Consider the following 106,368-nt stretch of genomic DNA (forward strand, 5'->3'; position numbering starts at 1 on the left):
GTGACCAAATAAATTGACTTATCATTTTAAGTTAAGCTTATCATTTCTCCACTGGCAACAAATTGCCATAGGCCTCTGTATTAATTAATTTAACAGCAAAAGGGTAAATGATGTAAATTGCATTACTTGAATGGTCAAACAATGCACATGTTGGTATAACATATTTACTATTATAAATAGACATTCTGTGTGAAAATACAATGGTATTTGTACCACCACTGTTAATTTGCCCACCCATACCAACTAAGAGACACCTGAGACTAGCTCTGTTGTAACACTTGCTGAATTATGCAAACCCAGTGAAATAAGAGAGCAAAGAAAAGTGAAACATTAGACAAAATGTTTTAATACGTGTACACCACGCAATTATCATGATCAATGGTACATACCAAAATACATAGATTCAGAATAGGGCATGGGAAAACAATATTTACAGGCACAAGATTACAAATATACAGGTCTTTATAAAACAAAGACAGTGAAATGTGAACGTAGTAAATGTCAACAGAGCGTCAGCTTTGAGTGGTCACATGTATTCAGTCCTGTAACATCATCCATGATATCAAACGTAGGCCTTTCATAATACATCTACAGTTGTTTCTGGGAGCTTTAGCAACACTGTAGCGAACACGTTTGTTGACCGGTTTGCATTTCTATCATCCCTCAACTCAGTGCTGTGGGGCCAGCTCGCTCACATCCTATCCTTCAACAAGATGTCACACAGAAAACAAGTTACAGTTCCGTGTAAAAGGCTACTTCCATAGTGTGAAAGGGGAATTCCAATTTCACTACTCTGGCGCCCACGTTTCACCACGTGCTCTAACGCATAGAACTTCATTATCTATGTCTGTTGGAACTTTGCCAAATACAAAAGGTCCCAATAAAATTCTCAAGATTGCTACCAAACCCTACATTTCAGTGTCTAAAAGGCGACAATTGCAGTACTCCAAGGGTTGAGGTTTTTCAGCATTTGATCACAACAGATTTGCCCAGACCCAGAATCACTTTCTTCTGCCTCAGAATCAGGGTGCGCTCCGTCCTTACTCAAGAGTCCTGAAAAACTGGAACCGAAAATCGTTATTAAATTCGATACATTGCTGGTGTCCATTTCTTCTGTTCCTTCTTTCTCATCGCTAGCAGGAGAAACACTTGAAACAGTTACTTTCGTTCTTTTCGATGGGGAGTCGAGTTCTGAGTTTTCCGCACTCCGTTTCCTGTTCGGACAAGACTGGTGCACTTTGAGTACTTGCGAATTTTTCTCAACCGGTTCGCCGACCGGTGCTTCTGTGGCCGCTTTTGATTCAGTCGGTAAGAGGACGCTATTGGAGTTTGGTGAGATAACAGCAACCTCTATAGAGGTCTGGACAGACGCCGAGCTCTCTCCCGGGTTTTTTGGGTCGCTGCATTCTGAATCTGAAGCCACACTTTCGGTGCATTCGTGCTCAGCGATTTCTGGGGTTTCTGCGTGCTGTGTGGTGGAGGCTTCAATGCCCTCACTCGGCTCCTCTTTGACCACTGCCACACCAGGGGCGTCCAGAGATTCTGGTAAATTCTCCGTCGCGGTAGGGATCAATTTGTCTTGATCCGAGTCCATGTAGTCTCCCTCACACCACTCTCTGGCGTCGCCATGCTGGGCGCTCAAGCATACGCCGCCATAGTAGTCACTCAGGTACACTTGCCGGGCGCTCCGAAGAACGAGAGAAACAAGTAGATTTTTGTGTAGTTTGATACCACCGCGTTGTACTCGGGAATTGTAAATTTTCCCGAGTGAAATGCTCATAATCCGATGCGCCTCAACTTTATACTCCATGATTGAATAATGTTTTTAAATCAATAAGGTAGTAGTAGAATGCTAGTAGAATGCAGTCAGTCTTTCAAGAGCGAACAAAGTAATCCAAAAGTCCTCTAGGCCTATTGAAGGAGGTTTGAAGTTGTTTTTTCCCACTTGACGGTCGCCTCCAAGTCGCCCCCGAGTTCAGTATCAACAATGACGTAGCTGTTTGCTTTAGAAAATCGTTATAGGCTATGTGATGAACGCACAACCTGCCTCATAGTTCTCAAGTGAACAGCGCAGAGTAATTTGGCTTGCTTGATAATTCAGTGCGCTCACTTGCATGGGGTGAAGCGATTAAAGGGGTGCATTACCGTTTCACACTCTTCTCTTGTCAACAGTCTAGCCTACAGAGGAATGGGACTGTTTCTATTTTTAAGATTAATTTATACCCCAACGTAACAATTACGCTAGCCAATGAAAACACATGTCGTCTTTTACAATCACAATGAATTACGCCCCGCCAAATCTACACGGACCAATGGGCACGCGCAAAGGAGATACATGAAATTTGAATACGAACGTGGGACAGTGATTTAAAGGAACAGTCTATACTATTTACAGCTGTTTTGGTCATTACAGTTAATGATATACCCATTGGTTTAGAAGAATAGCCTATAACTTATGAAAGCCACAAGCTCAGTACAACTATCTTACCTCATCATACACCAAAGGTTGTTTTACTCCATTGTTTGTAAACAATTTCTTTCTTGAGAAACATTAAAGCTTCAATGTTTTCATCTCATGGACTGAGTCATTGCATCCATAGCACCACCTATGAATTTGAGAGTGGTAACATTTCAAGCCCAATATCAAACCAAATGGCAGGACTGCTGTTTGGCTGAAAAACAAATTAAGGGATGCACCCAAGAAGGGTACAACCTGTCTATATCTCATAAATGCACAAAATACAAGATGCACACCACACAAACTAATGTTGTAAATGTAGCCTAATTGGACATTGAAGAGATATTGCATGTAGAATACCCTTCTTACTATAGATGATTCTACCTACCTACATAGTTTGTGTTATTTTAGCAATAGCCTTTCTGTAGATATGGGCATTTAACTTCAATATTTTCAGTCTTTTTCAAAAAAACAGCAACGCCGATTATTATATGGAGCATGTCCCCTTTAAAGAGTATCTTTTATTTTGATGGCCGACTTCCTGGGTTGATGTAATGCTTTGACTGTTTTCAGCCTGGTCACATGATGCTTTTGTGCTGTGTGTTGGCAAAGGCAAATGCTAGTGAATGGAACCGTTAGGAGGGGGAGGGTAGTGGTGTTTTGTTTCAGGACAAGCTTTGGGTCAGGAGACTGTTAGGTATGTGTGTGGGGGAGGGGTGTGTTGAAATGTACTCAGAATGGAAAATAGTTTAAGGCCTCTCCCCTGTAATACATAGTAAAACGCAATGGAGATTTGTCAACTCATTGTTTTGGAGTGTTGATCAGGTCCATAGAGATACATTGTTCTCACTCTGTGGTCAGGTTAGCATAAACACAAAGATTAGGGAAGGGACATGACGCAACGCTTATGCATGTTATTCATGTTGATGATCCAAAATGAAAAGCATCATCTGGATAAAAACATGTAGTTGCTGTGTAAGAGTAATTAATTAAATATAACATGAACATTTAATTATAACATGACACTGGAAAGAAACTGCACCCCACATGTATCTGCATTTGTATATAAATAATTACTCATTTGTAGTTGCCTAAAACAAACAAGAGCACACGAATCCTTTGACTAAAAGGGATTATAAAGAATTGTAAAATTGACAAAAAAAAAGATTGACTTAAAACAGCCAGATACTCAATTTACACAATAGGGCCCCATTCTAGGAATATGTCCAAAACACCTTGCAGACACTCCAATCAACTAATATTATGACATAATTCCTCTCTGAAGACTTTGTCGGCATTATATATATTTTTAAAGTCAATTTACTATGCTGTAATTCACTTGAGAATTTTGTTCTAATGACAACAAAAATGCAAAAGTGTATTACAGGATGACAAAGTGACTTTGTTTGAAAAATAATGCAGACAAAGTCTTCAGAGAGGGAACCTGTCATAATATGAGTGGATTGGAGTGTCTGCAATGTGTTTTGGACATATTTCCAGAATGAATGGGGCCCAAAATATGACTACTCAGTATTTAAGGAACCAACATATGTAACTAAAAACTGTCTGGGCTTATCAACGAGACCCAAGGTCATGGCCAAACAAGAAAAAAAAAGAAGTGGAACATCCCTTTAATGCTTTCCTCCTCTTCTGTTCTTCTGATGAAAATATTGTGAAAACAGTATCCTACAAGGCCAAAATGTTAGTTGTGTCCTGCTTCATATTATTGTGCTAATCAGATAAGATACCTATACATGCAATTTAGCAGATTCTTGTCTTAAAAGTGCAATATGTAACATTCAAGCCTTCTAAAAGCTTCCTAATAGTTCTAATGACTATGTTTAATCTGATTTAATCGTTCCCTTGAAAGAAAGATTTCATTAACGAACACTGTTTTTATCCTGTGAAAGCACTTTCTAAAATGGAGTGTCCTACCCGACACTCGGTTAACATGTTGTTACTGGCCAGCTAATGTCCGACACTACAAGTCCATTTCGGGGGGTTATATTATTATTAGGGAGGATGTTGTTGTTTGGAACTCAGAACTGAATTTCACCACGGTGGCCAGAGGTGGCACATTTCCAACAGACTTACGCCCTGCTACTTTAAAGGACTTACAGTACAGTGAGTGCACACATTTATGGTGTATATATATATATATATATTCCCAGCAGGAATCAAACCCACTTAAGCATTGCTAGCACCATGCTCTATACCAACTGAGCCACAGAGCCACACAGGATCACTATCTAAAGAGAAAAATAAATTCCAGAAGAAACTTTGTGGGCTTGCACAGTGTTATTTTGGTTGTGTAAATAATTTAAAGATGGTTTGATAGAGGATATGGATGTATAGATGAGCGATAGATCAATCAAATTAAAAGTTTCATAAGAGTTATACTGAGAAAGCAATAGTGACTGACAATAGGAAGAAAGAATGATGACTGAGTAGTTGAAAGAAAGTGGGATGGACAGATGGATAAAGATAAAAGATTACATTTACATTTATTTACATTTATGGCATTTAGCAGACGACAACAGACAACAGACAACAAATACATTTGTTTAAGTAAGTGAATCATCTATCCATCAGTCATCATAAGATAAAGTAATCAATGCTCAGACCAGGGGCCATAGGCAGTCGCAATGCTAGAAGAAGGATTTTTTTTTTTATTAAAGGGAGAAAAACTTGTACAGGGGGCTAGTTTCTAAGATAGCTAGCTACCCTATTTATTTGTGTTTTATTATAATGTGTTTCTCTGTTCTTTCATAGCTGAAGCAAGTTGTTTCTACGTGCTTTGTGAAACTGAAGACGTCTCCCTTAACCTCCCTCCATGATGCCATACATCACCATGGCTAAAGCAAGCCCACTAATAAGTGAAAGTAAAGTAGTAAGTAATATGAAGAACTTTAGTTGGACTTGTTGAAGTAAGCCCACTAACTACAGTTGGACTTGTTGAAGTAAGCCCACTAACTACAGTTGGACTTGTTGAAGTAAAGCAAAGTACTTGTTAATTTAAAACTAGTTGCTAGGCAATGTAATGGCCACCATTAACGTCCTGTAAATTCCAGTTTTCAGTTAAGAATTGTTTAATATTTTAAAAAGTATAATAGGTATCAGAATAATTGTACAAGGATCATCATTTTCACATTTTACAGTTGGATTGGTGTAAATAGCTTGAAAGGTATAAGATGGTTGTCAAAAAAAATGCATCATTATTCATATCATCATAAGTGAAAGTAAAGTAAGTAACTGGAATAACAAGAGTTGGACTTGCTGATGCAAGCCCACTAATTATGTGAAATATAAATATTATGTGATAATTGAACTTTAAACCGGAAACAAACGGTGACGTCATTGAAGCGTTGAGCGAGACAGGCGTCGTATGCCCGCATGTAAACAGAACACCGTTTTGATGTTGTTTTTGACAGTCAACAAGGCAAGCATGCCCCTTGAAGGAGCATGACGTTCAAACAGTAGTAGCTATTGCAGTAAATTGATTAGCAAAATGTCTATGGAAGATCCGTTTTTCGTCGTCAAAGGGTAAGAGAGGATTCACAAGCCAGCTAGCTAACTTAGCTATCTTCTCTGCCATCTGATATCTAAGCTTAGCAAGGAATGCTAATGTTAGCTCGCTGCTAGCTTGGAACAAAGAGGATTTGTCGCAGCTAGCGAACAAGCTCTGTAACATTTATCTAAACTAGCTACGCATTCGTGTTTGACAGCTGTCAGTTTAGTTTGGTAGTTTGGCTTAGAGAGCCGGACGTTTGTGTTGCATAACAAAAGAGCTATCTTAGTTAGCTACCATCATAGTTAATTTATGTTTTATTATAAAGTGTTTCTCTGTTATTTCATAGTGAGGTACAGAAGGCTGTAAACACAGCTCAAGGACTCCATCAGAGATGGAACGAATTGTTGCAGGACCCCGGTGGTGCTTCCAAGGAAGAGGTGGACTGGACCACCAATGAGTTGAGGAATAGTTTGCGGTCCATCGAATGGGACCTGGAGGACCTCGATGAGACCATCAATATCCTTTCAACCTTTTAGGTGAAACACCTTGAACATGGGTGGTTTAAGGATGCAAGGCACTTCTTGATCGAATAAAGTAGGTCTGCAGTGAGTTTCAAGTATTCAATGTTTGGATTTAGATCCTATTCAGACTTTGTCTTAAAATGTCCCAATTTTGGCACCACATTCTATGAGATCTGATAGAAGTAGCCTAGCCAAAGCATGACTCATAGTCCGTAGTACTCCGTACCTGACTTCAGAGTCTAGGGAGGCCCTTTGATGTTGTAGGCACGGTGAGTCGATGCTGGGGCTATGCTCTACGCTGGTTGGTGTACCCCCTTGTATTGTTCATGTTGTATCATTTTTAAATGAACGAACCATGTTTATGTTTGTTTTAAGAACTACCTCATCACTTTTCGCTCCAATGAAAGGAGTAAGGAACGAGATGTCTCTCCCAAATGCAAATACAAACAAGTGTACAGTAAACATGTCCCCCACGAATGATGTAGCGCTAACCCTAACCCTCTATAAAAGGAGAGTGATGGAGAAGCCTGTGAATGAAGCAAGCATGTTTATTCATAAACTTTTTACTATGACACTCTGGTTGTCTCTGTTTTACAATGCTGTGTCCCTGGTGCGCACAACGAGGGCTTTTCTCTAGGTGCGATCACTTTCTGTGACCAAAGAGAAAATTATTTGGGCGCCATAATAGCTACTATCGTACTAACTCTATTGATATAAGATGCTTTTACTTGAAACACTAATTTCACCAATAGGCGAAGACAAAATATTTGCACAGGCAAATTATTTGGTTACAAATGCGACTAGCTATAAACCTTGGTTACACAACTCTGGTTTCCGTATTCATATAGGCCAGGTTTTGTTATTAAATGATGCTGCATATCAGACTTCACTCACAAAATATTATTTCCAAATTCATTTTGCATTAATTTACTGTATTAGGCTACACTCCTACAGCTGCATTCCTAGCCAGACTGAAGAGTTACCGGATAGTGTAGTGCTCATTTAATTCATCAGTCTTGCGTCTAACAGCTTTGTGTTGATTTCTCAAAATATTATTCCCAAATTTGTTGGCTATAGACCTATTGCATTTACCTACACTCTAACACTCTCCACATTTCACACTATTATAATGTGTTTAATGATTCATCTGTCTCACCTTGAAATCCCTAAACAATCTCTATGGCAAGACACGTCTTTCACCATAGTTTTGTCAAAATTGGGCCAATCAGGGTAATTTTGTCTCTATGGCAAGACCCAACAGAATCTGACCACAATGCAGAAACCTCAACGTTATATTTGTATGAGTTTTGAATATCAGTTTCTGCCGCTAGTGGTCGCTGCTTCATGCCTGTCGTCGAGAATAAACAGGAGAAAGAAAAAAGTCTGTGTCCTAGTCCTTCACTCCTGTATGGCTAGATGTATGCAGCTGATCACAAATTAAATTTGATGATGAACAGTCGTGTAGTGTGTGCGGAGACTCAGCACCGGAGAGACGCAGCCTCAAGGGAAATGCAGTTTATTAGAGCTCTTCGTCAGTTGCTATGTCCTAACTTTTTGTTTGTTTGTTTTGTTTTCACATATGGAGACACTGGTATGGTGCTGGAAATAATGAATGTGATGAAGGAAAAAAATGGTGAAGTGTCCCTTTAAGGCCACAACATTGGCCCAGGAGCGTGATTTAGAAATCCAGCTTGTAAGGAACAGAGAGGACAGAAATGCGCTTCTGGTTAATTCTGGCAAGCTTAGTGAACCATGGGTAAAAATCTGAACATATTTACCTTTCGTTAGCAACCGCTCAGACTAACTTTTGCTAGCAATCATAATGGTGACGTCTATCTCCAAAAATGAATGAGTGAGTGTCTCCAGTTATGTTAACATTGCATCTGCAAGTCACGTATGGACTTTCATAGTGCATTGAGAATGCTGATGGAACACATTTTAAGGTGAGGACGCAAACATTTGTCATCAGATCAAGCATTTGTGACACTCATGATCTGATCACAGTACCACATTTTAAGACCAAGTCAGAATGGGTTTTTCATGTAATATGCAGTAGGAGCATAACTTCTGTCTTATGGAATTTACCTTAATGTTGAGTGCAAGTATTGTTGAATCCAATCCTAAGAAGTTCAACCTGGATGCTGTGGAGCTGACCAAAAGAAAAGCTTTCATCACAAGCACTAGACAAACGGTTAAGGTACACACGCTTGTTAGGAATTAAGTTTCCTTATGACACTAACCATCATTCCCAAATCAGCTTTGTATAGTCTATTAGATGTATGGTTGTGTGGAAGATTTAGCTTATTTTTAACTGAGAGTAAGGAGAATGAACTTAACACTAGTACATGTTTGGTCATGATATTACTCTCACTCTCATAAGTAGCGAAGCATCTCTTCTCATGATGAGATATAATGATTTGAACCATCCTTGCATTCAATTGTTTAGTGTCATGAGCTGTGTGTTACCTTAAGGCTGTAATTATCTGTTCTTAGGAAATGAAAGACCACATGTCCAGTCCAATGGCTTTAGCCATGTCAGAGAAGAAAAACAGACAGGTTTGTTGAAACGTTTGGATTAAGATCTCACTGAAGGAGACTTTCATGTTGTTGGCATTATGCAGTGTGATGGCATCCATGTCAGAAATGTCACATTCTAAGTAGCAGATGGTTGTTAGTGTCACAAGTAATGCATTTGCTGAAAATGTCTTCAGTTCACATTTGCTAGACAAAGGATTTTTACTAAACAACAAGGTCATTGCACAGAGGACTGAAGTTGAATAACTCTCTATGCATATTCCAGTAGAACTCATGTAATTCAATACATGTCTCCCCCAGGCTCTGTTAGGGGACAGTGGGTCTCAAGGCCCAATCTGGCAACCAGGACCTGACAAATACACCCGGCTGGACAGAGGGCTACAGACCGCAAACTCCCAGTTCATTGAGGAGCAGCAAACCCAGCAGCAGGTAGCTCATGGGGATGTTTGCCGATCTGTGTCAATAAATGTTTGTACATGTGCACAAATTCTCATGTATATTTATGTTGTATTGTCATTTTACACGTTTCTCCCCACATAAGTTGTACGATGCAGTGGGTGTGGGTGAAATTAACATGATGGTTTTCGTGGATGACATTGACTTACGTGCTTGTTTTCACATTTTAAATTATTTATTTATTTACTCATTTTGCGCATTTTCCCCTTTATCAGTTGTACCCAACTAAGAAGCCAACATGATAGCATGATAACCTAAGTGGATGCAGTTGACTATTGTACGTGTGTGTGCTGTGCAAATGTGTATCAGCTCATTGCAGATCAGCAGGATGATCAGCTGGAGCTGGTGTCAGGGACCATCGGGGTGTTGAAGAACATGTCTGAGAGGATTGGCATGGAGCTGGATGAACAGGCAGTGTAAGATTCATTGCCTATTGCTTAGCCCACACATACAGTCTGCAACTATAGTGTAACATTTCAAATTGAAGGGACAATTGATTTCAAACAAGCAACAAATTCTTCAAGATTCTTTCACCAAATCTGGCGAAAGTTTTGTGAGAACTACAGTATTGTTGCGCACTACAAGTGTGAGTTAAGAAGAAATATCATCCTGAGTGATTTTCCTCTGTTACAGGATGCTAGATGACTTCTCCCATGAGATAGACAGCACTCATTCTAGACTGGACAACGTCATGAAGAAGCTGGCTAAGGTCTCTCACATGAACAGCGGTGAGTTTTGCCCTCTGGTCATGATCACCAGCTGTGTTCTTTTGATACAATGGCTAATTATATGCAAGGGAGAAAAGCAGGGGGTGGTCATCTGTTACCAAATAGTGTCTGCCTGAGAAAGGTCGCCTATCCAGCCCAAAGGGCCTTGCAGACATCAACTAAATCTTTCGTTGCACATTGTTATGGTTAATACTCAGAAGTCTGATTTTCAGCTAAAAATGTTTTCAATTTTCACTGTAGTGGATATTAAATGATGATGTAAATCTGACAGAGACGGCCTAGGCGTCTACTTCCTGTTGAACGGAAGCTCTTCCTACGAGACTCCCTGGAGTCAACCAGGGTCAGAAACAGGGGAGGAAGGAAAGGTGCCCCCTCCCCTCTCACCAGAGTGGCACGTCCTTGTAAGGGTTTGTCAGTAGTGTACACCCACAGGAAACATGACAAGGCCCTCCTACAACACAGGAAGAACTTGGTTGATAGACACAGTCAAATTAAATTGGGTGATTTTTTTTTGGCTCCTAGATACTGTTTTTTTGTATTCTCTTGTTCTCCACCTTTTTTTTTTATTAGTTATGCAGATGCTAGGTTTCAAAGCACAAATCCCTCATGCCTTTACATGACTGAAAGCATTTTTTATGTTTATAAAAATAAATAAATAAAAATAAACCTCCCTTCTCTTGCAGACCGGCGGCAGTGGTGCGCGATTGGTATCCTAGTGGCCATTCTCTTTGTCGTCATAATGCTCTTCTTTATTCTGTGATGAAAATATCGTCCACCACTATTTCACTCCCACATCCCCTCCCTCCAACCCCACCTTTGCTTGAACATAGGGATGGACTTTATATGGTGCTTGGGAAAACATTAATGTTTCCGTAAACTTAGCCATATCCCTATCCTACTCTACAGTGATGCACCTTTTAAATCAGCTTATTCTCCATTGAATCAACATTTTAGATGTGTGTGTGTGAAGGTTTGAGTGTCACACGTATCGCACACGTATCTCAAGTAAGGATTTTGCCTGTTTTGAAATTTGAATTGTGGGCCTCACAATGTTTCAGGAAAGCTTTGTGAGGTTTGAGGCAAACCAGGGTAGTTGCAAACCCCTTGAGGCATTTTGGTGTTAATGTTTTGAAAATAATGTACAACTACTCAACAGTGATTTTCTGCTAATCTAATTGTAAATGCTATATATTTAAGGGCCTTGTTTGTAATTTCTCACTGAAAACCCTTAGGGCTATCTTCATTGTTTTTCTCATGCACTGACGGCTTAACAGGTTTGATACGACTACTGTAAACTGTAAGCGTAATGTTGGTCCTAGATGAAACGGAACACTAGTGTTCCCTAATAAGGAAAGGAATATTTTTCTAAGCGGGTATATCACTAACAACACTAAAATGTATGGACTTTTGATGTAGTTTTTGTTTTAGTCTATTTGTTATTTTATGTTTTAGTTTTTTTTGTTAAACACTATCTACAGGTGATCATACAGTTGAAATGCAGTCCATCATGCAATGACGGTTGTGGTCTTAATGCATTACATGCATTTTGTCTCTGCACCAACAATTGCTTCTCAAGCAAAAACAAATGTATATTAAAACCATTTAGTTTTTCCAGCCAAACAGATCGCAGTACACTTCCCCTCAGCCCTGCCGGTTCAACACAGAAACTGAGACTGCACCTTTAATGACAATCACCTGCAAAACCATCAGCAATCTCCTGTAGTGCTGAATGGAAATTAGCATAATCATAGATTATTGCCTCTCTTATAGGGCTCAAGCTTGCATTTGTGTCTGGATGAGTACTCTTATCTTATATGCTTAAAAGTATTTTTTATCAAGATGTCTTTGTGCATGTTGTCCATTGGTCAGGTAGCTTAGGCTGTGTCTGCAAACACTTTACTACAAATGCCCTTCGTAAGGACATTATTACATGTTTTTAAGCAAGGTGTCTCATGACATGCTCAGAGGCACTTCCTTAATGCTTATGGCAATAATCACAAGTGGGTACTGTATGTCAACAGAAACCCTATGTCAACTTGCTGGTTGTTTACATATGCGTTATGCATTAGTTTATGGCTGTGTCATGATGTTTTGATGTAGGGCCTCCATATTTAAGCATTCTAAGTTTTCAAACTGCTAATTGCCTGACCTGTTTTCCTCTACCAGGATTACCTGTTTCGATGCTAAGCCGCCATAAAACCTAATGTTGTAATATGGATTCATGAGGGATATGCGTCTAAATGGAATGACTGGGTCATGATGACTGGTAGTTGCTATGTGTCTAAATGGACTGACTGGGTCATGACTGGTAGTTGCTATGTGTCTAAATGGACTGACTGGGTCATGACTGGTAGTTGCTGTGCGACAGAGTGCAGAAATCTGAATAGCCAGTGCCTTAGGATAACACGTGTCACTAGAGTTGGAACAATTCATTGTATGATGAGGCCTGTATTCGATGAAAAATTGGTAACCACAATTCAAGGATGATAAGCAACTTATAAAGGGTACATAAGAATGATTGAACTGATGTCAAGTTTCTAGTTGTTTCACACGAAACATCTTCTTATAGTGCAACAACAACAATTTCCTTTTACTCATCCCGGAAACCTGATTAATTGATTGAATTAGGCCTTCTGTCATTTAGGTTTTTGATGTGAACTTATTATTATAATTGTTATTATTGTTATTATTATTATATTATTTGACTGAATGCTGAATTTCAGTTGGACTACATGTCAATGCGCCTCAGTCTTTATGGTCAACAAAGATCACAAGAACAAGAGAAAAATTACAATGTTGTGATGCACAGTGTTACTATGAAACAGAGTACTATGAAATACAATGGACACTCATGATTTATGTTGTCACTGTGAGCTCCTAAAATCGTTGTTTTGAAAACGCTCCACTATTTTCTTACGATGTTAACAATAAATATAATTTGTGTGTTTGTTTTTATTTGTTATTATGAGTAACACTGCAATTTTACTCTAACAGAAATACGGTTTTGCATGACAGTATGATGAAGGTAAAAAAAAAGAAGAATGAATTCAGTGGGGGGTTTTTCTCAGTGTACATTTCTTTGTTTCATTTTTTTCTTTTAATGCGTCAGCACTTTTTGAACAGTAATATCTATGGCAGGCAGAGTTGTGAGTTTACAATATTTTAACATTTTAAAGCATGACAATGACCCAGACAGTTATTTACCAACTAAAAATCACTTATGTTAGTCTCAAAGATGCTATGTGGTATGTGTACATTATTTTTCAAACGGTTTTGTGATGTGATATTACAATACAAGTAGAACATCATAGTACAAATTGCACATCAAGCCACTGGTTACAGTGATAGTGGAATCCAATTTGAGATGTGTGCATTGCATGATATCATGATAAGTGTTTGTGTTAAAACAGCTCTGTGTTACTATTATTTGATGTGTATTGATGCTGATGGAGTGTATGTGAGTAATTCTTGCCCTTACCCTTAATGTTTCCCTTAACCTCACCGCCCCTGAGCGTCTGTGTCCAATGGCTGTAGCTGATGAGTCCTGACATGAAAAACAGGAGATTCAATCTGTTTCAGCTCATTTCAATAAAGTATGAATGGCGTCAATTTGCTCGTCTCCTTTGTTTGTTTAAGGCTCTTGGTGAAAGATGTTCTTTAGGGCTTTTTTTTTTTTTTTAATACAGCTTTAGGGTCAGCATATCCTCCCAAAATCCTAACCTTGACGCAACACAAAACCCCAACACTGACCTGTCGAGTAGCAAGTGCATCCTACTCCTTTCAGAAGGTGTCCATACAGGGAGTTGTCATGAGATATGTTGAGAGCGGTGTATGTTTGCTGTTACCTATTGATCCAGACAGTTGGAAGGGAGACTTCTCATTGAACACAAGTGTGCAGCATATTAACCCCATCCACATGACAGGTGGTCCCCTCCCCTCCTTTGCCTGGTTTCTTTGTCTAGGGGAGGAAACTATTAGTCATCCACACCTGGGCACACATATACACACCGAGCTCCAGTGCTCTGTAGGCCTGTCTGTTGGGAGACAATGCTTTTACAGGAAGCAAAACAAATGTTACCATCTTAGGCTGAAATTGTCAGAGTGCTGATCAAAAGGATCTTACTACAGTATATTGTCCTTATACATTGTCAGATGCTGCTAGTAGGGGATATTTGGGAGTCATTGATGTCTCTGTTTAAAAACTGTGTGTGTGTCATGTAGCCTAGAGTGTTGTGAGCTGTGTGTGTGTTGGGGGGGGGGGGGCACTTGATAGAGAGCAGGTGCTTGGTGCAGGTTCCCAGCCTGACTCCCTTGTTCCCAAAAAGATGGAGAAAGGGGCCAGCTGAGCGCACGCCCCCATGGAGAGGAGAGGAAGAAGGGGTCTCAGCAAGCTCCTCCAGACAGCTGGTCTCATTATCATCGCAATGAGGGGCGGGGGTGGAGTGTTCAGGGCTCCAAAAGCGAGAAAATAGACTGCTAAGACAGAGGTAGAGCTTTTTTGCTGAATTACAAATCAACCCCAAGCCCCTTACCCCTTAGGCATTTTTGTAGCTCTGAAAGGGACTGGATATGGCAACAATTCCACTTAGAGAGCCATTATCATATTGTTTGTAGCAATTTCATGCTTTCTGATCTGAAGTGTCTTGGGCTAGGGGTTGGTTTGAAACTTAGCCGTTGAGTTTTTTTCATGGGATGTTCTCAATAAGTGGCTACCTCTCCTCATATCTTCCCCTTCATCTGCACTTACATGTTTTTAAGTCTGGTGGTTAAAAAAATGTTCACCAAATCCCTTGTGTAATATACCCCCATAGAGGGGGGTTCCAGGGTGTGTGGTTGCGATAAAACAGATCACCTTATCAGTGGGATTTGACTCAAATCATTTGAGGGGCAGTGTATTGATCAGTCTGCCCTCCCTCTGTCTCCCGTTCCTCCTTTAAACCTGCAGACCACCTGAGGTCCTGGGTAATCTACACATCTGTCTCCTCTCCTCTCTTCTTCTCTCCCCCTATCCATTCTCTGTTCCCTGTCTCAATCCATCTCTCTTTCTGAAATGCAAAGAGGCTGTTTACTCAGGTGGTGAAAGGTGACGCCATTGAGAAATCTATTGCAATGAGATAGTGTAGCTAGATGCAGGGTCTTTCAACTGAAATAGTACTCTTCATATTTGCGTTGAACAGGACTCAATCATCTCCAGACCACGGGCAGATATGTTTGTGTGGAATCTGAACGCAGTGTAAACAGGTAAATTCAATAAACATTATTTCTTCAAGAAATGCTTGAAATAATTCACATATTTTCTTTTATTTGGACTGTAAATATAAATAAACATAACAAAATACATATATTGAGGGACAGTGAAAATTGTCTGCGCTTTGTACACTTTAATACTGATGAAGAATGTCAAATTACATAAAATGTCAACATTTTCAGGGCTGCTTTCCGATCATCAAACCGACTTAATGACCTCTAGTACCTAAATTTACTGTTGACATTTTGAAATAATTTAAATTTACAACAAATGTTTGAATGCGTCTGTTTCAATTCTCATCAGCGACCTCTGTCTATTTTCTTATTGTTTTCAATTACCCAATGGTTGGACCTTGTGGTTTTCAAATGCATATTGACATTCAATCTAAAACTTTGGCAGTTATTGCTTTGTTTACAATGCATTGTGTAATGACATTTAACAAAAAATCAGCAGCATTGGAAAAGACAAAACCAGAGGAACCCAGGCTGACATTATCAGAGTATCTGAAAAAGAACAACAAATAACATTTGATTTCTCAACAGTGAAGATGTCTCTGAACAATGTGGGAACTTATTTGGGGAGAGCACATTGATATGGTATGTTACAACACATATTGAATCTATTTTGCTTGGCAAACAGACACAAGCAGAAAATAAAGTAGACAATCCCTCATTACAATCAAGATGGCAATAGTAGAAATAGTGTTTCTTCACACAGGGACTGAGGAAGAAAAACAAGTAAAATTGAGAAATTCAAAGCTTGGTTTCTTAGGCCCCGTCCTGAAACAGCCACCAGCCCCGTCATCCTAGACATTTGTGAAGATCTGAAAGGATTGGATATGTGTAAGCAATATTATAATAGCTTCATCTTGCCAATGCTAGGTGGAATACTGCCATCTTGGAGGAGTTGGGGCAAGGGGCTGTTTCTGGATAGGGCATCAGGGACATAGAATAAGAAGGTAGGTCTATAGAAGGTACACATTAAAGAGTATGTAACATAATGAAATGCTCTCATCTTAAGGAAGTTCCATCCTTGAGTCTTCTCAAATATTAGTTTGCTGTGTTCAGTCCCAAATATAGCCTATATGAGGACATTGATTTGTTTCGACTTTGACAGAATAAAAGTAGGTAATAATCGTACCTTGATAGCCTGGGTGCCTGACTCTTTCTGCATCATCAACGCAAACATTGTTTTTCTGACTTCAGTAGAAAAGGACTAGCATCAAGGGTAGTATCTCATCATAGCTTGGGCCGGCTGTTCTTGATCATGTGACCTGACCAGGAGACTCTGGGCCCTATAGTGATAGCTATTTTCGTAAACCGAGGACACACCATTGGAAGAAAAAGCATTGAGAAAAGTATGACCATGGTTCTTTCCAGAAACAACCCTTTGCCTACATTAGCCTTGGACACTTGTGTACATCTGAAATTATGTAATAATAGCTATAGGAAAAATGGTAGGAAGCTCCATCTTGCCCAATAGGCTGACTTGAATTTTTGCTCATCCAACACTTTCAGATCTACACAAGGGACTAGGGGTTGTTTCTGGACAGGGCCCAATCCTTTGTCAGACAACACATCAACCCTTCATAACATATACTGTGACACTTGCCGAAGATTGAAAACCCTGTCATCGGTTAAGAGTATACTCTTTATACTCTTCATGTACAGTATGCTGTTAGTGAACCATATATCCATGCCTTAAAATCTGGTTTCTGACTAAACCACCCACCAAAATGAAATAATTATTTTGATTGCATAAAGTTGATCTCAACCAAGATATTTGAGATTCTGCCATAGGAGATCCTTTTGAGGTATCAAACATAGTCTTGTACCAAGTTGTGTTGCTGAGGGTAGAAGACGTTGCTGGAAGCTTGGTGAATTATCTGTAATGGTAAAGGTTTTTTGGTACTGTTGGTTATGTTTTAAATGGAGGTAAGGAGCAACTAAGGCCAAAGCACCAAGGAAATAGAGCCCATGGAAAACAACATAACACATTGGTCATGACATGTCTCAATGAAGAAATATGGGACAGCTACTACTATGGATGCGCCTCAAACATATTAAGAGCGAATATCTTGTCAAATACCATGACGTCTTCAAAATAATAACTTTGTGTTGAGAGACACTAAAAGCAATTGCTTGAGTGTAATAGCTAGTCATACAGTCATACGCAGAGCCAGTCATACACATTGTCATTCCATCATACCCCTGCCCATGCGTTCAACTGTGCCTTTTGTTTCCAAAGCATCGCAGCATCACTTGTTCCCACATTGCTGGTTGTCGTGGTGTTGCTGGTTCGCACGGCATGTCTGTTGAATGCTGGTCCCCATGGCGTTGCTAGTTTCCATGGCGTCACCACAGTCACCTGATCCCGTGGTGGTGGCTAGCTTAGCGCATGGGGACCCGGCGGTGGCGAAGCATGCGGACGGAGGCGGTGCTATCCTGGGTCATGAGCTGGGTCACCAGGTCCAGGCTCAACCCGGCCACCTTCTCGCCGTTCACCTCCAGGATCTCGTCTCCAACCCCCAGCAGCCCCGCGTACAACTTCTCTGTGCTGCTGTCACCCATCTCCTCAACGTACACACCTAGAGGAGACAGTAGAGGATCAGGCTACTGTAACATGGGTGTGCTTTCGAGCACGTTCCCAAAAAAATATACATTTATAGGTTTACATCACAGCTTTTCTTCATTTTAATGTCTGAGTGCTTCCATGCCAATGTTTTTTTTGTGTCACAAAGAAAATCTCACGATGAAAATCACTCCAATAAATGATGATGACACGATTTAACGTATTGAAATATCATGATAACAAGTCTCTACTATTGAAAGTGGTTTATATTCCTCAATAAAATATGTTTTTTGAGGAATATAAAAGTTTTTCTTTCCTTAAACCTACTCCTGACATAGTTTAAGCAAGAACGCAACTCATTCGCAATTTGCATGACCCATGATGGCAGTGAAATGATTGATGGAGTACATTGTACGGAGTTCAAGGTCAAACATAAGCGTGTTCGAAACCACAGGTGCCGAGGAAACAGCAATCACGATTACGCAGCTGTCAGTCTTGGAATTCAGTGAATGCGTCTCATTTGGTTTAAGACAGCAAAAAAGTGCAAGCTAGCTGACACAGCAATAGCCCCACTATGTTTCATCTTTAACTTCATATGCAAATGACTAGATACAAATATAATAAAAAGGAAAGCAATCGATCAGATGCAGACCAGATGGGGACAGTGTTTCTTCTGTACCTGAGTCTGGTCTCCCTTTACCCCGGGATATGAGGAAGCCGAAGGGTCCGTTGGGGGGTCTACTGAGCTCCAGCAGAAGGGTACCATCAGGGAAGGCCTGGGCCACCCTCCCCACAGAGCGCACCCCGCTGGGACAGCCCACGTCCTCCACGCTCAGAGCCCTCTGCAGCCCCCTGCTGGAGAGAAACAGGAGAGCGGCTCTGGGAACAGGCAACACACTTTATGGGTGGTTTCATATCCTTGTTGTCTCTCCTTCATCTGCATTGCTCTTAAAGAGCTGCACAAGTGAAAGAGGCTTCCGCCATATTGCTCGCATGTCTCCCGCCATATTGCTTTCAGTGTCCTCAGATCAGTGCTGATGAAGGAGAAATGATGACGAGAATCTGACATTTTAAGTTGGGTGTCAAAGTCTGTGGCTGATCTCAGGTTACCAGTCCTTGAATCCATGTAGACACAATTTACATAGTGGTAGTATGGTTGGGTGTCATTAGTAAACAAAATGCCCTTGTCTAGTCCACAAAAATAAAGAGTAAACACTTGAACATCATAATAGTGTTAACTGTTATTCAAAAATAAATTGAAATACATGGTAGCATACAATAAATCACCATCAACATTTGCATATGAGACATTTGAAAACAAGTGAGCAATGAAGGCGAATAAGAGATAACAATGTGTGCTGATGAATGCTATTTCAAGGTCCAAGATAATGTAAATGTAAATAATGAAATCAGTGTAAAAATATGTGAGGTGGAGGGGAAAGCTGGAGATGGGCTGTGTCCACGTCAGGGTCTCCGAGGCAGAATCAGACGTCATTTTCCCGCCCACACCCCCCCCCCCCCCACCCCCTCGCATGAGACACTGGTAACGCGATCCATTTATAGCTAGGCCGTGTCATGTTGCTATCAGGTTTCTGACTGGCTCTCGAGGAAGGTGATGTAAGCGCACTGCTGCTCTAGGAGAGAGAGGCTGGAATGTCCTCTCTGGCCTCTAGAGTATATCAGCTGCTGGTGACACACACACACACACACACACACACACACACACACACACACACACACACACACACACACACACACACACACACACACACACACACACACACACACACAGTCAACAACACCCACACTGTTTGCTGTGTTAAATTTCACCACCGGCCTATAGCCACCATGTGATGCACAATCGTCTTCTGAATTCCATGTCTTTCTTTGGCAAGGCCACACACACTCTATTTTTATCTCACGGGCAGCACAGACCCAGACACAGACTCAGTGAATGGAAACTATTCCGTTGAGCAGCACACGCATGCTCGCACACACGCTCGCACGCACACACACACACACACACACACACACACACACACACACACACACACACACACACACACACACACACACACAGAACAGCCTCTGCATACCACAGATATTCAGGGAGCCTTGAGCACATGCCAGCCCTATAACTCATATCAGGATTGATTGGACTTCATTCATAATATCTAACCGGGAAGAACCATTTTAAAATGTGTGTGTGAGTGTGTACGTGAGAGAGAGAGAGAGAGAGAGAGAGGGGGGGGGGGGGGGGAGGAGTGGAGAGAGTGGAGAGGGGCTCATGTGTTTCAGTTTTGAAAAATCTATTTATAAGCATGTGTGTGTATAAAACATGTATTTGAGTGTGTTGTACCTCAGAGCGGGGCTGCTGGGCTGTTCTCCGGGTGTGTATGCACTAGAGCGATCTCCCTTCCTCTTTGGACACTGTAAACTCTGGACTGACGACGATTTCCTCAGCTGGACAAATGGTGACCCCTAGTGTTAAAAAAGTAGCAGTGTGATCACACTTTTTTGGACCCCTGAATACATCTATGAAAGAATCTATAAATTAAGATCCATCTATAAATTAACAGTTAATGTAAATCCTGTACTAAAATCCTGCACTAAAAAGTCTTTCATTCTAACATATGAAGGCGTTTCCAAAGCAAAGCCAAATGTTGCCTTCTTCCTTGTTTCGGAAAGGCCTTCATCTGTGAGAATGAAACCCTCAATGACAAAATGTACACAATAGTCTTGCAAAGGAGTATAATGATAGTTTGTTGTTTATTTCATAGTTGCACTGCACTAAGTAGTTGATTATAAATACAGTATAATAGTAGACCTATAGTATTGGTACCCATCTGACAGCCCTACAAATGTATTTGACATTTAATAATTTTGTATTGTTTACTAGTCTCTGTGTCTTACAATATAACATCTGTTCCAATAAACAACCGATTAAACAGCTATTGAGATTTGTTTATTGATTTGGGAATGTCATTGGTCCTTACACAAATCCTAGAAACCCTTATCAGAGTCTCTAAACCCAGGGAAACCCAGGGAAACCCTGTGTCGAGTACCTATCTTTGGGTACTCATAAAGTTATATCATTGATTCTGCAAACTGTCAGTAATTATATTTTATAGAGACTTGCATTAAAGACCTATTGTTTTACTAAAAGGAGGAATGTCCTTCTCACCATGCGGAGGGACTGGAGTGAAGGGGCTTTCCTCAGCTGGCTGGGGGCTGGGTGTGCTGGGTTGGGGGATGCCGGGGGGCCAGCCCTGGGCTGGAAGTTCAGCTGCTCCATGCTGCTGGAGCGACCTTTACCCAGCTTCCCAACACCATTGAAGCCGATGGCAGAGAAGAAGCGGCGCAGCGAGAGCTTGGGACGGCCCTCCCGAGAGTCTACATCTGTCCCCATCCTCCTGGGAGGGAAAAAGAGAGAGAGGGAGCGGTGGAGATTGAGGAAGGGAGAGAGCAAGAGAGAGAGAGAGAGAGAGAGAGAGAGAGAGATAGTGAGATGTTCTCTACTAGGTGGTCAGAGGAGGTCAGTGTTGAGCTTAAAATGCTTTGACAGAGGCCCTGATAAGTTTGAACCTCCACTGTAAAACCCATCTAATTTTTACCTACTTTCTATTTGGAAAAAAACAAACACAATCTGTGGAGAACCACAAATGGGCTTGGGCTAACGTAGAGAGACAAAGCTCCAAAAGACATGATAGCGTGGTAAATAAAGGCTGGGAGAAACTGATCTCCCCTTCCGCTTTTTGATGTCCTTCCTGTCCTTCGGTCCTCCACATTTATTGATAGGATGAATTTGATACTTTAATTACCTTCATTTATTTGGCAAGTTAACTGAGAACAGTTGTCATTATCTCATACCTTTAGATGCATGGATTTATATTACATAAGAGTGACCAGGCCAGTAGTCACCAACCCTTGTACTTTAAAAGGTACAAAATGGGCAGGCTTTTGACAATTAATTTCCATGCTGGGTTAGAACAAAAGCCTGCACACTCTGCAGATATAGGGAGGCAAAGTGTGCAGTCAAAATGTAATTTGTTGAACATGCTTCCAGTTCAAGTCAAAAATCCCAAGTAATTTTTTCCCACAGGGAATGTTTCAGATAGCTGATAAGTGTGAACTCACACAGTGAACCATTCACGCAAGCTGATTCACATCTGCTACTAGAACAATGTTGTGGAGGGGTACTAATACTCACTGATCAGGACTAGGGCTGTCCTCCCTCTGTCGCTCTGCTTTCACTGGCCCCCTGACCCGTCCATCACCCCCACAACGATACGTGGGCGGGGTGTTGATGCTGGCTCCTTCCAGACAAAACTCTCCCATCCCTGGAATGCGAAGAGTTTGCAGCATACTTTAGGATAAGGCAACGACTATCAGGCTTGGTATTACTCAAGTAACGCATGATGACGTGTTAGGTTGCCCCATCTCACCATGTGAGGGTACTTTGGAGTCTTTTGCCTTGGTCAATGATGAAATGCTTAGTAAAGTGGGTATCAAAACGTAAGCCATTTATTTGCCAAATCCACATCAAAATGTTTTTAAGTGCAAGCCATTGTTGATTGCTACCTACAAACAGGACACTTTTCAACCACACTTAAAACTGGCATGGTGAGACCCATGTAAAGTGAATTAACAATTGCAGCTGGATGTCACAAATAAACAGTAGCGAGAGAACTGAGGTAGGACAAAAACATTCAGAATGTTTGTGTGTGTGTGTGTGTGTGTGTGTGTGTGTGTGTGTGTGTTCTTATGCTTTGTGTGATTTAAAATGTTAGATTATATGAGTGTTGTTAAGTTTTTGCCAGTAGAGTGACAGCAGGAGAGACAGAGAGGGGAGAGACAGGCCACAGTGGGAACAATCAGGTGCTTCACATCTCTAATCAACCAGCCAGTGGAAATAGGGTGAACAGGCCTCGGTGGGATTACAGGGCTGGGGCTCGGGGATGTGTGGATGTGCTGACTGCAAAATCCCTACTGAGTGCAACACACACACACGCACACACACACACGCACACACACACACAGACAGACACACACACACTTTCACATTGTGACACTTGTTAGTCACCACCAGCAAATGTGGATATATGTTAATACCAGATTGCTGAAAAATGTTCAAAACTCTCTGAGTTTTTCAATTTCAATCGGACCGCTGAAGGGGTGCTCAGTCCATGGGATATGAAGTATATACATAGAAGTTGCAGATGTCATATTCATTACATTTTGATTAATTACATTGGTTTTTGAAATAACCAACGGTTTCATTTAAACTGAGATAACACTGAGGTGAGCATCACAATGCAAAAAACTGTCAAATAAGTACAAACCATTCTCAAATTAATGCACAAGCCAAGCAACCTCTGTTTAATAGTAGGCCAAGATAAAGCTACACATCTATAGATACATTGTAAGTCTGAGATAATAGCTACACAGAGACTTATTAGCCCTTCATGAATGTATTCATATTACGATCATAGTCATTTATGTCATAGCTACATTACACTGTCATTGATACATATTGTCATTGATACATAGAGCATCTTTAAGAGACAATTCATGAGGCATCAAGAATGAAACCTGAAGAATGATTAGCCGATCCAAAGGGTCTTTCATCAGAGTCATGTAATCTACAACACATCCATAGTTGTATTGATAAAGTGGTTTAATTAATAATTTAGCTAAACTGAACACACTAATTTAAACACACACACACACACACACACACACACACACACACACACACACACACACACACACACACACACACACACACACACACACACACACACACACACACACACACACACACACACACACACACACACACACACACACACACACACACACACGCCATCCTTGCATGGCCCAAGGGCTGACATCTCACTGACTTCAGCAGCATGGACTCAACCACCCAAGAGGCTGTTCATTGTCCAACAGCAACTTTGCGAACTAGGGAATATTTTGACAGCTGTACCTATATTATGTCACTTTCAAGTGGAACTTACAGACATCTGTGAATAAACACCAACAGACTGCTGCTGCTTTATATACTAGACTCGTATGCCAATGCTGAGCAAAGAATAAGCAAACCAAAATAAATCAAGGCAGCGGGGCTGGGGCTGGAACTAATAAGAGTTTTGGTCTCAATTACGAGTTCAGAGGTTATTGATAACAATGGTAGTCTTAATCATGTTTTTTCAATGCGTAACCCGTTGCATCATACATAAATAATATAACAGCACCTCACCTCTGTTATCTAGGATTAAAGTCAGACTGAAGCTGCTCTGGTGATTGTGAATACATTTGTGGTATTCTATTGTGAATACATTTGTGGTATTCTATTGTGAATACATTTGTGGTATTCTATTGTGCCTCCTTTACTCGCAGCAAAGTATTTCCCATCACTGATCATTGATATGCAGATCATTCTGCCACCTTTACCCTCAGGTTATTGAGATAAGATGGGAAGAATAGTGACACTCTTGTCCTTCTATTGGTTTGCCATAAAATGTCTTCCAACCACCATACAATTGCACAGAAATTGTGTAAAAAGACAACTCACATGTCTCACAATATATTTTATCAATATTCTACAAAATAGTTAGCTTCTGACCAAAACAGTTCGCAATGCCAATACTCCAAAATACAAAATAAAATAAAATAAAAAAATAAACACTTTATTTCTCCTGATCTAATTTTATTTTACAAATAAGGCTAGATGGTTGACTAGGGTGAGGATCCCCTGTTCTCTGTTGCATTATTCAATAATGGAGCAATAATGGATAGCAACCCTACAGTGCCTCAAGTAACACAGCAGGTAAGGACCAGGTAGGTATGCTTTGTAACGATTCTAAATGGTAATTGTTATGGTGCATTCAGAGGCTCAATTTTAAAAGATTCACTGAGAAACAACCATGGAAATATTTCTGTGTGTGTGTGTGTGTGTGTGTGTGTGTGTGTGTGTGTGTGTGTGTGTGATTGTGTGTGTGTGTGTGTGATTGTGTGTGTGTGTGTGTTTGTGTGTGATTGTGTGTGTGTGTGTGTGTTTGTGTGTGTGATTGTGTTCAGTTTAACAAAATGATTCATCTTAAACTGACCTGATGCCTCTGGCACAGTGTTGCCCAGCTCTCCTGTTGTCCTGACTGGAGAATTCAGGCAGTTGGACCTGATGCAGGGCACTGGGCCTCCACTGGAAGTGAGTCCCAGAGAGGGACTATCCTCACTGAAGTTCCCCTCCACGCAGAGCTCATCCTGGGGGCTGGGTGAGGCTCCTCTCCCCTGGTCCTCCAAAGAGTCCTGGTGTAAAAGGCGGTACTGTGGTGAAGGCATGAGTTTGACCACTTTTTGGCTATTGGGCCGGCTCTTAGGCCCTGATTTCAGTGCTGATTTAATAGGTAATGGGGAAGAGGAAGCCTTGAGGCCAAGGGGGCTGTTGGTGGGTTCTTCTAGGGAGGGGGCTTCCACGGCTGGAACAGCAGCCAGCACTAAAGAGGAGTGGACACCCACAATCTTTAGTCCAGGCTCCTCTGTTGCGTATGGGTTAGGCGGCAGCACCACCATGCCGTTGGCGGTGCTCGGCGGTGCCACGCTGGGTTTGGGCCTGGCATCTCCGTTGGGTGGCATGGGCATCCTGTGGCTGTTGGTGCCCGAGAGTTCCCCTCTCCTGCTCCTCCTCTTCACCTTCATCATGGAGGCACAGCCTCCCCCACCCCTGCTGTCCGTCTCCCTGGCCAATCCTTGGCACATCCTGTCACTGTCCGCCTCCTCGTTAAGCACAACCGTCCCTATGTATGTCTCCTTAATCCGCTCGGTGCGGACCATACGGCTTGACTCGCTAGGAGGCACCCAGCAAGGAACCACCATCGCCTTCCCCTCACTCTCCCCATTACAAGGGGTGATTTGCGGGGGTGAAGGGACTGGATGGAGGTTCAGGTGTGGGAGTGAAGTATTGTGATGGAGGTTCAGGTTAGGGATCCCCCCCTCCAAGAAGGTCCCACAGGAGTTGCACTGCCTGCTGGTCCCCTCCTGTGCTGCAGCTTTATAATGTTCACTGCCACCGTTCATGAAGTACTCCTGAGCCTTGCGGGCCTTCCTGTGCCATAAAGAGCTACCCTCTGGGCAGCGGCCTCGCTCAGTCACTATTCCACTTCCCGATCCTGGATCAGTGTCTTTCCTCCCGTTGACGTAGGAGGAGAGGTTGGGCTTGGACACTAGCAGACCCTGGGCCCTCTCCCCCGCCCTCCGCCTCTGACGTAGCCTCTCCAGGTAGCGCACCTCTGCGTCCTTCTCAGATTCGTCCTCGAAACGTACTCGTGTTGGCGACTGGCCGAGGCGTCGTCGGAGGCCGCAGGCCGAGTCCCCGCTGGAGGAGTCACTGAGGTTTCCAGACAACGAGGTAACTGTGGAAACCGTCGCCGCCACTCCGTCCTTCCCCGCCAGAGGAGCCCGGTACAGAGGAGCTCCTGGCCTGGACAGTGGCTCCCTGTGAGTGGACACAGACAAGCACACACACACACACACACACACACACACACACACACACACACACACACACACACACATAAACACATAAACACACACACACAAAGACGGGGGCACATACACAAACACACATATGCCCAGACACACACACACACGGACAGACAGACAGAAACACATAAAGAACTGTTCAGCATTTTTCCCTCCTTAACACAGCGGATGGCTTATATGCCTGTGGGATTCTTCTCTGTGTCCTGGCCCCTGTCTGTCCCAGGCCCCTGCATTCCTCACATGCTCGGCTAGCACTAAGGGGAAGGTCATCTCCAGCACGGGGGTGCTTTCTGTAACTCATATCTAGTCTCTACTGCTGTGGGACTTTTATTGCTTTTCTATTCAACTGATGAAATACTCAAGACAAACTCGCTGCTAGACCATACCTTGAGAAATGCACTAGAAGCTCTTTGTTTGTTTTACTGTACGTAGTTCTACAAGTGTTCATATGCAGAACTTGTAAATGTATGTACATATAATGTAATGTAAATGTAAATATACAAATGTATTTTAGGGCTACTTAAAAGTCAGATATGGTTGATTGATTGAGCTGCATGATGATATTGCATGGCTGGCTAAGCTCCCTGGAGAAGTGGGGTACTGTGCTCTGTGCTTGCCTTGCATGAACTAACATTAGCGTAAAGCACTGGGTTTCTACCGGTGGGAGTGTGTGTATGTGAGACACACGCCTGTGTGTGTGTATGTGAGGGGGCGGGGGGGTAGCAGCTGGCAGATATGACAGCTGTAGCGATGCAGGAGAGTGGATCAGTCTTATCAAGCGTCAAATCGGAATGAACAAACTCTGCTCCCCCCAAACTGAGAGATATTTCCACATCAACCCAGAAAATACATTTAAGTTGATTTTTCATGTTCTGTGATCATTTTTTGAGTGATTATTCTAATACTTTAAAAGGATTAAACCAGAAAAAACATACATCACTCAAATGAATTGTAGAGCCATGAAAGTGCTCTACAAATTTAATTTATTATCATTATTATTAAATAAAACAGCTCGTCAATCCACATACAGTTAGTATTTTTTGGTCGCTACCCAAGATGTCCCTTCCAATCATCCTAATCTGAAAGGACATTTGTCACATGGTGGACAGACAGCTGTATGAGAGGAACATCCCTGCTTGGTCAGGGTGAATGTGCTGAGGTAATCAGGGCTCCTGGGCAACAGATAACATGTGTGGCAGAAATAGACGTGGGAAAGAGAGAGCACCTGGACAGGGAGCCATGAAGTTCCTTTTCCTAGATGTGCTGCAACTACTATTACTGTATGACCTTCTTTGTGAACTCAAAAGCTTTGTCAAACCAGTTTATATTCATGTTGATATGTGTTTCCAAGAGGCTATGGTTATCATTGCTTGTGTATAAGCCATTGTTGTGTAGTACACAATTCTGTGCACAACTGATAATCTGATGATCGCATTGTATTCTTTACTTATTGTCTTCAATTCTTGCTACTACTGTGTAATTCTTTCTACTACTACTTTTGTTCCTGCTTATAATTCACTCACTTTGAATATTTGCCTATATGCCACTCCAACTACTACTGTTATCACTACAATCACAATCGCAACACCTTACATACAGTATGTCATGTAGATACTGTAAAAGAAGGCTACTTTTGATAACCAAAATGACTAAACCGGGGTCATTACAGATAGGCCATAGTGCAATGATTGAGTTGGAATTGAAGGAAATTGTTTCAAATTAGAAATTCTGTTCAAAATATTCATCAAGTACTTGGAAATGAATGTGTATCACATTTCAAAATCCTATGAAACGACATGGTATCTGTGCAACTTTATGTTAAGTGTATGTGATAATAGATATCAGAGACATACCAGGCATAAAAAGAATGGAGAGCACAGCAAACCAGAATACATCAGAATAAATTTGAAGGAAGGATATAAGGAAATCCAATATATCATAAAATGACAGTAAAACCACCATAGCAAGAGAGCAGTGACACCTATTGCAGCGAAGCTGAACACTGTCAGTAAACAGACAGAGCTGCAGACTTGAACAAACCAACCAGACACAATAGCAACAGCAATCGGACACAAAAGAGTACAAGATTAACAGCCCCTGGGCCCCATGATAAAAGAGAGGAAGAAGCTAGACAAAAAAGGAGAGGAAGTGGAGGAAAAACAACAGAGTTGTTCCTCGTCTGGAAGCTCAGGGTGGGCCAGGTGTCTGCTACAGCTAAACCCAGTCGGTTAACAGCCCTCTGTCCTTCAAACACACACACACACACACACACACGCACTCACACACGCACACACACACACACACACACACACACATTTGCGGATCAGACTTACGGGTTGTCCCTCTGGACGGGTAGGATGGTGTGGTCGGCCTTGAGTGGGTAGGAGCGGGCCTTCATGCGCGCTCTCTCCAGGAGCCGCTTGGCCTGCTCATGGCGCGGACTCAGCGGCAGGTCCTCGTTGGACACAAAGGCCCTGTTGGCCGCGCACACACACACACACACACACACACACACACAAACACACAGCCAACCAGGGGGGTTGGGAAGAGGGGAGAGAGAGGCACACGTCAGCGCCTGTGCAGAAGAGACCTCATAGAGTAGGGGATTAGGCAGAGCAGGCCGTCACTACTAATTAGGCTGACGAGGGTTGTGTGTCTCTGTGTGTGTGTGTGTGTGTGTGTGTGTGTGTGTGTGTGTGTGCATGCCCATGTGTATGTGGGTGGTGAATGTGTATTTGCATTTGAGTGTTACTTGAGCTTTTTGAGTGTGCTTGTGTATGTGTGTCAATTCGTTTTTATATGTCTGTCATCAAAAGGCGTCAAACAAACAACAGTACTTTTTTGTTCAACTATTCATATCTTGACACTTTAGTCTAAACCTTCTCTTCACCTCCATCAAAACAAAACAATGACCAACAGTGTTAGCTGAATGGAACTTATATCTTTTGTATATAATTTTCATTTTCACTCTGTAAATAGTACGCTATTTTTGTTTATTTTTAAACTCCTTTTTGTTGTAAAGTGTGCTGTGATGTTTGTGTGAAATGCACTTTAAAATATACTTGATTTGATTGGAGTTGCACATAGTCATATCAATGTACATTCTATGATAACAGTTCCACCATGACACCTGTTCAACAGGCATTCAGTGAGTGAACAGCTGAGAGAGTGGTGTTTCTATTATCTTGCGTGGGAGTGGGGGAGAGACTGTGATGTGAGAGACAAGTAAGAGATATAATCTTAATCCTTTGATGACAAGGGGTGGGGCTTTTAGCAGCAGCTGTTGTACACAGTGTGTCCCTGTCACTCATTTTGGCATGGGGCTCTTGGAGGGCAAAACAAATTATCAGCAAGCAAATAGGCTACAACGGTTTCTAATACTCTGTATTTTATAAAAAAAATAATAATAGGTATCAGGAATGTAGAATGAGATCCGTCACATACACATCCATGTACTTGTACAGGTATATTATTGTCTTGTTGTCTATACTTGGCTGATGGATCGTACCTTTGGCTGTGCTCACTGTCTTGTAAGGATATCCCTGAATCCCAGTCACTGTCATTCTGAGCAATGGAACCTGCAGAGACAGAGACGGACACTGAAGCACATGCTGTGCCAGTTGGCTCATATACATTTCACACACACGCGCACACACACACACACACGCACACACACACGCACACGCACACGCACACAGGCACACGCACACGCACACGATATAAAACCTCCTAAAGCAATATTGAATTAGTGCACATTTCTCTCCTTGACTACAAATAGAATCATTAATTGAGCATGAAGAGTTGACTCAGGGAAACTGGGGCAACCTACAGGCAGAAGGCAAATGCTGTTCGTGAGACAGTGAGACTGTTCGTGAGACAGTCGCAATTAGGGAGACTTTACGTTCATTAAACATCTGGTCATCGGTCAAAAATAGCCCATTACCCCTCTCACCTTCTGTCCTCTTCCCTTTCTCTCTCTTCTCTTCCCCTCTATTTTCATGGCTTACACAGCATTCTTCATTGCTTACACAGCGTTAGCTTTTATGACACTGAGTTTTTCTTAGAACCCATCCATCCAACCCCAGAGGGCAGACCAGCCTGCTTCCTTTACTGAATTTGCCCCATAGAATACTATGGTTCGAACTAGCACTCAAATTCAAAGCAACATTCTATGGTACATGGAATGGCAGCCACATTGGGAATAATGTTTAAAATGTTGGATGAGTTGGTGTTTATTCTGTTGATCCCTTTTCAATGAGATGATACGATTCTGATGAGTGTTGCCAGTTAGAGAAAACCTATGAGGGACCTGTTTGTGTGAATACAGTAGATCAGGTCCGTCACAAGTAATTCCATCACTGAGGATTAGTGCCAAAGATCCTCATTCTCCAACCCACTGTGATCCCGTCACTGTTATCACAGGGGCGTTCAACAAGGCAAATGTTTGTTGACTTTCGCTACAGTAATCATCTGGCAAAAACATGTATCATTATCAAAAGTGGAATGAAAACTGAATCCAATTCTACAACTATTTCTAAAGGATATAAACATATCTGTAGCCTCACTGAACATACATCTATTGGGTGGTGTGGGGGTGAATGCGTTCAGGCTGGCAGGATGGACACAGCGTTCTATGGTACCTCTCCCATTACACTGGGCCATGTCTTCTCCCCGCTGCTCTCTCTCCAGACTTGTGCTGCCCCCTGTGTCTGTCTGTCTGTCTGTCCCCTGGCTATTGTTCAGCAACTGCTTGAGGATGCCACGGTTCATCTCCACCCTCTCGGCCAGAGAGAGGGTACTCCCGCTGCTGCAAACGCTCTCCAGGCTGTCAGCCCTCCACAGGCCCTCCTGGGGCTCAAGCTCGCTGTGCCCACACATCCTCAAGTGGCCCTCCAGGCTGTCTGACCTTTGCAGCTCCCTGTGCACTCCCCTGTAGCCTCTGGCCTTCCTCTGCTGGCCCCCTGGGGTGCCAGTGATGAGCCCGTCTGGTGCAGACAGGGGGGCGTCCCCGTTCAGTAGTAGTGTCTCAGGTCTAGTGGCCTTCCAGAATATTTTGGGGGGGACCCAGGGTTTAGCCGAGTGGCTATCCTCCAGGGGGCTAGCGTTGGCGCTAGCATTGTAGCTAGTGTCCGACAGGTTCTCCAGGCTGGAGCCCTCACCCAGCCCACGTGGCAGGGCTAGTAAGCTAAAGTCTAACCCCGCCCCTGCCTCTTCTACCTTGATATCCAAGTCTGCAGGGTAGAACGTAGGCCTCTCGTGGTCTGTGTCCTCCTCATCGCTACTGCTGGAGCCCCAGCTAACCGGGACTGGGGTTGCTAGGGCGGAGGGCACATGGGAGCCCATTTTGTATACACCTGTCTTGAAGGCCTCCCTCCCTGCGGCCTTGCGCTGCGACAGGGCCTTGACCTTGGACTGCAGGGCAAACACTGCCGAACCAGAAGGCGAGGGCTGCTGCTGGATGAAGGGGCATTGGGAGGCCGAGGTTGGGATGGGGGTGGGGGTGGGGGTGACAGGCTCTGGGCTGAGGCCGGAGTTTTGCAGGTCTTCCGTGCCAGGCAGGATAGTCTGTAGCTCGGCCCGCTGTGACACATGGGGTGCGGGGTGAAAGGGGTCCACCACAGCTACTTCCTCCATGGCCACATCAGACGGTCAGAGGAGCATCAGGGCTGCGGAGAAGAAAAGAGGAGACACAAAGGAATGTTTTTTTGTTTTCAGTATGAGATGATACCTCAAAATCAGGACAGCTAAAGATATGATCATTTCACAGACGCCATTAACCAAAACAACTTACAGTAATGTAATCAGTATATGTATACTGCTATGACTCACATCTCACTACTTACATAGGCTATGTCAGGCCTGGTTTCAGGCTTTTGTAACTGTGAAGCTGAACCATAATGTATGATTAATATGCCATAAGCAAAGACTATATAAAAAATGGAAACATGAGAATGGACTGAGAAAATATAAGAGGAGGGGAAGGGCAATGGATGGCGATGTCTCTATTAAAGTACAGTGGGAGGCCTAAAGAAACAAGAAGAAGAATGCCTGTCATTTCGAGGTCACAATTAATGAAAATGCAGACTCTTGGAATGTGTCTCAAACTCATCAGGTTCTTATCATGATAACTGAATTACTGGTGAATCCACAGAGGTCTACCGGCTGAAAGATCATGTAAATAGTTTAATCATTTCTATATCCTAGAATGGAGATAGTCAAATAGGTGTCAGATGTCCCAGCACTGTCTTTATACGAGGTTAAGACAGGCCGGTCTTTTCTGTGAGGTAACATGGTGATCAGACACTCAACATTGCCTAGCAGCTAATTACTATGGCAACCCGCTCTGATGTTCACTCGGCTACAGACCACTTTATCACCAGGGTAACACAATGCCTTTGCAATGGCTAGCATCTTGAAGAGGTCCCATAGACAATACATGATGTAATTGCCAGAGCAGAACAGTGATTACTACAAGACAAGCTCCTCCTAAAACATGACAAAAATAATACTCAGATATATTTTCAGAGACATTGGTGAGAAACAGATTTCAAATGTTTTAATTTGACTCACCCTTTTCTATCCTGAACATTCCATACATGTATTTGGTTGTCCTTTTATAGTGTCAAATAACAAGTACTCACTAGACCCCCCCCCCCAACAATAGTAAAACTAATTACTAACCACACTACAACCATCACCGCCTCACACGTCTCCTAAGAGATTTACACATTTTTCTTATCTCAAGGAGTCTGCTCTTCTGGTATTCATCTTGTTTTTCTCACAAGCTATGCAGACCAAATCCACAGGAGGCCAATTACTTTGGCCACATGGAATTAGATACACATCAACAAACCACAAATATCTACATTTCATTATAGGGTAGAGGGGTCAAGAGGTTGCATGAATTACAGTATGAATAAGGACAAGCTAATCCTGGACGAAATAAACATGTTGTCAGTTTATTTGTCATATGACAAGATGTATATAAACAATGCATGCAGAAAATGGCCAAAAGGCTTGAAACATGGAGACACTCAGTGTACAGAATCTAACCGAATCTCAAACAAGTATTCTGATAAATGTAGTGTCTGTTGCTGATGTGTTAGCTTTTAGCATCAGCAGTTATATTTATTCAATGAAAAAATCTATTACTTTCCATAAAGGGCTCTAACCTCAGCAGAACAAGGGAACATTTCATGAAGCATGATTGTCAAGTTAGCAGGCGAAGCGAGGACAGCTTAACCTTAAGTTGCATGTTATGTACTGTTAAATACATCACTGACCTGTTTACACTATAGAGCCAGACAAACCAAGCCTCAAGCATTTTCTCTATATGATTGAGGATATCAATGGTTGTAAGTCTAAATCTTAATTAAAAAGTAGCTTACTCTGTGCTGAGCAAATTTCCCATTGCATTATGAGTTATACAACAAATTGTATTCATCTTCTACAATCCGACCAGATTCAAACCTCTGTGTATTACTTAATACCTCTCCAGACTGAGCAATTGCAGGAGGAGAGAGATGCTCACACTTTAAACAAGAGAAATGCACACTTTTTTTCCAGTGGCATGACAAGATGTGTTACCCCTGTGACTGCAAAATCAGGTGAAAGAAGTTTACACAGATGTAAATTACTCCCTCATGCATGGCTGGCTCTTCACTGAGATTAATTTGATTTAAAGTCTGTGCTTACTAAGGGCTCTGCCCCTGCCATCCTGCTTGGCTGACACCACAGGCCTCAACTGTCAAATGCCCAGAAATCTCACTTTCTCTATCCGACTTGATACACACTCACTGAGCACAAGTAAAACAAGAACACTAAATGGACACACTTTGCGCGCGCGCGCGCGCGCACACACACACACACACACACACACACACACACACACACACACACACACACACACACACACACACACACACACACACACGTCACAACAAGCAGAGCTAGAGCACCATAGTTGAAAAACACTTAGGACATACATAGCTACAGAGTTATACAGTGTACTGCATGACTGCTCTGTAATTTCTACATAGTGGAGAAAGAGATATAGACAAACAGAAAAGAGAGAGGGTACCACAGACAGATTGGACAAAGGGCAGAAATAGGGTGGATACTGTTTTTTTGTGTCTCTCCAACCTGACCTGACATTTAAAGTGAACGGGAAAAACTTGATCCGAATGTGCAGTTAGTAAATGAGCTATTAAAAGTGCCTAGTCAGACCAGTTTCTCTTTAATTCTCAACTTACTATGGCTTTTAATCATTTGAGATTCAGTCACAATTCCAGGGAGTAAGTGAGGGATCCAGTCAGAGCAAGTTGCTGATTAAACTTTCCGATCACCTTGCTCTTCATAACCAAACTGGCTTGTGTTGACATACCTGTAGGTCTAGTCATTGACCCACAAGTAACAGGGTCGATGCATTAGACCAAGGGGTAGAGCGCTAACAATGATGGGTAAGTAGAAAGGGTTAGGCTACTACAAGGTACTATTTGTCTAAATTTCTTTTCATGACCCCAACTCTATTGAGACAGCAGGTACATCAAATGTTCACATGCAAGTACTAGGACCCCTCTCCCTCTCCTCGTTGTATTTGAGCTCTGACAGCAACCAGTAGGACTGTTATGAACTTCATTGGTCATTGAAGCAACAATGAAATATAACTTCATAGTTATATTGATAGTTGTAGTCATTGAGAGACTGAAAAGGGAAAATGGTATTGGATCTTACCTCTCTCCCTCCATCGGAGTGCAGAGACTAAAGAGTGGCTCTGCTTCTGGCTTGCCTGCTCTCTGAAAATCCATCATGAGTTCTGCGAAAGCTCAGCCCAATATTCTCTTACTGTTATTCCAGCAACGCCTTCTATTTTGAAACAGTCTTTCCCTGTCCCTCCCTCGCTGTCTTTCTCCCCAGCTGTGTCAGGGCAAATGTGGGCCTAGTCTCCACTGAGCACTCACTCTCCGTTAGGTACACAAATCCGTGACTTTCACCAGCTTTCTCTCCCCTCGCCACTAATGCTGCCAGCTCTCCAGCCCTTCTCCCTCCTCCTCTGTAAAAACATCTTCAACAGCCAGTAGGCAGTAAGTAACTGTAGGTAATCCACATGTGTGGAACCTCAGGGTTGCTGGCCAGCCGGCAGATGATTGGACACTGAGAAGTCTCTACAGGAACCAGAGGACAACTCTACTGGTGGAGGGGCTGAGTCTCCACCCCCTGTGGGAGGAGTCAGGTAACTTTACCCTTGAATTTGTGTGAGAGAAAGAAAAAAAAGAGGCAAAGGAATTTTAAATGCAGAGAGCAGAGGAAGTACAGAAGTCTCCAGGCTCATATTCCAGCTGCCTCGGAATTTCCTTTGTTGATTCTGAATTTGGACTCATTCGTCACTTTCTGCGCTCCACCTCATATGTTACTGATTGTCAGACAAAAATAATAAAGGCATTTTATGTATATAGCACACAATGTGTTTGATGGTTCACCAAATGTGAGTTTCGTTCTCAAGTTTATTTTTCTTTCAGAATGAGTTTGCAGATACCCAAAGTCTGAAAGGCTTGGTTTGAAACAGAGCCAGAAGTAATAGGAGCATTGGTAAGAAATTTCACTTTATACAGTCAGATCCACCTAGACCTGAGTAAGCTTGGAATAATGTATCACAGACCTCATAATGTAATGAAAAATAACATGTTTGGCTCCTTCGAACCCCCTACTATAAACATACCTATCAAGAGGACTATGCCTCATCAGCGAGTACTGCTTGGCTATAAGACTATTATTGCCCATCATCATGTCCACGGGATAAAGGGGACATCTGTGTCTGGTGTTTGTTCACACTGTCTATCATTGAGTACCAGACTGGTAGTGTAATGATGACTTTCTGAGGGTATATTTTTAAAAACACTTTGTATTTCCTTAGTAGGTAGGGCTCTCAGTAATGCAGTAGTACTATGACCTAATTTCTGCCAGTGGGTTAAGCAGTTGTCCAGTTGGATGTGTAGCAGGAAAACAAATAGTGTGCGTGGAGCATACCTCTTGCTAACGATGAATATGACTCCTGAATACTATATTGAGACCAGAACAACTGTCATACCATAACCAAGCAATAAGTATTATTGTGGTTATAGGAAACTTTGTCAACAAATGTGTTGCCTCAAATCATGTTTTTGAAAAGAAATCATGTTGTTCTCATGGAATGTCATAGAAAACAAGAGCTGTTTCCATGTTAGAATGCATTTGCTCCATTGTTTATGTTTTGTTGGTAGCCCTGCTTGATGCTAATACCATTCTATTTCTATGGCTGAAACAGTCCTTATAACACTTTTAATTCACACTACTATTACTACGACTACTACTACTAATAATAATAATAATCACTGAGCTTAAGGTAGTTGCTGAGCCCAGATCTAGTATCAGCCTTCGTTATTCCAATCCTAGTTATCAGACCTGGGTCAAATATGTCAAATACTACACGCTGACCTATCACTACTGACTACCTTTGAGCAACTTCCTTCTCATCCATTATACACTACACTCACAGACTAACTCACAACAATAGGCAAATGCTACATTTAAAGAACAGTCACTGACTAAATGGAAGTTATCAAAATGCATGCTACAATGTACAGTGAACTACAGATCCTGTGAAAAAGTCAAAATAGTTACCTTTTTATGCATTTCTTCGGTGAACTGATTTCCCAGATAAGATCCTGGTAAAAATCTGCAGGCTCTATAACAACAAATACAGCAATAACTTAATACAATATTCACTATACTTCTTCCTCCTGTCCCTTCTCTCTCCTCCTTTCTCAAACATGCACGCACACACACACACACACACACACACACACACACACACACACACACACACACACACACACACACACACACACACACACACATAATCACAACACACACACACACACACACACACACACACACACACACACACACACAGAATCCTAATCTGTTCTAAAATAAACAGATTAGGGCAAAATGGAATCCACCACGGCCAACCACTGGCTAAAAGTTGTTGCGTAATTCACTGCAATCTGGGACCCAGTGGCCCCAGCTCGAACCAAAGTGAGTGAATGAGGCATGGACTGGAGATTATTTCTATACTGTATCAAGAGTGAAATGATTCTGACACTACAGAGTTAACCAAGTGGTGACATCTTGATCCCAACAGAAGTGTTACACACATGTGAAGGCTGGGTCACTTACTACTACCATTTCTGTTGTCATTTTGTGAAATGTTAAATACTATTTTGCTCTTTTGTGAGGTACAATTATTACTGACAGTTGAGTCCGTAAGAGGGATAAACGTGTTGAACACTGTTCTTTGAATTTGACTTGTAAGGCGCTTGAAATATAAATTGAGAGCATCTTGTCATGTGAATTACAAAGAATGTAACTTTTGAAAACTGAACTCTTTCAAAATATTTAGAAATTTCAGTAAATGTATGAACATTTAAATACAGAAATACCTCATGTACATAAGTATTTAGACCATTTGCTATGACACTCTTAAAATTAGGCAAATCAGAGACCCTATAAAAAATATATTAATTCCAAAATTACATGAACTATTATCCATGCATTAAGATGGACTCAATTCAACTTATTAAGTGATTTGTTGATGACATTTTTGCATTTTAGCTAATTTTAAGAGTGTCATAGCAAAGGGTCTGAATACTTATGTACATGGGGTATTTCTGTATTTCAATTTTAATAAATTTACAGAAATTTAAAAAAATGTGTTTTCGCTTTGTCATTCTGGAGTATTGACGTGGATTGACGGCAAATTCTTTTAATTTAATCCATTTTAAATTGAATCTATAACACAACAAAATGTGGAAAGAGTGAAGGGGTCTGAATACTTTCCGAAGGCACTGGAAATGGCAGAGCAATAAGATATGTGACTGATATGTGACTAAATTGCGCCCCGTAGTGGTATTTTTGTTTCATTTATTACAACTCTTTTGACTCACATTTGCCACACATTTCACTCCATGAAAGTCTGTTTGTAGTTACTGACTTTCCACAGCGAGTAGTAGATGTACTCTCTTAGACAGTACAATCAGAGAAGTTCATCTTATTTTCTGAACCTTCTCTCTCTGATACTGTTGGGTTGGGTTGGGCGGAGCGGATAACATACTCGCTCTCTGATAGGTTGGCAGCCATGGACCAGAGGCTTCTATTGGCTGAATCGTTTGCCCCGCCATTGGAACCTGGAAACAGCGCCATAATCAATTTACATTTGACTTATTGCAATTTAGGAATGTTCGTGTTGTGTGTTTAGCAAGGTGCTGCCAGGTGAAGTGAAATATTTGCTAACATTATCGATAAATTGCGGGGTTTACCGCGGATATGACCGCTCTATGTCGGACGGAGTCTTGAAACCGCGATTTTGTTAGTCTTTTCGCATGCCAACTTGGCTAGAGCTAGCTATAGCTATCTGCTACTAGCGTGTATACACAAACTGGTCACGAGCAGCTTAACATTCTTCTACGAGAAATGCAATGGTTACACTGTGGACTGACAAACAGGTAAGTTAGGAGTGGAGGATTTATTATGTCTACTCTTAATATAGCTAGCTCGGAGCTAGCTCTTTAAAACAAGGATCTTTAAATAGCTATATAACTAAGTTCGCGGACTGTGTGCACCTACCTAGGCTACGCATTGTACATATGTCTAAATACATTGAAACATTATCCAATAATAAACTGTCAATGATTTGTGCTAGCTATGTGTGTTGCTATGAAATCAGCACTTCAGTGGAGCGTTTTCCCGTCCGCAGAAATGAGTGTTAAAGTGAACATGAGGGGGATGCCATCTCACGTTCTGGAGAACGTTTACCAAGAGAATCTGAAAATAGAAAGGTTACTAACGTTATGTTTGCTTCCACTCTCTTCTATTATTTCCACTACATCAATTTAAGACTCCTTCCTTGTCATATGTCTGAAAGCTTATTTGAGCCTCTCATCATAGGTCTTCAGAGAATGCCCTCACTCCTCTTACCTTCCCTAAATCCAAAGCAGCCCTGTGGGACCCTACACCTAATGGGGATGTGGTTAGCCTTCATCTATCATATTACAGGTACTTTGGGTTTTCTTGTGACAGTGAACAGACGGTTGTATTATGGGCTGTATTCCATCTGGTGCCTAAAAATATGTTCTGCATTTACCAGAAATCCCAGACTGCTTCTGGCAGAGAAAGCTCTTCGCCTGGCTCACCGCCATGCTCGACAGAGTAACAAGCCCAAGTTTAGCTGTTTCTTGCTGGGGACTATTGCTGTAAACACTGGTAAGATTTCTGTAATAAAACTTGACAATCAAACAGATTTTTGTTTGTGGTCTTCTGTCAGTAGTCTGATAGAAAATAATTATTTCTGCCAAAATATCACTTCAAGCTTCTCAGCCTTACTTTTGATGATTATGATTATATCTTGCTTGTGCTTCCAACAACTCAAAAGGGTTTAACTGAAACTGCCCCATGTCTCCTTCCTTGCTTGACTCGCTTAACCCCCTTCATACACTTTCCAAGATGAAGAGGGTGTGACTTTGACTCTGGACCGATTTGACCCGGGCCGGGAACAGCCTGGTGCTGCTGGAAAGATCCCCACCGCCCTACTGCCGGGGGACATCCTGGTGCCCTGTGTGTTTGGAATCCAGAATATGGTGTCTACTGACACTGTGGTTCACTCTGCCGAGGACTTCCATATCTCTTTTAAGGTAACATGCACCAGTTATGCTCTAAATGTTGAAATTGTCGGCATTGCAACTGAATGATCCATATCACTCTAGATTTTAAATGTTCAATACATTATAAAGACTCAATCTGGCATTCATGATGTATACCCATTCTCGAAGAACAGGATTTATAAATGCCTAATGAGCTAAGTGCAATCATAATAACCCAAAATATACGGTTGCTTTACTTGATTGTTTGTAAACAATGTATTTTTAAACAAACCATATATATCTAATAGATGCATGTAAAAAAACAACAACTATGATTTCAATAGCGCAGACTGCTAGTCCTCCCATCCAGAGTTCTGTCTATGTGAGTGTGGTCACATTTCCCCAACCCCATCTCAACTTCATACCAAAACAAATGGGGGGGGGCCAGCCATTTGCCTGAAAAACTAATTGAGGATTTTCCAACTGGCACACATGCTCAACTAACTCTTACTCAAACTGCCTAACAAGGAAGCCCACCTTTCCTGTTGCCCTGGTAACAGAAGAAGCACACTGTCTCAACCTCGGCTTGTCAGTTACCGCAACCTGTCAGCAACAGGTGTTGCTGTTAACGGAACAGCTTTTCCTCTTAAGTGCTCTTAAGTTCTGCTTACTATACAAATTATCTAAAGTTTTAAAGTAAAAGGCTCATATTTTCTGTCCAGCTTCTTTTCTAATGTATTTATTAAATATTGAGGAAACAGCTGTCCCTCTTAAAACATTTTTTTTTATAATATTTTATTTTTTTTGTCACTGATGGTTAACAAACCTCCTCTTTTGCCCTCTGTGTTTAGATGCTGAAGCACTGTTGCAGCAGCCGTGAGCCATTGGTCCTAGCTAAGCTGCTCACCCTGCGAGCTCACCTGAGCTGCTCCCAGCAAGCAGACAGTCTGTGCTTCAGTCTCCGCTGGGCGGCCATCACTTCCTGCAACACACTGGAGGTTGTGCCTGTCAGGCCCATACCCATCATTCCCACCGCCCTAGCAAGGAACCTGAGCTGTCCGTCCAGTCTGGCCCAGCCACTGCATAGCGACAGCCGCAAACAAGGGTAAGACCATAGGTCAAATATGAGTGGTCATGGAAGGCTCTTCAACTGAGGCTCATTGATGATTCCTGTGAGGATGTATGGAGTTAGAAAGTGAAAAAAGTAGGCTTTTGATTCATGACATGCACAAAATAATGACCTCACAAATTTAATGAGAGGATGCTGAAAATTGATGTGTTATACTTTACCATGATGTTCCATAGTCTGAATATCATTGTTTTAGTGGAAATGTTTCTTTTTGACTCCAAGTTCCAAACTAAAAAGTCACGTAGGTTTCTCAAATGAGATAATTTGTTTTAGCAGTGAGTGGAGTGAACATTTTTCTCTAGTTGGAACCAATTTCACCTCTGCATTCTTGCACACATTTTTGTTGATTGAAGAAATTAAATTAGGGCAGAAGTCCGGATTGAAAATGAAAATGAGTGCCTGTTTTTGCTGTTTTACCCAGCTTTCTGACCATGGATCAAACCCGGAAACTGCTCCTCATACTTGAGTCTGATCCTAAGGCCTACACTCTCCCACTGGTAGGAGTGTAAGTATGCTCTCCATTTACTAATACAAAATACAATGCTGTTAATGTGACAAACAGCACGGTATTTAGTTGAGCTTTTATGGTAATGGTATCGATGGTTACATGTTAAGTTGATATTGTTGTGTGTGTGTCCCCATCCCCCTTGTGACAGGTGGCTGAGCGGTGTCACACATATTTACAACCCCCAGGTGTGGGCGTTGTGTTTGAGGTACCTGTTCAGCTCCTCCCTCCAGGACAAGTGAGTGTAGCACCCATCTGTTCAGGGATTTTGGCTTATTGTCATTTCTCTGTTTGCATATTTGTCAATGGCAAGGGTATTTAGTAAAAAACAATTATCTCAGTTTTAGCAACATATCAGAGTTTTATGTTAATGAATAATATGTGTTTTAAAAACAAGAAATGGCCATACATATACTTTGGTTAGCTAAATGCTTCTAAAACTTTAAGAAAATTGTTAATATTGTTTGTAGAGAGTCATTATGAAGTTTTACCAGTGGTGTCGCTGTTCTCATGGCTTTGAAGTTCTTACTGTCATTGTAATGTAAAGGAGTTGTTGATTTGGTCTCTCAAAATATTGTACCTCTTGACTTAAAGGCCTGTCAGGAGGTACAAGATTTTGAGGGAGCGAATTAACAACTCTATTACACAAAACTATTTTTTATCAGAATGTTATGATGCATTATATTCAGTTAGCAAAAGTGGATTGCAGGATGAGCACAATCTGTTGGGAGCAGGATCTAAACACCTGCAATCAAAAGGATAATTGGACTGACTGTGGTGTTGGTATGTTGCAGAGTGATGTCGGAGAGCGGGTGTTTCCTGGTGGTTCTCTTCGCCCTTACTCACAGGGAGCCAGAGTTCTACCAGTGCCAGCCATGCAACGGGCAGCAGGATATGATCTTCCAGCTGCTCACCAGCACAGAGTCACTCACCCTTTACAAGGTCAGTCAACTCACATGTGGATCATCTTATTGTCATTCTAGCATTGGAATCTTTGCAGTGACACATTTTGTTCCTTTTATGTACAGAATGTTGAGGTGTCAGAGGGGTGCAACCTGCAGTTTGAGCTCAGTGTGGAGAGCCAAAATTGCGAGACTGAGGTCTTCAGGGACGTGCTGTCTCGTTGCTCCTTCCTGAGGTATGTAAGCTGGTCTCTTAAGGTCATTGTTTTTCAATGCTGTATAGTGCACCATTAAGCCAAACGTAATTTATGGGAGGGTTACTCAAATATTTTATTATTGATGACTTCAAAGGAGTTAAAATGATGCAGACAACTTACAAACAGCTCTATCAGACTTTGGGGTCTCCAGTGTTGGACAGCATTCTTCTTATTTTTCTCCTTTAGTACCACAGTAGCAACAGCCTCTCCCCAAACCAAGCTGTCTATTAGTGACCATGACTCTGGGGTGGAAGACGAGGACCTGTCTCCTAGGCCGTCTCCAAACCCACACCCACTCAGCCAGGAGGTCAGTATTCCCTATCCACTCTGCCACTCTCACTCTCTTTACACATTTGCATTCTTGCGCTTTCTTTCTCTTTGTCTCCATTTAGAGGCCAAAACATGCTCCCTTTCCCCTGCACTTAATGACCTGTCCTTGCTGTGTTCACAATGTACTGTAGCTGTTGATTCTGTATCCAGAGGCATAAGACAGATGATGACAGATGAGCTTTGGATATATGGTTCTAATAAATACATATTTTTCTTCGTGCTTTTCCAGACCAAGCGGGTCCACCCTTCCGTGCCTGAACTCTCCATGGTGATGGACGGCAGCTTCCTTAGTGGAAAAAGAACGGGCTCACATTATTCTGCCCCCTCCCACCCTACTCCTCTCTCACAGCACAGAAGAAGCGAAATGCCTCCAGACCAGGGCCCCCCACTTAAGGGACCTCCTCCCATAAGAAGACCCCTGACCCCAGTAGCCCCCCTGGGCAAGGCCAGCAAAGGATCCTTCACCCCTGCACAACAACTGCCACTCTGTCCCTCCTCCAGCAGGAAATCAGGAAAGGGGACCAAGGAGGGGTGTCCAACATCATATGCATCCTCATCTTCCTCTTCATCCTCCTCTCTAAAGACTGGCTCATGCCCCAACAACTCCCACCAACAGTCCAGACAGCATTTAACCTCAGGACCCCACTCCGACAGAGTCATGTCCCCCAGAGGGCCCCATCCCCAACGCAGCCCTAGACAAAGCCCCGGACCCTCAGCCTCAGTCGCCACTCAACAGCATCGCCTAGCCCACCACAAGCACTTCCACAGCACCCCCAACCCCAACCTGAACCAAACCTGTGGCTGCAGCTCCTTCAAACCACAGGACCATACCCCCCTATACCACCCTAACCCCTGGCAGGGGGCCACAGATGCCCCTTCCACCCCTCACAGCAGCCCAGATGGACATTACTGCTCCAACTCTGTCAGTAATCCCAACCCTCGCCCGACAGAATGCTGTCTCTCCCCCTCCCACCAAACAAATCCCTATCTCAGCCCCCACACACACCACTCCCCGGCGCACACACCATTCTCCCCTGAGGGCACCCACAGCAGAGGGCACATGGAGCTGCAGTTCCCCCCTGCATGTCTGAACCAGTGTTGCCAGGCCCATGCAGGCTGCTCTGCCCAACCTGCTGCAACCCCCTCCCTCACACCCCTGGATGGCCCCATGGCCATTTTGCCTACTGATGCCTACAGAATGCTTGTAGACCAGGATCGGCAGCTCAAGTTACTGCAGGCTCAGGTCAGGGTCTATATATGGTGCTGTTTTGTTTTACTTGTTGTTATACATTGTTGTATAGAATTACACAACAAACTTTTAAAGGGTGTGTATAATTCAATACAATGTCTGATAAGCATTGGAGGGCTTGATTAGGAGGATTGTCTTATACAAACTTCCAGTCATTCAAACTGAAATGGCACCCTCTCGTGGAAAATATAGGCACTCTGGATACTTTATTAATGTATTACGTTTCGCATTTATTGATTTAATTTCTCCAATAATGCACACACTTCCAGATCCAAAAGCTACTGGAGGCTCAGGGGAAAGCAGCCAGCCCCCCTCCATCTACAGAACCAGAAGCCACCCAGACCTCTCTAGGACAACACACCAAGAGGAGTGTCAGCATCGCCGTAGGCACGGGTAGTGTACCAGTTACCAATTCTAGGCATGACCACCATCACCATGTTTTTACTTTGGTTCAGAAAACGTACAAGACTTTAACCATAAAACATATCATCATCTCACTTTTCCAGTAACTGTAAGCTTGTCATTATGATATCTATGAGGCTTGTATGCAAAAAGTAATCATATTTTGGGACCAAATCAACTGAAATATACCTGAACATTTATTTTTCAAGTAAGAACTGTGTACTGTATGTCAAAATGTCTGCCGAATGGCTAGACTGTTTATTTATGTCTACCCTTAATAGGTGCCAGTCTGTTCTGGGGCCATCCTGTTGAAACCCCTACTCGTGTGGAGCGCTCACAGCAGGACTGGCACACAGAGTCAGAGTCTGATGACAGCAGGGCCTTCTCCAGACAGAGCTCTGGCAATGCCAACCTCATCCACAAGCAAATGGACAGACTTGAAGAAGCTGGCGACAGAGAGGGACTGGTGCCAGGCACACCCTCCAATCAATCCATGGAACACAGGTATGGGTACTGTTCCTGTCCTTGAAGACTCCATCAAACTGAATTGATTCTGAAAGGCTGACTGGAGCTTCCCTCACTTTTCCAACCCAGATCCATTAGGACTGAATCCTCAACGGCAGAAAATAATCAAGCACATATTATATTTCAAATCTAGCCATAGACGTGTTACCATTGAAAGTAGTGTATGTACTGAACTCCACATGCCCATTTGTAAAATAAAAGTATTGAATGAATGTACAGAACAGACAGTAAGCCTTCTTCTGGTTTGTTGCAGGTCTCAGTCAGCTTTTGGAGGTGGTCCCTTCCGAAGCCCAGTGTTGGGGGAGAGTGCCAGCATGTGCTACCAGACCCAGTCTCCGTCCCCCCAGAGGGACAACCCCCCTAATCAGGAGACCAGAACGGTGGAGGATGACCAGAGATTTTATCAGGAGTTAATGGTAAGATACTTTTTTTAAGGATGTTAATTGTTCCTTTTTTCATCATATTAGCCAAGTCATTTTGTCAGTGTAGCAGACAGATTAACTGACTAAAGGTCAATTCTTGGCATGCCCACCAATCAGCTCATATTACTGGTGATAAACACACACAGTGATGCCGACTGTGAAGCTTTAGATTCTACTCGATTACAATCTGAGGGCTATGACTAGAACAGACAGTTAAGGCTGGTCATGTTTCTCTTGTGAGATCCTTGTGACTTTTTAAACTCCACAGGGCCAAGTGAATAGCCGTCTCCAGGTATCAGTGAATGAGGGGGGCCAGGAGGAGGAAGAACATGAGAGAAGGGCTTCTAATCCCCAAGGGAGACAGAGCTTGTCTCCTGAGGCGTCTTGCTCTCAGTCGCAACTGTCGTCCTGTAACCGAGTTCCTCTCCGCTCCAAAAAGCCGGAGCCCAGAGTGGAGCGGCCAGGGGAGGACCAGGTTTCCTGTGCCACACTACGCCAGCTGCAGAAGCTAGGAGTCAGTGTGGAGCTTGACTTAACTGACCCGAGCAGGGCCAGGCGCAACACTGTGGAGAGTACCAGGTATCAATAACCGCTTTTTGTGACCCAATGAGTGACTCTCTCTGTCCCAGTTCTGCTACTATTTGCCCTCACCTCCACTGGTGCTCTCACTGCTATCCCTTCTGTAACCATGGCCAATTAATGTCTCTCCACACAATACGAACGGTAGGCTAGCCCGCTACCTCCAAAGAGAGCTAAAGTATATCTGAGAACTGAATTATGACTCAACTACCAAGGTAATGTTCTTGGTGTCCTCAATGGTAGCTATGGCCCTGTCTGTTGCAGGTAGGTTACATTAGTTTTGTCCAGTCTTAGATCAACATCCATTTTTACCAATAACTTTGATAAAAGGCAACATGTTTGAATTGTGCATTTCCTTTTTTCCCCAGCACCCTGGCCTGCATAAACCCAGAGGCGGTCATCCTCAGACTGTCCCACCCAGAGTCAGTGGATACTAGCATGTGGGGCCCCAGCGGCAGCGCAGATCTCAGCCTGGAGGCCAACGCCATCGCCCTCAAGTACCTGAGCGACTCGCAGCTATCCAGCCTCTCAGTAGGCTGCCAACAGCCCCCCAAACCCAGGCCCAGGCCCAACCCCAGCCACACCCCGCTCCCAGGGAAGCCCTTGGTGAATAAGAGCACAGTGGGACTGAGCCTATTGTCCCCCATTAACATGTCCTTTGCCACCCGGAAGTACATGAAGAGGTATGGACTGATTGAGGAGGGGAACAGCAGCGAGGAGGAAGAGGAAAGGGTCACAGATGACAACGCTATCGACAGGGAGCAGTTTGAACTGGGATATGGCTTGCAGCAACAGGAGTCAGGTGACGGGCAGGGAGAGAGAGACCTGAAAAGTTTGGTTCTGAAAAACATCACCAATGAGCTGCCTCACTCTGGCCCCATCCTACCCCAGACACCGCATCTTGACTCTCAGAGCCAGCTACTCAGGGAATTGCGTCCAAAAATGCAGATTTTGGCCCACATCACTAAACCTAGGCTAGAGAAAGAAAATGGCACAAAGCGACGTGCGTCTTTAGGTGAAGCACAGAGGGGGGGTCCAGAATCAGAAAGATCAGTGGGAAACTTCCTGGACCTGAGCCGACTGCGACAGCTCCCGAAACTCTTTTGACAGTCGCAGGACCCAGTGCAAGGCAAATCTTGTCAGGGTGACAGATGAAACACCTCTTACTCATCAGGAGTTTGTCAATTTGAATGTTTCCCTTGCAAGATGTTTTTAAATGCTTCCATAGATTTGTTTACAGATTTTTTACAGTTTACAGTTTTTAATGTTTCATCATTTGTGTCTTTTCAGGGGTCAGTGTTTGTAATGTGAGACTGTGACCATTGAAATGCAGAGATTGTTACCAAATATTTTCAACATGATGGTGCTCTTTGTCTGAGACAAATCTTTTTGTTGTTATTGTCTTTCTTTTATCATTTTCTAGCTGCTTTGACAAAGGTGTCAAGTAAATTCCCCCTCTTACAAATGTTCTCCTCAGGTAACAACTATTTAGGTATGCTTGTTTCTCTTGGTCTTTTATAAGCCATTGTGTATCAATATAGTCTGAACAGTCTGTTTAGGCCTACAGTTTGGCTTTTATCAATAGTAACCACCAAGTGATTGTCCCCATCATTGATCGTAATGTGGTGCAATGAGATCAGATTACACAAGGAAGCAGATACTTTCTTGTCTACTGTAATCCTATGTTTTTGTCTTTGGCAGCTTTTAATGTTGTGAATATTTGACATGAAATGCCTAAGGCAGTTTCTCTTTCCTATTTAAGTTTTCTTTAATAAATAACAACCTGATTCCTGTATGCTGTCTTTGTGTTACTTCTTTGATGTATCTGCAGTATAATATAATGTATGTATAATGTCAATTACTATCTTGTGTAAGTTTTTTCTAATCTTCATTGCTGTGTAAACAGGCATGCATTTATTAAGTTATTCAAAGTAATCATATTGATGCCATTTAAAAGGGCCTAAATAAAACTGAACCGTCCCCTGGTATTGTGCCAATCTAATCACACCAGCAAATATACACGTGACCTTGACTCAACCAGTATCTTTGGCTCAGCTGTGTAACCAATACTATCCACACAAGTCAGAACTAGTCCAATACATAGCCTAACCATACACTGATTGGTGGGTTCACAGTAGATCCAGGATCAGGTACTCTGTTGCATTCTAACGTAAGGTATAGGTGAGTACACTGATTTTGTTATTACGTATATCGTACATTGGTTAAAATTACCGTACAAATACGATAATTATCGTACATCTGGCAACGCTGGTCTTCTTCCTGTTTTTCGGGAATTACGATATTTGCATATTTTCACGCGATTGGATGAGATGCGACTCTTGAGGCGGGGTTTACTTCCTAGCCTGAGAGCTAGAGAAACAGAGACTCAAGCTGCCCGCCCGGTCTTTCGTAAGTCTGCTGCTGAAATTAAGTCATTGACTTTGGTGTCACCAAGACCGGTAGTGTTCGGTTCGTATTGAGACTTTGCTGGGTCCGCACCCCAGATATAGCCCATAACTGTCGCATTTACCAGAATAGTAATAATTCTCAGGTAGAATGCTCGTGTGAAACATTCAACTTTGGTTCGAAATATCTCAACTTTACACAGAGAGGAGTTATGAAACAATTCGTGAGTTTCTGAAGTAGTGCAAGCTGTAATGTTCGCTTTTAGCTATATTATATAGTATTAGCTTCTACACTTCCGGAGTTGTGGGCGAGCTGCTGTTCACCTGTTCCAACACACGTCATAATGTACAGGTATACTATTTTCTGTGTTGGAAGCACCGAGTACGTCTGTTTGTGCCTTGTAATTTAACAGAACTACGTAGGCTATGAACCACTGATAGCCTAGCCCTTGCATTAGTCTATCAAAGTCAAAGCTCAAAATCTCTTGTCTTGCCGACAAAACAGACAAACATAGACAAACAAAACAACTAAAATAGCAATTCTAACTTTATTCAATTAAATGTGAAGGCTGTGTTATCATGTTTACCTCACAACAACAAAAACTCTGGCCAAATGTTGGATTTTGAAATTAACATTTTACAGTTTGAATGTTGCAATTTTTTTACATGTTGCTAACGTGTGCTCCGTTTTCTTTCAGTACACCTATTGTAAGAAGCAAAGACAATGCACTTCATAAAATGATGCACAAGTTTGTTTTCAGGAGTCTACAGTGGACACCTTAGCAGACCTGGCAAGGATTTTCAAGGTGTTGGCTGAGGAGAGGTTGTGTGAGACATTTCTGAGGAATTTGGCATACAAGGCAGCCCTAGGTGCATGCAAGTCGAAAACCAGTTGTGAGGAGTGTCTAGAGTACACAAACATGGATAGACTTCGAGAAGAAGCAAAGCTTGTCTGTGGGCCTCAGATTGAGGAAGGGGCTAAGGGGACTTTTTCCCCCAACTACTTCCCTCCACTGGACGAACTGGGCACAGACTTGCCATTGTCAGGTTCTCTGAATCAGACTGGAAGTAATCACAGTCTGCCCTCCTCCCTACGGGCCGACTCTTCCCTTTGCTCCTACCCAACTCATTTGGAGATCAGTACATCCGAAACAGCTATCTTAGAAGGAAGCAGAATGATTCCCATGCCTCCTCCAACAAACTCTGAGCGGCTGCAATCAGCTAATGCCCATTGCATTATGAGTACAGACAAATCTCAGAAGACGCAACCCAGACAAAAGGAATGCCAGCCTGTTAAAGGGGAAACAAACCGAGACACATGTCTTTCAACCTCAGTTGAAAAGTTTGATAACCCTATGAGTCCTAGCACACAACCCAAAACATGTCAGAAAAATTACTTTGAGACACCCACAAAGACCACTACTTCTCATCCGACAACAGTCAAGAACAGTATGCTTGAAGTTCATCCCGAACCAGTGTTCGCCAGTGCTCCAATGAAAACCTCATTTCAACCGGCCAAATTGCCAAAACCAACACAGGAACCAAGTATGGTGGAGGCAGATTTTTTCTCATTTGTCATCTTGCATGCACCGGAAGACATGGATATGGCCGATAGACTAAAAGAGAAATTAGAAGCTATAGATGTTGGTGTAGGGGCAACATTTACTGAGGACTTTGCAGTCCCCGGCAGGAACACACTCATGTGTGTAGAGGATGCCATCAACAATTCAGCCTTCACAATCCTGCTGCTAACCTGCAACTTCAACACCCGTATGCTCGAGATGAAAACCAATTCAGCACTTATAAACTCCATTGAACTACGGCACAAGTACAACACTGTTATCCCCCTGCTGCCACAGGAAAACTGTATGCCCCGTGAGAGAATGCCCAAAGTTCTCAGGACATTGGTTCCTTTAGAGGAGAATAAGGCTTTTGAGAGAAGGGCAAAAAAAGCCATAGCTAAAACAAGTATTGAAAAACAGAGGCAGGTGTGGGTGAAGGAGCAGAGAGTGAGAGAGGAAGTGAAGAGACAGGAGGAACAACGTCTCATGAACAAGCTTGACATGGATTTGACATTGATTCGTAGAAGAAAGCAGGCGGAAATGTTAGAGCTGGAAAGAGAGCGACTCAACACTCTACCCATGACGGCTCCATGTTTGGAAGATCAGGCTTCGTGGTGCCACCCACAACCAAGCATCCATATTGAGAATGCTCAATATATTATCATTGGAAATAACTCTGCAATGTCTGTAAGTGGGGACAGGCTTGGGGACAAAGATGTGTATGATGAAGAAAAGTGAGAGACAAGAAGATTAGATGTAGTGTGTTTTAAAAGTAGTTTCTCCTTTATTGTCTAGACATCGAGGTGTGTCTTTGTCTTCCATTCATGAGTTTAGGAGATTTCTACTGTGTATAAGAGTACTTCTTTTACTATTGATTTTATCATGCAATGGATCTAGTTGCTCTCATTTGATTTGATTTTGAACTGCAATGCTATCGACCATATACTGTACAAGGGTGAGTTTTGTAAACAATTGTGAACTTATGTCACTCGTATGGGAGGCTGATTTGGACCTTTTTGTAGGATCTTTTCTCATCTTTTTTACTACAGAATGTATTGTTTTCACATAGTATACACTCGTATGGTGCTGCTGCTGAATGAGGTTAAACAGTGGCGAAGAGCCCCTTTAAGCACAGCAGACCTTGATAAAATTGGTATTTGATTACATCCAATGACAATTCTTTTGAAAGACACTATTTGCAAATATAGGTACTTAAGTACTGTAAATAGGAAATGATAATAATATACCTTTCATCTTCTCTATGTTGGTTTGTCTGTCCTTACTGTGATTTTCATCATGTTGTTTTCATCAGGAATAAAAAAAGGAAACGGAATAAAATGCCATTTAACACACACACACACACACACACACACAAATAAAGTCAGCTTTGCTCCACAAACAATTAAGTAATATTTACCAGCAGTTTGAAACAATTCTGTTACAGTGCAAGTTGCACAACCGCTCATGCCTCTGGATTGGCAGTTCACACAGATCACTGTGTCATCATGGGTATACTGTATCTGCCCAGGAAGTGGTCAGGTATGGGTGGTGTGTGTTAATCAGCCAGGACCAAATTGCAGTTCTCCCTGATCTCATCAGTGGCCAGGTGCACCAGCCGGGTCACCTTGGCAGCCTACTTCAGTTCATCAAGTTTATTGACCTCTGAAGTGACAAAATCATCAGCCCCCTCTGTCTTCTCTTCCACCTGTTCCTCCACTCTCCCTCCTGCTCAACCTCCTACTCTTTCTTCTCTCCCCCTCAATCTCTCCTTGCTTCTCCACTTCCTGTTTCTCCTCCACTTCACTTGACCTCCTCCACTCTTTCTCCTCCTCTTCTACTTCACTCTTGTCCATTTCCTTTTCTACCTCTACCACCTTCTTCGCTTTCAGTAAGGGCTACATTTATAGCACACTAAGGGTTCCCCAACTTTTTGGGCTCACAAACCCAAATGTTCATTAATATTTCCTGCGATCCATACAACTTGATTGTAGGCCATGCCAAATAACGATGTGTGTATTCTTATCGCCTATAAGATGCTCTAATTGGTTGTATTTGAACTACAAAACATATAATATAGGCTACAGGTGAATTTAGCAGACCTGTATTCAATTTTATCAAATCATAGAGTTCAGTTAGATTTTCTATGGGGACCCCATTTTCAATCAGGAGGCCTAACATGGGGTCCTTGTCCCAAGTTTGGGAACTGCTGTTGTAACGATATTGGCATGGAAAAATGTGTACAGATTTGACAATAATGGATCTTACACTCACGGAGCACTTTATTAGGAACACTATACTAATACTGGGTAGGGCCTCCCTTTGCTCTCAAAACAGCCTCAATTCTTCGTGGCATTGATTCCACAAGATGTTGGAAACATTCCTTTGAGATTCTGGTCCATGATGACATGATTGCATCACACAATTCCTGCAGATTTTTCAGGTGCACTTTCAAGCTGTGAATCTCCCGTTCTACCACATCCCAAAGGTGTTCTATTGGATTCAGATCCGGTGACTGGGAAGGCCACTGAAGAACACTGAACTCATTGTCATGTTCATGAAACGAGTTTGAGACGACTTTTGCTTTGTGACATGGTGCATTATCATGCTGGAAGTAGCCATTAGAAGATGGGTAAATTGTGGCCATAAAGGGATGCACATGGTCAGCAACAATACTCAAATAGGTTGTGGCATTCAAGCGATGATTGATTGGTATTAACGGGCCCAAAGTGTGCCAAAAAACATTCCCCACACCATTACACCACCTCCACCATGAGAAGGTGTACAGGTGTTCCTAATAAAGCGCACGGTGAGTGTACATTACATTTCTAGACTCTGTATGGGGACTTTTCTTCCGGAACCAGGCGTGGTTTAAAAATGCGTAATCCCTGCCTCGGTCATACTCTGCCTCGGTTCGTGATTGAGTAAAACGCGTTATGTGGCGTCATTACGTTTCTACAATGTTGTTGCAAAGATGGAGGTGTTTGACTGAATGGACTCTCATAGTCCTTAGCTAGCCCCTTGTAGATCTTAGTTGGAATCATTCTCACTCAGTCAAGTTGCTTCCGGTTTCAATTCCCTTCTGAGTCTGATTTTATTATTCAGTAGCAAATAGATTCTTATCAAACGAAGGACTAGGATGGTAATATGACACAGACCAAAAAGAAGAAACGAGCGAATCGCAGTCTCCTGCTGGCGAAAAAAATAATCATCAAGGATGGTGGAACGGTGAGTAGCTAGCTCTAGCTATCGTCGATGGAGTTGTGAAAACGGCTAGCTAGCTAGGTAGCTAGCAACATCAACCTGCCAGTCATCTCAATAATAACAGCACTTTACAAATACCCATCCATATGTGTCACTAACGTTAGTGTGTTCGCTAGCTAATGTTAACACGACACCACGTCCATATATTATGTCTTTCCACACACAGCTGTTGCTAAATTAGCTACCTAGCTAAGTAAGTTACTAGCTATGATGCACTTCCTCAGCCAGGTACTCCCTACCGGAGCGGAGGTAGGGCGCTGCTAGCCCGGCTGTATTCAAAGAGAGTGATCCTCCCATGTCATATAAGAGTACTTTAGATCTATGGACGTGACCCCCCATGTTGCTGATACTGGGCGCTAGCCTGGTGAATGGGTGTTGTTTGCGGGGCTAGTAGTATTTAATGAAGCTAACCAGTTGATTATTGGCCAATCTGACATCGAGCAGTTACATGGTAGATGTTTAGACAGTAGACATACTACAGATTGTACAACTGTGTTGTTTTGGCTACTAGCGAATACCACACAGAGATAGAAGGAGCTAAAACTAAAAGCTTAAAACATAGCTAGCAAAATCATCTCTACAGACGTTTGTACATATGACATGATGATATATTTAGCCGGATAGCATCCTCCTCTGGAGTCCTATGCTATGAGTTGGAGACTTTTATGTATCGAAATAAAATTGTCCCGGCCAAAACACAGGTTGTGATAACATCCTTTTTTCACTGACGCTGATGGTTCGTCGTGTCGTTGTCGGGCATCAAGCTATCCAAACGTGCCTTCCAAAAAAAGAAACTAACCCTAACCCAACTACTCGAGGTGTTTACTACGAAGCGAGTTATGGGAGTTAGCGAGCTAACTTTAGCTGCAACTCGAGTCGGGATTTGGTCAAAGTTAGCTCGCTAACTCCCTTTACTGTGCAAGAGAAATTTGGCACGCTTGATGCCCGTCAAAGGCGAACCATCAGTCAGTGAGCAGGATTTTTATTACAAACTGTGTCTTGGCGGGATGATTTTTATTTTGATACATGGCAACGTCTCTAACCCCCTGTCCATAGGACTACAGCATAGAGGACGATGGTATACGATCTAGCCATGGACAAGGCATATAGCTAGTTAACTTAGCTGGTGTTAACAGCGAGCTATCAAGCTACCTTTTGGTAGGGCAATTGCATATGAGTTGCTAGCTAGTTGTGTGCCTTTAGACTGTTAATTTCAAACTGTAAGTTTGTCAGACGTTTTTGGTCACGTGTTTGGTCAGATCCATCCATTGGCCTCAGCCTTACAGGAATAGAACAATAAGCACTGCATAACATTAGGAAATTGTGTGATCTATTCCATATATTTGGGATTGGTGCGATAAAGCTGCACTCACTCTACAGCTGGCGTCGAACGTTGACTTAACTTGAAAGTAGACCTTCTTGGGGTCTCTAGGGGAAAACAGCTTGGAGTGAACAGCCTGTATGACAAACAAATCATATGGTCAGGTGGCTGGATTTAATTGCTTAGCTAAAACACTCATCTCACACTGACTGCTTTATCTGTGTACAGTAACCAAGGCCTATTCCAAAGTGACTGTCAGGGGCTCTAATTTCATCACAGTTTTGTCAATCGTCTTCTTCACAGTCACCATTGACAGTGTTGTTCAAAAACATAAAAGTTAACGTGTGTATATCCTGTATTGGCTGCTGACATGATTGTATCTTGAGAGCTCACTGTCAGCGACCCTGCTCTAGAAATATTACCAGGTCAGGGGCCAAACAGCTTGTTGTATTGTACTTACATTGATATCCTCACCAGGCACAAGGCTTCGGCGCTCCCAGTGTGTACCATGCTGTAATAGTCATCTTTTTGGAATTTTTTGCCTGGGGCCTCCTTACAGCACCCACGTTGGTGGTAAGTTGCAAGCTTTGTTTCTTCCATTTCATACCATTGACATTTATGAGCTGAATAGCTGAATAATAACTGTTGAAGAGCTTCTACATTGCAAAGCTATGTCTTCATCTAACCCCTCCCCTTTCTGTTAAGGTCTTACATGAGACGTTCCCGAAGCATACATTTCTAATGAATGGCTTGATTCAAGGGGTAAAGGTAAGGTGTTTTAGTGTTGTATTGTACCTTTACACACACACAGTTTTGGAGCAGGTGTACAAAACGTCACAGCAGGAAATATTTCCCCTGATGTATTCCCACCTGTTAACTTCATGACATGGGCTAGGACAGGCAACAATTGTGTTTACACTTAGAGTTGGTTTTGTTGGGCAGTAAAGACCAGCCTTTTGCTAGCTGAACAGATTTCCATCACTGCATCACTACCCCTCCTGTGTCAATGCAAACAGGTTGATGTACACAGAAAATTATCAACTGGCCGTAGAAGGAAATATTACTACTTTGCTGGTCCAAGTTAACAAAGCTTGCATTTGACAAAAATGTTGCCTGGCAACTAGATTAAACTTGAGACCTTAAACTTGTTATAAATTTATTTTTTATTGAATTACAGGGTCTGCTGTCTTTCCTGAGTGCTCCATTGATTGGTGCCCTGTCTGATGTGTGGGGCCGAAAGTCCTTTCTCCTTCTCACAGTTTTCTTCACCTGTGCTCCTATCCCACTGATGAAGATAAGCCCCTGGTATTTTGGTTCCCTACCAGAAATTATAACAGTGTCTGAGGTTGTATGTAAGGCCTAAATTATACACAACATAAGTATGCAAAAGCCATACAGGGATCCATACTGCATAGTTGCCATGTTTTTTGTGTGTTTAAAAAAAAAAATATATATATTATACAGTGCCAGTCAAAAGTTTGGACACACCTTCTCATTCAATGGTTTTTCTTTATTTTTATTATTTTCTACATTGTAGATTAATATTGAAGACATCAAAACTAATGAAAGAACACATATGGAGTGTGCAAAGCTGTCATCAAAGCAAAAGGTGGCTACTGTGAAGAATCTAAAATATAAAACATATTCTGGTTTGTTTAACACTTTTTTGTTTACTACATAATTCCATATGTGTTCCTTCATAGTTTTAATGTCTTCAATATTAATCTACAATGTAGAAAATAATAAAAATAAAGAAAAGCCATTGAATGAGAAAGTGTGTCCAAACTTTTGACTGGTACTATATATGATGTTTTTTGTTATTTCTGTATATAACCCCCCAAACATTTTTTCGATGTCAGTTATGAGTTAGGCTCATGTAGAATTTAGTCTTAGCTAGGCTCATAGTATCAGTGTAAAATAATGCAGTGTAAATTCTAACGACCGATGAATAAACCAAACTGAAATTATCCCACTACTACATAGTGTTGACCTTACTGAGTGCCATATTCTACCTCTGTTTCAGGTGGTACTTCGCAGTTATCTCAGTGTCTGGTGTGTTTGCTGTAACATTCTCCGTGGTCTTTGCCTATGTGGCTGACATCACACAGGAGCATGAGCGCAGCATGGCCTACGGACTGGTGTGTACCATATAGTAGTACTTGTAATGTTGATCTAATTATTTGTATGTTAGATTGTGTTTATTGGTGAAATGTGATCTCAGCATGAATATGTATCCATGAACATTACATAATTACACAGAAAACTATGCAGTACAACTACAGTTGTAACTGGAGCGTGGAAGTAGTGAAGCTCAGCAGTGAACCTCCGCTCTTGTTTGCAGGTGTCGGCCACCTTTGCTGCTAGCCTGGTGACGAGCCCGGCCATCGGGGCCTACCTGGGGCGTGTGTATGGGGACGGCCTTGTGGTGGTGTTGGCCTCTGCCATCGCTATGCTGGACATCTGCTTCATCCTGGTGTGCGTGCCTGAGTCTCTGCCTGAGAAGATGAGGCCGGCATCCTGGGGAGCACCCATCTCCTGGGAACAGGCCGACCCTTTTGCTGTGAGTACAACATTCTCCCAATGTCATATGTTATAGCATTGAGTTATTGGCCACTCAAATTATGATGAATATGTGTAAAGTATTTGGTTTTACATGACAAAGGTGATGGCAATAACTAATACCCCCTGAAAAATGTCACTTTTCATTTTAGTTGACAAATACGTGACAAGACGAGAATTTTTATATCATCAATATGCCCCTAAAGAAATCGCACAATATCACAATATAAAAAAGTAATAAATATGAAAAAAGTTGACTTTTCCTACACCTATCACTCCAAACCTCCCTTCTTACTCTTTTCAGGCCCTTCGGAAGGTGGGCCAGGATTCCACAGTGCTGCTCATCTGTATAACGGTGTTCCTCTCCTACCTGCCTGAGGCTGGCCAGTACTCCAGCTTCTTCCTCTACCTACGACAGGTCAGTCTGAGGCTGTTAAACACTGGGAATCATTTAAAAGTAGCACTTTGTAACCTTGTTAAGAAAAGTGTTATACAAATAAAGGTATTATTATTTAACCTAAAACAGTAAAGAAAAGGGTGCCCTCATAAGTATTTGGACTGTTAACTTAAAATTAGAAGTCTTATCTGTACTCAGAAATGTGGATTTGAGATCAAATGATGAATATGAGGCAAAATTACAGAATGCTACAGAATTGTATTTGAGGATATTTTCATTTGATCTGTTTTACCATTTAGAAATAAAGCACTGCTTAGCTTAGCCTAAGTGGCCAGCCAGCAGGGATGCAGGCTTGTCTGAGAAGCTAAACAGGGCCTTGGTCAATCCACAACTTTGTGTGCTGTTAAGTGTATAGAAAATGTCACCTGTTGTCTCACAGACCCTATAATCACATTAACTTTGTTTGTGTCTTTTTTTTCAGATTATGGGATTTTCACCTGAAAGTGTTGCAGCTTTCATAGCTGTTCTAGGATTGCTTTCAATTGTTGCACAGGTTAGTCAATTTTAGACATTTAAAATACATGTAAACACACTTCAATCTGGTCAAATAATATGAGAGGATTATTTTGAATAGAATGTTATTTTGAATATTCTGATTCATATGGAGAGTAAGGTCCATAATTAGTTTTGAAACCGGGTCCACACAAGGTGCTTAAAGTACTTGAATTTGAAGCACAGAAATTTGAATTCAATACCTTGATTTCAATACCTTGGAAATCATACATTTTCTCAATTTGGTCCTTGAAAAGTTAGTATCAATATAAGTATAAATGATTATAGCCGATTTTAGTTAAATTCCCCTGTTCCAATATAATTATCCCGGGGTATAATTTCAGATCAGTTTTTGTGAGTGACGGCTCCGCTGTCCTGTTGAACATCTCTCATTGCAGTCGATGAACCACGACACATTCTCTGCACTACAAATGTTCTCAGTTCTGCTTTGCACCAAAAGCTCTACCATACATTCAAGGCATGATGTGTAAGCTTACAGAGCACAACATATTTTGAGGCGAATATAGAGACAAACAATTGGCATCAAACTATCCTAACTAGCGTAAAGCATTGTGACATAAATCGCCATAAACAATACATACAATGTCAAACTCTATGCCATATGACAACCTTGTGTGAGCATTTGTGAATATTCAAATCAATATCTTTACACATGATTTTGTTTCCTTTGCCAGACTGTAGTATTGAGTTTACTCATGCGATCCATCGGGAACAAGAACACCATCTTGCTCGGCCTTGGATTTCAGATTCTGCAGCTTGCCTGGTATGGGTTTGGCTCAGAGCCATGGTAAGTGCCACAGCTTGTTGGACTTTATCTTTACATTTATCTTGAATTCATTCATTAACACCCGTCACGACTCAATCTAGGGCTGCAACTATCAAATATTTTCATGGAGAATTATTTAAAATACTTCTTTGATATATTGATTACCATAAAATCATAATTATACCATAAAATGTATCATGTAGTGAACATTTTGACATATTTGAGACCTTGAATAATTGTTGCAGCAGTAATTGAACAAATGTAAAGGTACTCTGTGACATTAATTAATCTGCTCCACTCTCTGTAGGATGATGTGGGCAGCAGGGGCTGTAGCAGCCATGTCAAGCATCACTTTCCCAGCGGTCAGTGCTTTGGTTTCCCGCACCGCTGAACCAGACCAGCAAGGTGAAAAATTGTCTTTTGATGAGTATTTCATGCTCAAAGTGAAAACAAACATGAAGCTTGCATATACAGTAATTTTGCAGTAGCCTCTCAGAACATCTGCTCACAGATGCTGCAAAATCCACACATCAAAAAAGTACAATTTGGATTTTCATTTTCATTTTCTAGTCTTGTAGAAATTATAGAAATATATGTAATATATCTTCCGTCTGAACTTAAGTTCAATGGGTCCCATGAAGACAATACAAATATGCTGAAATTAGTGGGGAAACCCTCCCGAAATGTTTTTGGGAAGGATAGGGTTAAGGAGGTTCCTCAGCCGCCCATCTCAAAACAAAGCAGTTCACTGCAAACATCGTTATTTTCGACTAGATACAATATAGTTGATAAACAAAAAGTTAAATAGTGTTTTTTATTCAGCACACCCAGATTGTGAACAGTTCTTGTTGGAACTGTATTTAGTTGGCTATTATCTTTGCTATGTTTCACTCTTGGCCAGGTCATTATTGCAATGAGAATTTGTTGTCAGTTAACTTACCTTGGTCTTATTCAGGAAAGTTGTAGGGCGGTATGCCTGCTGGTGATGAAGGTTAAATGGTCTAATTAAAACATGTATGTTGGCCTACTCCACAGGGGTGGGCCAGGGCATGATCACTGGGATCCGGGGGCTGTGTAACGGCCTGGGCCCAGCGTTGTACGGCTTCATCTTCTACATCTTCCATGTGGAACTGGATGAGGCTCCTGACAGCAACCTGGACACTGCAGTCCATTCTCCGCCTCACCTTCAATTCCATGATCAGGTCAGACACAAGCTCTAACTCTTCTCCAACACTATCCCAATTGTAACTTTTCCTTCTCATAATACATTTCTTGCCAAATGCAATCTAGCCATTCATTCTTTACCACTAACTTTGAAAAAAATGTACTGTGTTCAATTGGCACAAAACGGGTAAAGGTATTGAAAGATTTTGTCCCATTTTGTGAACACAACCCAGGTCTGCCCCCCCTCCTCAGTCCTTCCTTCTCACTATCCCATCTTCTAAACTACCAGCCAAATGAACTATTAATTCATTGTAGAGAGGTTTTGTTTGGTAGACAACAGAAAAACGTTTTCTGTGGGTTATGACTGGCTAACTAGCATTAGATAGAAGGTAGCCTTGTGTGTAGGCTCGAAGTGAACAAATACATTAAAGAAAATCATAGGAAAAGTAGGTACGTGTTTTTAGATCTTAAACTATATTTGAGTAAAGTACTTTAAATGACAGGTTACCAAGTCTTAACATGGTGATTTAATGAAAAACTGTCAAGTGTAACCAATCTAATTAGTCAACATTTCCCCTAATCTAGCAACTTCATGAATAGAAAAGGGTTTACAAACTTTATTTCCTCTCCTCCAGGGTGCCATCATTCCTGGTCCACCCTTCCTGTTTGGAGCATGCTCTGTGCTGCTTGCACTCCTAGTGGCACTTTTCATCCCAGAGCACCCCCATCTGGGCCCCCGCCCCGGCAGCTGGAAGAAGCACAGCTCGCCCCATGGTCACCCTAACAGCCTGCAACCTCCTGGGGAGGCCAAAGAGCCCTTACTGCAGGACACAAACGTGTGAAAGAACCCCAACTACAGGACAGGGACCTGGTTACTTTTAAGAGTTACTTATGTGGGTATAGTAGACTGTAGAGGACAACAATCATAGAGCTATGTTAAGAGTACCACTTTTTAATATAAATGTTTATGAGAAAGCTCTGTCCAAAGGCACTATTTGCAATGGCTCATATTTATTGATTTTACTCTTATTTTTTTGGGCCCTTTTTAACATTTTTTTTTCTCCACTGTTGCTTTAATGATATTGGACAGAGGCTTAGCTCACTCAGGGACATACACCTGGTAGGACTGGGGTGTTTCTGAACACAGTGTGTTCCACAATCAGAAGAGGGAGTTTCTGCACAACAAAAGCAAATGGAAATAAAAAAGCTTCAGAAGACTGGTTAGTCCTATAGGATCAGGCCTTCAGCTTTTCCAGAACTGTTTGAAACAAGGACGCTGGAGGGCCAAGATCGGAAATCAAGTTGATATTCTCCCAGATTTCTGCATTAAAAGCCTTAATTAACATCCCTATCATGGAATGTGAAAACAACGGACTATTACAACAGAATTTTGAAGCACCTTTTTTTGACGCTCATATCAAACTGCTGCCTATTCCTACCACTTCAGAATGACTGGTGCCTTCCCTTTTGCTTTGAATATGCTGTTGAAGGAGCGGTCAATTAGGAGGATACTTGTTGATGGGACCACGAAATCTTGCATCAGCCCCTTCTTATTAACGTAACAGAATGTGTGACAGATTGGCTTGAATATTTGTTTTTTTGCTCTTATTTGTACATGTATGCGGCCAAGTTCCTGACAAGTGCAGATCTTGTAGTCACAGAAAATGGTAATACATAAAGGTTTTTGCCTTTCAGAATATCACATTTACACGAAGGACCTCCAATGTCAGCCAACAAGTTACAGAATTCGTAGATCCATCTCCAGTGGCCTTCTACAAACATTTTCATTTGTTGAGGAAAAAAAATGGTTTTGTTTTGACTTGCTAATTGACCAAATACCTAAAAGAAAGTACATATTTAATCATGACAGATGTGAATTTCTGAAACATTAGTTGTGTGCTCTAGTTATTTATGAATTGGTGTTATGTTGCTAAACATTGCCATCTCTTGAAATAGCATGCTGTTTTTTTTCTTCTTTCATTTCAATGTTTTATGTTTTGCTGCCTTTTATCTTCAACATGAACATTACATTGTTGACTGAACTTGTAAATATACCTTATGAATACAACAATGCATTTCAATAAAGTGGAATATTTTGATGTATAGTTGATTAATGGTTGGATAACCTGTGTTGTTGTTGGGAATTAGAAATGTTGATGCATTTGAACCTGAGATACTATACTATAAGTTAATATGCTGTCATTTTCCTGTTATGGAGACACTTAGGTTTTGTATTTACTACCACTAATCAGATCAAACTCTCCCTCACATTGGAGATGGTGGAATAGAACTTTTGTTTGTTAGGAAGACAATCATGTTTGTTTTTTTACTGGGTGCGTGCAAGACACTCACTCCACACAAAAACAATAGCAACTTTGACTTTGCCTGTCACCGAAGTGTAGCAACATTTCATTGGATAATTTGATTGTATAAAACTGTTCTAATTGCCAAAAAACTACTGTACTAGGTACTTCCCTCAGGTTAGACAACATTGGCAGTTTTTTAAAGAATCTCTTTGGTCTTAGGAAAGACAGACGTTTGTTAGTGATGCTGTTTTGCTACTGCCTAATGATTGGTTTTGACAAAACTTTAATCACAAGATGACAGAATATATACACACATTGATGCATTTCATACATCATTATATACAGCTTTTACACAACAAAACACTAGTAATCACATCCTGACACACAAAATCATAGTGATGGTTGGTCAAGCCTCAAGTCAATTCACACTGAATCCAGCTCATTGATCACTGTGATGAAAAGCACCTCATCAAATTGTTTCACAGAATAAATTGCAGCTTTCTCTGGCATTCTCCAGTCTCATTGAAGAGCAGTTGTCCACTATTCACTACCATGCTTTCTTTGAGTAATAGAAGCATAGACTCATCAAGGATTACTTCCTGTTTGCTACCATTCCATGCTAAATGCACAAAGGCACAGGGCTTTACAATGAGTAACTTCATGTTGAGCCGCTCAGATTTACATGTCTCTGACACAAGCATCATTAGATGAATAAATTAATAGCATTCCATCACATACAGTAGTAGCTAGCCAACAAATGTCCACTTGTTATGATTAAGGTGGTCAGTAAATATAAAGGTTACATGCTAGTATAAAGCCCAATGAAAACGATTCCAGTTTAATGGAATAGTTCACTATTTTATCATTTGTTTTGTTTTTTAATCCATCTGTGCTGTAGTCCTTATGGTTTTTAAGTGCATATCAGTCTTATTTCGCTACACCAGCCTGCTGGCTCATCTCTAAAAAACTTAATTTTAGAGACTCAAGCTCCAACCAGTGTAGTAATTTTATGTTGTCAGATGTTGCACATATAAACTGGTATCTTCTGTGATGTTTTTCACAACTCTGAGCTGATTGACAGCATTGAATCAGTGATTAAGTACTGATTGGAAAAGTCTGACTGGAGTCCTTGGAACGACCTGACTCTGTTCTCATGCTATTCAGCTATAGTCTCACAACTTTCCCCTGTAACTGAGTGTTGTCAACTTTTGAAGTAATTAATTAATTAATAATAACTTACCAAAAATTATTAATGAATATAATCATACACAGCCTAAGAGGACAGATTGCCACTACACTTGTTTCTGTGCTCCTTGCCTTGTTCAATTCAACTATATAGCAGAGTTAAGCCAGCAGGCTGTTCGGCGGAGCCAATAACCAGATATGCAGTTACAAACCTGAATTAATTGACAACAGCACAGATCAATCAATCAATTAATAGAAATGTAAAAATAGTATCCCTTTAAGTTCTAGGAGTTAGTGGCAGGTATTGGATCCATATAAGCATTGCGACAGATGAAGTTTGAATTTCAACGAGAGAACAGGATGAATGAGACAAGAACAGGATGCCACTTCAAACTATTGAGATGCAGTCAAAGCATCATGGTAATGTCAATGCTTATTATGAATAAGATGACTGGTGAAGTGATTATTATTATTTATTTATTTTTTAACCAACTGAAAAAGTTCATTTGGGAACTGATCAAGTTGGGCTTATTTACGATTAAATTAAAAAACATCCTACTTTATAAATACAAGAAAACAGAGCACAGTTTAAAATAGGTAGAGGGAATGTGAGACTGTGTAGCTGGAATGTTGCAGATTCCCACATTTCAACCTTGGTATAGTCACTGTTTTGTTGGCATGCTGTGAAGTGGACATTGTTTTTTTCAGCTCCATGCATCTCAACCAGGGAAGTAAGCAGAGGACAGGGACTGCAGGCCAGTCTTGGTTATCGTCCTTGGGACTCCTGCAAACGACATGGGAAACACAAATCAATGAATAACCAAGCCAGTTTGAAATAAAATATATAAATGGAGATAACTTATGTTTAATGCTCATCTGTTAGCCGATGTAATGGGTTCAAATAGTATTTAAACCCAAATAAGCATGCATGCCCAAGCAAAGGCTCAAATAAATAAAATACTATTTCAACCCAGGTCGAGTTTAGATCAGTAGGGGGGAAATCCTCATCTAAAGTATTTACATTTTAGGAGAGTGAATACTTTTTCAAGGCACTGCAAGGAAGATCGTACTCATGGAACTTCTTCAACAACAAGAATTAATAAAGCTAAAAGCTTCACTCTGGACACATGGAAGAAACTCTAATCCAACACATTCCCATGAACTCTAATATTATGTATTAACCAGTAACCTGATGTGTATGTAATGTAACCTAGTATTTGCTTGCCTGTTATCTTTTACTGAATTGTTATTCAGCATTTATTATCCCTGATATGTCAGATGTTTCAACAGGTTGGAATGAAGGGTGAGGGATCAAACATTTTCAAGTTGAAATTGTTTTGAACTAAAATGTGAATGAATCTAAAATAAGGCAGAACAAATAAATCACACAGGCATATGAAGTGATGAGCTTCTCATAAGCTGGCAAAAAATGTGGTTATACCTTTGTTGAAGTGCATGCTTGGCAGAAGACCATGGAGAGGAATGCTGTCGTCCCGCTTCTCAAAGTACTTTGACTCCAATCCAGCAGGTTCCCCACTTGAGTGAGAGAGAGAGAGAGAGAGAGAGAGAGAGAGAGCAATTAGATTGTTGTGAAAGGACTCCTAGAGGCTGTATGAGTGTCCCCAGAGCAGAAATACTTACTTTTTTCATTGTCAATTTACACCAATTAACATGAAATGTCCAATGACGGTGCAAACACGGAGTATTATGGAATATTTATGTCAATGTCAATCTGAGGAAGGATCAAACTCTGGGCTTTATTTAGCCATGTTGGTAATTAAGAAGACACTGTATTTGACAATAACAACATGGTTGGTTAAGAGGTGAATTGATAAAAAAACAAAACCATCAAGCACTCAGCAAGGGGATCATGCTCAACTGCAGATGTGCAGCCCTAAATAAGAACCGAAAAGGACTGATTCACCGCTACTGTAACAGCGTATACATGTTGCTTAATATACCACATTTCGTTTTGCGCAATCACTTCCTTTCACAGTCTTTAGAGCGAGGCACTGTGGAGCCTCTTCTCACAGACTGCATGAAGCAGCAAGTGCCTTCATTGTGGGAGGCACTTTTCATGGCCAATCATGAATGTTCTCGACACATGGCCCTGAATCAGCAAAAGCCCTATATGCCACGATTTGTAGACTGTGGTAGGATATAAATCATTATGGTATTTGAGAGTTCTATTGATTGCACATATATGTTCAGTTGATAGTTGTGTTATGTGGTGATTCTTCAAATTGAATTCATAGGACGTTTTATTGAGGATTTCAATAGCTGTAATGTTGTCACCGCCATGTTTTAAAGCTGTGCAGTCAGAATTGTAATTCATTGTCCAACTAGAGACTGCACAGATACACTGCCCGCTGTTCTCACCTGAATTCTAGTCAGGTTTGTTAGGAATAGCGAGGCTACATAGGTATAGACTGCAGTTTAGACATTTCACACCTGAGCATGTGGGCAGTTGAGAAATTCTGGCTGGTTCCACAGGTTTATGAAAAACAGATATGTGAGATTAACAAAGTAGAGTGCTAGCTGTAGAATAAAATTATGATGGGAGAAAAAAGAAAGAAACTTGGACTTACTTCTCTTTGTTGGAGGGCTGAGCGGGATGCTGTGCAGTGGGGCTACCATCCCTCACATCCACAGGGGGCATGCCAGGCTTGGCACTCATGGGGTTAAACTGGACCTACAGTTCAGCCCAAGTAAATAAAATCAATGGTGAACTACTTCAAAATTCCAAATCAACTGGGAGGTCAGAATAATCTGATTTATAAAATGTAAGTAACAAATGCCACACAAGTACTCAATCTATGAGCAATACTGAGCTGAATTTTGCAGCCGTGTGTCCCAGACCACCACTTTTTGACGCTTGACATTTGTGATGGCAAGCATGGAAGGGCTTCATTCAACTGAAGATCCAGTCTAACCAAGCACCAATGCATCCTAGGATCTCCACATAGGACATCGACCAGAAACAGAATTGTATGTGCTGATACCATTTGTATAAAGTATGTGTTTTACTGCCGATGCATTTGGTTGAGACAAATATTGCACTATGCAAGAGAAAGCACAGCTCACCAGGTGAGTCATGGTAGAAATTGCAGTTTTGTTTAAAATGGCAGTTTTCAAAGCACTTTGTCCGACGCAATATGGTGGAGTAAACAGTGCTCTATTATTTCACTTCTTTCAGCCAGTAAAACTATGAAAGACACATGGGAGGGGTCAATCTGAATCTCTGCTTTCAGATGCAAAAAAAGAAATGTAGAGTAGGGGAGGGAGAGGGGGAGAGCCTGCCTTAGGTCCAAGGCCCTGGTTGTGCAATGAGAAGACGGAGCAGCTGGACAGAGGAAGGGAGGAGAGCTTGGAGTTGAGAGTGGAGGTGATGGGGTAGCCCTGTCCGCCTGAGGGGGGGAACACTCGGCTGTCAAGCTAAAGAGAGTAAAACACACAAAAGAAACACACCACCACTTGAGCTCACATGATTGTTAGGACATTATTATGTTCTAACAGTTCACAGCTCATTGACATTTGATGAAGAGAAAATCATTACAATTTGACAACAAGCAGCCTCATTGTTAGTCAGAAGCAAACCTAACCAAACCTATTATTTAGCCAAGACTATTGGATCAGGGGCAAGTACTCACCATGTTGAGAGTGGAACAGCCCTTCCTTAGTCCTGCTGTGGCCGAGACAGCTGGAGGAGTCTCAAATGTTCCAAGAGTCTCTGTCTTCCTGGACAATTGATTCTCATTAAGCTGTTTATTCAGCCATGTTATAACTGTGGGAGATCATGAGCCAACAAGGGGGGAGATAATGAGATAACAAGGGTAGAACAATATTATTTGATACTAAAAAAGCTAATAATTTTTTTTAAATTAAAATGACCTTCCATACCATTCTCGTTTGTTTTTAACACCTCTCTGCTTTCGTCTAGTTTCTGAATCGTTGACTCTAACTGATCCTTCAATTTTGACACCTATGAAGCAGGAAATCACAATAAAAAATAAATCCAATTCCAATAAATTGTCAGTTAATCCTTTCCTTACTGCGACCAGTAGTCAAGTGCATGTTTCAGGGCTCCTGTGTATGGACTAGACAGTGTGTGATACAAATATAGCTCAGGGAAACTTCCCACTCCAGCGTCCTCCTTCATTTGTTATCTGTGGTTCTTTTTAACTTCAATGGGAAAAACATGAACTCAAATGACAGCAAAACTTTTACCACTATCTTACTATTTACATGTGGTTGATACAATGATCTCTGATCTTCTATATGTGAATGGTGATCAATGCCCCCCGCTCTCAGCCACATGTAAACATGTAAATAGTAAGATAGTGGTAAAAGGTTTGCTTCCCACACACAAGCACGACAAAATGACTGTCTCCATCAAATCTATCTACAACATCCCTGTGCTTTATTAATCAAACACTACTTTAACTTTAATTTATAAACCCTCAGGTTTATATATTTTCTGTAGAATGGCATTCTCAAGCACACACACCTCCTCATCTCTGTACTTGAGCTGCTGCTGAGTGTCCTGTAGGTCCCTCTGGGTCTTGTGCAGCTTCTCCGAGGTCTCCTGAAGCAATTTCTCCTGAGACACGGTCACAGTGTTCTTCACCTTGATCTTCCCCACCAGGCCTCGCAGATCCCCCTGCAGCTTTTTAATGATGGTATTGGCCTAGGATAACACAGCACACAAGGTAGGTTGCTTCACCGCCGCTTATTGCTGTTTTTCAAAGTGGATGTGATCAGCATGAAGACAATACTGGTTCAGATGTTCATTGACCAACAAGCAACATGCACTTCATTATTCTTATAGTATCCTGGTTACTCAAGCAGTTAGGACATGACCCACGTATGTTATTTAAATAAGCTCTTTTTTTTTTTTTTGCAATCTTGGACCCTGTGAAATGACCTCTGCAGCCTAAAGTCTAAACTATTACAACCATCTCACTTATTTGTTCAAAATAAAGAAGCCACGATTAGAGATTCAAACCACTGACCTTAATGAGTTCTTCAGACAGCGATTTCACTGTTGCCTCTAATTTTCCTATTTGGAGTTGTTTGCCTTCAGCATTTCCCTCAACTGAGTTCTAAACAAACACACGCACAAACATTCCAGGAGAACATTGTCACAACTGTTGCATGCTAAAATGTGCTACTTTCATGTTCTTGTTCGTTTTTTTAAATGTTTTTCTATTTTGTTTAAATAAGGACATAGTCTTGATGACTACTTGGCGTCAAATTATGAAGAGAGGGTAAAAGAAGTGGCCAGCTGTTTGTGACAAAACCGTGATGGAAAACATGCATGTGTCAAATTTGGGTATGTCAGTTTGTTGGTTGGTGTTTTGCATGTGCACTGTCTACCTTCTGTTGTTGTGTGGCTTCAAGAACGTCTTTGGTGCGGAGCACTAGCTGGTTCTTGTCTTTGATCTCCTGTTCCATGACGGCCACCCGCGTCTGGAGCTGGTTGACCAGCCGCTCCTTCTCATGGCACTCAGTGTCCAGTGTGCTGTTTTCCCTCCTCAGAGACAATACCTGCTGCTTTGCTCGTTGAGACTCCTACACACACACACACACACACACACACACACACACACACACACACACACACACACACATTAAGAGAAGCCCCAGCTTACCAGAGTTCTCAGTGTAACAGGACTTGTGTCGTTTAAACAACTACCCAAACCTCCTTGCGGTTTCTCTCACCTCCTCCAAACCCCCTAGTTTGGATTTCTGATCCCGGATGGTTATCTCGCTCTTGTATCTGTTCTCAGTCAGGTCCCTGTTGGAGGCCTCTAGCTCTGTCAGTCTGCTCTGAAGCTGCTGGGTACTCCTCGTATGGGCGCTCTCCAGTTCCCTCCGAAGCTGTTCGTTCTGCTGCTGAAGCTTGGTTTGGGTCTATAGGGCGTAAATGGCACAGAGATCATAAAAAGGAGTGTCTGTGACACACCTCTAGTTAGTAGGTGTCTTTAAGTTATGAAATTCTACAGGCTCTATATGGCCCTCCACAGTGAGGCCCCCAGTCTTATTTCTATTGTGCAGCACATAGAACACTCTTACATGAGATGTGCTATACAAATGAAGTTTTAGTTTATTAGAATTATTATATACCTCCAAAGCATTCTCCCTCTCAGCACTGAGGTCCTGAGTGTGTCGGCTGGACAGAGAGATCGACTGACTGGTCCACTCTGATCGCAGTTTGTCAAGCTCTCTGCTCTTCTCTGACAGAGTCTGTTAGACACAAGGAAGTAACAGAACAATTAAGTTATCTTTAGATATAAACCAACCATGACAGCACCAATCCTTGCAAAATGTTCAGTGCTAAAAAGTATGTAAACCCCTTTTTGTAACACAAAACAAATTTTAAATGATATAAAAATCTCATAAACATACTTGCATGTGCAAATGTCCTTGCAAGATTTAGCTGACAGTTGTTTGGAATTTATGAAGTTAAAAATAATAATGAATTAACAGATCAGAATAGGCTTAATTTAACATCTTACTTCGACTGTAGACCTACTTTTCAAATGGACAACATAATGTGATGTAATCTCCACCGTGAAACACTTCTCAAAAACAGAGAAGTTCTGAAAATCTGATTTTCAAGAGCACACTTCCTTAAGCACTACCCCTCCAATGCAGACTCAATCAGGTTGATAAATATAACTTTGGTGGTAAAGAAGGATTTCACAATTGCACTGGTTCCAGTCCATCAAAATGAACAAATCCATCACAATTGACAAAAGCATTGCTTTTGGCCTGACAGAAAGAGAACCCTGAATATCAAGAACTTTCAAATAAGAATGAATTAATAATGTGATCTACTGCACCTGTTGTGTGTAGCTAAGCTGCCTGGAGAGATCATCTTCAGTCTTCTTCAGTTTCTGTTCCAACAACTGCTTCTCCTCCTACAATTTGGCAAAAAGGGGGAGTGGGGGGGGGGGGGTTGTGTACATACAAGACTTTGATGTCATTATTCTGTATCATGTCTGGCCTGATGAAAACTACTGCAGTAACTAGTGTTTATTTGGGTGCTCAGTGACATTAACTTACCTTAGCGCAGGAGAGACAAACTGCAAGGTACTTTTTGATCTCGATGTCAGTGCCATGAAGGAGTTTTAGAGACAGGTGCGTGAGGTGTTTGAATACGTTGGCCTCTACAACATTGAAGTTGGCAGAGCTGTGGTCTAATATTGGGGACGGAGATGACAACTGGAGCAAAAATCTGTGAAAATGTAAGCACAGATGCCAAATACAGTACTCCTGTGTGTCATGTTGTTACAGCAGTAATGCAGTAGCATGGCACGTTGGCAACACAGCAATTGTTTTTTCGACAAGAGTGAATTTCACTTCAGAACAGCATCCAATGTGCATTTGTGAACACATCCAATTTCATAGTGCTGCGTATGGTGCCACTCCAGGAGTAGGCTACAGTAGTTGCTTCAGGCAATACAGTATGTTGGGACAGTATGGCTACAGCATAATGTACATTGAAGTGATGGCCCATATTCTATCACTTTGTTTAAAGTGTGTATCTTTGTTATTTAGCCACAGTCAGCAGCCTGCTATCTCAACGATATCATATGTTTTGTATATTATATTAAGGAGTCTTTATTGATTTACAATAGATCTTGCGAGAGATGGGTCGATACGCATTGATATGAAAAGCAGTGTTCAGAATTGAGCCATCACCAAATTGAGCCATAACAAACAGTCCCTCACAGGATCCTAACATCATACACTGGTTGACCAAGAATGCTACTATTGTAATTTAGAAATGAGTTTCATCTCATGTTACAAATCAATAGACAAATTGCAAAGGTCAAATCACAGAATGTTTCTTTAGCTCACAAGGAAGTACATGCTAAACTGTAAGATAGGCTGCTGTATCCTCTAAATGCTGACAGAACTATTGAAACATATTTTTCATCACTCTACTTTGTGTGGTAGCAACATGGCAGTGCTTCACTTTTGAGACTATTCTAGGCATCGTTTTTCAGTCAGTGTAGAGGTTCAAAGAGCAGAAATCACCTCACCTTGGACTATCATTGTCTTGTTCCGAGATGCACAGGTTGAGCAAGTCAATAAACTTCTGAGGAAAAGATGCGAAATCTACCAACAGCCCCTGTTGAACTTTCAAACTGATGACAAAAAGAAACAAAGGATTTGCAAATGGATACAAATGTTACATGAAAGTAATGTGTTATAATCAGCCCTGGAATTACATTTTAGTTAAAAGGGGCTTATATTGAGCGTCTACTTAAAGGAAATTAAGAGCTTTGTTGCAAGACACTGATGCATTCAAGAATGTACTTTCTCTTCTATAAAATGACTGCTGACATGGCATATTACAATGTAATAGCTACCTTTGGAAGTCCTCCTCTGATATGGAAAGGTTGTACAGAAAATATGGATCTGCATCATCCGTTAGTTGTACCACAAGATCCTATGATACACACAAATCATTGTCTTAGAAAAGGAAACCCCGCTGTTGGTATCTGAAACCCGAAGACTACTTTTAACCCCAATACCCAATAAAAATTTGATTTATTTTGGTCTTGCTGCTGACGATTTACAGCTTCTTAAACTCTTTAAGCCTCCCAGCAGTCCAGGCACAGGGTTGAGCAACATTACTGCAGTTGTGCCATGTTTGCTACTATATCAAGGGCAGGAGGGACATTTGGAATACACAGAAATAGGTACATATTTGAAGGAGGGAAATTTATCAAAATGTAGCTGGTAAGTATTGTAGGTACGTTAACTGGACACTTACCCTTTTGTGGACTGGATTTGTTGTCAATTGAAGCTCAATTCTGACTCTAATATTTGCTTTTCTGTAATGTGTGTTACAGAGAGAAAGTTAGAAAGTGCCATTCAAAAAGTGAGAAATCTGAGCATTTGAGATTAAAACTATTCTGGCTACACTTAGCTAAGCCTAAATGCCACAATGTCTTGTGCATGTTGTTGAATTACATTTATCTTGGTAACGTCAAAGGAAGACGGCCAATGGTGCATTGTAACAATTGGTCAGACTTCTTATTGTTTAACAGTGATTTACTGGCCCCTTGTGAAGACTTTATTTGAAGAAACTTAGCTAATTGTGTAAGGTTTCCAATCTATTATAAGCCTCCGCACCCTGCTGATCCTTGAAATCAAAGTTTATTTATCGCATACATAGAATACAGCCTTAGACGATGCAACATCCTTCAACTGCATGAAAAAGTACTTTCTTTTCAAACCCAACTTGCGAGCATATGCCTTGATTAGTGTTAAGAGGTCTGCCTCCTGGGGTGCTTCGGTACTCATTTAGGGATACGGGAGCAGAAGTGGAAGTCCCACCTTGGCTCAGAACTCGAGCTAGCTCTGCTGTCATCGCCCTCAATTGTCTACAGTGGAATGTGTATCGAAATAAAAAGTACTACGCCAAGGGACACAGTTTGTAATAAATCCTTCTTTCATTAACTCTGATGGTTCATGGGGTCCCAAATGCTTGCCAAATGTATCTTGCAAAGTATAGCAATTAAAGGGAGTAAGCGAGCTAACTTTGACCAAAACACGAGTTGGAGCTAAACTCGCTAACTCCCTTACCTCGCTTAGTAGCATACCCCTCCAGTAGTTGAAAAGTGCGTTTATTTCTGTGACTTGGTGGGGCCATTTTTTGGATACATGTCATGACTCGAGAGTGTCGAATCTATCTGTCCATGGACCATAGACTGTATAGTGGAGGATGCTATCTGACTACCTAATCACTAGGGCATGATTCCAAATGACCTCCGCTACATCCAAATAAAAGAAGAAAAGCGAACTAACTTAGGAAGGTGGCTGTTAATTTTTTGTTGAATTGAAAAAAGTTACATTCAGTTGAAATGTTTATAAAGTATTATGGCCTCGATACACCGGGCGGCAGGTGTATGCAGGTGTATGTAGCCTATGTAATTACTAATTGTAAATAAGGAGGGCGGCAGCTGTATGGAGCCTATGTAATTACTAATTGTAAGGAAGGAGGTATACGTTAGCTAATTAGCTAGCGTATACAGTTACTCTAAGTCTGACCAAATAAAATGACAACACGGGGGCAAGCAAACTAGCATACTTTTCAAACTAAACTTGACAAATGGGCAATATTTCCTGTAACTGTCACTGTCAAATCAATAGCTAGCTAGGTACTTGTCTGTAGCTAGCGCAAGTTACCTATCATCGCAATCTTTGCTTTTCACGTGAACTTGCAACCATTTGTTGAAAAGCGTTTCTGGCATCATTGTTTCATACTCCAAAGGATGTGGTATTAAAATATAAAATTGTCCGTTAGCTCAGTTTTTTCAATCGTCTTTGCTTTATCATAAAGGACTATTCTGAGTTTCAAGTTTGGCGCTTCTCTCCCGCGAATGACCGTTGTTGATCGACGTCTTTTCGACACATTAACGAAGTACTTCCGGGTGACGGAATTTCAGATTTCTTTCAAAATAGAGGTCCAAAGTAATACAAACCGGTAGTAAACTGTATTTATTCATGATTATGAAAATTAACTGTCTAAACTTTAACAATGATTCATATTTGTTGATATTTAAGTGACATTTGTATAAAATGCGGGTTTTAAAACATGTGAACAATACATTCACCGCAGCGTCTAGAACAGTTTTTGCGCTATACATCAATATATATTTCATATACAGTGATTTGCATTGGCTGCATTTATTTGACCTTAAAACAAGTTTTTAAAACACACAGTTTATACGAATGTCAGTTGTTAATGTTTAGACAGTTACTTTTTAATAAATTATGAACAAATACAGGTTTATCAGTTTTTTATTTATTACTTTGGAATTTTCATTTTGGGAAACCGAGGCTGTCTGAATCATACTTGGAGGTCTTAACACAGTGTGTGATACCTGCTGATCAGGAATACATATCACCGTGTTTCCTGTTTATATGGACTTTTTTTCTCCACCACATCTACCAAATCATTATGGCGGAGTCGGTGAGGTGAGGTTTGCTGGTTTAAATGTAGTTAGAATCTGAGGTTCGCGTCCCACAACCTTCTTCATCTTTTGATTCCAGGTTGTTGTTTTTTCTGCATAACTGGTATTACTTAGAATGCTGAAGACAAAACAGTTTCATAAGCTATACTAAATAACACAATTATTTCAACAACAATGGGAAGATTGTGGTTTATAAAAATTACTACGCCAAGGGACACAGTTTGTAATAAATCCTTCTTTCATTAACTCTGATGGTTCATGGGGTAAAACATGTTATATAAAACATGTCAAATAAAAATGTATGGCAAATAAAAAATATATGGCAAACATCACCAGGACTCAATCTTCAGCCAACGCCAGTTGCGAAATACAAATCCCCGACACTACATGATGAGCTGCCGTCCATGTGCTACAACCTGAAAACTTTAATACCTAAATTGACATTAAAGTGTCCAGTAAGAGGTTCGCATTTCCAAGCACTTTGGCGTAGAAGAAAGTAATGTAAAATCAAGGCAAAATCACACAAGGTTTGAAAAAGCACGTGACCAAACGAAGCTTCGAACGTCATCAATCACGTGGTATTGTTATTTCGATACAAGCATTGGTTGGAAAACTGCGTCGGAACTTTCGTTATCAGTCTTCCCAGCATGCAACATTTTATGAAACATGGAAGCCCCCATGGCGGACGGCGTATTAGCACCCCTCCCGGGAAGATGTGCCTTTTACGTGGAAAAGAAAAAACGATACTGCAAAATGATAGTTGGAAGTGGAAAACGATTTTGTGGAGAGCATGCAGCTAACGCGGTATGAAGGCTTTGATATTAACACAAAGCTATGGTAATTGTCATGACGTGGTTATGTGGAGTCGACCTCTTTCTGAAGCATGTGAAACTGCCAAATTGTGCAGAAATGTGTATTATCAAAGCCTCTTTAGATAATCTCTGAACATTTTGGGTTGTGTGTTATCTGGGGATTGAGGTAGGCCTACTGTAATTTGGGGGAATTTATTTAGGGTAGCAGAGTTGGGGATAATGCCGGGGTTGTTTGGTATTTTGGTTTAGCTGTATTGGTAATCGGCTATTGTTGCTTTGGGTACTGCCTGTAGGTAGTGTATTTTGGGTTAGCATAGGTGTATGAGGTTATAATAGGACCCCCAGCGAAGTTACACCCTAAAATGACACATTGAACTTCTCGTTTATGGAAAATAAACGTTTATGAAAGAAAAAAAACTTTGTTTGCTTGTGTAACGGTGATTTAGAATCACGCTCTCATGATGAGGTACCCCTAATTGTCGCACCTTGAGGATGTCCTCTTGGCTTAATTGTAGACGCTTGGACGCAGGCTACAGTCTCAAGTATCAAAATAAAATACAGAAAAACACACCGCCACACTCTATTTCTGAATAAAAACCTGATTCAAGATATCCTATGTTTGTTGTGATGTTATTTTCTGCGGAAAGTTAAAATTAAGTCAAAGTCCTCACCAGAAGAAATGTTTTATATGTTTTTTCTACACCGGTGGTGTTTTTCCAGATGCCGACTCATGTCAAGCACACCATTTACTCTGATCAAAATGAGACTTCGACATCACATGGTGTTAGAAGACTGACAGACTGTCTTGCACAAGACTCTTTGATATATACTTTGATATGCGACTTGAGGGGAAAAGTGTGTGCTTGAAATGAGCCGTCACCAGGTATACACCACCGCCACAGGGAAAAACGGATACAACATAACTACTGGCAAGTATTTGGAGATCATTTAAACTAAAGAACAACAAACAATATCTTGATGCAGGTTTTTACTCAGCGATAGTGCAGTGTTGTGTTTTCAACTCAAGAGAGAAGCCTTGAGTTGCAGTTGCAGCTATTGGAGACCGAGGCTTTCAACCCTGCCCGTCACAGTTGCTTTTGCACATCATTATATCACAGGCAACAATTCTGGAATCTATTGGTCTGTTTTATTAAAACAAATTATATGCTTAGCCTCTTGTAGAAGTGATGACATGGTACATTGTAAATGCAGACTGTTTTGAACTGTATTTTAAGCTTCATAGTCTGAAAATGCAAGAAATATAAATTTATGCTATATTGCCTAGCCCTACTTTTCAGTTGGTTTTCTAACTGCCAATGCAGAAGAAGAAGAAAAATCTTGCCATCTTAAGTAGAGTGGAAATTTCAGATTTATCAACTTGTATATTTTTGTTTCAGGAAACAGAGGGTGAGAAAAGAAGAATACCATGTCCCTTGGATCCAAAACAGTGAGTTAAACAAATAGATTTAAAAATGAGTGGCCGAATGAACAATAACACAGCCACAGATCAAATTGAGCTAGGCCTTATTGCTTATTAAGGTCCTTATTGCTTTCGTAGACAATTGCATCAGAGGGCGCTGCTAACTGTGAGTCTGAGTTACCAGTAGCATAGTAGAGAACAGGTTAGAAAGGATGCTTTCTCTAATGAGGACAACTCGGGGGAAGATGAATTTACACCTAATCATGAAAATAGGCTGAACTATCCCTTTAAGTAGAACCCTGTATATCGGTTCTGTGGTAGAACCAATAAGTGTCCCCACCTTTTATACAATACTATTATACCATTATTTTTTTGCTGTTTATGGTATTTGATTTGCAACTGATAGACAGACTAGTTTGTGACTATTTTCTTAGATCATCTTCCCTTTCCAATTTTGTGGCAGGGTCCCGCAATAAGCTGATTTAAAGTTTAAAAGATGGTTTTACATCAATCAGTATGTTTGTATTTAACCATATAATTTGTTTATTAATCTACATTTTTACCAAAGTTAGCTCGCAAACTGTTGTTGTCTCTGCATGCAGCACTGTATTCGAAGATTGTTTAGCGAAACATCTGAAGAAGTGCAACTCAAGAGAGAAGCCAAAACCTGTAAGTTGAAGAGTAAATGCTTGATTACCTCCCAACACACACAAGTCTGGATATAAAATTCAATTGCTGTGAAAAAAAAGCCTAAATAGATTGGAAAAATATTGTTTGTTCTCTTCTCCTGAAAATGTAGGTGTATTATGTGCAAGATATTAATGCTGGACCAGCCATTGTTGAGGAAACTTCAAAATACGAGGTAATATTAAAGACACAATCATTGCATGTGTGTTTTCACTATCAACTCTTTGTCACTGTATTATTGTGTGGAACAATAAGCTGTCTGAATCACTCCATTACATAAATATACCAAAAAAAATATGTTTCCTTTTCCAAAACATGAGAAACGAGTGGTTAAGAGAGAAATACGCTGGCATTACCTGTGAAAGATAAACCTACAGTACAATGACATGATCATCTTTATGTAGGTACCCTTAGTGGATCGGAGCACAGCAGATATGGACTTGCTCATTAAAAAACTGAAAACAGCAGTCAAAGGTAAGCAGCATGACCACATTTTCAAGTCGTGGTTCTCAAACAGTGGTGCGTTTTTAGTTTTAATGCTAGGATAGTCTTACCCTTTTCTTACAGTGGATGAGAGATTATCTTAGCTTGCAGGAAACTCATTTGATCCGTTTGTTCTATTCCACACCTCATTCAACTAATAATTGTAATTAGTATTTATTTATGAAACATTACTCACTAAAATGCTTCCCATAGTAAATTGAACAGTGATTTTAATTGGAAGACACTGCTTCTGCAGGGTTAAAATATAAACATGAAGAAAGCATTCAATCTCACCCCACTCTCCATGAAGCGTTGAATGATCCAAAGAATGGGGACTCTGCATTCAAACACCTAAAGCAACAGGTACTAAATTGCAGTCCACTAATTTATTCACACATTATTTATATTTACATCAATCTATATTTATTGAGATTCCTTTGTTGGTTTCCTGCTTTAAAAAGGCGTCCCTTTTAGGAAACATGGAAGCCTTGCACCTGCTTGGCCCAAACAGGTGTTTTGTTGAGTTTGGAGCAGGAAAAGGCAAGCTGTCCCACTGGATCCATGTCGCCTTGAAGGCATATGATGATATCCATTTTTTGCTTGTGGAAAGATCGAGCACGCGGTTTAAGGTATGACACCATCTGCATGTCTGTATAAATTATAAAGATAATTAAATCTCCAAGCATTAACAGTGTCTAAGCCTCATTGCAAGGTGAGTAATGAGGTTAAAACCAGAGGTTGACATTTTTTAAATGGAAAAATCACTGTCTTTGTTTAAGCAACCCCACCCAACTATCCTATGGTTGATGAGCTGTGGCATAGATATCAATATGTGTGAGTTATAGCCCCACCTTGTGGTGGATTTACATAGAATTAATTATATGTAATATTAACACATAATATTGTGACTGCATGGGTTCGAATCCCGGCTCATGCTATGTTGTCACGTCTCTTTCTCTTCCCTTTCCTATCGCTATCAAAACCCCATAAAAACGCCCTCCTAAAAAATTTAAAGTTTTATATGATGGGGTAGACCGTCTTTCTTTATCAGCATTTACGTGATTCAAATAAGGTCATAGCGTGTTGGAGATATGGCCTTCCAAAGTTGGCAATTTCAAACACCTGTTATAGCACCCCTATTAGGCCAAATGGGGGTAATATTAGATTTGGGGGTAGTGGTCACCACTTCCTAAGAAATATGATGGTTATTGTTCTATTCAGGTAGACGGCAAACACCAAAATGCTGATACCAATTTTGAAAGACTGCAAGTGGATATTCAACACCTTGATTTGAGTAAGTGATCCTACAAAGACGAGGGCATTCATTGTGAAGTTGCTTGTCCAGTAAACTGTGGAGGTCAGTGAGGAAAAAAGTATGCTTTTTTGATGCAAACAAATGTGAGAATTGTGCAGGGGTGAATACTTTTGCAATCAACTGTAATTTCACCATCCTCCACCAAACATATTGTAACTGGAGATGGTGAGAGGGGAGGATTCATTTAACCATGTCTCAGAGAGAGTCCAGGTTACAATAAAAACATGCAGACACGCTGCTCCTGAGGACAGAAGGACACTTGTTGGATAGGCAAAAATGGTGTTACTTTTTAATTTTTTTATAACAAAAACATAGTCTTCATTGATGTACCATTTTATTTCAATTTAGTTCCTTGTAATTTTTGTTTCTGCTCTTAGGTAAAGTTCCTCTCTTCAAAGAAAAGAAGCTTCCAGTGGTTGGAGTTGGTAAGCACCTGTGTGGAGCAGCAACAGGTAAGACAGTTTTATTGTCATGTGAACTGGGATACAGGGGAGTGTGAGACAGTACAATGAAATTCCTACTTGCAAGCTCACCTCTCTACTGATATTCTCTGTCAAATAATAAATAAAAAAAAGTTTAATTTTGTTATTTTGGGAATTTAGTTGTTTTGTCCTGGTCAATGTACCTTTGATTCACTCCCTACACGCTGTAATGTGTAGACCTCGCTCTCAGATGTCTGCTGGAGAGATCAGAGAAGGTCCTCAATGAGGCTGAAAACCAGCCTCCCAGCAAACGGTCAAAACTCCAGCAACCACCAGAAGAGTCCACAGGAGCCGAGCTTGAACCAGAGCTCAGGGTGTCTGGACTGGCCATTGCCTTGTGCTGCCACCACCGCTGCGACTGGAGGCACTACGTGGGCAAAGAGTTCTTCAGGGAGAGAGGGTTAGGCGCCTCAGAGTTTGCAGCCTTCCAGCGCATGTCAAGTTGGGCAACCTGCGGCATGAGACGCTCACCGCTACAAAATCCAAATGACCAAAGGTTTGAGGAAGAGGAGCACGAGTCAACAGAGGAGGCGGAACTAGACAGCTTGTCTGGGTGAGTATATTGGGATAGAGTTGCATAGACCTTAACAGGATTAGTTAATCATTTTGACTTTTACATTTTACTGCACATACTGTTTTTAATGGTCACATCACTGTCTCTGACAAGAACATTTTTGTACCCTTAGGATGTTGTCTGCTGAGGACCGTGAATACATAGGACGCCTCTGCAAGATGCTGATTGACCAGGGCAGGGTTCATTTCCTGCAGCAAAAGGGGTACGACTCCAGTCTGCGCTACTACACCAGCACGGATGTGTCCCTAGAAAATGTGTTGCTAACTGCACTTCCCTCCTCTACTTGATCAAAAGAAATTCAAAATACCTGGGAGAACAACTTGAGTATTACACAAAAAAGGAACATTTTGAAATGACATTGCTATTTCTTTAATACATAGTCTATTGGTTTGCCAGCAAAATAAAAATCTGTTTGCAGTTACAGAAAACACAAGACTAGCAACACAGGACAGCATGCTCTGGGCGGAAATGCAGACAAAGCTTTTTTGGGGTCAATTGCATTTCATGTTTAATCCAGTTTCGGAAATCAATTGAATTTAAGGCAGTCTTCACAATTACCATGAAACTTAATTTAAAGGCCTAGGCGTTTATTTGCTTTAACTGTGAATATTCCCAGAGATTAAAGGATACCAGTATTGGAGACTTTTTTTTAATTTTTTTTATTTTATTGTACATGATGAATATGGTGATTTTAAATGATTATTTTTAAAGAATTGATAACACTTTGACATTTGAAAACACTGCAGCATTTAGAACAATGTTGTTGTTTTTTTGTCAGTTCTTGTGGCCATCCAGGAATTACATTTTATGTCCTATTTCACCTATTTTCTTGACGTAAGGGACACGTCAACATCATAATAAAATGTTCTTATAATTCTGTGGTTGAGTCATTATGTAACAGAATGATGGTCTAAAAACACCTAATTTGGATATTAACATATACTTGAATATTAGGCTTATTATATCAATAAATTGGCATGAACTCAGTCTGTCCAACCGAAACACCATTTCAGGTACCACCCACTTCAGAGCTCTCAATAATCATTCATGATTTCACACTTGTTTTGGACAACAATCCGACCTACGGATTTAGAGGATGCCCAAAATCCACCCACAAATTTGATATTTTGTTGTTGCAACCGATCCGCCTCAGGTCTTTAACTCCTGAGCGAACACTCCAACATGGCAGGTGGCGGTATATCACCAATATTGCCCATTTATAACGCAAAAGAAAATTGACTAGCCTATTTAAAAATTGAGACTAGTGCCCTGACCCATTTCAAGATCGGTAGTGACTCTGCAGTCCTGACTGTGGTGGCGCGGCCGCTGCATCCACGTAGAGGTGGCGGTGCCAGGCGGGCAGCCAAGGTGGAAGAGCGGAGTGATCGTGCAGGGGTTTGGGGGCTAACCATTGCTTGCAAGTAGGGGATGCTCTTTAGAATGAGTGTTTCCAAGTTATAGTCATTACAGAAATGGCGCAAAATGAGCTCAACAAAGTGCGCTGTTGCACCCTCATACACTTGCTAAAAATTTAATGGGACACCCTGCACCCAACAAGTATTGAAGACCTCAAGACTGCAAGTGCAGAGAGGACATGCACTTTATTTAGGAGTGTCCCCTCTAGGATTTATATACAGTTTCTAACTCTTATGTTCCAAACAAACCAGGGGTGAAAGCTACTGAAATTAATTCATTTTATCGCCAAAGATTGAAATGGAATTGACCCCAAGGCTAGGAAAGATTCAGTTCACAGACAGAACATGAGAGGGACGGTCGAGAGGATGCGCATGACAAGACCATCCAAGAGGATGAGATGCTGTCGGCAGCAGGCAGGGGACAGGAACAGACAGAGAAACCAACATTGACGGCTGCGCAGTCACAGTGATGGTGCAGTCTCAGCCACAGCCTCAAGGGTCACATTTAGTTCGGATATGCAATTTGACTGAGGCTCTGAAATAGATAGTTCAAAGGACAGTGTAAATGGAGTAGATATGTCACAGAAACTTTTTGTATGGTTAAAGTGCAGTATATTAATGTTGCTACTAACGATATACGCGATGCATGTTGAGCACAGCATGAACTCTTTTCCGGGCCTCCTGGATGTAGGTGCGCATGAACTCTCGTCCAAACATCTCCCTGTCGTCCTCTTCCTCATCAGATTTCTTTGGGGTTGGAAGCTCCACCTCGTATATTAGAGGATTGTCTCGAAAATTCACAAACCTACAAATGTCATGAATAAAATCAGAGGGAGAATTGTTTTTGATAAGGAAAAGGTTTTCTGTCAATAAAATCTCATGACTTGTCTATACTGTTTGCTAACACAGTTGCATTTTGTTAGTTCACTCAAAATAGAAAGTTGCATGATCCACTTACCTAGGATGTTGTCAATCAACCCATACCATTTTAAATGCATATTTTAGTTATTTGTACATTTTCAGTAATTAGTGTTAGAATCAGAGGCTTAATTGGATGTCCACTAGTTTCCGATGAGTAGATACAAACCATATAAAATGCCTTGCATATAGATATTCCTATTACAAAGATATCACTTGATTTAGAATAGAATAGATTTTTTGACAAAGGGAACAGTTTTCTGGATGTAGGAATCTTTTCAGTGAGGGGTGTTTGATTGAGAGAGAAAAATAAATGTCTCACATTTTAAAAAAACTTTTACGGCCAGTCATTCAAAAGTGGTTGTCAGAAGTGCGTAATAATCACTGTCCATTGGGGTGACACTGGGTTATTAAAGACTTTTACAGCCTTTTAGTTTTTAGAACTGCATACAATCTGCCTTTGAGCCATAGGGGAGAAGAATGGCCAGTCCAATGCATCAAGAAATTTCTATTGTCCAGAGATGGAGACTCATGCATGTTCAGGCTGGAGGGCTGTCTCCCCTGCCTCAGATCACACTTCACTAATCAGGCACTCACCTGAGATTGGTCATGTCTTCCATCAGTGCGGGAATGTCACGTAGCTTGTTGTTACTAAGCACCAGCGTGTCTAGGCTACGCATGCGGCTGATATTTTCAGGCAGGTACTCCAACTCGTTCCTCTGCAGCCACAGTGTATGTACTTTTTCCATTCTGGGTAAAGCAAGTGTAGCACACATATGTTATCAGTGCTTGCCATAAATGCAGTGGCTAGATACAGTGTGTTGGTATGTTAACTCCATAAGTGTGTACTGTACCTGTGAATGTCTTCTGGTAATTCCTGCAGCCTATTCCCGCCCATGTCCAACCACTCCAGTGCAGGGAGGCTCACCACACTGTCAGGTATAGTGGTGAACTGGTTCATGGAGAGATCCAAGTGGTAGAGCTTCTTCAGGTTGCTAATCTGAGGACAACAGCACAGAAATACACAGACAACATCATGCACCAGGAAGGTTCCACTGATGTGACATTAAACCAATGCTCCTGCAATATTACGTACTTCTGTAGGCAACTCATCAAGGTCCCTGTTCATTGCCAACTCCAATTTCTCTAGATTCTGGCAACATCCCAACTCCTCTGGAACACTGCACACTCTGTTGTAGCTGACCAGCAACTCCCTTAGCCTAGTCAGTTTACCTGATAAAGACACATTTCATGATTTGACAGCTGCACAGCCGAACATAAAGATTTACGTTTCCCAGACAAAGGTTAAGCCTAATCTTAGACTAAATTGCACTTTTCAACTGGACTAATTAAGTGAAAGTCGTGAGTGAAAAAAAGTGAAAGAATGAAAATTCTAGAGCTCATCCAGAATTTAGTGAGGGTTTGAAATAAGACTATGACAGAGATAGATGTAACTACAATTCAGTGCACTTTGTCTTGGGCAATATTAAGAAGTGACCATCAAAAACCACAGAGAGCATCTAGTATTGAGGTTTCATCTTTGTTCATCTGCTTTCATTTATGAGATGTTCTCATAAACGAGTTCTCTGTGCACTAAGAAATTAGAGATATGATTTGAAATGTACAGTTCATTTTGAGAGTGGACCCTAGCTTTCAGTACAGAGTACAAATATAGTAACAAAATCTTATCAAAGATTTTGACTTTAAAATTATCTGTTTTACTGACCAATCTCCTTTGGGATATCTGTGATGGCATTGCGGGACAGGTCAAGAACAATCAGATTCTCAAAACTGGCAATGAAACGTGGAATTTTCTCCAGTCCAACCCTGTGAAGCTGCCACTCTTGGAGTTGAGGAAGATGAACCAAGACTGGAGGTAAAGTCTGTCAAAGAATAGAAGTCCACAGGTGTTAGCAATATGAAGAAGAAAACAACAAGTTACCAACAGGTTATAGGTCCTATAGTATGTTTTTTCCACTGGTACAGTAGGTAGCTATTTTCATGAAAATTTGAGAATAATGTGCAAAGGTACCTTCCACTCCTCTTTCTCTATCCTTAAAATGACACGGCCTTCTTCGGTCACCACCTTCTCTTTCAGTTTGGCCAGTACAATCCTATCTTCCCAGCCATGTGCCAACCTAGGGCAGAGGAGTGGAACTCTATTGTTAGACACAGACCAACTTTTCTCAGTGGTTTTGGACTCCTTCACTGTTCATTAATTTGGCCTGTTGGCTGCCTAAGATAGTGCCAAATTCAGAATATTGAGTACAAAAACATTGGTCCCCTCCCTGCGAGAAAATATTTATGAAATATGTTTGTTTCCAATTAACTAAACCTGGACATTTCCGCTCTGAAAAGTCTTGGTGGTTGAGTTTTAACGATGAAATAACATTCACCTGATGATCTGCTATTGAGAACTACTGTAATGCTTAGAGGCAGACGGGTACAGATTCTAAAAAGAGAAATATCACTCACCTACCTACAGCAGCTTTGTGTGTTTTCTGCTTCTGGAGATCTTCTTTGCTTTTCTTAATTCTAGTCTCCCAAAGGGCCTTGATGGAGTTCACTGAACCACAACACACTGTCACACCCGTCATGGTGAGCCTGCATTAACTGTGTACAGCTCCCAATCTCAGAAAAAGAAAGGCTCACCAGTCACTGCTAATTTGCATTGAAAATACAGGGGAAGACAGGGCCAGATTAGGTAGGGTAATCTTAAATGCACATATTTCAACATGCAGAAGTTGAAGGTACAATCTTTAATTTGTGTTTAAACTGAAGGGAAGTCCTGCCACTTGATTTACTATAAAAGTGAGTGACAGGGCTAGAGAAATGCAACCACTCAGTAGCGGTTTTGTAAGAAATGGTCCTGTTCCTTTTAGAAAGCAAGCACTTACCCATCTCAGCTCAATTGGTCAGCTCCAGTTCTCATGAAAAAAAAAAAACTTGTGTGTTCCCTCGAGTTCAAACCCATGTAATAAATTCCTCAGACATGTCCTCATGTGAATATCTCCCTCAGCTTTGAAAATCGTGTCACTCAGTAGCAACACACGTTCTTCCTTTGTCAGCTGTGTCCCTTCAAAAAACATGACCCGAGAGACTGGGTCTAATTTTAGCAAGGGTAGAACCCTGAGAATAGTGGCAGTCACATGCTAAAGTTGGCTCATGGACATTTGTCTCCCCTGACTGACACATACAGTTAGGTCCGGAAATATTTGGACAGTGACACAATTTTCATAATTTTGGCTCTATATGCCACCACAATGGATTTGAAATGAAACAATCGAGATGCAATTGAAGTGCAGACTTTCAGCTTTAATTCAAGGGGTTGAACAAAAATATTGTATAAAATGTTTAGGAATTGCAACCATTTTTATACACAGTCCCCTATTTTCAGGGGCTCAAATGTAATTGGACAAATTAACATAATCATAAATAAAATGTTCATTTTTAATACTTTGTCGAGAATCCTTTGCAGGCAATGCTTGAAGTCTGGAACCCATGGACATCATCAAATGCTGGGTTTTCTCCTTTGTGATGCTTTGCCAGGCCTTTACTGCAGCTGTCTTCAGTTCTTGTGTGTTTGTGGGTCTTTCTGCCTTTAGTCTTCACATTCAGGCCTTTTTGTGTTGCCGAGCTCACCAGTGCGTTCTTCTTCTCTCAGAATGTATCAAACTGATTTGGCCACTCCTAATGTTGCTGCTATCTCTCTGATGGATTTTTGTGTTTTTGAAGCGTAAGGATGGCCTGTTTCACTTGCATTGAGAGCTCCTTTGACCGTATGTTGTGCGTTCACAGCAACAGCTTCCAAATGCAAATGCCACACTTGGAATCAATTCAGACCTTTTACCTGCTTAATTGATAAAGAAATAACAAAGGAATAGCCCACACCTGTCCATGAAACTGCTTTTGAGTCAATTGTCCAATTACTTTTGGTCCCTTGAAAAAGAGGGGGCTACATATTAAAGAGCTGTAATTCCTAAACCCTCCTCCAATTTGGATGTGAATACCCTCAAATTAAAGCTGAGAGTCTGCACTTTAAGCCCATATTCATTATATAACTGTAACGTGAATATATTTTGGTAAACAGCTAAAATAACAAAAATTGTCCAAATATATATGAACCTAACTGTACCTTCAAAAGCCAGTTAAAGGTGCAATGCCTTATTTGTTTTTCAGCCAAATGGCTGGCCCTCCACTTTTGGTTTAAAGTTGAGAGATGGGGTCATTGACAGGTCTTGATACAAGGACAAACAGAAATTATAGTTTTAAACACATTTCAAAGCTACAGTATGCGTTCTGTTTTTAAGTTGTTATAAAGACTTGTTCTCTTTACACATATGTAAAACAACCTCTTGGGTTATGATGAGGTAAGACAACAAAAAAGCAATATTTCAGAGACAAATATATTTACACCTTGAATTTATTAAAACTTGTTTTCCAAGATCCATACTCAATATCAGACAGAACAGTGGTTGTTGATGAGCCGGAACACTGCTGATATTTCACCAGTTCCTGCAACTATAATCTTCCCAAAATATTGGAAGCCCACAGCACACATTCTGAAAATACAAATACATAGTACACTAGGTGTTCCAACCATAACTATATTTTCCTTTAAAGACAAAATACATTATCAGACGACAAGAAAAGCAGTTAGAACATTCTAGAAAAGCAGCACCCTTGTATCATACAAGTTTATCAATCACAGTTTAACTGGGTAACCATCATATGAGCTTTTTGTCCACTCGCTGTTGACAACAGACATTATTATCATAATAGCTAATATGACCACAGCATGTGTGATGATGCCTTAACAAGGGAATCACAAATTCACCTGTCTTCACTCGTAATATTGGTATTGGAAAGAGAGCTTTTTTAGTGTTGCTGAGGGGACATGTGGGGTCAGTTTTTCTTCAGATATAGAACAGGTAAGATTACAAAGGCTCTCTTCTCCCAACATTTAGGTCCTCTGGAAACAGCACTACTGCTCATAACCATCCTGTCAGTAAGGCAACAAAAAGAGGCCAAACACAAACTAAGGCCACACACAAAGAAAAAAAACAACAGATACAACCACTAGATACTTGTCTAAGAAGGTAACTTGGTTCCGTGGCATGTGCATCCATGGTATGAGGAAGGTTTGGAAAGGAAGAGGAGCAGGAGCAGTAGGGGGAAAAGTAACACACAGTCAATATGACTACCCAGAGTCAGCGAGTACCATCTTCACATAATCATGGTGGCTAAATTTGCATAGCTGGGCTTGCATCCAACGGAAGCACAGCAGGCTCATTTTAGATCCAGAACCATGGCAGCAGGGTTCTCCAGGTAAGACCTCCACAGGTTGGAGAAGCGAGACATGGTGGCTCCATCAATAATCCTGTGGTCCGCTGACCAGCTGACATTCATGAGGTGAGCTTTCACCACCTCATCCCTCGAGTTAAATCTTGGGAGGATCTAGAAGGGGCATGAACATATTAGGTGACAATTAACAAATTATTTTGGGCATTCAAAACACAGACTATAACCACCTAATAAACAATGTTACAGGTGTCAGAGAACATTCATTTTTATGCCATGAGGACAGCTCAGTTAGGCGTCTGTGTCATGTTGGCACTTCCCAGTCAGCTGGCCACATGCTCACTGACCTGAGAACTAGAACCAACACTCAGCTCCCATTATCAGCTGAGGTCTGTACCCCTGCGCCACTCATCATTGCCATCATATAGTCATGAAAGGCATATTTTGCCACAAAATTCAACATTTTGCCAATTATTTTATGCATAAAGTGAAATCTATGCAACAGGTTGTGTGGACAATGGATTCATCTTGAAACATTTGAGAATTGAACAACTGACAAATTGACCGGGGTTGAAATATGCTTTATAATACATCCTATGGTGCATGTTGGAAGAGCAGGTGTGCATCCCTCTAAAATCAAATGTGGCAAAGTATAATTCATATTGGCCATGTGATGTATGTATGACAAAAATGCATGATTCTATATTGAATAAATGTAGTTGAATCTTGGATGATCAAGAAGAGGCATAAATGCATTGAAATTGTACAACGTAGCTGATTTGTAGCATAATTTATGATTCACAAACCTGAATCTTCCCAAGGGCTCCAATGGCCACCTCAGGAGGCATGATCACTGGCTTTGCATATGTGCCTCCAATCTAATTCCATACAGACAAATAAGAAAATAACAAATATGTAATTCATTTTCATGGCTCATGTGTTTACAAAGCCTCCTAATAAGCTTAGCTTATTTGCTTTCACATACCACATTTTGTTTTGCTTAACACTCCAGGCAAAACTGCTGTCTTTACATTGTATCCCTATTAGCAAAGGTAGAGACTACGTATCACGGAATTGTTATTAATAGATTTACTTTAGGCAGTGTTTAAAATGCTGGCAGTTGGACATTTTGAAAAGCTGACCGTATAGCCAAGGTTGTCCTGGGACCCTTGAGTGCTTTGTCAGAAAACTAGAGATCGACAGAGAAGGCTTTTTCAGGGCTGATGCTAATAACAATTATTGGGGGTTGAAGAGAGCCGATTCACGACATTTTGGGCCGATATAATGGGCCGGTTTCACAGACAAGGCTTAAGCCTAGCCCTAGACTAAAAAGCATCCTCGGTGGCAATTTGCCATTGAAAGTGTGAACTAGTCCAGGACTAGCCTTAAGCCTTGTCTGTGAAACTGGCCATAAATGTACTTACAAAGCTTTTCCAATAATTGTATCAGTTTGAAATCTTAATGGTTTTCTTTATCAGATTGAATATTTCATAGCGCCGGGGGTTGACTCAATGGTGGTACTCAATAAAATGCAATAACATTTTTTTTTCCTCATTTTCTAAAACAATGCATATTTTCCTACACTCTAAATTCTGTGGACAACACATCAGTTGTGATTTGTTACAGTATTACCACCCCTTCTGCTCACCGAGCCAATATTGGAGAGGGTGAAGGTGCCTCCCGTGAGGTCGGACGTGCCTAGCTGGCCTGTGGCCCCAAGGGACTGCAGGCGGTTGAGCTCTACAGCAATGTCAAAGACACTCAGCACTTGAACATTTTTCACATTGGGTACCAACAGGCCCTGGCTCGTGTCCATGGCCAAGCCAATGTTGTGGGATGCCTGTGGCAGGACACAACGGGTGGGAAAAGGAGAAAAACGCAAGAAGAGTTAGATCCAGCTTGGGTTTTGCCACTGGGGGTGCTCTTGAGTCAATAGGGGTCCCCTAAATAGTCAGAAATAATCTCAGAGTCCCAGAGTCTATCTTGAATGACTAAGAATAATAACTATACAGTCAACACTAGGCAAAAACATTGAGGTAATACATTAGAAATTCAACTTCAATAGTGTACCTCAAATCTACACAGAGGTCCACAAAACTGGCAGTTCATTCATTGATTATTACTCAGACTATTGTCAATACAGTACTTTCATTATGACAATATTACGAGTAAGCTGTTAAAATGCTCTCATTTTCCCCATTTTAATATTCTTGTTGACAAGCAGGCCTGTTGAGAAAGTAGGCCCAAAAATCGTTTCTCCCCAGCACTCTTTACAATTCCCTTCCATATGTGCGCGATGCTTGAGAGCCTTACCTTGTAGGTGATATTCTGACAGGACTCATCCAATGAGGCATTAAGAATGGGGAAATGGAGGAGTCCAAGGGAAGCAGCCTACTCAGATGGGAGAATATTATCATCAAGACAACAAGCTGACCATTTATTGACATTTAAATTAAGCTTATGAAATCTAGTATTTTAACAGTGCAAATAAGCCGGGAAAATGTAAAATGTGGGTGCGATACTCCCATTACAATACTGGAAATATTATTTCAACATCCATAAAGAAGACAACTGTGTATGATGGGGGACTTCAAATCATGCAGATACAAGTTGCTGCACCATTCATCCACAAGACTAAATGTTGTGATATTAATCAGTATTCTCCAATTAATACACAGCTTAAATTATTTTAAAAATTGCCCAAAATGTAACCCCACAACTTCATTTCATAGCAGGGGTCAAAGGGCACCTTAATGAAGAAGGGCATGTAGCTGAGCTTGACCCCACGGTCCTCGGACACGCCTTTCAGCTCCTTGCGCAGCTGCACCAGCCGTGTCAGGTCCACCTCGTCACAGTACCCAAAATGGGGGATCTTCAAGGCTGCAGTCATGATCTTCATCATAGCTTTGTGAAAACCTGGTCATATAGAAACATGATATACTGTATATTTCAATACAATTCCAAAGCTCATGGCAATTACAGACATCTCAGTATAACAACGAAAAATTGATACAGCTAAGTTGCATTATTTTTTGCACCTGTAACTAGCCATGGTTACTTGAAAACATACAGCTTTAAGCACACGATTTTGGCACTGAGCTTTAAGCCTTGTGCTAAATGAAACAGCAAGATCCAGATGTTGGTAAGCTGAATAGTAAGGCTGGGGAAACGTAACCATCCCTGTAACCATAGACAAGCCTACAGACAAGAAAGGACATTCCATGATAGACCTTACTTTCTTAAACATAGGGAGCACAAGCTTAAGCTCCGCCCTGCTCAAAGGTTTTTGTAGTCGTTTTCTGCTGTTAATTCAAACCGTTTTGTGTTCAATGGTAATTAATCACGTTGAGTAACAGATGACGATCCTTTCTAAAATATGTGATAATCAGAACTCCACATCAACCTTACAATATACTTGTCGCTCCATATAATTTGAAGAGATTAATCTGTCATTTATCTTCATTTTAAAATGTAGAATAAACAATGTATGAATCATGGTAGGGCTGTCCAATGCTAGCGCTACTTTTTAGAAATGTATCCTATAAAGCATATAGATGGTTAGTTCCCATAAACCTGAGAGGCTGACCTAACCTTTCAGGGGCTCAGTGACGTCCTTGCCAGTGAAGACGGGCCTGGGCATGACAGGGCGTGTGGCACTTGGCGGAGGCACCTTCCCCATTGGCTTGGCAGCAGGTGAGGGGGCTGCTGCTACTGGAGGGGGGGGGCGGATCTCATGGAATGGGGTAGGGGGCAAGATGGCCCCTGTCTGTTTAGCCAGGAAGTTGAGAATGTCCTCTTTAAGGATCCGTCCGTCTTTCCCGGTTCCAACTACTTCACTCAGCTTGATCTAGAGAGGAATGGGGATATGGTAATCAAAGGGATGTTTCACTATTTTGACACCATTTTTCATTTGTTTTTAGACAATTAATATGATGTTAAAGTATAGATTTTCAGCTTTTATTTTAGGGTATTTGTGTACATATTGGTTTCACCTTCTAGAAATTACAACACTTTCTCAAAAAGTCCCTCTATTTCAGGGCACCAAAAATACCGGGACAGATTCATATGATGTCAAAATTAAGCACTTGTTTAATATCTGGTCGCAAATCCTTTGCATGCAAAAACTGCCTGAAGTCTGCGACCCATTGACCCCACCAGACCCTAGGTATCTTCTCTGGTGAAGCTCCGCCAGGTCTGTACTGCAGCCATCTTCAGTTGTTGTTTCTTTTAGTATTGTTCCCCCATGCTGTTAATCGGACCAGATAATTTTAGGTGCATATCTTTATTAAGAGTTATTCTGTGATGTTCTCGCAGTTCTGAGCATTATTGACAATGTTTGAGCTTGCTCTGACAAAAGTCACTCTGTTAGTCTTGCTAGTCCCTGAGGTAGTTCAATGTTCACATGATTCTCTAACAGACTTTGACGTAAATCTCGCATTATGGCCAATAAGAGATTTGACCCACTTATGCGTGAGGATTTCAAGTTAGGATTCGGACACATGCTCTTCCTCAAAACCTTATTGCAAGCGGAATATAAATTCCTAAAATTCACACAAATACCAGTAAAACTGGACAAACAAGTAGTCTAGTCTCCATTTCATAGCAAGGATTATACTTGTGTGTATAATCATCTTGAAAACTTGAATATAATGCAGTAAGTGCATGCTTAGATCTCTGGCATTTGCTATGTACCAAGCAGACTGTGTGCATGTGTGGGTGTACACATGTCTTTTGTTGATAACTTACATTGTTCTCCATGGCCAAGCGGCGAACTGCTGGTGTAGCCTGAGTCTTAAGTCCTTTGATTTCCTGGTGGGTGTGCTCATCGTGTGACATTGCCGGTGTCTCCACAACATCTTCCTCAGGGGCCACATCTGAGAGAAAGTGCGCCACATCAAATTCTCAATCACTTGACCTGTGTAAATGGTTTTTTTTCTGACATCAATATGTTTTTACCATTTAGAAAAAAAAACGCTAGGCCTATGTATGTAGTACCCCCATTTGTTGAAGTCATAATTATTTGGACAAATTAACTGAAAGTATATTCAAGTACTCTATAGGTTTGTATTTGGTCCCATATCCATTGCATGCAATAACTGCATCAGCCCTGTGAGTCTCCGAACTCTTTGGATGCATTTGCAGTGTTTTGGGTCATGTCTTGCCCAATGGTGAGTGAGTGGTGAAAGATGTCCAGAGGAATTTTTTTTTGGAAAGGAGCACACCAACCTGGACCAGCCTCAGTCTCAATGTCCACCAGCGGTGTGCCAACTAAGGCTGTGGCATCAACGTCGTAGTACAGTTTGCGGATGACACCGTCGTAGCGACTTGTAATGGTGACAGATGCCTTGTCACTCTGCACCTCACAGATACTGTCAAATTGGGACACCTTATCCCCCTCCTTCACATACCTATTATAATACAATAGACAGAAACTCCTTATCACAGGGTTCTCCCCAAAGAACGTAAGAGGGGCGCTGTGCCACCTTGTTGACTTTGCTCCGCCACTATGGAAACATTTCAGAGCAAATGAAACTGATATTTAGTCATGATAGAGTAACTATCTTTGATCGCCAATGACATCATTGTTAAAAGCATATTCGACATGAAAACAGAAGTCAAAATGTGGAAGAATGCAAACTTGTGTTTAAGATGCAGATGACATTTTCTAACTGGCCATGAAGTGTATATCTTTGTAGGAAACATGCAAAATAAAACCCAAGAGTGAAATCAAACAAAATCTCTCTTAGAGCAGCTCTGTAGCTGAGCAGCTCTACGTTGCCATCATGCCATGCTCTCTGTGCCCTCTCAATGCCCTCCAGTGGCAGCTCCCCCACACACTTTCTGCAAATGCTGTGTTGCCCAGAGAAAACAGCTATCCTAACTTCAATGGAGTGGTGTCTAGTTCTCTCATGCTCTTCACATTTACTTTACATTTCAACTGCCCACCCCCATTTGGCTGCTCTACAGACATTCAACACAAAGTTTGCAGACTTACAGAGTAGGCACATAGAGTAAGTGAGACAAATATTGACCATATGCACTATGTAATATTTGCAAACATACCATTCTTTCACTGTCACCTCCATGATGCCCTCCCCAATATCGGAGAGTTTGAATGGCATAATTGGTCCAGATGTGACTGTAAAGATGACGGATACTCAATTAAAGTATATGCACGTTTAAAAAGCAATGCCTTTAAGACTAATCAGTCAATCAACTACCTAATGAGTTATGAATGCGTAAACATACCATAGTTGGTGCGGAAAAATCTTGTGCTACACAGTTGAGGGATGATGAAAGAATGGGCTTGGAAGGTAGATTCTGGCCAGGCAGTTTGGACCCTGGAGCAGCAACGCTTGCATTGATGTGAAAGCTGCAATTACATTAAAATAAATCGCATTCATATCGTGGTTTGTTTCAGCAAGTCCAACTTTTGAAATCCTTATAACTTTTTTTTGCCTTTACATAGCCTATGGCTTAAATGCACTGTCAGTCAACTACACTTCTTGATTATGATAAATATCAAGGAATATCAAGCCTCAGAGAGTACAACCACTCTTTATGCCCCATCACAACCAACTAAATAAGCACCTAGACTATCTGTTTATGTTGTCATTAGATATTTTGTAAATAAGTGCTAGCTTCAAATCAAGTTTTTAAAAAGTAATGCTGAAAAAAAGGTTTTTAAAAAGTAAACATTCTATTGCTGAACAAAAACCTGCTTCAAGATATCCTACTTGTTTGTTGTGTTGTTATTATGGAAAGTTGAAATGAAGTCAGATGTTTGATGTATCATGTCAGATAGTGTTCCTGTGTCGGGTAGTTTTCCTGATCTGACAGAAAGTGTTTTTAAGAGTAATCTAATGAAAATCATTGTAAAATAACAATGATAGTGGCTTACACTTATGACACTTGGTCCTCCAATGCAGTTTCATTTATTACGGTTATAGATGACACCATGAATATCAATGTTCTATTACTCTACTTTTGCAATTAAGACAAACATTGTGATTAATGTTGGTGTTAAAATTACAAATTGCGATAACATCAATTCCTGTTCTGAATTAAATAATGAATGTTAAAATATTATTTAAAATGCATGAAAACACTTGCAATGCAGTGTGCAATGGTGGCATTAACGTTAGGCATCAATTAAGTTGACTTAGATACAAAATCATAATTAATAGGAGGGGGAACACTATCTGACAAGTGAACACATACTGACACGGCACAGGCACTTGGAATACACCACCGCCACAGAAACAAACGGATCAAACATGACTTGTTCTGGTGAGTATTTTTGACTTAATTTCAATTTTCCGCAAGAAAGAACAAGTGCAACACCAGAGGCAAAATCCCCCATAATGTAAGTTTAGGCTACATCATTTCACTAAAATTGAATAATGTAGATAAAGCGGCATCATCACATTATATCAGCAATTATGGAAAAGTATTGTGCTACCAATTTTGTCAAAACGAATTCAGACGTTACGTTAGCTGATTGGCAAAGACACCGCGTAACCGACATGACATTGTCACTCAAGTTCAATTGTCATCAGCGTCAACAGCTGGGGCACATACAAAGTATCCTGCTTCACAACTTCAAATGTGAAAGTAAATAATCGTTTGTTGCAAAAAGTGAGAAGAAAAACAGACTCTCATTATCTTTTGGCAAAATGTCAAGCTACCCAACCTACTGGGTTACTAACTAAACAAATTAATCAGGTCGCACTAATCCCTGACGACATTGTTCCATCATCATTGAACCTTTACAATGTGTAGAACTAAAATAACTGTATGTAAACGATTTGTAAACGTAGATAAAAACATAATTTATGTGGACGCCAGAACTTTTTGTTTTCCAAGTGTTTCACACCGGTCCATGAGACTAGGACTAGACTATCTAGCTAACGATTCGGCTAGCTAGCTAGTTTGGTAACTGACTTGCCAGTTTCAGGATATATAGCTACCAAATTTTAGCTTTCCTACGTGGATCGTTTTCGTGCATTATACTCTGTTCTAGAAATCGTTCACATGGGAGAGATATTTAGAAGAAGTCAATCAAACCTACCAAGCGTCTCATTGATGTGAATGTGCATCTGGTAACTGCCGCCATGTTCACTACCTCTGGAGTTCGGATGTGACGAAAATGCACGCCCCTTTGAATACCCAATCAGAGATCAGTCGCATATGCGCCCCATGTGGAACGTTTTCGAAGAGGAGAGTTTGCGAACTGCAGTCAAGCCAAATAAAAGCATATTTCACTTGAATAATCTCTGTTCAACCTAACCATAGACAGTGTAGAGTTTCCTCTATACTCTATGCTTATACCACAGCTAAAAATCCCAGATCAAGCCAAAGAAAGTAGCATCGTCATAATAAGTCATTCATAGTGGGCAGGTGCACCTCCCCACCCAATGCAGGAATGCCAAAGGGTTGGCATTGGTCTAGTGGTTGGTGTTCCATGCTCTCCTCATCCCTTGGGGTGACCAGGTGCAACAGCCTCTACACTTGTGTTGTCCTCTTTGTGCTTATCTGTCCGAGGGGATCTGGACCCCTCAAAACTAGACCCCTATATCCTGGTCCTTGCCACCCCACCCGTGTGCCACCAGAAAGCTGCCCTTCGCTATAGACCCTGAACTCTTGCACCACACCACATTTCACATTCCAAATTAGTTTACTGTTTAGCACCTGATCAGCCAGAGGAAGATAGGACCCCCCTGGAGTCTGCTTCCACTCAAGGTTTCTTCCTCCCAGGGAGTTTTTCCGTGCCACTGTGCCCTATATTTTTCTCCCCTCAACTTTTTGGGGGTCTTATGGTTTGGTGTTAGATCATATTGTTTGTTTTGTATTTATTGTTTATATTGTTTAGTACTGTTTTTGTTGTGAAGCACTTTTGCGACATTTGTCTTTGTAAAAAGTGCTATACAAATAAATTACATTGATTGATTGATTGAGTGAACAGCGGATACATTAGTTGTCGCTTGTTCATTCTAATAATAGCATACTCTCTAACTATTGTGTCACCAAGGAGAATCTTGGAAAAAGGGTTGCAGGTAAGCCTAGTACCAAAAATGTATCTACCTGACCTGAAAGGGTTCTACTTAGCATAAAAAAAGTTCTATGTTATAATTTGTAGGTCTATAGTTCTATGTTGACAAACCAAGAAGTATAACACTTTCAGTTCAATACCTGAGTCTGTATGCTTACGTCTTGTCTCCAGGTCGGTTGGATGCATATTATGGAAGTCATATTATGTGTAGTCTACTACTGCAGTGTTTGTCTGAATTTAATACCTTTGCAATATTAGTTGTATAATATATTATATTATGTGTATTTCCAATTGTTTGTGGGCTTGCAAAGTCTTATTTTGCTAGTGGAAAAGGTTTAAAGATGTCTCGATTGATAGATTTGTTGGTTAGTTGAAAGAAAGTGAGATAGGTTGGTTGACTGGATATATAGTATGTTTGAAGGTCATAGATAGAATGTTAGATAGATAGATAGATAGATAGATAGATAGATAGATAGATAGATAGATAGATAGATAGATAGATAGATAGATAGACAGATAGATAGACAGATAGATAGGATGAGCCAGGTGTAGTTCAGTGAAGTGGGTAGAGAGTTTAATTTGTATATTTTAAGTAATTGTAGAACATCAAAGTCACCCTGGAATCGACCTCTTTTGACCAGGAACAATACCGACTCCACCAATGGAATTGCAATGGGAATTGTCTGTTTGGGCAGAACTACAAGTGAAAAATACAACGGTACCACGAGTGGCCACTAGGTTTTGCGGCGTGCCCACCAGACGGCCGATTGATCTCCTGGTCACAACACCCCCCTCTTCCACCCCAAACACCTTTCAGTAATTTATTTCACCATACCAGAGTTACAAATAAATTGATAGAAAAGAGCTCCCACTACAAGTACAAAGAACGTGCTGCTCTGCCACTGTTTAGCTGGTGCCAGTGGTAGTCACCAATGCTCACTTGGTTTAAAACGTAATTGGTCGCCAATGGGACGGCAGGACAAAAACTCCACGCACACCAAAATGATAAAGATTAGCAACTTTTAATTTTGGTTTTTCGTATCACTAAAGTGTAAAGAAACATTTCGTGCGGTTATTTGATGTTTAAAGGCATATCTCAACTAGGCCTATGTACAATTTCTGGCCAACATCTCAGAGTGGTCGGTCGACAGCAAGTATGAAGTATCGCGGGACCGTACTTGGAGCCTTGGCAATTCGCCACTTCTTTATTTATTTCGTTCAATTCACCACCGTTTAGATTTTGGGGCAGTAGTTTTCTACTTTTTGAACACGCCCTTATTGCCATAAGAAGTGACGAGGGGTCATGCTGGTTTGAACATGCGTATCCTCTCTGAAAAATGTTTAATATGCCTACTATACACACCAAATAAGTATTACAGAGTTTCTGGCCTGGCCTAATTGATATGAAACAATTACTTATTAATTAATTATTTAGCCCCGCACTGCAGTCACTGTTGGGAACTGCGTGCGCACCAATGACACGCTACGTGCACATAGACTGCGACAAAATGACTGTTTCCCCCCTGCTAGCATTATGTGGTTAGTGGGGGCTCGTGCTGGGTGGTTTGGGGTGCAATGCACATCGTCATTCAAACAATTGATTGGCTGCATCTAAAAGTATACGGTTTGAATAAAAGCTAACATTGTTGTTAGGCTAACCAGTGTTGTTGTGTTGTTGACAGTTAGCTTATAATATCACAAAATATTTTCTAACTGGCTTTCACCGGACAGCCTTTTAACGCACAGCTAAGCACCCGGAAAGCAACGTGCGCACCGCTTCCCATTGAAATGGACTTCCGCTTGACCTCCACCGCATTGCGCAGTCTATGTGCACACGGCGTGTATAGTATATGCGCACTGATCTTGGGAAGTTCGCGCCGCGGTTGATTGGTAGTATTGTTTGACTCAAAACCCGGCCGGCGAACAACATAGGGCCTGACTTGCTTCTCTGAACATACTATCACGCGTGTTCTCGCAACATAAAAAAGGATCGTGATAGGCCACAACATTTCTTACAGTGGTCAGGTCATAGATAGCCTAAGTTTAAATAGTTTTTTCTTCTTTCTTTTTCGAAAATGGCCGCAACAGCATTGGATATTGACGGAAGTATAATGGAGGGTGTGAGTACAGTAAAAAATCTACAGTTTTATTCCGTTCTTATAAGAATTTGCCAGTAAATTTCGAACATGTAGTTCCTATTTTTATTGTATTTTGTTATCTTTTTCAGGGTGGGCAAATATTGAGAGTATCCGCCGCACTAAGTTGCATCTATGGCGCATCCATCAGAATAAACAAAATCCGTGCTGGTAGAAGCACACCGGGATTAAGGTAACTTCATAGATTCTTTTAACAATTCTATTAGATTAATACATTTAAAAAACAAACAAACAAAAAAAACAAGGGTACATGTCATCCGACTAATAGAAGACGGTTTCTTATAGTTAGCACAGCCTATCTTAGGCGGATCGACTGCTCCCCCCCTACCAGTAGTTCAGAATCATAACAAAGCAAAGGAAGCGTTTCTAAACTGATATGCATCTTAAATGTATTCCTGATCAACAAATGATAACAGTTTTGATTAGGCCTACTGCTTTTCAGCCGCTATGATCTGTAACCTCTGAGTTTAGTTTTGTTTCCCATCAAGATAGCCAGCCCTCATACATTTTTCATGGAATCCTTTGTTGGTTTATATGTAGCGGTTAGTCCACTTGTTCTCATCAGAGACTAGCTAAACCACTCAGAAGTTTATTTGACCGACTGTGCTATTCTGGACACAACAAAGTGTATAGCCAAATCGAATTGCTTAACAGTTTTACATCAAGCTATCATTAATACACTGCTATAGGTTTTGTCATTGAAAGAACAACAGATATCATAATACATTTCTTATATATTCCTGTGATCCTATGATTCTGTGGAAAGAAACAATGGATTCAACTGCATGTAATGATAGAAGACATTTTTCCATTTGTATTGTCACAACCTCCTTCTCTTTCACCAGACCACAGCATCTGTCAGGTTTGGAGCTAGTGAGGGACATTTGTGGTGGAAGTCTAGAGGGAGCCACAGTTGGATCCACAGAAGCCACGCTGACCCCAGGAAAAATCAAGGCTGGGAATCACACTGCTGATCCCCATACAGCAGGGTTAGTCACTCAGACAGTTCCCTTGTACTTGACTGCATAAAAAATATGTTTCTGTCAATGGGACAGAGGTAATGCTGTTGTTCTTTAAAGCTGGCAGAAATTGTGATGATAATCAAAAGATTCTCTACCTTGAATTGGGAGTGAATATTAGCATATCAAATTAGTAATACAAGTGGGTTTGAACGAGTATTCTAGTGGTAATTTGCCCATTCAACCCTCAATGCTTTAACCTTGTAAGCTAGCTGCTAAAACATTCTGCTGTGTCTCACAAGGTAATTCATGGTATTTTATTAAAACAACATCTAGTTGGTTCAGTATTCTTGATCATAGTGGTGTGTGTCTGTCTGCATTTAGTATGGAAACATCTTGAGGATCTTTTCTAACCATCATTATGTTTCTTTGCTCTAGGAGTGTTGGGCTGCTGCTGCAGGTGTCTCTACCCTGTGCCCTGTTTGCTGATGGCCCCTCAGAGCTCTGTCTGAAGGGGGGCACCAATGCAGAGATGGCCCCACAGATTGACTACACCATGAAGGTATGGGTAACCTAATTTTGGGGGTGTTCTGCATTCTTTGAATATGTACAGCTTTGGCAAACCTGAAGTCCAAATACATCAGCCCCTATTCTGCTTTTCAGAGTCAGTTCAGGCAGCTAAATTAAACCTGAGCAAATTAGTTTACTACCCGTTCATGCCACACTCGGTCTCTGCCACTGATGACGTTTGTGAGTCAATGTATTTCTGTGTTGGTATTGAAATTGCTCTGAACTAATACTAACCAAATATTCTCTAGGTATTCAAGCCCATAATGGAGAAATTTGGTGTACATTTTGAATGTGACTTGAGAATGAGGTGAGCATCTCTTCATGTTAATCTGACACAATACCAGGCCCTGAGAACATCTCAATAGATGAACTTACAATACATGTAAATATTAGAAATGTACAATATGTGTTAACCTTATATTTGTGTTGAGCAGGGGATACTATCCCAAAGGTGGTGGAGAGGTGATGGTGAAGGTAAACCCAGTGAAGGAGCTGAATCCCATCAACATCACTGAGCGAGGCACCATCACCAAGATATATGGGAGAGCTTTTGTTGCTGGGGTGCTTCCCTACAAGGTAGAGTACCTGACTCTGGTTTAGAGTTGGCTCTGCATGCAGAACCACCAACAAAACGAGACCTTCGGGTATTGCATATGTACATTGTTGGGAGCGTTACCGCTAAGCCACAATCGGAACAGCAAGAGATGTTTATATCAGTTGCCATGAGTAGTGGGGAGATATAAACCAGCAAGACATTTCACTTCTTGATAACATACGCCATTAAGCAAATGCTTTTGCCCAAGTGTGACACTTTTTATGTATATGTGGGTGATTAAAGTACATTACAGAATGAAGTAAAAAAAAAAAAAAAAAAAAAAAAAACCTCTCTTCCTTAGCTTGCTAAGGACATGTCAACGACTGCTGTGCGAACCATCAGAAGAGAGATAAAGGATCTCTACATTAACATCTCATCACTGCAGGAGAAGGACATGGCCTGTGGCAATGCCAATGGCATCATGTGAGCTTATTCACCTCCTTGGCATATACCTGATATTCCCTTGTATTATTTTTTCCAATTACCTTTCTTTACCTGAAGACCATGTCATCTTGTAAGATGTGTATTTGCATTTCACTTTGTTGCAAGGTCCTTCTACATAATTATTATTATTTTTTTAAAAGCCATACCTCCAAATCACGTTCTCACGCCCGTAGGTTGCTTATTGTGTGTGTCGTCTTTTCCGACCGGGTAGGACTATTTTGCAGATGATTGTTGCCTATGCTAGCTTGCAACATTGAAGAAAATGGTAGAAAACCTGAAGGAATTCAGTTTTTTGGAGCCCCGCCCAAGCAAGCTATTTGATTGATTGGTTTGATGTGTGGCTAGGCGGCACTCATTTTAAATGGGTTCTTTGTAGCTACTTTCTGCAAAGGATTTCCTTGTTATCAACGAGGTTAGTGCTGGGGTGGATCACTCCAATATGGTTAAATTCTGTCAATGGTAGTGGAATTTATTCCAGTGAAGGTAAAACATCATGGCATCACTGAGGGTTTATAATCGAATAATTGCTCCTAGATGGCCAATACACAGGTGATGTTTCACTAGTGTAATTATCTCTGTTACCTAAGTTTGGTTGATAAGAGACAACAACAGTCTTCTTTATGTATTCATTCATAGTACCAACTTGACTTGACTAGTGATTTGTAAGCTGTCCTCATCCAGCAAATTTGACATGGTGTCTCTCCACCTTCCTCTAGAATCATTGCAGAGTCTTCCACCGGCTGCATATTTGCAGGGTCATCCCTTGGCAAGAAAGGTGAGAAATCCACTGCTATTTTGCTAGGAGCTTAGTATATGATGTGTACAGTTCTGTGCCACTAGTGGGCAGCATCCTAAAACATATTTTGTCTAGATATGGTGAGGGAAGTTTTGCCTCCAGACAACAGCTCTCAAATGTTGTTATCCCACTCTGTGCCACAGGTGTGTATGCAGACAAAATAGGCTGGGAGGCCGCGGAGATGCTGCTGAGAAACATCAGGCACAATGGTTGTGTTGATGAGTTTCTTCAAGACCAGGTAATTAAGCACACATGCACACTCCCCCGTCAGTCCGTAACTTTGAATCCTTAATACGAAATGAGTATGATGTTTATTATTTCTGAAAAAAAATAAAATAATAATAATTCCTTCTACTTCTAGCATTGTGACTGCTAATAGGGTTAGCCCCTGGTCCTAGCATAGATTACTTTTTCTTATGATTACTGATGGATAGATGATTCACTTACTTAAACAAATGTATTTCTTCGAAGTCGCTTTGGATAAAGGCTTCTGCTAAATGCCATAAATGTAAAAAAATGTCTGTGGCAAACCGATCATCTTGAGCCAAAAACACACTCCACATATTTACAGCCAATGTTCCTACTTCCTTAGTAGCAATTGTAACTTCTGCCGCCTGTATCCAAAAGTGCCAAGGTTTATGCTGGACAGTAGCTGGACTTTCATACTCTATTGTATTAACAATTCAGTAATGTTCTTCCTTACGATGCTGTTCTCCATTTGCTAGGCTATTGTGTAATTGAATTGGTAAACTCACTCCTAAATTAAAGTCAAGGCGACAGCACATGGAGCATGGGACCTCTAGTTGATGCATCAGTGCCGTGGTTGATTAACAGGCTGTTGATTCAACAATCCTACAGTAATATTGGTCTATATTTGACAACATTTCCTCAATCTTTTTTGTGGCACTGCCATGACAGCACCCAGGTGTGCCAAGAGCTGTCATCAGAGCCCAGGGTTGTTGGTCAGGATACATGCCCATACCTGTAGCCACCAGTAGCCACATAGTTTTGAGACACAAAAACCTCCTCCCTCTTGTTTTCTCTTTTCCAGTTAATCATCTTCATGGCCATGGCAAATGGTACCTCCCGAATCCGCACCGGCCCAGTCACCCTACACACCCAAACCGCCATCCATATTGCAGAGCAGCTCACTCAGGTTGGTCAAAAAGAGAGTGTAATGCTTCTTTCCATCAAGGATGAGCTTTCGCAAGCTTCTGTATGTGGAAAAAATGAAATGACAATGATTGTGATTTACAGCTAACATTATAATTTTTTTTTTCCCCAGGCTAAGTTTACAGTGACCAAGGCAGATGACGAGAACTCCAACAATGACACCCACATAATCGAGTGTCAAGGAGCAGGCGCCACCAACCATAATATCTAGTTACTAATCGTCACACCAGCTCACCCTTTACTTAGGTCTCCACATGCAGCCGTGTATAGAGGCAGCACTGGAATGACTGAAGGACTCATAGGAAATACACTACTGTGATGTCACTGGATGGTTAGATTCTTATTTTTTGTAAATGGACCCATGATCCTCATGTAAAAGCTACATTAACTATTGTTAACCTCTCAGCTTGTGTACGTTACTCAGGGTATTGCCATACACTGTAACGAAAATGTTATTTGATTCGTGTTAAAGGTTTTCTGCTGAAAACGTGAAGTGTCATGGTGTCTGTTGAGGTTCTTGATCGTTTTCAATTCATATGATGGTTTAAATGAATTTAAATGGTAGTTACATACAGTGTAGTACGTATGTACATAGTTTATAAAATTGTGCATGCAGCAAACGGGTATATCCATCTCAAGGATTTGCAAATCTAATTTAACAACTATTGATTTTAGATTTTAATAAATCAAAAGAGTATAAAACATTCAAAGTGTAGTAACACAAACAGAAAACGTGTATCATTTGTACAGTACGTAGTGTGTAAAAAAAAAACATGTATGTTATTCGAGCCCTTTGGTGACAGAAATGGCAGGATAGACTGGAAAGTGTTGCTCACAAGCCTGGGAATCAAAGATCTTATTGCTGTGGTGGCCAATAGGGGATACTGTAATCCACAGTTCCAACTTTTTAACTTTGAAGCCACTGACACGAATGCAATACACATTACATGTGTAAATAGAGAAGTTGGAAATATGATATCACAAAAGGCACTGCAAAGAGACATTTGTGTCTTATAATGCCCAAAGAGAAGAAAATGCATGTACAAAATGTTCTTTGTCTGAATTGCCCTCCCTATTAAGTACAGTGCTATTTACCCATTGGTTTACAGGTAAGCTTGTCCTTATTCTTTTCCGTGATGTCAGACTTCGAAAGTATCAGGTCATCTTCAGCAGTGCCTAATTTATACTGTACCAAATGAAAACAACTGCACCATTCACACAGGACGTGTCAAATGATACACTACAATACAAGTGGATGAAAGATTAACAATATTTCCGGGGGAGAGCGATGGAGAGGAAATAGCATGTTAGTGGCTGATAAATTGGAAAGGTAACTCAAGGAAGCTTGAAATTCACACCTTGGCTGCAGTGTAACAGGAACAGGACCGTCATGTGAGGTTCGGTCACGTTGCAGTAACCTGAGGTGGTTACCTGAGCTGACTGTCCCTAGCACTGTGTTCCACTGACACGCTCATCAAGGTACAGCTCTTACAACCTCTCTTTGTTGTTTGTGATGCATTGACTAAACTATAGTCTCCCCAGGAGGTTTGGAAGGGGTGCAGTGTTTCATCGAAGTTATTGCTAAGGTCCTGGCTGGCTCAAACCTCTTGATTTGCTGCACCCCAATGAAGGCATGTCAGACATTGCGTCCTGGAGGGCCCAGGAGAACAGTGAATGGACCCAGCCTGCAGCATCACCCCAGCGGGTCTGGATCTCTCTCATAGCAGGTAAGGTGGGTCAGCTGAAGGCCACTCTCTCCTTAACTGCAGCCAGAGGCACAAGCCTTTCCTTTACAAGGTTACAATAGGTAGTTTAACAGTTTGATTTATGTATTTATGATTTTTTTGTTTTTGTTTTTGCATAATGGGACTATTTTATGAAAATAAATCTGCAAATGCTTTGAGGGGAGAGGGGTATGCTCCTTGACACAGTATATGACACAGTACACAGTACATTTAAGTATTGGAAAGACAGTATTTTCAATAAAGGAGCTAGCAGGTATGGTGTATGCAGAGACTGGACTCAATATCATAGTTGATTTTCGACAGCTTTTTATTTATTTATTTATTTAACTTTTGCTACCTTCGGGGTTTTTGGAATAACACCTGTCTACAAGGAGTAGGCCAAACATCTTTCATCTGTCCCTTATCACTGACAATAGCCTACACCCTTGAT

The 106,368-nt window shown here is 41.2% G+C and overlaps 11 protein-coding genes across 14 annotated transcripts; 6 read left to right on the forward strand and 5 right to left on the reverse strand.

Annotated features, from left to right (window-relative positions):
- Positions 1 to 326: 326 nt before the first annotated feature.
- Positions 327 to 2,173, reverse strand: ier5 (immediate early response 5). The gene has a single exon (XM_083672560.1). It carries the CDS (start codon positions 1,808 to 1,810, stop codon positions 923 to 925), a length of 888 nt encoding a protein of 295 aa, XP_083528686.1. The 5' UTR covers positions 1,811 to 2,173; the 3' UTR covers positions 327 to 922.
- Positions 2,174 to 5,847: 3,674 nt separating this feature from the next.
- Positions 5,848 to 13,812, forward strand: stx6 (syntaxin 6). Its single transcript, XM_083672205.1, has 8 exons — positions 5,848 to 6,001; positions 6,316 to 6,484; positions 8,592 to 8,687; positions 8,984 to 9,046; positions 9,326 to 9,454; positions 9,791 to 9,897; positions 10,115 to 10,209; positions 10,893 to 13,812. The coding sequence occupies exons 1-8, from the start codon at positions 5,967 to 5,969 to the stop codon at positions 10,967 to 10,969; spliced, it is 771 nt and encodes a 256-aa protein (XP_083528331.1). The 5' UTR covers positions 5,848 to 5,966; the 3' UTR covers positions 10,970 to 13,812.
- A 1,709-nt stretch (positions 13,813 to 15,521) lies between these two features.
- On the reverse strand, positions 15,522 to 32,206 carry kiaa1614 (KIAA1614 ortholog; the record flags this gene model as incomplete). The annotated part of the gene is made up of 9 exons (XM_083671612.1): positions 15,522 to 18,044; positions 18,708 to 18,883; positions 20,388 to 20,509; positions 21,213 to 21,441; positions 22,239 to 22,368; positions 25,141 to 26,525; positions 28,906 to 29,046; positions 30,081 to 30,150; positions 31,213 to 32,206. The coding sequence occupies 9 exons, from the start codon at positions 32,204 to 32,206 to the stop codon at positions 17,848 to 17,850; spliced, it is 3,444 nt and encodes a 1,147-aa protein (XP_083527738.1). The 3' UTR covers positions 15,522 to 17,847.
- A 7,161-nt stretch (positions 32,207 to 39,367) lies between these two features.
- stil (STIL centriolar assembly protein) lies at positions 39,368 to 48,319 on the forward strand (the record flags this gene model as incomplete). Its single annotated transcript, XM_083671613.1, has 16 exons — positions 39,368 to 39,447; positions 39,557 to 39,664; positions 39,756 to 39,871; positions 40,112 to 40,299; positions 41,100 to 41,353; positions 41,799 to 41,882; positions 42,034 to 42,120; positions 42,677 to 42,824; positions 42,911 to 43,020; positions 43,228 to 43,348; positions 43,601 to 44,614; positions 44,890 to 45,013; positions 45,304 to 45,526; positions 45,801 to 45,963; positions 46,238 to 46,548; positions 46,917 to 48,319. The coding sequence occupies 16 exons, from the start codon at positions 39,368 to 39,370 to the stop codon at positions 47,653 to 47,655; spliced, it is 3,870 nt and encodes a 1,289-aa protein (XP_083527739.1). The 3' UTR covers positions 47,656 to 48,319.
- Positions 48,320 to 48,675: 356 nt separating this feature from the next.
- On the forward strand, positions 48,676 to 51,905 carry ticam1 (TIR domain containing adaptor molecule 1). Of its 3 annotated transcripts, none has more exons than XM_083671346.1 (2): positions 48,676 to 48,729; positions 49,652 to 51,905. In XM_083671346.1, the coding sequence occupies exon 2, from the start codon at positions 49,874 to 49,876 to the stop codon at positions 51,251 to 51,253; it is 1,380 nt and encodes a 459-aa protein (XP_083527472.1). In that variant the 5' UTR covers positions 48,676 to 48,729; positions 49,652 to 49,873; the 3' UTR covers positions 51,254 to 51,905. The 3 variants fall into 3 exon arrangements, with proteins under 3 accessions (XP_083527472.1, XP_083527471.1, XP_083527473.1); XM_083671345.1 differs by lacking the exon at positions 48,676 to 48,729 and adding an exon at positions 48,811 to 49,305; XM_083671347.1 differs by lacking the exon at positions 48,676 to 48,729 and adding an exon at positions 48,811 to 49,305 and having other exon boundaries at positions 49,715 to 51,905.
- A 1,582-nt stretch (positions 51,906 to 53,487) lies between these two features.
- LOC310805951 (hippocampus abundant transcript 1 protein) lies at positions 53,488 to 62,664 on the forward strand. Its single transcript, XM_083671846.1, has 12 exons — positions 53,488 to 53,740; positions 55,575 to 55,670; positions 55,803 to 55,865; positions 56,275 to 56,402; positions 57,121 to 57,235; positions 57,439 to 57,657; positions 57,961 to 58,074; positions 58,535 to 58,606; positions 59,301 to 59,413; positions 59,700 to 59,797; positions 60,428 to 60,594; positions 61,192 to 62,664. Exons 1-12 carry the CDS (start codon positions 53,660 to 53,662, stop codon positions 61,396 to 61,398), a joined length of 1,473 nt encoding a protein of 490 aa, XP_083527972.1. The 5' UTR covers positions 53,488 to 53,659; the 3' UTR covers positions 61,399 to 62,664.
- A 139-nt stretch (positions 62,665 to 62,803) lies between these two features.
- Positions 62,804 to 74,358, reverse strand: sass6 (SAS-6 centriolar assembly protein). The gene is made up of 17 exons (XM_083671847.1): positions 74,254 to 74,358; positions 72,836 to 72,896; positions 72,429 to 72,508; positions 72,099 to 72,203; positions 71,116 to 71,287; positions 70,893 to 70,970; positions 70,174 to 70,293; positions 69,769 to 69,960; positions 69,424 to 69,618; positions 69,060 to 69,149; positions 68,555 to 68,734; positions 67,948 to 68,029; positions 67,698 to 67,831; positions 67,348 to 67,482; positions 66,636 to 66,739; positions 65,489 to 65,583; positions 62,804 to 64,831 (listed from the first exon to the last, which is right to left on the reverse strand). The coding sequence occupies exons 1-17, from the start codon at positions 74,319 to 74,321 to the stop codon at positions 64,767 to 64,769; spliced, it is 1,956 nt and encodes a 651-aa protein (XP_083527973.1). The 5' UTR covers positions 74,322 to 74,358; the 3' UTR covers positions 62,804 to 64,766.
- A 564-nt stretch (positions 74,359 to 74,922) lies between these two features.
- On the forward strand, positions 74,923 to 81,682 carry trmt13 (tRNA methyltransferase 13 homolog; the record flags this gene model as incomplete). 2 transcript variants are annotated; one of them, XM_083671332.1, is made up of 11 exons in its annotated part: positions 74,923 to 75,045; positions 77,251 to 77,300; positions 77,876 to 77,942; positions 78,073 to 78,135; positions 78,365 to 78,434; positions 78,700 to 78,806; positions 78,905 to 79,072; positions 79,665 to 79,737; positions 80,136 to 80,210; positions 80,418 to 80,793; positions 80,927 to 81,682. In XM_083671332.1, the coding sequence occupies 11 exons, from the start codon at positions 74,992 to 74,994 to the stop codon at positions 81,099 to 81,101; spliced, it is 1,278 nt and encodes a 425-aa protein (XP_083527458.1). In that variant the 3' UTR covers positions 81,102 to 81,682. The 2 variants fall into 2 exon arrangements, with proteins under 2 accessions (XP_083527458.1, XP_083527457.1); XM_083671331.1 differs by lacking the exon at positions 74,923 to 75,045 and adding an exon at positions 75,708 to 75,845.
- Positions 81,683 to 82,690: 1,008 nt separating this feature from the next.
- Positions 82,691 to 85,744, reverse strand: lrrc39 (leucine rich repeat containing 39; the record flags this gene model as incomplete). The annotated part of the gene is made up of 8 exons (XM_083672299.1): positions 82,691 to 82,764; positions 82,862 to 83,034; positions 83,745 to 83,897; positions 84,002 to 84,147; positions 84,244 to 84,380; positions 84,874 to 85,030; positions 85,180 to 85,285; positions 85,623 to 85,744. The coding sequence occupies 8 exons, from the start codon at positions 85,742 to 85,744 to the stop codon at positions 82,691 to 82,693; spliced, it is 1,068 nt and encodes a 355-aa protein (XP_083528425.1).
- Positions 85,745 to 88,045: 2,301 nt separating this feature from the next.
- On the reverse strand, positions 88,046 to 96,580 carry dbt (dihydrolipoamide branched chain transacylase E2). Its single transcript, XM_083671004.1, has 11 exons — positions 96,520 to 96,580; positions 94,698 to 94,821; positions 94,512 to 94,587; positions 93,675 to 93,856; positions 93,195 to 93,322; positions 92,040 to 92,295; positions 91,198 to 91,364; positions 90,762 to 90,839; positions 90,097 to 90,288; positions 89,255 to 89,326; positions 88,046 to 88,604 (listed from the first exon to the last, which is right to left on the reverse strand). Exons 1-11 carry the CDS (start codon positions 96,562 to 96,564, stop codon positions 88,437 to 88,439), a joined length of 1,488 nt encoding a protein of 495 aa, XP_083527130.1. The 5' UTR covers positions 96,565 to 96,580; the 3' UTR covers positions 88,046 to 88,436.
- Positions 96,581 to 99,368: 2,788 nt separating this feature from the next.
- Positions 99,369 to 104,692, forward strand: rtca (RNA 3'-terminal phosphate cyclase). Its single transcript, XM_083671045.1, has 11 exons — positions 99,369 to 99,620; positions 99,728 to 99,828; positions 100,502 to 100,645; positions 101,054 to 101,177; positions 101,434 to 101,492; positions 101,620 to 101,761; positions 102,082 to 102,203; positions 102,941 to 102,999; positions 103,164 to 103,258; positions 104,072 to 104,176; positions 104,306 to 104,692. Exons 1-11 carry the CDS (start codon positions 99,576 to 99,578, stop codon positions 104,402 to 104,404), a joined length of 1,095 nt encoding a protein of 364 aa, XP_083527171.1. The 5' UTR covers positions 99,369 to 99,575; the 3' UTR covers positions 104,405 to 104,692.
- Positions 104,693 to 106,368: the final 1,676 nt, after the last annotated feature.

Source organism: Argentina silus, assembly GCF_951799395.1.
Source record: "Argentina silus genome assembly, chromosome: 6".
Taxonomy (NCBI): Eukaryota; Metazoa; Chordata; class Actinopteri; order Argentiniformes; family Argentinidae; genus Argentina; species Argentina silus.

Excerpts from the sequence above, each read along its gene's own strand:
- rtca (XM_083671045.1), top strand. The coding sequence starts at position 99,576 with ATGGCCGCAACAGCATTGGATATTGACGGAAGTATAATGGAGGGT. Across the intron at positions 99,829-100,501 it reads AGAAGCACACCGGGATTAAG|ACCACAGCATCTGTCAGGTT; the intron begins GTAACTTCATAG and ends CTCTTTCACCAG. Across the intron at positions 104,177-104,305 it reads TTGCAGAGCAGCTCACTCAG|GCTAAGTTTACAGTGACCAA; the intron begins GTTGGTCAAAAA and ends TTTTTTCCCCAG.
- dbt (XM_083671004.1), bottom strand. The coding sequence starts at position 96,564 with ATGGCGGCAGTTACCAGATGCACATTCACATCAATGAGACGCTTG. Across the intron at positions 93,323-93,674 it reads TGAGACTGAGGCTGGTCCAG|ATGTGGCCCCTGAGGAAGAT; the intron begins GTTGGTGTGCTC and ends ACTTTCTCTCAG. Across the intron at positions 88,605-89,254 it reads GAGCCCTTGGGAAGATTCAG|ATCCTCCCAAGATTTAACTC; the intron begins GTTTGTGAATCA and ends TGCCCCTTCTAG.
- ier5 (XM_083672560.1), bottom strand. The coding sequence starts at position 1,810 with ATGGAGTATAAAGTTGAGGCGCATCGGATTATGAGCATTTCACTCGGG.
- LOC310805951 (XM_083671846.1), top strand. The coding sequence starts at position 53,660 with ATGACACAGACCAAAAAGAAGAAACGAGCGAATCGCAGTCTCCTGCTG. Across the intron at positions 55,671-55,802 it reads TTACAGCACCCACGTTGGTG|GTCTTACATGAGACGTTCCC; the intron begins GTAAGTTGCAAG and ends CTTTCTGTTAAG. Across the intron at positions 59,798-60,427 it reads CGCTGAACCAGACCAGCAAG|GGGTGGGCCAGGGCATGATC; the intron begins GTGAAAAATTGT and ends CCTACTCCACAG.
- stx6 (XM_083672205.1), top strand. The coding sequence starts at position 5,967 with ATGTCTATGGAAGATCCGTTTTTCGTCGTCAAAGG. Across the intron at positions 9,047-9,325 it reads CAGAGAAGAAAAACAGACAG|GCTCTGTTAGGGGACAGTGG; the intron begins GTTTGTTGAAAC and ends TGTCTCCCCCAG. Across the intron at positions 10,210-10,892 it reads GGTCTCTCACATGAACAGCG|ACCGGCGGCAGTGGTGCGCG; the intron begins GTGAGTTTTGCC and ends CTTCTCTTGCAG.
- ticam1 (XM_083671346.1), top strand. The coding sequence starts at position 49,874 with ATGGATAGACTTCGAGAAGAAGCAAAGCTTGTCTGTGGGCCTCAGATT.
- sass6 (XM_083671847.1), bottom strand. The coding sequence starts at position 74,321 with ATGATGCCAGAAACGCTTTTCAACAAATGGTTGCAAGTTCACGTGAAA. Across the intron at positions 69,619-69,768 it reads AACTAGGGGGTTTGGAGGAG|GAGTCTCAACGAGCAAAGCA; the intron begins GTGAGAGAAACC and ends GTGTGTGTGTAG. Across the intron at positions 67,483-67,697 it reads GCTGTTCCACTCTCAACATG|CTTGACAGCCGAGTGTTCCC; the intron begins GTGAGTACTTGC and ends TACTCTCTTTAG.